At 43.8% G+C, this 114,224-nt stretch overlaps 3 protein-coding genes and 5 pseudogenes across 8 annotated transcripts; 1 reads left to right on the top strand and 7 right to left on the bottom strand.

Annotated features, from left to right (window-relative positions):
- Nucleotides 1-17,478: 17,478 nt before the first annotated feature.
- Nucleotides 17,479-49,660, bottom strand: LOC102443979 (UDP-glucuronosyltransferase 1A6). 3 transcript variants are annotated; one of them, XM_089779982.1, is made up of 5 exons: nt 48,779-49,660; nt 21,827-21,958; nt 21,418-21,505; nt 20,695-20,914; nt 17,479-18,506 (listed from the first exon to the last, which is right to left on the bottom strand). In XM_089779982.1, the coding sequence occupies exons 1-5, from the start codon at nt 49,640-49,642 to the stop codon at nt 18,209-18,211; spliced, it is 1,602 nt and encodes a 533-aa protein (XP_089636108.1). In that variant the 5' UTR covers nt 49,643-49,660; the 3' UTR covers nt 17,479-18,208. The 3 variants fall into 3 exon arrangements, with proteins under 3 accessions (XP_089636108.1, XP_089636109.1, XP_006123716.3); XM_089779983.1 differs by lacking the exon at nt 48,779-49,660 and adding an exon at nt 28,804-29,472; XM_006123654.5 differs by lacking the exon at nt 48,779-49,660 and adding an exon at nt 23,571-24,551.
- LOC149524089 (UDP-glucuronosyltransferase 1A1 pseudogene) lies at nt 37,406-38,492 on the bottom strand (annotated as a pseudogene).
- On the bottom strand, nt 38,484-40,380 carry LOC142830243 (UDP-glucuronosyltransferase 1A1-like). The gene is made up of 2 exons (XM_075934099.2): nt 39,498-40,380; nt 38,484-38,558 (listed from the first exon to the last, which is right to left on the bottom strand). Exons 1-2 carry the CDS (start codon nt 40,356-40,358, stop codon nt 38,499-38,501), a joined length of 921 nt encoding a protein of 306 aa, XP_075790214.2. The 5' UTR covers nt 40,359-40,380; the 3' UTR covers nt 38,484-38,498.
- Nucleotides 42,132-43,293, bottom strand: LOC149524088 (UDP-glucuronosyltransferase 1A1 pseudogene; annotated as a pseudogene).
- A 4,001-nt stretch (nt 49,661-53,661) lies between the features above and the next one.
- On the bottom strand, nt 53,662-55,059 carry LOC142830244 (UDP-glucuronosyltransferase 1A6 pseudogene; annotated as a pseudogene).
- Nucleotides 55,060-56,781: 1,722 nt separating this feature from the next.
- On the bottom strand, nt 56,782-57,781 carry LOC149524087 (UDP-glucuronosyltransferase 1A1 pseudogene; annotated as a pseudogene).
- Nucleotides 57,782-64,452: 6,671 nt separating this feature from the next.
- LOC149524086 (UDP-glucuronosyltransferase 1A9 pseudogene) lies at nt 64,453-66,167 on the bottom strand (annotated as a pseudogene).
- Nucleotides 66,168-71,389: 5,222 nt separating this feature from the next.
- Nucleotides 71,390-113,560, top strand: USP40 (ubiquitin specific peptidase 40). Of its 4 annotated transcripts, none has more exons than XM_075934094.2 (32): nt 71,390-71,539; nt 73,026-73,244; nt 74,662-74,729; nt 75,799-75,912; nt 76,566-76,730; nt 77,692-77,838; nt 80,435-80,578; nt 81,904-82,032; nt 82,680-82,784; nt 83,163-83,270; nt 84,300-84,624; nt 85,188-85,269; nt 85,395-85,566; nt 85,818-85,902; nt 87,203-87,273; nt 88,618-88,937; nt 89,650-89,776; nt 90,930-90,987; nt 92,152-92,205; nt 94,161-94,249; nt 95,504-95,590; nt 96,280-96,316; nt 97,959-98,023; nt 100,894-100,968; nt 102,806-102,923; nt 104,352-104,446; nt 105,688-105,806; nt 106,245-106,310; nt 106,574-106,784; nt 108,371-108,466; nt 108,891-108,985; nt 110,804-113,560. In XM_075934094.2, exons 2-32 carry the CDS (start codon nt 73,046-73,048, stop codon nt 110,910-110,912), a joined length of 3,735 nt encoding a protein of 1,244 aa, XP_075790209.1. In that variant the 5' UTR covers nt 71,390-71,539; nt 73,026-73,045; the 3' UTR covers nt 110,913-113,560. The 4 variants fall into 4 exon arrangements, with proteins under 4 accessions (XP_075790209.1, XP_089636097.1, XP_089636098.1 ...); XM_089779971.1 differs by lacking the exon at nt 110,804-113,560 and adding an exon at nt 110,326-110,796; XM_089779972.1 differs by lacking the exon at nt 110,804-113,560 and adding an exon at nt 110,115-110,297.
- Nucleotides 113,561-114,224: the final 664 nt, after the last annotated feature.

Here is a 114,224-nt window from a genome sequence, read left to right as displayed (position 1 = left end):
TGCTGTGTTCTGGAACCTGGACTATCTTGATAGTGACTTCTGATGGCAAGTGCATTGGATTCAGCCTGAGTTGGATTCAGCCTGCTGTGCTAGATGGCATGTGACTGCAGAGGGTCATGCACCCAGTAAAGCCCACCCCACCTTCGGCTCAACTTTGCACGAATGGCAGATGTTGCTGATGAGTCCCAGTATTGGGCATATGCCAACACAGTGCCATCTAGGAGTCCCTTGCTTAGCACCAGCTTGTTAGGCCTACTTCTAAAGAGTTTCCCAGTGTTCTGCCTTGCATTGCGGCCCGAGCAATATCGGAGGCGCCTAAAACCCCAGCTCCTAGAGTCAGATGATCATATGAGAATCTGTTTACCTCTTCACTGAAATGAAACAGTTGGGCACTTAGTGTTTCTGTTTCTCAGCCCAAGGGGGAAATCTTGAAAATGTGATCACTACAGGTGCCAAAGCCAGCTGGCAAATGAAAAGAACCCACATCTTTTTGTCAATCTCACAATCTTTAAGCCAAATTTAGGGTTTGGGTGGGGGGAAGAGGGAGGCTGGACTCATGAGCTAGAATAATTGGTATTTGTTGGTGGGTGTTGGCAATGGAGAGGCAGGGATATTTAATATACCCCCCCCCCCCCAGCTTCCTGTGAGCATTAATTCCCCAAATCCAGCTGCTGCAAATCGAAGGCTTTGCAAAGCCACAACTCAGTTGAAATGTTTGCAAGATGACCCTGTATGTTGGGTCCAGCTCTGTTTGTTTGGCTGACCCTTCCTTGGCCATGACTTTGAGGGAGCATACCTTCCAAGAGCTAGCGGGACCTCAGCAAAACTGAACAGTTCTAGGCCACAGGAAAACTCACCCCGTCCATGTAAGACATCCACTTACATGAGGCTGTGAGGTCCGAGCTGGCAGAATGCATTAACAGGTTATAAAGGCCAGATTTCCGGTGGTAACTGTTTGCACTTGGCTACATCCTGACATCTGGGGGTACGCATTGGGTACGTTCTCTGTTCTCCCTGTGAGCATCACTCCTGAGCTTTTACTGATGTTCCCACTGCAGAGCCCCGGAGGCTCAGGGGTGATGCCTGGGGCTCACACAGGTGTCCACAATGGCATGAGATGAAGGCAGTGGCAATGCAGTAGGGCACAGTCTCTATTGTTGGGGAGGTAAGAGGGATGAGAGATGATAGGTGGTCAGATTACGTGACAGTGGACCCTTCTGGCCTTCAAATCTAGGACTAAACAAGAACTTGAGAAAATTAGGAAAATGAGTACAGTGCCCTGCCTCCGAAATACAAAGCACCATGCTCCACAACTTCCCCTCTGGGCTATTTTGCACCAGCAGCCGGCCAGATGAGAGTGCAGGGGAGCCCTGAGTTGGCATGAAGTGGTGTAGCTGGCTCCTGCATTGAATGCCCTCCCACACCACAGCACTGTGGTCTGCTGGGGTGAGGTTGTGGCTCACTACACTGCTTCCCAATGGGAATTCGGTCCTGGGGCATGAGCAGCCCTGGGTCTGTTCTACTGTGTGCTGGTGAGTTGAAGTGCAAAAGCACTGTGGGAATCAGGAGGTATCTGGGCACCGGAGAGCAATGTAGTATGGAAACAGTGTTCCCACAGAGGGCCCCATGCTGCTGTCATCTTGCTTGGATTGCTGCACTTTTTCTTCCGTTCTACGACCATCTGTGAGCACCTAGTTACTTCCTTACTGTCGTCTTCCATCTCTCATGAGAGTCCCCTGATTATGGACAAGGGCTGGAAAAATTGATGTAGGTTCCTGGTCCACAGCCTTAGAGAGTTATCTGTTCCATGTGAGTAGCTCTCCATCACAAGTTTCTCTGGCTCTTTTATAGCTTAACTTCCAAGGAATTGTTTGCTATTTTTTCCCCCTCAGGACCTATCATAGGAGCTAAATGGAATTTCACAACTTTCTTCTCTACTTAAGCCATCAAAATGATTCTTACATCATTTTTCATCTTCTCCAAAGGATTGAAGAACCTATTTGGGGGTGGAGGAGAAGGGAGAGATTTGGTCCCCATTAGGTTATCAGTGTTCCTAGAAAAACCTACATCTCTGAAAAGCCGGCTGTCCTCCACAGTTTCTGGCCACTGGAAGTCCAGCCCTCCAAGAACGTTTGAAATGAAACCCTGGAATTAGGGGCAAAGATCAAAGGTTCCATTATGAATGTCCATCCCCTGCCAGCTGCTATGGCCAATGATTTGCAGGTAATTTCAGTCCGCTTGCTCTGCTATTGTTTGGGATTCAAATGTCCGTTAGTCCATGTCAGGGAAACCGGGGTATCTAATCTTGCCTTCCCTCTTTGTGCTGCTGGGGTGGGCACTCCCAACCCTCACTTGAAGAGGCTGTTGGTGCTTGATCTTTATTTTTTTAAACTCAAATGCTTGAGGAATGCTGGGGATGTGAACTTGGATGCAGAAAGTCTGTCTAGTTGCCGTGCCCAGCAGTTACCCGGTGTCCTAGCCCCAGCCAACCAGAGGCAACACTCTCATTGGTGCAAGGCGGTGCTCGTCTTCCATGGGACACCCCCATCCTTTGGTACCTCCCTTTTCTGTGTGAAAGGTGCTGTTCTCCCTGCCTACCACAAGGGGGCGGTCTCCTCTCCAGCAGGACAGCTGATTTACCCTGGTGGCTGGTGCTGTCTCCATGTTTTTGAGTAGCAGCAGCCCAGAGGAAGATGATGGGGAGGGGATCCCTCTCCCTTGTGCTGAGAATGGGGGAGGGGATGGTGAGAGCCCAGTACATATTCTGCACTCACATGCTGCTATGACTGCACAGAATGCCTCTTGCAAAGCTCGAATTGGTTTTCGTTCCTGGTTGCAGCAAGGCACAGACAGATGGCCAATAATTACTAGACCATCCAACCCCCTGTCAGGGCCAGGAACTCCCTTCTTTTCTCATGGGTCCGAATGACCTAAATCAACATAATTAGCCCTGATCCTTTTGTAAAATGTGGGTTCTGTGCCTGTGAATTACCAGAGCCCATCCTCCTAGTCTGAACTGCAGCGCCCGCGGTTGATGCATGACTACGTCCCAGCCACAGCTAGGATCAAGCCTCCTTGCTCAGATAACAGGCTTTTCTGAGTTCTTTAGCAATGGTATTTTGGCAATGTCGGCTTTCACACCGTCTGTGTTACTTGACTACAAGAATCAGGGCTTGCTGAGCTGTAAATGGCCACCTGTTTTTATGGGAAATGTTGCTTGAGTGGCAGAAAACCAAAAGTTTGGATTAAATTGCAAAACATGAGGGGCAAATTAGCCGCAAGTGGTGAACAATATGATCATTACAAGGGTTATAAAAGAACCATAATAGAGTGTAACACACGTAAACATTATTCATGGAAGCACTGGAGGAAGGGACAAAAACCTGAGCTGTATGCATCTTAGAATCACCATGTTCAATGAAAGGAAGGCAAAGGGTGTGATGTAGGGAAACATTTTCCCGATGTTTCATATGAGTAAGCTTTCCTACACAGCTATTCACGCTTTGCCAAAAAAAGGAGTTTGTGAGAATTCAGCCAGAGCAAGTGAATTGCTTGGTTTTACTCTACCCAGCCTCTTTTTTTTTTTTTTTTTTTTTTTTTTAAACTCTGCTTTCCCTTATCTAGTCTGCTCAGGCCTGCAGATTTCCAAAGCATCTATGGCAGGCAACACACTCACTTTGACCTCCCTCCTCCCCCATCCCTTCCAAAAAATAAGGACCCGGAGCCTTTTTGACAAACTCTGGACACAGTGCAAGAGTAGCTCTGGAGAGCAATTAACCATGGGTTGTGCCCCACTTTGGATGCTCCCCTGCTGACCATTAATTAAAGCTTTCAGCAACTGCATTGTGAAGTTGTGTCTGGTACAGACTCAGTCTCCAGGACGCATTCTGGTCACCAGCTGCGAGGGAGAAATGAACCACAGAAGGTTGCATAGCAACAGATGCTACTTGCTTTACCAAATATGTGTCACTGGGCTCTCCTTAGTTCAGTCCCTCAGCTGAGTGGCTGGCATGGAGCACTGAAGGGACTAGGACGGGCGTGTAACTGGATTCAGAGCCTTTGTGTGTGCCAATGTCACTTCAGTAACAAAAGTGTTATGTAAAATGGCCATCGGTTGCTTAGTGCAGTAGTTATTTACTCTAAGGATTTTGATAGTGTTTTAAACTGGCATCCAGAAGGGAATATTTTCTTGCCCATTTCCACTCCTAGTCTGTGTGTCTTAGGCCAGGTCTACACTAGACCTGGAAAAGTCAGGTTAAGGCATGCAACTTGTTACATAAAATACATAGCTAGCCTTAGCTTACCTTAAGCCAAGCTTGGTGCCTTTTTCACAGAGGGAAGCTTATGGGAGCAAACACTCCCGTTGGCTTCCCTTACTCCTCATAACTGCCAGGAGTACCGGCACAGACCAGAGCCACCCTCAGTGTTCGATTTAGCGGGTCTTAACTAGGCCAACTAAATTGATCTTCTGGTGTTCGATCTGATATGTTAAATATAGACATGGCCTTAGCTAGTAAAGAGAAATCTGGGGTTGAGTGTGCATCAGGCATCTTGCAGACTGGCCAGGTGAGAGTTTCAGACTCTGTGACTACTGAGGTCCCTCAACCTTGTCCCCTAGCTGTACCATCACTTTCATTTAACCTGGGTATTGCTTGGGCTTTTTCACTATGTTGAGGGAGTGATGTGTTACTCATGGCCACTAGGACAAACCCACCATATGGTATTTTCACTGATGGTTTAAGCCAGATTTGAATCTGGGCTTCTGTGGTTGCAAAGCTAACACACCCTCCATTCTCTCGCTTCGTTCCTGGGATACATTGACTTAGGCAACGAACCGGGGGAGGTGGGGACAGGTTGCTAGTTCCCCCTGGATGTGATAGGTGGGGGCAGAGGGAGGCTGGCTGGCAGGATGTTTTTTATGAGGATACCCAAAGCTTTGGAGTGCCTTGCTCCTGATCCAAGCAGCCCAGAGAGGTAGTGCAGTCGAGGTGCTGGCTGGTGTGTAGTGGGGAAGGGTTTGAACAGGACGTGCTGCCCAGCAGAAGAGGGGAACTGACCACAAGGTGTGTCCTTGGTTCTGGAATTTTAAGCCAACAGATCCTGGGTTTGTGGCCTTATTGTTCTGCTGGCCAGAGAAGCAATGCAATAATACTTGTAACTACCGATGAACGAAAGCACGAATGTGACCTAACGTACTGTCTGGCTCCACTCCACCCTGATCTCTGGCTGCTGTGATGCCAGCGCACAAAGCCCTTTGTCTGGCAGTGGAAGTTCTGCCTCAGATGTGATGGGTGTAAACTGATCTTTGCCCTTCTGGAAGTCTGTGTCCTTCGCTCCTTGCTCTTTGGGCGCTCTGCCTTCGGCGTGCTGTTCCTGAGAGCGTGGTGACAGGTGCATGGAAGAGGATTCCCAGTGAAGTCGAGAGGAGCAGAGAAGGGGCTGTAGTTTGGTTTTGTTGGTAAAGCATGCTTTGCTCCTTCTACTCAGCAAACTCGAGTGCTGCCCCTTGGCACCAGGCTGCTAACCCCTCGCTCGTAGATTGCGCTCCTCACCTGGAGATCTGACGTCCGTAGCATCACTCCCATTTCACAGATGCACAGAGGTGTCAAGTGACTCACCCATGGTCACCTGGAAGGCCAGTGGCAAAACCCAGATCTCTTGAGCCCAGACGAGTGCTCAAGTTACTAGAGCCCTAATCTGCTTTCAGCTACACAGACCAGAGCACCCGCAGCCTCCTCACGCATCTCTGTCAGCTAAGATGTTTCCATAACCATCCAGCTCTTGGTCTGTCTGAAGTGGCTGGGGGGGGAGGGGTGTGTGAGAGCGAGAGGAAAAATTAACCAAGGCTACGTGCGAAGCAACTATGCCAATTAACCAAGGCTACGTGCGAAGCGACTACGCCAAAAATGATTGGGGTTGGCAAAACTCTCATAGTCAGCATCACGTGTCAAAATCTACTTGGAGCAATTTTTAAAAGCACCTAACACTCTAGTTGGTGCTGGGGCAGCTGGAAAAGAGATGCTGGTTTCTAATATAGACAAAGCCTTGTGCACTAGGAACTGCACTGAGAATTCAGTTAGGCTGGAAAACAGTTGTGTGATAACTTGTCATTGTAGACCTGGGTCATGTCCAGTGTTCCCTATAAGCTGAGCACTTGAGCAGCTGCCCAGGAGAGATTCAAATGCTGCCTACCTGATTAGCAGAGTGCCTAGAGCTGGCAGCATGTGTTTCTATTGGTGCACATAGGACATGTTTTGGTGAACAGAACAAAATGTATTCTGCATATGAATGGAAAAAGCTAGAGGTAACTTAAGGCACACCCACTCCAGCTAGGACTGGCAGTTCTAGAACTGTACAGACCTTTCTGCTCCCAGTACTTATAGATTCACTTGGGAAGTTTCTTTTCCTTGGCAGAACTTGACTTTGTGACGGGTCTGTGTCAGCCCCTGGCTCTCTCCAAACCTGCTCCCTTCACTATAAATAACACTCATTTGCAGGTGATAATTAATCCCTGCCTTGCATTCTGCAGTAGTCTGGTTAAGAATATCTTGCTCATTACTGTCAGGTGCGCCTGCCCTCCCAGACAGTGAGTCATCCATGCGAACTTGGAGCTGTTCTGTTGCATAACCCATAACGAGACTTGATCCTGCAGTTCCTGTTCTGGGAACTAGTTCCGGTTTTGCATTTGCACTCGTGATTTGGGTATCGACCAGGCCACGTGCCAGCTCTGGAGGTGGCGGGGGGGTCCAGGCGCCCAGGTGGCGGCTTTGCTTTGGTGTCCCTGGTCTGCTGGGGGGGTCTAGCGGCTTTGCTGGACCCCCCCAGCAGACCAGGAAGACAGGAGCAAAGCCACATGGGCGGCGGGGTCCCTCCGCCTGTGCGGCTTTGCTCGGGTCTCCCTGGTGTGCTGGGGGGGGGGGTGCAGCTAGTGCGCCCCCCCAGCAGACCAGGTTTTTGTTGCGGGACACCTCGGGTAGAGCAGCTGGGGTGCTGCCGGGTTGGTCCTGTGGGAACCTACTGGGCAGCGCCCCAGCTGTTCTGTCCCAGGCTCCAGATTCAGCAGCTGTTGAAACTGATCAGGCTGATTCCAGGAAGCTGGAGGCAGAGCAACTCTGCCTCCGGCTTCCTGTAGTCAGCCCCAGGTCAGTTTCAGTGGCAGCAGCTGAATCTGGAGCCAGTTCTGACTTACATACAAATTCAACTTAAGAACAAACCTATAGTCCCTATCTTGTACGTAACCCGGGGACTGCCTGTATATGGTTGTGACTATTTTCTTCCACTATTTGATCTGAGGAAGTGGGACGAAAGCTCATCACCTAATAAACCATCTTGTTAGTCTTTAAAGTGCTACATAGTCCTGTATTTTGCTTCAGGTACACCAGACTAACATGGCTACGTTTCTATCACTGTTTTTTATTGGGTTTGCTTGGCAAGCAGCCATAGGGACTGCATGTTGCATGTTAACTTCAGCGATGCTGTCACAGTTGTGGCTTTTATAGGAGAGGGAAATGACGTGAATTTGTGGAAGGTTTTTTCCACTTGAAAGCCCTTGTAACACCAAAAGGGGCCAGGATCTTCCGGCCCTGAGGCTTAGTGAAGAATTCCCAGTCTGAAGAGCTTGTGTTCTGAATACAATGAAACTGATCTGAGATGGTCACATGTCAAGTGGCTCCATCACATGGCAGTCAGTGTCTTATGCTTTGTGGCTCTGAGCAGACACCAGCCCTGCGGCTCCCATTTGGTATCTGGGTCTGATCAAACAGTGAAAGCTGTCCCCTAACGGTTCCATCCCTGGGTAGCTTCGAGCTGGCTTCACGCGGCATTAACCAAAGAATCTGCAGCTCTCTTTGTCCTTCCTGTTCCTGCCAAGAGCTGACCTCCGCGTTGGGTTTCCCCAGCAACAGCCGATGCCTGGCTCTGCTGTTTGTCCTGCTTTAGCTGTTACCAGGAAACAGACTGCTGAACAAAGCCCTCGGAAGCTCGGCGAAAGGTGTTCGGGCTGCAAAGTTTTGGCTTGGTGATGTGTTCTGAGGCCAGCCCGAAGCTCCATTGTCGGGAGGGCTGGACCTCAGTGCTTTGGTAAGGAACATAGATACTGGATGCCCCACCCTGATGCTCCCTCAGAGTCAAGATCCAAGCTTGGGAAGGGCTCACGTGGGAGCGGCATCCTGCACTGTTGCAAGAGACTGGGAAAAGCATAGGGCACTGGCACATTCCCGACTGAGAGATCTGTCTGGGTGCCCCTGGGATCAGGAGCCATACAATCACTTGGCTGACAGATCATGCTGCCTCCTGGGTTTAGCCCAATACTTGCAGACAAGGAAATTAAACTCCTACTGGCCTTATTCTCGGCAATCCTGAGCACCCGGACGTGTTCTGCTGTTTAGTGATGTAGTGCTCAGACCTGCTCCAGCATCAGTGGGGCGCTACTCAACTGCAGACACACTGACGTTTCTGAGACCAGGTCTATGCAACAGAGTTCTGCTGGCATAGCTGCACCAGTTGGCATCTTCTGGAGGGTGCTAGGCTGGCCTGGATCTCTGATACAGCTGTGTTCTTAGGTCAGTTGCCTGTAAGAGCAGGGTCAGCAGTTTGCCTCTCCAAAACCAGTTTTGGTGTATCCCAGTTCTCCGAACAGTGTGTGAAATGCAGCTTCCTAATTTGCATGGGAATGACTTTTCTACCAACACACAGATCTGGCTCCATTGCTCTGCTGTGCTAGTTCCTGAGGTCAGATGCAGTATGACTTCTGGAGACTCCCTCCCTGGAGCCTGGGTGATTTATATTACATAGTCACCCCCAGGAATGCTTCATCACATTGGAATGTGTCTCACCCCAGCCAGATACCTGAGGGCTTGAATCAGCAGCAGAGATACCAGCAAAGGTCTTGTATGGGTCAGTGTGGGGTGAAGAAAGCCCTCACAGTAGAACTATTTTTGCTCAGGGGTACTACACCAGTCAGGGATGTGTCCCAAAGCTCTGATTCAACCCAGGAACGTCAGTTTATTGATCACTAGTTTGAGTAGAACACGGCTGTCCCACCAGGCATCTGTGCAGCATCTTGGCTTGGAGAAGTTCTTGGGGCTATGTTAGAATGGGGGCGTCAGATTAGCTCATCACAGGGGTCCCTTCTAGCCATGGAGAGCTTAATGGAGAGTCCCAAGAACTTAAAGTTGACAGAGACCAGACAGACAAGGACTGGGGAGAAGAGGCTTCTCAAACCCATTTTATAGATAGGGAAGCTAAGGCTCAGAGCGATGGAGTGACAAATTGTTTTGTCCAGAGGTTATTTGGGATCCTCACTAGCTCTATGTGAGCATGTGATATTTGTCCTACATTTGTTAGGGCTTTTGGCATGTCAGACTGCATGGAGGCAAGGAGATGGCTCCATCTGAGAATTTCTGCATGGCCGATTTCTATCTCACTATTTCTTTAATATATGTTTCTTAACTTTTCCATTGTGATTACCAGTTAGCTAGTGTTTGCTCCGCCTCCTAGCTCTTCTCTTCTCGTATTACCCTGCAAGGAGGTTGTAGTGGTTTATAACCCAGAGTCATGGGGCTAAAGACTGAAGCCTAAATTAGCCAGCATGCTTAGTGATTGTGGCTACTTCTGGATAGGATGCCTACTTTGAGACATGGTAAAGGGCCTGATTTTCAGGAAGCACTGAGCCCCCTTCCTCTGCAAATCTGTTTCCAGCTGGACCTCAAAGAACACTTCAGCCTGAGAGATAATCTGGGGCATAAGCTTCACTGCCAGAGAGGCTAGGATGAGAGACTGAGATGATTAAGAGTGGCACAAGTGACAGAGGGGCAATATTGCCCTTCTAAATCTTTTTCTTATGTCCTTTATTATGAAAGCTGCCTCCTGAGACAGACCACAGCATGAGGTTCCCACTAATTCCCCTCACCTGGGGAATGGGTTTGGAGGGTTTCAGGCATTCTGCTGGGCTTGGAGATCGGCAGGATTGGTGGATTGTCTCCTCTCCAAGAAGAGCCCCTCTTTACAAATGTCTTGCCTCAGCCATGCCACTTGGATAACTGGTCTCATCTGATCCTGTAGGCTCCTCTGGGCCATGCCAGCTTTGCCAAGTTGAGCCGTGGAGGGGAGAATGCCAAGGTAACCCAAAGCTGCTGCTAGCAGCAGTGAGGGAGAGTCAGGGGGCAGTGCCTTTCTCCTGGGGCAGAACTGGACCCACACCAGTGGGGTGTACAACAAATGCCCAGAGGGTAGGTGAGGTGCAAGGTTTCTATGTTTTGGCCACTGTGTGCTGGTAAACTTTCAATTTAATTCTGCACCCTCCTGCTCCACTACTTTCCATTTGTCAAGGTGTTTGCCCCGTCATGTCCATAGGTGCAGCTGTAGCTTCGTTGTGCAAATTCCCACCTCTTCACTGTGCATCCCTCATTGAGGGGAAGTTGCACTCCAGCCTGTTGCTACTTCTTTGCATCCAGGGCGTCTGGGGCACTTGTCAGTACAGTATCCAAGTGTCTTATTATTCTTCATATATTTGTCCTCACGGCAGCCCTGGTACACAGGACAAAGCCATATTACTTTGTACACAGGGGGAGTTAGGCCCAGAACCTCAAAAGTCTGTACCCAGTGTCTGGAGTAGAGGCCCTGACGGTTCCAGTGGGAGGGAGTGCGGTGTTTCTCAATCCTCTCCCTAGTTTCATAAGAGGCAGAAACAGGCCAGAGCAGCTTGGGTCAGCATTTGTACATTGCTCTGTACCAGCCTGCTCCCCCACACTGCAGCCTCTCGGGGCACTTGCAGTACATTATCAGGGAGATAAGAGTTTGGTGACTCCCAGAGTCCTGGGCATTTGCTAATCTCTTCCTTTTCCCGCCACTGCCCTAGCATAGTGCAGCACAGTATCTGCTGCTCATCTGCACTAGACTTGGGATCAGTTTTAATGATCACTTTTAAATCTCAGGCTGGGCAAAGTCTATGGATTTATCAACACTTGGAACGTTACCAAATCCACTATTTAGGAATGATTACAATTATTTGATGATGACGACGACGATGATGATGATGTGTTATGCTGGAATAGCTATTCCAGCATATTTCCAAATGTAGACAAGCCCTTTGGCTTACACAGACCTTGACTTTCTCACCCCTGAGCCATGTAAGTTGCAATGACTTAAGTGGTAGTAGACCAGCCTTTAAGACTAAACCTCTACAGAGCCTCCCATCCCAGCTCAAAGCTCTTGTGAAGATGCTCCCCAAACCCATTCACACTGTCATCTCCACCAAAGCAACCCAGAAACCTTTGCCCATACCAGTTCCAGCCAAACCACAGAACTAGTTCTGATTTCTCATTTAAGGCAACCTTGACAAGGCAACTTTCAAAGGGCTCCCTGTAACCAGTGATCTCCTCTAAAGACCAGCAGGGGCTGTATCCTTGTCCACCATGATCCCCTCCTAAGCTAATGGAAAGGGTTCCATGGATTGAGTAGCCTTTGGATTGGGATCTAGCTGAGCTTTCATATGCAAGAGCAATCTTCCTGCAGTACCTGTGTTCACCACAATACAGTGGGCAGCCTCTAAATATCCGAGGGGTAGCCGTGTTACGTCTGTAACTTTAAAAAGGAGTGGTCCTGTGGCACTTTAGAGACTAATCAAAATATATAGGATCATGAGCTTTTGTGGGTAAAACCCCCTTCATCAGATGAGCTGGATATATAAGCAGCAGCAGAAGCACCTGTCAATTGTAGGGCCCATATGAATGAAGCTAATTAAGCAGGCTGGATGTGTCCCAGTCCTAGTTTTTTATGTGAAAATGCAGATGTTCAACTCAGTTGTTACTGTGAGGGAAACCCAGTTCCTCCCAGCAGAGAGAAAGTCCCAGGACCCAGCATATGCACTTCTCTCAAAGAAGCATCTGTCTCTCCTCCCCAGGCTGGTGGTAGGACTAGGAGGTCTGCCGCTCCCCAGACAAACACACAGGCTGGGCCTTTAAGGAAAAGGCAGAAGAGGTAAGGGACACTTCCCTCACCACATGCACCCAATTTGCAGTTGTACCATTGCTAATCCCCCTTGAGTCAGGCTTAAAAATCATGGGCTTTTACCAAATAAGACACGGCTCATTTTCTGTGTCCTCTGATGGCTCAGCCTTGCAGGTCACCATTCAGCTTTTGTTCCCCGTTGCATGGGCTAAAAATGTCTTTAAAAAAAGCAAGCTAAGAATCCTGTGCAAAAACATGGCTCCAGCAGCTGGGGATTCGGCAAAAGCAGTAGATATTGCCAGGAGATTACAACACTGTCTATGATCATTCCTAGACATTCTTCTGCTCATCAGTTAGGGCTGACCTCATTCCAGGCTATGGAACAGCCCATCAGAGTTTTGGGCAGTGAGGTGAGTTTAGAGACCTGGCTCTTCTCTACCTGGGGGCTGAATCGGTCTGCATCAACCCCATACAAAGGAGACCGCCACCAGAGAGCTTCCTCTCTGTCCCGGTGCAGAGCACACTAGGGAACAGCACTGAATCTCAAGCATCAACGATGGATGATTGTGAGGCAGTGCCCCCCAGAGAGGGCACAAGCCGTCTAGTCCTGTCACTTCGGTTAAGTTAGTTCACCTCTGTGCTTGTTTCTCCTTTGTGCTTGGCCTGTCATTGTCTGCAAAGCATCTAGCACAATGGAAGAACCCCTCTCTCAGGCAGTTCCTGGGTGTGATTCTAATGCACATAATAACAAAGGCATAGTGTGTTGGCTCTGCCTTTCTTAGGGAGGTTCTGAACACACATAGATACCAGAGCAAAGGGTGCTCCAGGGGAACCTCACCTGCATAGATAGCAAAAGCAATCACTTCCATTACACGCCTTGGCCTTTCGGTTCAATGGCAAGGCTGAATTATGATGCTCCTGTCAGCTTCAGTCTGTTCAGGTAACACTTGATTTCCATCACTCCTGGTTTTATTTTGTGGCCAAGGTTTCACTTCTGCAGTGCACATGCAGCTTTCCTTAATGGGGGAAAGTATTTGCAGGGACAGTGTGCTCTCTACTGGCTGTAAGTGAAACACTCCGCATCCTTAATAGACCCTGTGGCGTGTTGGTCAGTCCATCTCTTCTGGTCTGTGTGGAAGTCACCTTTTGCTCTACAGATTGATTTTAAAAAAAATTCCACACTTCTCTGTCCCTCATGTGAGAGAGGGGGCTGTGTTATTTCTGCGTATTCATAATGCCTGTCTGATAAACTCAACTGCTCTTCGCTTAACAGGAAGAGAGAGGAATGCAGGCTATCGGAGTTATGATCCAGGGACTTAAGTCTCCAAATGGTTCCTCCTAGTTGAGTCTCCAGAAGTTGTGTGGAGGCCTCTTAACTTCATGTCCATGCACACAAGGTTCAGAATTTGATAGCTACAATTAACTTGTGTCTGTGGTTGTATCTCTAGTACACACAATCTGGCACAATGGCGTGAGACAGAGAAGTGGTGAATCTGTCCTGTCATGTAAAAGGTGGAGGGGGTTTGAAGACAGCTTATATTTTTGTCCTTAACTTCCTCCTGTAAACCTTGGCAAAATCCTGGCCCAGGGCATTGAGACAATATTTCTTTGTTCACTGTTGTGTGTTCCTACAATGGTGATTGTTTGAGGGTTTTGCTATTTTAAAGCGACGGTGTTGGACTTTACAAACTGCCATTTAGAACACTTCGGGGGGCAAGTCTATTGAAACTTCCCCCGCATACAGTAGAAGTAGCAGAGGCCTGGGTTATGCTAGCAAGGGAAAAGCTAAGCTCTGCTGGGTAATGGGGGGCAGGATCAGACCAAAACCACCTCAGGACAGAGCCTTAACCAGGGTGGGGTGAACAGGTGATTGCTACCAGGGAGTTTTGAGAGGGAGTTCTCCAGGTGAAGGAGAAGCAGATACAGGAGTCTTGAGGGAAGTGGGTGTTTTGTTTGGGGCTTTCTTGCTGTGAGCTGAGCTTGTGTTTGTGAGTGAGGGTTGGTGTGTGTTCTTTTTTGTTTTTTGTTTGTTTATTTATTTATTTATTTATTTTCCCCTGTGTTTGAGAGTGAGGCTTTTTTTTTTCCCACCTCCCCTTGATGGAGTTTGTGCTGTGATTGGCTGGTGGAAACTGTTGGCTTCTAATTAGTTTGAATTCTAGAAGCCTCTGCTGATTGGCTGAACCGTGGTAGGGGGAGTGGCTCTATAAGGCAGTGGGCAAGCTACCAAGGAGCTTGCGAACAGGTGATTGCTAACAGGGAGTTTTGAGAGGGAGTTCGGAAGGGGAGAGGGAAGGGCGGGAGGTTCTTTTGCCTTTCTTTTTAAATCCCTTTTCCAGGACAGCAGCAATGATTGGTGATGGGTCTGCTGTTGTTACCTGCACAGCGTGTGCCATGTTTGTCTTCCTCCCGGAAGAAAGAACGGATTTCATCGGCACCAAGTGCAAGCTGGTCGACATTTTGGAAGAAAAAATTAGAGGACTGGAGGCCCAAGTGTCGACCCTACGCTTGATCAGAGAGGATGAAGACTTCCTCGACAGAAGGCAGCATTTAATCCTTCAAGCACGGCAGGCAGAAGAGCCAGAGAGGGCAGTACGTGACTAAGAAGAGAACTGGCAGCATATAACTTCTAGAAGGGGAAAAAGGCCAGCACAGGAATCCCCCGATGCTATAGAGGTAAGCAATCGCTTTCAAGCTCTCTCCACAGGCTCTGCAGTGCTGAAAGCCCTGGAAGGGACCTCACAAGGAAGAAACCAGAAGGGAACACCATCTACTGGAAGGCATGGGATGCATAGTCCTACAGATGGGGGTTCCGTGGCCACCACGCCCAAAAGGAAATGACGGGTGGTGGTGGTCGGGGACTCCCTTCTAAGAGGGACTGAGCCATCCCTCTGCCGTCCGGACCTGGAATCTCGAGAGGTGTGCTGCTTACCGGGAGCTCGCACTCAGGATGTCACTGAGAGGCTTACCAAGCTGAGCAAACCTTCGGATCGCTACCCCTTCCTGCTTCTCCATGTGGGAACTAATGATACGGCCAAGAATGATCTTGAGCGCGTTACTGCAGATTATGTAGCGCTAGGAAGAAGGATCCAAGAATTTGGAGCGCAAGTGGTATTCTCCTCCATCCTCCCTGTTGAAGGGAAAGGACTGGGCAGAGATCATCGAATTGAGGACATAAATGCGTGGTTGCGCAGATGGTATCGCAGAGAGGGCTTTGGTTTCTTCGACCATGGGACTCTGTTCCGGGCGCAAGGATTGTTAGGAAGAGATGGGATCCACCTAACAAACAGAGGAAGGAGCATCTTCGCGGGCAGGCTTGCAAACCTAGTAAGGAGGGCTTTAAACTAGGTTCGTCGGGGGACGGTGACCAAAACCCTGAGGGGAGTGGGAAAGTCGGATACCGGGAAGAAATGCAGAGAGGAAGGGGCAAGAAAGGAGGACCCATGTTTCGAATGGAGAAGATAGGACAATCAACTGGTTACCTGAAGTGTTTGTACACTAATGCGAGAAGCCTGGGCAACAAACAGGAAGAACTGGAGGCCCTGGCCCAGACCAAGAAATATGATTTAATTGGGATAACAGATTCTTGGTGGGATGACTCGCATGACTGGTGCGCTGTCATGGAAGGGTATAGACTGTTCAGGAACAACAGGCAGGGGAGAAAAGGAGAAGGAGTTGCACTATATGTAAGAGAGCACTACAATTGCTCTGAACTCCAGTATAAAGAGGGAGAAAAACCTGTTGAGAGTCTATGGGTTAAGTTTAAAGGAGCAAATAGCCTTGATGTTGTGGTTGGTGTTTGCTACAGGCCACCGAATCAGGTAGATGAGGCTTTCTTCGGACAACTGAGCGAAGCTTCCAGATTGCAGGCCCTGGTTCTCGTGGGGGACTTTAATCACCCTGACATCTGCTGGGAAACCTATACGGCAGTACACAGGCAATCCAGGAAGTTTTTGGAGAATGTTGGGGATAACTTCTTGACACAGGTGCTGAAGGATCCGACCAGGGGCCGTGCGCAGCTTGACCTTCTGCTCACAAACAGGGAGGAACTAATAGGGGAAGTGGAGGTGGGTGACAACCTGGGAAGCAGTGATCATGAGATGGTAGATTTCAGGATCCTGACCAAAGGAAGAAAAGAGAGTAGTAAAATACACACCTTGGACTTCAAAAAAGCAGATTTTGACTCCCTCAGAGATCTGATGGGCAGAATCTCCTGGGATGTTAACATGAAGGGGAAAGGAGTCCAGGGCATCTGGCAGTATTTTAAAGAAGCCTTATTGAAGGCACAGAAAGAAACCATCCCGACGTGTAGCAAGAGAGGCAAACATGGTAGGAGACCAGATTGGCTTACAGGGGAAATCCTTGGTGAACTTAAGCATAAAAAGGAAGCTTACAAAGAGTGGAAACTTGGACAAATGACCAGGGAGGAGTTTAAAGGTCTAGCTCGAGAATGCCGGGGGGGTTATCAGGAAGGCGAAAGTGCAAATGGAATTGCGACTGGCTAAGGATGTGAAGGATAACAAGAAAGGTTTCTACAGGCATGTTAACAAGAAGAAGAGGAGGGGTCCAGTGGAGGGCAACCAAAATGATTAGGGGACTGGAGCATATGACTTATGAGGAGAGGCTGAGGGACTTGGGTCTGTTTAGTCTGCAGAAGTGAAGAGTGAGGGGGGCTTTGATAGCAGCCTTCAACTTCCTGAAGGGAGATTCCAAAGAGGATGGAGAGAGGCTGTTCTCAGTAGTGACAGATGGCAGAACAAGGAGCAATGGTCTCAAGTTGTGGTGGGAGAGGTCCAGGTTGGATATTAGGAAAAACTATTTCACTAGGAGGGTGGTGAAGCACTGGAATGGGTTACCTAGGGTAGTGGAGTCTCCATCCCTAGAGGTGTTTAAGCCTTGGCTTGACAAAGCCCTGGCCGGGTTGATTTAGTTGGAATTGGTCCTGCCTAGAGCAGGGGGTGGACTTGATGACCTTCTGAGGTCTCTTCCAGTTCTATGATTCTATGACTTTGCATGCTCCTTGTGTTGTGCATCCTACCTCACCCACATATATATGTTTGTATAGATCACAATTTTCACATGCCATAACTTTAAACTCTGAGGTTTCCTGGTCCTGCTTGCAAGCCAGGGACTCTTAGGGAAGTGTGCAGCTAGGAGGAGCTAGCCTGGAGCAAAGAGGGTAAGCTGTACCTCTGCATTAGGGAGCAGTCTGCTTTTTCTCTCTCTGTTTTTGTGTTCTTGTGTTTTTGTTCCAGATTTAAAAAAAAAAGTCTTATATTGAAGCTTTCCAACAAGATGATTTATGGATTATCTAATTTTATTGTGCATGCCTTAAAATGAAACAGACATGTAGAACTATGTTGTTTTGGTCTTTCCTGCTTTCCCTATGGCAAAGACTTCAGTAGCTCTAAGAGCTGGTCTTTTTATGTTAGTTTTAACTGAGGATGTAGATCTGGCATGCTCAACCCTATTGAGTATTTCTAACGAAGATGAGAGGAGAGGATCAGGCCACAAATGAGGAAAAAAAGCTGTTTTCTTTTCCCTTTAATTATACTGATTTTTGTTGTGTTTATTTTTAACAGAGTATCAATAACAAAGATCAAATCACTAGACTCCGATGCCCACGGTTCAGTGCTCCAGCTGGAATGAAACTTGATTAGGTGGGGCTGGCTCAGTAATACCTTCAAATGGGAAATTTGTTCATATTCAGTGTTTTTGAAACTGCTCAGAACAAATACCATTCTCTATTTCCAGGCGACGGGCTGCTAGGATGACATGCTGTCCTTGGAACTTATGGAACAACTTTCACCCAAAGCGCTCACAATGCTTCATAAATATGATGCACCAGACACTCACCTGAGTGATGGGCACCCTAGTAGTGCCACAGTAGACGTTTTGTTACCCGCACTGCACAGATGAGAAAACTGAGATACAGAGCCGTAGTCAGCTAGTGAGCGACCAGCACAACCAGAAGTGGAACCGAGGACTCCTGTTAGTACTCTGTGCACCACCCCATAGTGTTACAGGGTGAATTATTTTTAACAATCAGACAAGCTTTAACCAAAGTTTTCACAAACATTCTGAATTAATGGGAGACAAAATCAAAACATGGGAAGACGGAACACTGTGTGGCTATTTAAACAGAATATGTGTTGAACAATTACTGAGCTCACTGTGGGAAATTACTTTCCTGGGACTATGCTCGGAGGAGATCTACATTCCCAAAGCTCTGGAGCTAAGCCCCATCTTTACCCCTTTGTTACTGTGCTTTTGTTTTGCTTGATTTGCTCACTCTTCCTTTTTTACAGAAACACTTCCGGCAGCAGAACAGGCAACACTTCCAAGAGATGAACATGGCCACGAGCACCACAGCCAGGAGAAAAGCAATGACATCCAAAGAGTGGTACTGGATCCAGTTGAGATCGTGGGCTGCAGGCCGCAAATGCGGTGCCCCCTTGTGTCTCATCACAAATTCGATCCAGTGCACTGCAAGATCAAGAGGATGGATGGGTCTGTCGAGGTGAAGGGCTGAGAGGCGCATGATATTTTCTTTATAGCTGCAAAGAAAAGAAATTAAGTGTTTTAAATCTTTTACTATGTATTTTAGAAATATGTGTCTGTGTCCATTTGTTCAAGAGCTCCTCCTAAACAGTAAGAGCTAGGACCACCAAACTTGGCATGCAGCTTCCTCTTATCATAACTTAAAGCAAGATCAGGGTTTGGTTGTGCCAGGACAATGGGCTGTGCCTGGGATTCGATTGTTTCTCATAAAGTGGAAGGGGAGGGGTCTGGTGGGGGGACTGTTGTACTGAAGAACGACCATGGGGGAAGAGGAGGGCTGAAATCATGACACTCATTAGTTTTAAAATCCTGTGACCATGAAATTGACCAAAATGAACCATGAATTTCATAGGGCCCTATTTATAAATCATCAGCTGAGAGATGGTAGCTGAAGCTACGCAAGCAGAAAAGGTACCCAAGGACATGGCGTAGAAGAGAAGGTCCAGGACTGAGTTCTGTGTATTCTGTGGGAGAGAAGGACAATCCATAAAACTCGCCTTTGCTGGGTTGCCTAAAAAAGCTGAGAATAGCTAGGCAGTAGCTGTCTCTCATGTTGCCTGGTAATAATATTGCATTATTTCCTTGTGCGTCCCACATTGCTATAGCTACCTGCTGTCTCTTGGCTCAGATTTGTATTGTAAGCGTGTTGGGGCGAGACGCCATCATTCTGTTCTGGATTTATACAGCACCCATTACAGGGGACCCTGACCCACAGCTAGGTCTCAGTGCTATAACAGTACAAATAACAAAGAGTAATAATGTACTAAGATACCCAAGAGTGATCAGTACCAAGAAAGCCCACGGAGAACAGAGTAGAAGGGACTGGCCAGTGAAACTGAAAGAAGAGAAGATTCAAGGAGGATAAGGATGGAGTGTCAGGCCCAGACCTGGCCAGAAGGGGATCCCCAAAGGTCTTGAGGAGGGCAGTTTCCAATGGAGCAGAGAGGGTACATGCCAGACTGGTGGGGGGACTACAGAAAAGGAAGCCAAGACAGTAGCAGTAAATCTCTGTTAGGTAAAGATAAAGGAGGCACTTGCAGAAGTAGACAGGGTCTCTTGGAAGCCTTGATGGTTGAAAGTGGGTGGCTGAATTATTGGCAAACTATTTAAAAAGGCCAAGTTCTCTTCCTACTGAAGTCAAGGGATTGGTCTAAGTTTCCCTGGCATACCAGATGGCCACCAAATCGTGTGTGGTACAGCCAGCTTGGCAGGGTGAGTGAATGCCCAACGGGGCCTTGGCAATGAGTGACTCAAAAGCCTTTCCCAGTTCTTTTTTGTGTGTGTTCCATAACAGTTACTATGAAAGCCAAGAGACCCCAATGACCTGCATTTCCTTTGTAAAGCCCAGCCAAGCAGTGTTTTACTGTCTGCTGCTGCTACCAAACAGAAAGAAAGACAAGTTGACTGAGCAAACATGGTCAGTATAGTAAATTAATGCTATACTTAACTTCTGTAAACCATGGTGATTGAGATCATACTTTAGTGACATTCTGCAGCACAACCATAGCTTTGCTCAGGTTAAGCCCATGTATGGGAGTGGTTATGCAAAGCTGATATGGGAAAGGCAGTCAATAAGGCTTAGCCATCTTTGACATTCTGCAGCATTTTGCTCACATTCACAGTACATTACAGTAAATCAAGAAGAAGGGTCAACCTCTCTCAAAAAGACATTCAAATACATTTTTGTTTTAGAACTTTCAGGAGATCCCTTAGACTTTGATGAAAATTCATGTAAAATTTTTAGCTTTTGATTTTTTTTCTGTCCCTTTACCTCCTGGAAAAAGAGGATACAAAAGGAGGAAAACAGCACATTTTTATTGCTGTCTTGACATTCTCCAAGAAGCTGGACACGTTTGGCTTTAAACATGCAATGTACCTTGGAAATTTTGTTTTCTTCCATCATATAGAGGCCACACCCACCCTAGCATTGCATCGTCTCACTTGCACACTGAAGCCCATTCTAGATACCTTTAATTAGAGACCCTAACCAGAAAAGTCTTGTAATAATGGGGAAAATACTAGCCCCCTTACACTAACACATTGGTATATTACTCTGATTGCTGAGTGATATGTAACATCCTTACAGTGACGAGGGTAGTGCGCCATGTTCAATTTAACTGGAAGCCAACAGTATATTCACTAGCCCTAAAGTGAAGATGCTACAGTGAAGATGCTGTTACTAACCTTTTATCATAAATCACTGTGTTCAATGCAGCCGATAGGTCCTTAGAAGTCATGTCAAGTACATTCAGTGTCACTCCCGCACCCCGGGATTCTATCCGCTTAGCATTGTCCATCTGGTCTCCAAATAATGGCATCAAAACCATTGGCACTCCATTGCATATTCCCTCATAGATGCCATGCGAGCCTCCATGAGTGATAAAGGCGCGGGCTTTGGGATGAGCTAGGAGGGAATGGTAGACATATGACTGTAGCAGAGTGTTTGTTCAGACATTTTGGGTTAATTCTTTAAGCTTCAAGAGGCACATTATTAGACTATGTCTACACTTGCCCATTTTTGTACAAAAACCTGGGTTTTTGCATTAAAACCATACTAGCATCTTCACCAGAAATCCACATTTTGTGCTGAAAATGTTGAGTCTCAATGACTCTGCTGATAGGGAGGGCACAGAGTGAGGGCAACCAGCTTCAGCAGCATTACTGAGTGTGCTCAGTATAAGCCAAGCTACAAATGTGGACTGGTAGGGGGCATGTGACCCAGTATATGTCCTCTCCCTGCTTCATGACCTCTACATCACTGGCAATTTTTAAATCTGGAGTGGAGGTGTTTCTAAAAAATCTGCTGTGGCTTCCAACAGAAATTAATTGAGTTAGGAAGTCCTGTGCGACACAAGAGGTCAGATGAGATGATCACACAATGTTGGCACAAGAATTGCCCAGACTTACCAAGTAAATCATTCTGTGGCAGCCATTTGATTAGCTTTGTGTTGTTTGCAAGATTGGGTGGTGGTTGTCCAGTGTACCTCCAAAGAATCTGTGGGAAATAATAAATGCATCATTAATATTAAGAACTTCTCTTTCAGTTCTTCTGCTGTTGCCTCTTCCTGTAAACTGTGCTGTACAGCAGAGCAGATGAACCCTTGATGGACAAATTCTGTTTCATCCAGGTTTGTGCTGAGCAGTGGAGATGGGGTTTTGTTTTGACATAAAAGGGGATGGGACAGAACTTTTGTTATTGAAAACATTTTTAAGTGCTATAGCAGACATTTAAGTAGGAGTTAAGAAAAATCCAATACCAAATTGTAACCAGTGACTATATACAACAGTTGGTCTAGAAATATTCTTTTCCTCTTACTGTCTGAGGTATTGTTCCAAAGGCTTCAGCAAACTGCTGGGCTTTCTTCATGGGGATCTCAGAGACCATGGAGCCCAAGGAGAAGACTACAAAGCCATGTTCCCCTGAGGCATTCACAATGCTTTCAAATTCCTGCAAATAGAAAGAAACCTCTAGTCAGTGCTTTTCATTCTAATCCATATCACAGGGCTGTAATTTGGGGGCTGTGCAATCAAAGGGATCTCACTTCTACAAGCCAGGAAAGGAAATATGTTAACATTTATGCTTGTTAAAAAACAATATAGGCATATGATTGTCAAAACCTATGGGACTACTCCCCAGAGTAAAGATTTTATGTGTAAGTGTTTGCAGGATTGGGTCATAACTCAAGACTCAGTGTGGAAATAGTAGAAACTGTAGTGTCATAAATAAATATGAAACATTTTCAGGTTCTGTTCAGGAAAGAAAGATGCAGTGCAAATCAAGTAGATTTATTAAGCCAGGGTCATATATTTTCTGGCATCCCAAAACTGCTAAATACATTGTTTTCTTTAGATACCCCAAAGGTGTCGGGAACTTCAGGTTTAGGTCTGATGTTTCTCCAGATCACACAATTGTGGAAGCATGGATTTTTTTTTTAAAGCTTAATGATGTAAACAATAGCCTGAAAAATGAGCCACTTTACCTTTCCTGATTTATCAGTTCTGTCTGGATCTTGAGAATATTGAAAATCATATAATTTTTCCTTTTTTTCAAATGAATAAAAAGATATTTAAAAGTTGCCTAGACATGGACAGGTGGAAGATTTTGTAGACTTGTACCTTTCTGTGTGGTATAATGAACTGTGGTGACACAAATGAAGGATTTGGACCTAGTGAAAAGCTAACTCAATAGGTAAGTCAAACAAGGAATAAATGTCCCATTTCTTATCACTATATTTTCCTGAAAACCTTGGGGAAGAGAGAATGCCAGGATGTGAATTTAAATATAGACCCTTTAAAAAATGTTCCAGGAGGCACTGAACATGGGGTTTGAAAGGCAAACTTGTTAAATAAGCTCATGCAACTGTCAGGGAAAAGCTCTTTGTAAACATTGCCCGATTAATCCCTGGCTTCTCAGGGGCAGCCAGGATTGGCTGTCTTCATTCTTCTGTATCAGATGTATTATATGTTCTGTTGAATGGTTAAACTCTGGTGATCTTTGTTATTGACCTTTGTTAACAACTGGATCCTAAACAAGCGGGCAAAGAACTTGCGAATGTCAGCAGTCCAGACACTGGACCATGGGCAAACAAGCTAGAATTATAGGGCTGGAAGAGACCTCAAGAGGTTGAGTCCAATTCCTGGCCCAAAGCAGGACCAACCCCAGGACCATCCCAGCCAGGGCTTTGTCAAGTTAGGACTTAAAAACCTCTAGGGATGGAAAGTCCACACTCTTCCTAGGTAACCCATTCCCGGTGCTTCCCCACCCTCCTGGTGACATAGTTTTTCCTAATATCCAACCAAGAACCTCCCCCACTGCAACAAGGTGAGTGGTCACTCTAATTCCAGAGCATGACTTGCCATAAGAGGCCCATCCAAAGCTACGCTCACAATAGGGAGCTGATTGGAAGCTGCATACTAAATCTATATAATGCTATCACATTCCTTACTTTTATACTATGCTATCGCCTCCTTACTTTTATTTTGTTTTAACCAATGGAAGCTTTATCAAATAGTAGGCACTAGTAGGATTGTCCAAATTTTAGCTGTAAAAAAGAACTAACCTGAGATAATGGTTTCTGCTGGCCACAAGTCACGCCACCAATTAAAACTATGTTAGGCATCACAGGCCTCGGATACTCAAACGCAAAGTCATATTTCAGCAGCCAAATAGATGCATGACTTAAAAGCTCTGTCATGGTCACATCTTGTTGAAGGAAGTCCCTGATCAGATCTTCATGGGACGAATAAAGAAGGGAACAGCTCCAGGATAGGGCTGAGCTGACTATGATATTCCACATGCGCTGGGGAAATGTCATGTGGTCTGTATAGTGGGTGAAAAATCTGGGGATGTAAGAAGGAGGGTTTGGACACCGGGCAGCCTGAAATTCTAACCCACATGGAATTCCCCTGGAGAAGTAAATTGAAGGTAGTGACAAATACTCAGCCACAGCTTGTCCACACAGAAATATTGGATCCATCAAGACTGCATCAAATGCACTTTCTTTGAGGGATATGATGAGCTCTTTGTTGGAGAGAAGCTGTTTGCAGGAATTCAATAAGAACGTTGTAATATTTCCTATTCTTGCGAATGTTTGAGTGACCCTTTCCAGGAAAGGTCGAGGGGTAAATACTTGATGGCCCAGCCTTCTAAATTCTGCTTCCAAGTACTCCTTGGTATATGGCACAAAGTACGTTTTCAGTGTGTAATGCTCTGAGGGCTCTATCAGAGCACTCACTTCCGGCGCAGCCACGACTATGTGGTGTCCTCTTTGCTGAAGCTGCAGTACTAACGAATGCATGCTGAGCCAATGACTTCCGTCCACAGGAATCACCAAGAGCTTCCCCTCTTCAGAAAGGCTCCAGAAGGACATAAAAAGCAAAAGCCAGATAGGTAGGTGATGAACCCCTTGAAACAGAGAAACCATCTTGCTAGACAAAGATGACTTGTGCAGCAGAGGCGGCTTTAGATGTGTGCCAAACCATTTGCAGGCAACACAGGAGAATTGCATTGCTGCTGGCCTTCCAACCCTTATTCCTTCCATCCTTAAGCTAATGTTTGGTTTACAATTAATTAAATGTTTACAGCAGCGCATACAAGGTATTTTTTAACTTTAGCTGGTTAAAGGTTGTTTACGCAATCTTACTGGCCAACAGGGGAGCACCAAAAAACTGAAGCAATGTAGGGCAAAGTTGGTTTCCTGGATTTGTGCATCATTTCAACATTAAGATGCTGAAAATCTAAGAGGATGCTTTGCTAACAATTCATGTGATTATTAACTTAGGCACAGAACTCAGTGCTGATTTGATTTTTCAGCTTTTGGGTTTGTTTCCAGGTGTGTATTACTCGTTTGCTTTTTTTAAAATAAAAACACGAAACAGCATTTTGAAGCGAAACATTTCAATTTTTTTTCTGAATTCCCTCCCACCCCCCTAAGTATTCAGATTTAAATCCAAACTCACCAAATTGCATTTCATAGAATCATAGAATAATAGGACTGGAAGGGACCTCGAGAGGTCATAGAGTCCAGCCCCCCACCCTCAAGGCAGGATCAAGCTCCGTCTACACCATCCCTGACAGATGTCTATCTAACCTGTTCTTAAATATCTCCAGAGAGGGAGATTCCACCACCTCCCTTGGCAATTTATTCCAATATTTGACCACCCTGACAGTTAGGAATTTTTTCCTAATGTCCAATCTAAACCTCCCCTGCTGCACTTTAAGCCCATTACTCCTTGTCCTGTCCTCAGAAACCAAGAGGAACAAATTTTCGCCTTCCTCCTTGTGACACCCTTTTAGATATTTGAAAACCGCTATCATGTCCCCCCTTAATCTTCTTTTTTCCAAACTAAACAAGCCCAGTTCATGAAGCCTGGCTTCATAGGTCATGTTCTCTAAACCTTTAATCATTCTTGTCGCTCTTCTCTGTACCCTTTCCAATTTCTCCACATCTTTCTTGAAATGTGGCGCCCAGAACTGGACACAGTACTCCAGCTGAGGCCTAACTAGTGCAGAGTAGAGCGGCAGAATGACTTCACGAGTTTTGCTTACAACACACCTGTTGATACAACCTAGAATCATATTTGCTTTTTTTGCAACAGCATCACACTGTTGACTCATATTCAACTTGTGGTCCACTATGACCCCTAGATCTCTTTCCGCCATGCTCCTTCCTAGACAGTCGCTTCCCATCTTGTATGTATGGAACTGATTGTTCCTTCCTAAGTGGAGCACTTTGCATTTCTCTTTATTAAACCTCATCCTGTTTACCTCTGACCATTTCTCTAACTTGCTAAGGTCATTTTGAATTATGTCCCTATCCTCCAAAGAAGTTGCAACCCCACCCAGTTTGGTATCATCTGCAAACTTAATAAGCGTACTCTCTATCTCAATATCTACATCATTGATGAAGATATTGAACAGTATGGGTCCCAAAACAGACCCTTGAGGAACTCCACTTGTTATCCCTTTCCAGCAGGATTTAGAACCGTTAACAACAACTCTCTGACTACGGTTATCCAGCCAATTATGCACCCACCTTATCGTGGCCCTATCTAAGTTATATTTGCCTAGTTTATCAATAAGAATATCATGCGAGACCGTATCAAATGCCTTACTAAAGTCTAGGTATATGACATCCACCGCTTCTCCCTTATCCACAAGGCTCCTTATCTTATCAAAGAAAGCTATCAGATTAGTTTGGCATGACTTGTTCTTCACAAACCCATGCTGGCTATTCCCTATCACTTTATTACCTTCCAAGTGTTTGCATATGATTTCCTTAATTACCTGCTCCATTATCTTCCCTGGGACAGACGTTAAACTGACCGGTCTGTAGTTTCCTGGGTTGTTCTTATTCCCCTTTTTATAGATGGGCACAATATTTGCCCTTTTCCAGTCTTCTGGAATCTCCCCTGTCTGCCATGATTTTTCAAAGATCATAGCTAAAGGCTCAGATACCTCCTCTATCAGCTCCTTGAGTATCCTGGGATGCATTTAATCAGGACCTGGTGACTTGCTGACATCTAACTTTCCTAAGTGATTTTTAACTTGTTGGTGAATAAACTATTCACCCTGTCACCCAGCTCAAATTATCTCCTCTTGGATGTAACTCTGTGCAAGTCACTTGGATAACAGACATGTAAAGAAGCTATACCGCTTCCCAAGGTATTGCTTTTGTGCTTTAAACAAAAAGATGTTGAAAATCATTAAGATTTACTTACTCACTGTTTCCTGTCCACCACATACTCCGTCAAATTGAGCTCTCAGTGGAGTAGTTTGGCAGTGATCAAAGCCATAAGAATGTTTTGTTGGCTTACAAATAATATTAACTTTGTTACCTAATTTTCAGGATCCGCCTGAGTGTTTGGGTTAGGTTCCCTCTCCTTGAGTCTGACATTAAGACACAGCTGCACCATGATGAGAGTGGTGAATATTCTCATTATGGAGGTGAAACTAGACTTCCATTATATCCCAGCATTGATCATGACACACATCCCCAGTCATTGCCTAAACTTTAAAAAGTCACACCCGTGACTCTATTCTCAGCTGGCTGATTTTTTTGAAAGTCTGAGACAAAATGAACAAGGCGTGGCTTCAAAAATTAGGTATATTTGTTTCCTTAGAAATGCTCTTCGTTGCCTCTGGCTCATGTCTCAAAACTGGCTTATTCAGTTCTGTCTCCACTTGCACTTTTGTTACTATGACTTACATCACACAGGGGTGTGATTAAGGCACCCTCCTCTGAGCTACGCTGACAGATGCGCTGGTGCAGAGAGCACTACGTTGCTGGGAGATGTTCTCCTTCTGATGTAGCTACTGCTGCTTGTGGAAGATGGCTTAGTTATACTGACAGAAGAGCTCTCTGTCCCTATAGTGCCAATGCAAGCAAAGTTAGAGGTGCATCTGCATCAGTACAGCTTGATCTTAGTTTAGATAGTCCACTGTTGTTGTAAATGTCTTGGTCTTGCCAAGTGTTTGTGTTTCTACGTGGTAGTTATATAGCCTTGATGTCCTTGAACAAAACTTACCTGAACATCTGGAAGTTGTATGGTCCCATGCAAGCTGTATGCTCCCTGCAAGGCTGATGCCAGAACATCTGCATTGGCTAGCAGCCAAACTAACCTGCCCTGTTGTATGCTCAGTAAGGGAGATGAGTTTCTGGCAGCTCCATTGAAATACCATGTGTTCCCATAGCTGTGTCCCTCTTCATTTCCATGGTGGAACCTTTAGGGCAGTCAGAGTTTCACAGTGTAGTTCTGAAACCTGCATCTCTTGTGCTTACTTGACTGGGAATTCGGGTGCACCAGGTCTGAATCCAGCCTTTTGCCCTTACTTCCCTCCCCCATCCCACATGCTTAGACTGGGGGCTAGTCTCACCCATGGGTTCAAGTTAGAGCAGCTCTTGCACTATGGTAACTTCTTATGGCTGGAACAATTCTGTAGGGACTATTTTTTTTTAATTTTTTTTTTAAACTACCAAGGACCAACAGAATGTAGCATATTCCTCTCCCATCCCTGACATGTCCCTAGCTCCAAGCAGGCATCATAGAATCAGACATGCTGGCTTTGCAGCATTGAGGGAGTCTCCAAATGCCCCTCAGGCTGCTTGAAGTCCCTACTGCTTGTCTCACTGCAGTAATCCTACATCGCCACTGCAGACACCTAGAGCAGCACATGATGTCTTAAAAAACCCATGATGCACAAGCCACAAGCTAAGCCAATCCCAGAGGGGTGGGGCAAGGCTCCCAAACCTAAAGCTTGTGTGTGTGTATGTGGGGGCGGTGGGGAGACTAGAACCCCGTAGTTCTAAACAGCATGGAAAGCTCAAGTAACCTAGGATAAAGTTTTAATCTTTTAACTTGTCTCATATAACCCTTTTGCCTCTTCTCAGATATGAAGGCAACGTACAGGCGCACCAGACATGATCATCAGCACCATGGGCCCCCAGCAGCTTCCTTGTAAGAGCAATACACTGAAAGTAACAGGCTACAGCACAGTGTAATGGAAAGCCATTCTCCATCAAGGCCTCAAAGGGCTTTTATTTCCATGCTGCAGAAGTCATCCTGAGGTGATGACAAATGATTTAAGGACCATTCCTCCTCACCCGCACCTCTGCTTGACATCATTATTTGAGTCAACACGTGTGATGTCATCAGGACCTTGGCTCATGTGCAATAAGTCATAAGGCTGATGTTCTCACCAAAGGTAGTAATTGAGCCTACAGAAAAACACCATCAAATAATCTCTTGGTAAACCTTGTAATATTTTCAGCTTTTTCAAAATAATTTACAAACCTTGGTTAACGATTTCTTCTGTTTACAGTTGGTGCCTCCAATAAAGACCATGTTGGGCATCACAGGTCTGGGATATTCAAACACAAAGTCGTTCCTCAGGAGCCAAATGGATGCCTTGCTGAAGAGTTCCAGGACTGTTACCTGTCTCTGAAGAAACTCAGAAGCCAGTCTCTCATATTCTGAATAGAACAGGTAACAAAGGAAATTTTCTGTAGCAGTGACTAATAGGTTCTTCATGCGCTGTGTAAATGGCATATGGTCAGAATTGGATGTGAAAAGCCTTGGGACGTAAGAAAGAGGACTGGGACACTGAGTGGCTTTGAAATCCAAGCCACATGGGAGTCCACGCATGAAGTATATGGAGGGAATTGAGAGATATTCAGCAAGTATTGGTCCACATGGTAACACAGGATCCATAAGGACAGCATCAAACTTGCTGTCCTCAAGGTATCTGATTAACTCTTCGTCATATAAGAAATGCCTGCAGGCAGAGGAGAACATGGTTGAAACTCGTAATATGTTTCCAAGGAGCATTGTTATTTTCTCTGGAAATGGCAGTTTGCCAAAAATGCTCTCTCCTACTGAACGGTAAAATTCATCCAATGATTCTTGTGTATAAGGCACTGAATGTGTTTTCACAGTATAATGCTCTGACGCTCCCATGAGCAAGTTGGCTTCTGGGATTACAACTACAATCTCATGTCCTCTTTCCCTAAGCATTTCCACTGCTGCACTCATGCTAAGCCAGTGACTCCCATCTTGAGGTACAACCAGCAATTTCCCACCTTCAGCAAAACACCACAAAGAGAAAAAGAGAGAGAACCCAGTGGTTCCTGGATATCCTGACATGGCAACTGTTGTGCTGCTAGGGATAAAAACCCACCTTTCTCCCCAGCAAACTTTTGGAGCAGCATTTAAAGGTAAGGATCTCTGGGACTGTAGCAGTCTCTGACCTTTCAGCCCAATTAATTCTCAAGTAAAATATTTGCTGAGAAGGGTTTCTAGAGTTCATGCATACTGCTTTAAACTGTAATGAAAGGGTGGATATTAAACAATACCAACCCATCCTGGTGGAGTTTGTTACATGCTTACACAGCACCTCCATCAGCATTCCATATTATACAATGAGTCAGCATAACGAATAAGGCCTCTGAGCAAGAGGTCTCAGGATTTCATGGCAGGGCTGATGTGGGCTGGTGCTGATACAAGAACCCAGGGTAGGTCAGTGTTGCAATTAAACCCCATGTCAGCTGACTCAGGCTTCTGGGCCTCAGGCTCTGGGCTGTGAAATTGCAGTGTAGATGTTTGTCTTCTGGGAGAAGATATGGCAGCAGTAGGTGTTTAACTGCAGCATAGTGTGACAGTTGTCCGCTCTATGCCTGGCTCAAGGCTGGACAACTAGCCCTCATTCATCACAAATAAGCTTGAAGCGATTGTACTCTTCCTCATCAGCAAGCCAGCGGTGACTGCTACAACTAAAGAGGGATTTGGGAGAGAAGTACCAATCCCGAATGCTACCGCCCCAGCAACATTTCAATCCTGAGGTCTAAAATAGGCAACGTGGGAGGTCATGTCCATACTAGAATTCTTGAACCCCTTGAAAGACTGTGCTTGGAGGGTGTAGTGCATGGGGTGACAGCAAGAGCCCCGAGGAGACCAAATATCATAGAATCATAGACTACTAGAATTGGAAGGGACCTCGAGAGGTAATCGAGTCCAGTCCCCTGCCCTCATGGCAGGACCCAGTACTGTCTAGACCATCCCTGATAGACATTTATCTAACCTGCTCTTAAATATCTCCAGAGATGGGGATTCCACAACCTCCCTGGGCAATTTATTCCAGTGTTTAACTATCCTGACAGTTAGGAACTTTTTCCTACTGTCCAACTTAAACCTCCCTTGCTGCAGTTTAAGCCCATTGCTTCTTGTTCTATCCCCAGAGGCTAAAATGAACAAGTTTTCTCCCTCCTCCTTATGACACCCTTTTAGATACCTGAAAACTGCTATCATGTCCTCCCTCAATCTTCTGTTTTCTAAACTAAACAAACTTAATTCCTTCAGCCTTCCCTCATAGGTCATGTTCTCTAGACCTTTAATTATTCTCGTTGCTCTTCTCTGGACCCTCTCCAATTTCTCCACATCTTTCTTGAAATGCAGTGCCCAGAACTGAACACAATACTCCAACTGAGGCCTAACCAGCACAGAGTAGAGCGGAAGAATGACTTCTCGTGTCTTGCTCACAACACTCCTGTTAATGCATCCCAGAATCATGTTTGCTTTCTTTTCAACAACACCACACTGCTGACTCATATTCAGCTTGTGGTCCACAATTACCCCTAGATCCCTTTCTGCTGTACTCCTTCCCAGACAGTTGCTTCCCATTCTGTATGTGTGAAACTGATTGTTCCTTCCTAAGTGGAGCACTTTGCATTTGTCTTTATTAAACTTCATCATATTTACCTCAGATTATTTCTCCAATTTGTCCAGGTCATTTTGAATTATGGCCCTATCCTCCAGATTAGTCGCAACCCCTCCCAACTTGGTATCATCTACAAACTTAATAAGAGTACTTTCTATACCAATATCTCAATCGTTGATGAAGATATTGAACAGAGCTGGTCCCAAAACACACCTCTGCAGAACCCCACTTGTTATGCCTTTCCAGCAGGATTGTGAACCATTAATAACTACTTTGAGTACGGTTATCCAGCCAGTTATGCACCCACCTTATAGTATCCCCATCCAAGTTGTGTTTACCTAGTTTATTGATTAGAATATTATGTGAGACCGTATCAAACGCCTTACTAAAGTCTAGGTATACCACATCCACCGCTTCTCCCTTATCCACAAGACTCGTTATTCTATTAAAGAAAGCTATCAGATTGGTTTGACATGATTTGTTCTTTACAAATCCATACTGGCTGTTCCCTATCACCTTGCCACTTTCCAAGTGTTTACAGATGATTTCCTTAATTACTTGCTCCATTATCTTCCCTGGCACAGAAGTTAAACTAACTGGTCTGTAGTTTCCTGGGTTGTTCTTATTTCCCTTTTTATAGATGGGCACTATATTTACCCTTTTCCAGTCCTCTGGAATCTCTCCTGTCTCCCATGATTTTCCAAAGATGATAGCTAGAGGCTCAGATACCTCCTCTATCAGCTCCTTGAGTATTCTAGGATGCATTTCATCAGGCCCTGGTGACTTGCAGGCATCTAACTTTCTAGGTGATTTTTAACTTGTTCTTTTTTATTTTACCTTCTAAAGCTACCCCCTTTCCACTAGCATTCACTATGTTAGGCGTTCCTTCAGACTTCTTGGTGAAGACCGAAACAAAGAAGTCATTGAACATCTCTGCCATTTCTAAGTTTCCTGTTACTGTTCCTCCCTCCTCACTGACCAGTGAGCCTACCCTCTCCTTGGTCTTCCTCTTGCTTCTAATGTATTTATAAAAAGTCGTCTTGTTTTCCTTTATTCCGGTAGCTAGTTTGAGCTCATTATGTGCCTTTGCCTTTCTAATCTTGCCCCTGCATTCCTGTGCTGTTTGCCTATATTCATCCTTTGTAATTTGTCCTACCTTCCATTTTTTATGACGACTCCTTTTTTATTTTTAGATCATGCAAGACCTCGTGGTTAAGCCAATGCGGCCTTTTGCCATATTTTCTATCTTTCCGACACATTGGAATAGCTTGCTTTTGGGCCCTCGCATAATGCCTTGATGCTAGGTGTCCAGTGGAATTCGCAGCCCTGAGTGAGGTGCCCTGGAAGTGTGGAGGAAGCATTAGGGATCAACGCAACGGATGTTCAGAAACCAGCAAGCCAAGCTGAGAGATCCCTAGGCTCCATCTCCACTTAGAGCAGCAGAACTGCATTGTCATGTAGCCACCCTCCCTCTAGTATAATAAATCACCCCTACCGAGCAGTATCTCCCCTGCTGCTGACATTGCACTGTTCACACCAGCACTTTTGTTGGTGAAACGTATGTTAGCCAGGTGTGCATTTTTTAACCTCCTGACCAACGAAAGTGCAAGTGTGGGCAAAGCCCCAAGCTCGCCTGTAGGACAGGCCCCACCAATCAACATCTAGGCTGGGGGGGAGATGCCTCTCTCCTCTGAGGAGTAACAGGTGTGGATCCTCTCCCAGATCTGGTACCCAGGCCAGACATTCTCAGGAAAAGCCCCTGTGCCAGAGGGACACTCTCTAGGTCATGGTGAGGGCCCTCACACTGGAAGTGAGAGAGTCACATTCAAGTTCCATGCTGTGAGAAATCTGTAATTTGATTATGCAAAGTGAAATGGCTCTACTAGGAGAGAGATACCTAAGAATACCCAGTAGCCTAGATTAGGGCTACTCCACTTTGGAAGCCCCTGGGGCCACGATACTCGTAGCACATGCCGAGGGCTGCAACTTAAGTGTGGTTGCATATATATGCAAATAGCTTCTTTCACATTGATGGGCATGACTACAAAGATTAAGGCAAGACTACACAACACACAGGCCCCATCTAAGTCAGTTCTGCTGATTATTAATAAAATGCAATATTTACCTGATTTCCACCCATCTGGCAGCACTTTTAATGAGCAATGACTGTCCAGGAATTTAACTACTGAAACGCATATCAACAGAAGACCATTCTATCGACTACTTTTTTGTTTGGCTCCCACCTGCATGCTGAGCCCCACGTAAATCCAAGCCGCACTGTGGGCTGCAAACAAATGGGCTGTGGGCCACATGTTAAGTAGCCATGGCCTAGATTGTGGGAGACCTGATTCACATCTCTAGACCAAAGCAGGTGAAGGGATTCAAACCAGGTCTTCTGCAGCCCATGTAAGTGCCCTAGACAATGCAGTCATGGGACTGGGACACCCTTCACCCCCAGCCTGCCCCAAAACTCTTCCCTCAACTGTCTTTTGTGCAAGTTAAGCAAATTTTGAATACACTTACTGGATGGGTCCTGCAGGCAGTTTGGGGTCTGGGGGAGTTAATGCCTCATCTGAGCAGCCTACTGGGGCTTAAGTGTGAGCCACAGAGCCAAGCAGTTCAGGAGGAATTTGCACATATCCACCTGTGGAGACTATTGTTATATTTACTTCAGTCAGTGCACCTAATTAAACAAGTGATAGAAATGTAGCCGTGTTAGTCTGGTGTAGCTGAAACAAAAAACAGGACTATGTAGCACTTTAAAGACTAACAAGATGGTTTATAAGGTGATGAGCTTTCGTGGGCCAGACCCACTTCCTCAAATCAAATAGTGGAAGAAAATTGTCATAACCATATATACCAAAGGATACAATTAAAAAAAAAAAAAGAACACATATGAAAAGGACAAATCAAATTTCAGAACAGAAGGAGGATGGGGGGGGAGTAAATGTCAAGAGAGCTAATGATATTAGAGGTGATAATTGGGGAAGCTATCTTTGTAATGGATAAGATAACTAATGTCTTTGTTTAAACTTAGGTGTAAAGTGTCGAATTTAAGTATGAATCTCTTTTAAGTGTGGTCTGAAAAGGTCTTTGAAGCAGGATGCAGGTAATCAAGTTGTTGAGACAATGTCCTTTTTGGTTGACAATGGCAAGAAACTGTTTTTTCTTTATGATCCTGTCTAATATCTGTTTTGTGGGCATTGATTCTTTGGCGAACTGTCTGAGATGTCTGTCCAGTGTAAATTGCAGATGGACACTTTCGGCACATGATAGCATAAATTAAACAATGATTTGTAAAAATGCTGATGTATCTCACTCACCTTGACCTGATAAATTTCACACTCAGGCTGGATTACAAAGGCAAGACTTGGGGAAGTTAGCATGGCCAAGTGATACCAGTAATAAGTTACTGAGGTAAAGGTTCACTAGCTTGATTAGTTTATCCAAAGTATAAAACTAGATATGGTATGTAAACAGTTTCTTTTGCTATGATTTACTCTCTGCTTATAAGATATCTTATCTAAGCTACAGTCTAAGACTCTTGACTTTATTAGCATATCTTCTCACCCGTCACCCTGCAGCAGGAGTGGAAATAGGGCAGGGTGAACGGGGCGGCTGCCCTGGGTCCCGCACTTCAGAAAGCCCCGCACATGCGCCGTGGCACCGCTGCGCATGACGTCACTGCACATGCTCCATGGCAAAGGGGGGCCCTGCAGAATTATGCTGCCCGGGGCCCCGCAAAACGGTCATCTGCCCCTGCTTTGCAGACAGCACAAGCCCTCAATGCCAAAGGAGTAGTAGTGAAGAAAAAGGTCTTCAGATGTCACTTCCCTTGGATTCCTGAAAAAATGAGTACAGGATCTTTCAAAAAAGCATTTTATTTTTGAACGATCCCCATCTAAACAGCTGTTTTTCTTTCGGAAAGCCCCTTTTCGAAAAAACTGCAGCCGCCATTATGCAAATGAAGCACGGGAAATTTAAATCCCAGCATCATTTGCAATTTTGAAGTGTCTAATTTACATCCCTTTTTTGAGAAAAGGGATGTAGTTTAGACAGCCAAAGAATTCTTCTCTCAGAAGAAGACAAAGCAGGACTGTATCTCTTGTGGTTACCCGGGCCGGAGGGAGAGGAGAAGATGCTGAAGGACCAGAAAAGCCCTGTAACTTTATGGAGGACAAATCACAAAGACCTGGATATAGAAAGGAAGTTAGGTACCTAAAGATGTGAGGTCTGGGCCTAGGGCTCTAGTTGTCTCTTTAAATTCTAAGCCCCATTGACCTCTAACGTAAGAATGGCCAGACTGGGTCAGACCAAAGGTCCATCCAGCCCACTATCCTGTCTGCCGACAGTGACCAATACCAGGTGCCCCAGAGGGACAGGCAGTGATCAAGCAATCTCTCTCCTACCATCCCTCTCCACTCTCTGACAAACAGAGGCTAGGGACACCATTCCTTACCCATCCTGGCTAATAGCCATTAATGGACTTAACTAGATAAATTCATGGAGGTTATCTTTTTTACATCCTGTTATAGTCCTAGCCTTCACAACCTCCTCAGACAAGGAATTCCACAGGTTTTCTGTGTGCTGTGTAAAGAACTTCCTTTTATTTGTTAATCTTAGTTTAGTTCTTAGATAGACAAGGTGGAGGAGGTAACATCTTTTATTGGACCAACTTCTGCCAGCAAGAGAGACACGATTACTTAATATCCTGGGCTCGACATAGCACCAGCACTGCAAATGTACTTAGAAAGGTACATGGAGTTTAAACACAAAGTTATAAATTAGGAGAAAAGTTGAATGGTGTGCAATGAGTAACTGATAACAGGAGTGTCAGTGGAGCTGAAGTAATATATTAACAAACCTCCTCCAGTCCTTTTTCTGGTCACAGTGATTCAGCACAACTAGCAGAATCTTTACGCAACAGGGGATGCTGAAGTTCATAGAGGAGGCACGGAAGGTCAGACTTAGCAGGACAGTTGCCTGCATTACACCTGACTCAGGCCTCGAGGACTTCAGTGTATGGAGGAAGCAGCTTCCCTAGTTTCCACACAGACATTTCATTTACTCTCTGTAAATGATTCCAGGAGTGGCCACCTGAAGACTCAACGCCCTGCTGGCTCAGTGGCTGAGAGTGCTTTTTTGTTGAGATCAGCAGGTGGAATCCTCATAGGGTTCTGGTGATTTTGTCTAATTTTTAAGTCCTCAGCCACAGTGCAGTCCCAGAGGCCTATGGCAAGCCTTAGATGCACCTCTAAGGGCAGCCTTGACATGCCTTTTGCATTCTCCTCTGTCAGGGGACTGGTGGGATGGGGCTCCTCAGAGCAGCATGGCTCATGAGAAAGTGGCACTGCCAGGCTGAAGTGCTCCAGAGCAGCATGAAGGAGACTCACTTAGACTTGTAATTAGTCTGTTTAATTGATAGAGCCCAGTGGTTTGGGCCAATGTGAAATAACATGAAATACAACAAAAAGCAACCTGCATGATGAAATAAAACCAAAACCTCCTCCCAGAGTGAGGCTTCCTGCAGGACTGTTGCCACAGGGGCTGAGGAGTGCACTCTGCTCTTGGTGCTGGAACTTGGAATTGCTGAGACTGTTCACCTCACTTTGACCTGCCCGCCACACATGATGACAGAGTGGTGACCAGAGTGGTACCGCAACCCCATGTATCAGTGTGGAGTGTTCAGAGCGAGGAGCCATGCCCAGCTGTCATGAGACAGTGCCATTGCGGAGGGGAAAGGGCAGGGTGGGCTCAGTCTACTTCAATCTGGAGGTCTTTCCCACCCGCCCTGTACACTGTCAGGGCCAGGACCCCACCACCACCCCTAATAGAGCCTCCCACGATAGCAAAAAATAAAATATAAAACGATGAATAGTCTTGCAGCACCTTAGAGACTAACAAAACTTATAGATGGTAGCATGAGCTCCATGAAACCTCATGATACCCTCTACATGTTTTGTAAGTCTCTAAGGTGCTGCAAGACTATTCATTATTTTTAAAGCTTTTTCCAGTTACAGACTCACTCAGCTATCCCTCTGAAGCGCTTGAACAAAATACAATAAAATGCCTAGAAACCCACAATGATAAATTACCAAAAATAAAAAGAACTTCCAGGGTTTCTGCTAGTGGCTACATGGATTACATTTTGAAAAATGGCTAGTGATAGGGGTGTCTTCTCAAAAAAGGCCTGGCTGTCAGGGGTGGGGTTAGGGAGATGAGGAGAAATGATCAGCACTTTCTGAAAATCAGACTCCTCTGATGTTTCACATACTGGGTATCCAAAAATGGAGGTCCCCAAAGCAAGTTGCTTTTGAAACCTGCAGGCCATGTATTTCTCCAAAAAGCATATCACATAGCTAAGTAATTTGTAATTATTCCACAACATTTTGGACTAAAAAGAACTTACCCATGAGAGTTTTTTCTTCTGGCCACAATTGATGCCTCCGATGAAGACCATATTGGGCATTACTGGCCTGGGATACTCAAACACAAAATCATATCTCATCAGCCAAACAGAGGACTGACTTAAAAGTTCTAGGATTGTCAAATCCCTTTGAAGAAACTCAGATGCTAGACTATCAAACTGAGAGAACAGAAGCTTGCAGAATAAGTGCTCCAGTGCGCCAAATAAGAAGTTCATTACACGTTGGGTAAACGACATATGGTCTGTGTAGGAAGTCAAAAATTTGGGGCTATATGAAGGAGGATCTGGACACTGAATAGCCTTATCCAAGCTACAGGGAACTCCACGCAAAAAGTTGACAGAAGGGATGGAAAGATATTCAGCAACTATGGATCCACAGGGTAAGACAGGATCTGTAAGGATAGCATCAAAATGAACCTCCTCAATGTATTTCATCACTTCTTTGTTTAACAGAAAGTGTTTACAGGTGGTGAGCATCATAGTATTAACACTGGTGAAGCTTTCATATGCTATGAAAACTTTCTTCAGAATAGGTCCATCATCAAAAATAAGGTAAATCAATGACTGGAAGAAGACATCCAATTTTTCCTTTGTGTGAGGCACTGGGTATGTTTTCACTGAGTAATACAGTGATGGTCTTATAAGTAAACTGACTTCTGGCATGACAACTACTATTTCGTGTCCCTTCAGACTGAGTTTCTCTAGCACCTGACACATGCTGAGCCAGTGACTTCCATCCACAGGTATCACCAACAGCTTTCCACCTTCTGCAAGACTGCAGATGACCAGAAAAAGAAGTAATCTAGAAACAATTGGATGCTCCGACTGAGAGGAAGGAGCCATGATCTATCACTCCGGGGCTGACCACTGATTTGTACCGGAGAAAATCCTTGTAAAGTAAATATTTACCTAGGTTCAGATAAAGATCAGAATGATTAGGCATTTGATGTAATAAAAATTAAGCAACAACTAAATGCTGTAAGTTTCTGCACAGATAGAAAGATTATTTTGATGGAATGCTACCTCAGGATGTGCTAGTTGGTGCCTAAGGATTAAATTTAAAATAAGTGTTTGCACAATGTAGAAAAAGAGGGTTGGGAAAACTACAGGTGCCAGGGGAGGGAAAGAAGAGGGGAAGACTTATAGATAAAGAACAGAGAAATCGCGGAGTAGTCTTTCTTTTCTTGACACTTTGACATCTGTGAATAGGATCCTCTTCATTCCAGCTATGAATAGGGGCTTAACGTGTATGACTTATACTAGCAAAAAGCAGGTGTGAAAGAGGGAGTTGCCAAGCAGGGTCTATGAACAACTACTATAGGAAATTCCAGCACCTGTCATAGGATGTTGGTGCTGGCCCGGGGACCTCAGTTCCTGTCATCTTCTATGTCTATCTTTACCTAGAAGGTTCAGTCTTTTTGTCAGTAACAAGTGTCCTCCTGGATGTGAAACTTTTGGACCAGATCCTCTCCACGTGAAAATGGACTTCATCAGAGCTACATTCACTTATGGCAGCTCAGAGTCTCATCCTACTTTGTGAAACTAGCTAATATTAAGGTGCGTAGGCAGAAATGAGGACTATTAGCACTTGGTGCTTAAAAGGAAAGGTGATTTGAATTGCTGTGTAATCACTTAATAAAAGTATATTTGAAAAGAAGAAATATAGCTGCCGAAAAAGCTATGGAAAAGTGCATAATGAAATGAAAGCAGAGTCATTATCTTCTCAACAGGATACTTAATGCTTGCCAAACTGAAATCAAAGGCATAATATTCCTATCTAGGATATAAAACATCTCATGAATTCAGGGTCCTGCCAGGAGTACAACACAAATGAAAGCTTTAACCAACCTGCGATAATTCCTTCTGGGCGCAGTTTATGCCTCCAATTACAACAATGTTAGGCATCAATGGTTTGGGGTAGTCCACTGTAAAATCAAATCTCATCAGCCAAACAGATCCATGACTTAAAAGCTCCGTCACTGTTATATCTCTCTGAAGAAATTCAGAGGCCAGTTTTCCATAGGGTGCATAAACAAAATCACACAGAAAAATCTCAAATAAGCTGAACAGCAGATTCTTAACACGCTGGGGGAATGTCATGTGGTCTGTATTGGTTGTCAGTAACCTTGGGACATAAGAAGGTGGGTTTGGACACTGAATGGCCTTATAGTCTAAGCCACATGGGATTCCACGCAAGAAAAACACAGAAGGGACAGAAAGATACTCAGCAATGATCTGTCCACAGGGCATCATGGGATCCGTAAAGACAACATCAAATTTGCTCCCTTTTAGGTATTGAATCAGCTCTTTGTTGTATAGTAAGTGTGTGCAAGCAGATAAAAACAAAGAGGAGGTGTTCTTCAGCCTTTCACGTTGTCGAACAAATCTTTCCAGAAGAGGTCGTTCCTCAAAAACCTCTTGAGTAAAAGCCAAAAAATGCCTCTCCAGCTGTGCCTTTGTGAAAGGCACCGGATACATTTTCATGACATAATTCTTGGATGTTTTTACATGTATGTTTATTTCAGGTGCAACGACGACAATCTCATGTCCTTTGAGCCTAAGCGCATCCAGCACAGCTCGCATGCTGAGCCAGTGACTTCCATCCATCGGCACCACAAGCAGCCTCCCGCCATCAGCAAAGCTCAAGAAGGCCAAGAAAATAAACCACACTGCACTGATCTGGGGCCCAGAGTGAATTTCAGGAGCCATTGCTGTAGCAGAGCGGTGGATACGCTAGAGACTAGCACATTGCCAGCTGAGACTCCACTTAGTAACTCCTGGCGTCTGTTTTTTGGACCTTTAGCCCCACATGCTATTCAAGCTAAAGTTACTTACATAATTGTATGTACATAACAAGATCAAACACAAAGGTCTGAAACCTGAGCTGTACTTTGGCAGTAATCACAACACAATACACTTGATTAACCAAGGCCTTTTTCACCTTAAGTTAATCTCTGACTCTTACCACACTAACCCCTGAGTCAAAACCTGACCTTAGGTGCAGCATGAACAATCTCTGCACTGGCTAGATCAGTGTTTCTTAAATTTTTTAAGACCGAGGAACACCAAACAATATATTTTTTTTGTGTGGAACACCAAGGATTTTTGTTGGGGGGTGGGGGGAAGCAAGCCTTCCCCTTTTATGGACAGCCATTTGAACTCTGTTCTTTCCATGTATGGTGACCATATTTTCTGAACCAAAATTAGGGACACATTACCTACACCCCCTGCCCTCTGTTTAATATGCCCCTGACTCTCCGGGTCAAGATGGACACATGACCAGAAGTAAAAGTAACCTCCTCCAAGAACTTTTCCCACCATCCTCCTACCCATAGGGGATGAGTTTGGCCCCCACCGAACTCTCTCTCATCTGGTGCTGGTCTCTCCCCTGCAGGTGTCTGCTCTTCTGCTTCACCCCCAGAATCCCCTGGCACCTGCACCTTCCCTTACCCCTGCCGCCTCCTTCTCTCACTGCTTCTCCTCCTTTCTCCCTGATGCCCATCCCCTCACCAACCTCTGCCCCAGGTCCTCTCATGCCCCTCTATGCCCTCACACATAACTTGCTCCATCCCCTCCTTCCTCATGCCCACCCTTCCTTTCAATCCCTTTCCCAGCCCCCCACCCCCTTGCTTCCTCTTGCCCCCAATGCCCTTCCCCTCTCCTCTCCCGGCATCACCCCATCCCCTCCAACCTCCCACCCCCACTGACACCTCCCCTCAAATTGAAAGAGCCAGACGAATACCTAGAAACCATCTACTTCAAGACAGACCCAAGAAAACCAACAATAGAACACCACTTGTCATCACCTACAGCCCCCAACTTAAACCTGTCCAACACATTATCAATAAACTACAGCCTATACTGGAACAGGATACTAAACTCCAAGAGTCTCTAGGAGACAGACCCATAGTGTCCTATAGACAACCACCTAACCTCAAGATGATTCTTACCAACAACCACAGGACATACCACACTAATACCAACCCTGGTACCTTCCCTTGCAACAAACCCCGTTGCCAGCTTTGTCCACATATTCACTCTGCTGATACCATTATTAGACCTAACCAAGTGAGTTATAAGATCAAGAAAACATATTCCGGCTCATCCAGAAATATAATTTATGGTATCATGTGCCGAAAGTGTCTGTCTGCAATATACATTGGACAAACATCTCAGACTCTTTGCCAAAGAATCAATGCCCACAAAACAGATATTAGACAGGATCACAAAGAAAAAACAGTTTCTTGCCATTTCAACCAGAAAGGACACTGTCTCAACGACTTGATTACCTGCATCCTGCTTCAAAGATCTTTTAAGACTACACTTGAAAGAGAATCCTCTGAACTGTCATTCATGCTTAAATTCAACACTTTACACCTAAGCTTAAACAAATACATTAATTCTTACCCATTATAAAGATAGCTTCCCCAATTATCACCTCTAATATCATTAACTCACAGACATTTACCTTTCCCCCCTCCCCCATCTGTTCTGAAATTTGATTTGTCCTTTTCATATGTGTTCATTTTTTTTAATTGTATCCTTTGGTATATATGGTTGTGACAATTTTCTTCCACTATTTGATCTGAGGAAGTGGGTCTGGCCCACAAAAGCTCATCACCTAATAAACCATCTTGTTAGTCTTTAAAGTGCTACATAGTCCTGTTTTTTGTTACATTAGATATACAATTCCATATGGCCCAGAGCACATAATGAAGTGATTGCCAACAATACTTTCCTTGCAATTCCAGTATGTCCTACGAAACATACATTCCTTACCTGAGACAATGGCTTCTTCTCTTCGCAGTTGATCCCTCCAATAAAGACCATGTTGGGCATCACAGGCATGGGATATTCAAACACAAAATCAACTCTCTTCAACCAAATGGATCCATGGCTGAAAAGTTCCTTCATTGTCATTGGTCTTTGCAGGAAGTCAGAGGCCAGACTTTCAAATTGTGAATAAACAATATTACAAAGAAAGGACTCGGAGGAGCTGATTAACAGGTTCGTCACACGCTGGGTAAATGTCATATGGTCTGCGTTGGATGAAAGCATTCTCGGGACATAAGATGGTGGGTTTGGGCATTGAGCTGCCTCCAAGTCGACTCCACATGGGATTCCCCGTAAGAAGAAAATAGAAGGGACAGAAAGATGCAAAGCTATGATCTGCCCACAGGGTAGCATGGGATCAGTAAAGACCGCATCAAAGTTACTCTCTTTGAGGTATGGCATCAGCCCACTGTTGTACAGTAAGTGTGTGCAAGTGGTAAAGAGAAGAGCAGAGGTTTTCTTAGCATTTTCCAATATCTGAATAATCCTTAGTGGAAAAGGTTGCTCCTTAAAAATGGTCTCAGTAAATGCGAGAAACTTTCCATCCAGTTCTTCCTTTGTGAAAGGCACTGAGTACGTTCGCATCGTATATGACTCAGATGTTCCCATGAACAGATTGATTTCTGGTGCAACAACAGTTATTTCATGTCCTTTCTGTCTGAGTTCGTCTAGCACTGCTCTCATGCTGAGCCAGTGACTTCCATCCATAGGGATCACAAGCAGCTTCCCCCCACCAGCCAAACGCATTGAGGACACAACAAGCAGCAGCACCGCAGTAAATGAATACATTTTCCCTTTAATGTAAAGCCCAATATGCACAGTCAAACATGTACAGCCAAGTTTTATGCCAATAACCACACTTTGTGGCAATGCTTCGTCATTCCACCCACGTACCTTGGACCATGTCTGATTCTCAAGGGTTTATTCTTAGATGCTTGCACGCTATGAAAGTGGCAAGGTTTCAAGGGTTGTAAATGTCTGAGACTAGAACTGCAGGTTGACAATGGAAGTGCTTTGCTCTAACAAGATATCTCCTGGGAAATCTCTGCTATTAAACACTCAACCCATGCTACAAGAACAAGCCACACTATGATTGTTATTGCCTTTTATTAGGGTGACCATACATTGTTTTGGCTGCAACAGTCCCCTTCTTAAGCCCTGTCAAACTTTCTTGACAAATCTGGGCATTTTTCCTGTTTTGCTCTCGAGGGCGGGTCAGGCTGGTAAAGCTCCTCCCCTCATACAAGTGGGTGGACAGATATGCCAGGACTCTGGGCAAGGTGTGGGGGGGTGGGGAGGTGGCTGCCGAGGCCTAAAAGGGGTGGAGTTGAGGGGACAGCCTTCCCCAGCTGGCCCTTCAGTGTAGCCTGGCATGCACCACCTGGGGGATCTGGCCGTTGCCATTCCTGTGCAGTCTCAGGCTCTTTTAAATCATCAGGACCTTGTGGCAGCTGCCTCCTTTGCCCACCCCCGCCTTCACTCCTTCCCCATTCCCCATCAGTAACCCTAGTTCCAAGGGGCAGGGATAGGTCAGGCCAGTCATGCATTGGGGGGTGGGGAGGGGGAAGGGACCTTTGGGCTGGCCCATGAGGTATCCCTTGGTCTCTTTGGGAAAATGAGGTCACTCTACCTGTCATAATGACACCTATGCCTGAGATAAGACCACAACTGTTTCATCTCACCATGTTGCTATATGGCAGAGGGCTCTGTAGTTGCTGTTTTAGGGCTAGGCTGCACTAGAAGCATTCCTGCAGCACAGCTGCATCGGTGCTTGAAAACACTCTACGCTGGGACCAAGGTCTCCCATTGGTGCAATAAAGCAACGCCTGTGAGAGGCAGTAGCTTGTCGGCAGGATGAGCTCTTAGGTCCAGGTATCTAATGTTATTTACAGAAGTGGCTTATTCACATGCCAGAACAATGTAAGTGCTGCCAAGATAAGCCATAGTGTAGACAAGCGCTAAGCTAGGCCACCATATTGAGTAATAATGTCGACGTCGCTGCTGCTTAGATGCCTGCAAATATTTTTCCCGATGCAATGAAATAATCAGTGGAGGACCTTCACAGTCTGCTCTACGGTTCTCGTAACTGTTACCGCACTAACATTTTACACGCTGTCTATACAGCACTTCACAGAAGTGGCTGGCATAACCCTACAGCCTGGGGTAGGGCAGGTGGCTCTGCCCTTGCCTGCAGGCACTGCTGCCCCAGCTCCTATTGGCTGCAGTACCCAGCTAATGGGAATGCAGAGTCAGCACTTGGAGCATGGGCAGTATGCAAAGACCTGCTCCCTCACTAGCGGCTGCAGGGACATGTTCGTTGTTTCTGGAGCCTGGACAGGCAGGGAGTTTGCCTTAGCCTCACTGCACCACCAGACTTCTAGAAGCCTAAAATCTCCCAGTTTGGCTTCAGTGGCCTCTGAGAGATAGAGCCCAATTCCAAGAGCCTCCTTGGCAGCTGTACTAGTTAAAGTCCTGACTGTCGGGAAAATAGCAACAAACCCCAACAGGGTGCCATTTAATTTTACAAAGGAGGATGCTAGTTAGGTGGAAATTAAAAAAGCAGCCGCCAGGATAAAATGCCTGCAGGCAGTATGGAGACTACTTAAAAACACCAAAATAGAGGCCCTGACTGACTACAGATTCCATATCAAAAAATACAATAGGAGGACCAAAAGAGCACCACCCTGGCTAATCAGAAAAACGGAGGCCATTACAGAAAAAAAGGCATCCTTTATATTTTGAACATTGAATCCTAATGAGGAAAATAGGAAGGAGCATAAATTCTACAAGTCGCATGTAAAAGTATATTAAGGCGGACCTTCTCACCATCGCTCTTTGAATTTGCTTAAATCCAGAACTAATGGTATAAATGTGTTTTAAGACTGTCAGAAGTAGGAAAGCCTGCCAAATGGGTGCACCAAATGACAAAGGTGTTAAAGGAGCACTCATGGAAAACAAGGCCAGGACAGAGTAGCTAGATGTATTCTTTGCATCAGTCTTTACTGCAGCGAAGGTGGAGGAGATACGGCAGAACTGTTCTTTGGGATGGCAGATCTACAGCATTGGCCTAAACTGATGTGCCATTAGTCTGGGTTTTAGAACAAACCTATCAACTTGCATATGGATAAGGATGACCAGGATGATACAATGTTGATGCAAAAAGCCTTTGATCAAGTCCCTCACCCAGAGCCTTTAAGGAAACTAAGAAGACCTAGGACAAAGAGAGAAAAGGGGGAACTCTGACTCACACAGGTAAATAGGATAACCCTGGGTATGTCTACACTAGCCCCCTAGTTCGAACTAGGGAGGCTAATGTAGGCATTCGAAGTTGCAAATGAAGCTGGGGATTTAAATATCCCGGGCTTCATTTGCATCTTCCCAGGCGCCGCCATTTTTAAATGTCCCTTAGTCCGAACTCCATGCCCACGGCTACACGCGGCACCGAGTAGGTAGTTTGAATTAGAGATCCTAATTCAAACTACCTACTCCGTGCCGCGTGTAGCCGCGAGCACGGAGTTCGGACTAAGGGACATTTAAAAATGGCGGCACTCGGGAAAATGCAAATGAAGCCCGGGATAGTTAAATCCCCGGCTTCATTTGCAACTTCGAATGCCTACATTAGCCTCCCTAGTTCAAACTAGGGGGCTAGTGTAGACATACCCCCTGAGACTGTCCATTTATCTTTCTAAATCATTATCCTGTGACTTGCACTTAATTGAAACCAACATTTGTCAAAACCGGAAACACAACCAGCTTTTCACATGTATGAGATTTAAAGTTCTCTCAGTCCTCTGTGTTTCTACTTTGCAGTGTACTAGGTATTTTGCTCCTCCTTTGCTTTTGGCCCTATCCACAGCACTTTGACTGACTTGCATAACCCCACTAACTTTTCCCCTGCTCTGACTTTATCTGAGTCACTCTGCATCAGCATATGTACCTTCACCTGCCTGGACAAGGACTGCACCAGGTCGCTGTCTCTAGTATTTGCATTGCTTCACTGCTTTGATATTGTAGCCAGGAAGAGCAGCAGGGCCAAAGCATAAATGAAACACAATGTCACTAATGGAGACTGCCGGTGTTGGTGGAAAGGACACACAGCAAGATAAAAATGGCAAGTCCTAGGAAGAGGCTAAGTAGTGAAGACAAGGCGCTTGTATCTATATGGTGAATAGGGAGCCAATGCAAGGACTCTTTGAGTGGGCAGACCTGCTCAAAAAAGGTGGGCAGCAGCTTTTTCTCTGGACCTGCATGGGCTGACGTAGGTTTCAGAAAGAGCAGAGGAGGAGGAGTAGGATCCCATAGTCCAGACAGGAGACAGAGGCCTGGATGTGATTTTTTTTTTAAGTGGTATAAGCTGGGAGAAAGGGCTGAGTCTTGGAGAGGTGGTTGTGGAAGAGGCACAGAAAGAGTTAGACAGGCCTGGATGTGTGGCTCTAGAGAGGGGATTAATTTGAGATGGCATCAGGTTATAGGTCTGAGTAACAAAGAGGATAGCGATGTTGCTACCATTGAGAGAGGAGAGGGAAATGCTTCAAGGTTACTTCGTGTTGCTGTCTTGCAGATCTCTGATATTACACATTTCTGAAACAGGTGGAGGCTGTCCCTTGTGCACTGGTAGACAAAGCTTTGATGTTCAGTAGGGAGGTACGCCAGGCAGCTGGTACCACAGCGAAATGCCTAGTGCCCTCCATTTTGATGCTCTTATGATGAGATGGCCTGGCCACGGCCACAAACGGACAGTCTGAACAACTTGGTCTCATCTATATGATAAAGCAAAGTCCAGGACACATCCAGCATCTGCAGCTCCTTTTCTGCTGGCGTTGCTCATGGCTTTGAGAAAATGACAGTTGGGTTGCTTTGGTGAGGCAACAGGGTGCATTTTCTGTCAGGACCTGGTGTGTAAATTTGGCAGGGAGCGTAGTATGGAAGGGCCGACAGGAGGCAGACTGAAGAAGGTTACAGGGCTAGAATCAATCCCAGTGGCAAGCCCTAGAAGTAAGTCAAGCATATGGAGGCAGTCCACCTGAGAGAGGAGGAGTGGGGCAGATCTTGGGAGAAGCCAGAGGCCTGGGAACCAGAGGAGAGTTAAAGCACAGGCTCGAGAGAAACTATGCAAGGGGCTCAACAGTAGGAAGTGGCTGAGGGAAACAACAGTATGTCTGAAGGAGCAGACCTAGGTGTTAAACATACGGTCTCTGGGCTGGAACCCAGAGCAGACAATTGGCCTGGGTTCCCTTGCCAGGAAGGGGAGTACATGCTAGGTGTAAGCTCTACTGAGTCCAGGGGGAGACTGGACACCGAGCCTAATGGACAGGAGGCTGAAGGAACTTTTGGCTTGGGACGTTTTTTAGACATTCAGTTGTACTACTCCAGATGGGGCAGGCCCTAAATGGGACTTAGCTGCAGGGCTGAGACAGGACATGGTAGGGCTAAAGAGGCGAATGTGCCTATGAAAGAAGCATAGCTCAGCAGTCATGAAGTGCTTGTGAAGAGGATGCTGGAGGTGAAGATCCCTGCAGGTGAAGACTGCTTGACCTAGGGTGGGATGCTCTGGCTGAAACTTATCTCCCTAGTCATTGTGACCGATGCTCTGGGTCTGAAGTGAACTGCATGGATTACTCTAGTGCAGGGATGGGCAAATTTTTTGGCCCGAGGGCCACATCATATAGAAATGTAAGGATGGCAGGATAGGAAAGGCTGGGGGAGGCTTTGTCTCCCCCAACAGCCAATCATGGCCTAGCCCCCACCTCCTATCCAACACCCTCCCCAGTACCCACCACTTCAGGACCCCCTCCCCATTCAAACCCCACAGTGGAGCAGATGGAAGAGCTGACACCCCTCCACACTCCTGCCAATATAATATTCCAGACAGCTGTGGAATCTATTTTAGCACATTCCATTTTGTTATGAAGTTACAAAATCTGGTTTAATTTACAAGAGAGAGAGTCTCTGGTCAGTTAATATCAATGGCCCATCTTCAGATTTACAGGGCTGAAACACAGCAGACTTTGGCTGATCTACTCTGCTTCTTTGTTTGGTAACATTGTGTAGACTTTTAATTTCTTTTAAGTCAAGGCTGTTTGTCACTAGCAAGAGAAAATCATGTGGAGTCTGATTCACATTCCTTACAGGCAGGATCCTTTTTGTATTCTGTGTGGCGAACCCAGAGAGGAGGAGAGCATAAATGAGGCACATTACAATGAGGTATAAAGATCATTGCTCATCTACATCCTTTTTCCACAAAGAAAATATCAAAAATAAAAAGTGCAAGTGCAAAACAGAATCACTGGACATACCTGAGAGAGGTTCTTCCCCTTTTCACAGTTTATGCCTCCTATGAAGACCATGTTGGGCATCACTGGTCTGGGATACTCAAACACAAAGTCGTACCTCAGGAGCCATATGGAGCCATTTCTGTAAAGTGTTGGTAAGTGCACCTCTCTTTGGAGAAACTTGGAAGCAATGTCTTGGTATTTGGTATACAACTCTTTAAACAGTGGTGTCTCTAAGGCGTTAACAAGCAGGTTCATCACTCGCTGGGAAAAAGTCATGTGATCTGTATAGCTGGTATAGCATCGCGGGACATAGGAAACAGGATTTGGTGATTTACAGATTGCATGCTCTAAACTGCATGGAAATCCACGAAAGAAATACACAGACGGGATGGACAGATACTCTGCCAGGATCACCCCACAAGGCAATGCTGGGTCTGTAAAGAGTGCATCAAATTTACTCTCTTCTAAGTATCGTACCATCTCTCTGTTCTGCAGGAGGCTGTCACAGTTGTAGAAAAACAAATTAATAATGTACATGTTGTTCTGGTACTCTGCAAGGGCCATGTCAAAAAGAGAGACCTTGTCAAAGTGATGCTTAGAAAACTTGCTAAAACCCTGGTGAAGCTCTTCCTTAGTGTAAGGCACAGCATATGTTTTCCTTTTGTAATGCTCTGATTCTTTCAAGAGCAAATTTGTTTCTGGAGCAAGCACTACTATCTCATGCCCTTTCTCACTGAGTTTCTCCACGACTGCCCGCATGCTGAGCCAGTGACTTCCATCTTGGGGGATCACCAACAATCGCCCACCTTTCACAAAACCCAATGAGAGTAAGAGAAGAAAAATCCCTGCTGGAGACCAAGGAAGTGTGGGACAAACTGTTGCCATCTCAAAGCTAGAAGAGGATGCTTTGTCCGTACTGATGTTGCAAACTTTTATAGTTGTACGACATATTTCAGAGTTTACACTGCTTGCAACCTTATTTGAACTTACCTACTTTTAATCTCTACTAAGCTAGCACAACATAAACTTGCCTTCTCTAGTGGAACAATTCTCCCTTTGGATTATCAGCACCATTCCCATTCAAGGAGCTTATCTTTGTTTTACTCATTAACTTGACAGCTATTTCTGCACACTGAACTGGATGGTCGCCTCTGACCCTTGATCCCAGTATTTGCCATTTCATCACCCAGAGATGTCTTTGTGGCTGTTACCCATTCATAGACAAGATCAGCAAAAGTAGCAATCTGAGTTTGTGCCAGTATGATGCAAAAAAACCACACAAACCCTTATAAACTTGTGTTGGCAGTAATTACTGTTTTCAAACAGTGGAGAACATAGGTACCGAGTGGGAGTGCTCTGGGGCTCAGGCATCCATGGGAAAAAATGGTTCAGAAGGGTGGCTGTGTTATCTGTTTCAACAAAAATAATGAGTCCTGTGGCACATTAAAGGCCAACAAATGTATTTGGGCATAAGCTCTCATGGACTGGAGCCCACTTTACCCAGGAGCCCTAGGAGTTCCTGGCCTCCATAACAGAGGTCTGCTCACAGCACATGCCATAGCTCCACACGCCTGGCTGTTTTGGGAGGCACAGCTTCCCCAGCCTTCCCTACAGGGCCCTCTATGTGATTTCTGGACCCTGATGTATCCCTGAGGCCAAAAAGTTTGCCCAGCCTGAGCAAGACCATACTAGGTAATTAGATGTCAATACGATTGCTGACGCTTTCATCTAGAAAGCTACAGTGGACCCTAATGTCCTTAGCCCAGGACATTAGTGAAGATTGGGGATGTTAAATATTAGTTAATTGAACAGTCGATTAAGCTCATGAATTCTTATTGGTTAGTCAACTATATTACAGTCCCCAGGGGCAGGACTGGCAACCACTGTATCAGAGGCAGCAGTGCAGAGTGTCAGGTGGCAGTTGGTAAAGTTTGTGGATGATACCAAACTGTTTAGGATAGTCAAGACCGAGGCAGACTGTGAGGGACTCCAAAAAGATTTCACCAAACTGAGTGATTGGGCAACAAAATGGCAAATGAAATTTAATGTGGATAAGTGTAAAGTAATGCACATTGGGAAAAATAACCCCAACTATACGTACAGTATGATGGGGGCTAATTTGGCTATGACAAATCAGGAAAGAGATCTTGAGAGTTATTGTGGACAGTTCTCTGAAAACTTCCACACAGAGTGCAGCGGCGGTCAAAAAGGCAAATAGGATGCTAGGAATTATTAAGAAAGGGATAGAAAATAAGACACAGAATATCTTACTGCCCCTGTATAAAACTATAGTTTGCCCACATCTTGAATACTGTGTGCAGATGTGGTCTCCTCACCTCAAAAAAGATATTTTGGCCTTGGAAAGGGTTCAGAAAAGGGCAACTAAAATGATTAGGGGTTTGGAACGGGTCCCATATGAAGAGAGGTTAAAACGACTGGGACTTTTCAGTTTAGAAAAGAGGAGGGGTGGGGGGAATATGATAGAGGTATATAAAATCATGAATGGTGTGGAGATGGTGAATAAAGAAAAGTTATTTATTAGTTTCCATAATAGAAGAACTAGAGGTTACCAAATGAAGTTAATGGATAACAGGTTTAAAACTAATAAAAGAAAGTTCTTCACACAGCGTGTAGTCAACCTGTGGAACTCCTTGCCAGAGGAGGCTGTGAAGACTAGGACTATAACAGAGTTTAAAGAGACGCTAGATAATTTCATGGAGGTTAGGTCCATAAAAGGCTATTAGCCAGGGGATAGAAATGGTGTTCCTGGCCTTTGTTTCAGAGGCTGGAGAAGGATGGCAGGAGACAAATTGCTTGATCATTGTCTTCGGTCCATCCTCTCTGGGGCACCTGGTGTTGGCCACTGGTGGAAGACAGGCTACTGGGCTAGATGGACCTTTGGTCTGTCCCAGTATGGCCGTTCTTATGTCCACGGAGGAAACCAGTTTAAACCAAGCTCTCCTTGTGGACTGGCTGCCTGTTGCCCAGTGCTGCTGCCTCTGATAAAGATACAGCGGTGTGGGGTAGCAACAGCTCCTGTTTAAGGTGGGTCGGAGCTCCCAGACCCAGAATGAGCCGGAACTGAGCCGGGCTGCCTATCTGCCCAGCTCCTAATACACTTTAAATGCTGAGCCTCAGCAGGAGTAGGTTCTGGACTCGGTGCAAGCCAGAATTGAACCAGGCAGCTGGCCAGCCTGCTAAAAAATTTACTGGCAAGAGTGGGGGGAGAGGGAAATGCTTTCACGTATCGGTTAATCAACTATACTATTATATCCCTAGTTAAGACAGCTAGCAGGTGATGGTGATGTTTTTCATCTCCAGTAATTCATGATAATGTAATTATGTAATTTATAACAATTTACTCATGATTAAAATAGTAAAGATACCAATGACAGACGCACATTCTATAACTAGAATGTGAGGGAAGTATATAAATATGCTGAAAATAGCCTTTTCCCCAAACTGGCACCGGCCTCCTTCCCTCTCTCCCCTGCCCCACCCCACTTCAAAAACACTCACTGGCAAAAACAAGAGCATCTAGTGATGATTCTGATTTGGGTCAGATTGATAAGTTCTTCTCTCCTTCACAAAGAATTGTCCCCTTAGTAACAGGAACTGTGTAGACCCTCACCATCCCCTGGCGTGTTAATAGACTCCTTTCTGATGGTCTGCTAGTGAGTGATCAGAATGAACCCTAACAGTGACAAGGTTGTGCCTCAAGGGCCGAGTAGCTATTCCCTTCTTCAGACCCTTTTCTTCGTTGGCCTCTTTGACAGACTATTAATGAGATACAGAGTGCCAATCATATTAGCTTGTGAACATAGCAGGAACTGTACTGACCATGTATGACATTTTATAGCCACACTGAGGTAAAATCTTTCCTGCTCAGACTGTGATCTCAACAGGGTGGTTGACAGCCTGGAATAGGATGTTGTGAAAGTCAAGAGTATAGCATAGTTCATAAAAGAGCTATATAAATTCATGGAGATTAGGTCCATTAATAGCTATTAGGTAGGATGGGCAGGAATGGTGTTCCTAGCCTCTGATTGTCAAAAGCTGGGAATGGGCACCAGGAAATGGATCACTTGGTGATTCCCTGTTCTGTTCATTCCCTCTGGGGCACCTGGCATTGGCCACTGTCAGAAGACAGGATATGGGCTAGATGGACATTTGTTCTAAGCTAGTATGGCCATTTTTATGCTCTTATGTTCAGGGCAGGGTGTTCGCTTTTGTGCAATTAGAATGTCTGCAACTCTAATTAAAGGTTGTATTTACACACCTATTCAAATCCCATCTGGGGTTTTCATATTCTTCCCACTGAATCTTCCCCTTTGTGGTAGGAATGGATACAAGACAGACCCATATGCAGGCACTTCTGTGAGCAGACGGTTCCTTTTTTTCTGTAATTGTGGACGGCAAGGGTGTGAATGCACCCCCCCCCCCCATGATTCCCCAAGTAAGCAGGGAAATCAGCCCCAGCATTCCCCAGACGGTTAGAGTATGGGGGAGGGAGGCTGGGGCAGCGCACCACTCCTGCCTTCCCCTGGCTGGCTGGAGCATGCTTACTTGGGAGGATCATGGGGGAGGGTAGAGGGTGCTTTCAAACCTTTCGTACCCCACTGCCTCTGCGTATGGGCCTATAACAGTCTTGTTTCATTTTCTCCCCCAAACTGGTTTGTGGTGGTCTTGTGTGTGGTGAAATGGCTTCTATGCTCCATTACAGAAGCTTCTACACTGATCTTGTAGACAAACTGAATCTTGCACATATAGCACTATTGTGTTGGCATTCCTGCTGAAAGAGAAGGAACTAGAAAGATCTCAGGAGAAACCAGAGGCCTGGGAACTAGAGGAAAAGCTGTGTTCGCTCAGGCTAAAAGGAAGGAAAGTGTAGCCCATCCACAGGAGCAGACCTAGATATTAAACTTATGGTCCCTGGCAGAGGAGATGTGCAGGGTCACGTGCTCCCATCCCAGATTTGCTGCTTGGCTACAACTAAGCATGGACTGAGCATGCTCGGTAGAACTGCTAAAGCTGGCTGTCCTTACTCTGTCCCCAACTAGGCAGTCAGAGGTCATCTCTGGTCCCTGGGCAGGAACCCAGAGGAGACAGCTGACCTGGGTTTCTCTTACCAGGAAGGGATGAACAAGCCTGATGTACACACTCCTGAGTTTAGGGTGGGTCTGGACACACCTGAGGTAGGTTCTTCCTCTCCTCACAGTTTGTCTCCTATGAAGACCATGTTGGGCATCACTGGTCTGGGATACTCAAACACAAAGTCGTACCTCAGGAGCCATATGGAGCCATTTCTGTAAAGTGTTGGTAAGTGCACCTCTCTTTGGAGAAACTTGGAAGCAATGTCTTGGTATTTGGTATACAACTCTTTAAACAGTGGTGTCTCTAAGGAGTTAACAAGCAGGTTTATCACTCGCTGGGAAAAAGTCATGTGATCTGTATAGCTGGTATAGCATCGCGGGACATAGGAAACAGGATTTGGTGATTTACAGATTGCATGCTCTAAACTGCATGGAAATCCACGAAATACACAGAAGGGATGAACAGATACTCTGCCAGGATCACCCCACAAGGCAATGCTGGGTCTGTAAAGAGTGCATCAAATTTACTCTCTTCTAAGTATCGTACCATCTCTCTGTTTTGCAGGAGGCTGTCAACAGTTGTAGAAAAACAAATTAATAATGTACATGTTGTTCCGGTACTCTGCAAGGGCCATGTTAAAAAGAGAGACCTTGTCAAAGTGATGCTTAGAAAACTTGCTAAAACCCTGGTGAAGCTCTTCCTTAGTGTAAGGCACAACAGATGTTTTCCTTTTGTAATGCTCTGATTCTTTCAAGAGCAAATTTGTTTCTGGAGCAAGCACTACTATCTCATGCCCTTTCTCAGTGAGTTTCTCCACGACTGCCCACATGCTGAGTCAGTGACTTCCATCTTGTGGTATCACCAACACCATTCCACTTTCCGCAGAGTTGAAGGAAGTTGTTAAAAGAAGAAATCCTGGTGCAAATTGGTAAAGTAAATGGAAAAGAAAAGCCATCTCTGTGGCTAGAAAAAGACACTGTCACTGTATGGAGGTTTGAAATTACTTTTGATACTCAGAGAAGCTATACCCACTTTTTGTCCGCATGTGCTTGTTCTCCTGTGAATTCGAGTGGCATTTTGTTCTTTTAACATCTGTTAATCATTAGCTTTGAAAAGTCTGCAGGATGTTAATTTTTGAATACTTTTCACCACTGACAAAAGTAGTGGCAAAGAGACAAAACAGGGAAATCAGTTTGAGTCAAATTAGAACTGACCAAACTTCTGCCACAGATCCAAGTTTAACCTGATCTCACAGCACTTTATTATTGTTAGTACGTTACGTCTTGTAATACTCCTAAAAGCAAGAAAATACCAACCATATACTACAGATTGCGAAATTGAGCACAGATATTACGGGGAAATTCTGTCTTTTCTTCCATGGGCACAAAAAAGTCCTGCCATTTTACTGCCGGTGAGGGATAAGAGTCTCTTCTAAAGAGGTTTTTATTTCCTATTCATCATAACCTTAATATCTGAACACTTTCCAACATTAAGCAACATGATTACACATCTGCTAAGTTGATACATCTGGAGAGTTTGCCTGGGTGGAGTACAATGTTTCCTCTAAGTTTTTTCATCCAGAATAAATTCTTACAGAATAAAGTTTATGTGCACTGAGGCATGTACAGATGTGCACCACCACTAGAAACACATGCTGTTGGCATGCTGCCACTCATCTGGGCAGCGACTCATTCTCTCCTGGGTGGCCACCCAAGTGCTCAGCTTTACAGGGAATGCTGGTGGAGTATGTAAAATATGTCACTGGAGTGTGAACTTTGTTGCATAACAACATTAGCACTCTTTTTTACCCTTACACAGATCATATGGCTGAGGTCAGGAAAATAATGTGCAGTTTATTACAGCGCTCCTGGCGAGCCACACCTCTCAATAACCTGAGATTTAGAGGGCTCACCTGGGAGGTGGCAGATCTTTCCTGAAATCCTTTCTCCCCAGCTAGTGGAGAGAGAACTTGAACTAGTGGTCTCCCTCATCAAAGGTGCTTCCCTAATGAGCTAGAAGGGAAGCTGTTCTTCTCTACCCCAGGAGAGGCATCCCTAGGAGTTCATATACTGGATTGGTCCCACCATGTGTCATACTTTTGGAACGGAGAGAGTAAAATGGAATGAGATATTATCTGCATTCTAATGCTATTTTCAGTCTTAAACGGTAAGTGCCTGGCTGCTCCAGACATCCACCATGTTTTGCTCATTTGGGCTTCATATTGAGGCCATTGTTATCTCTTCAATTAAGGAATCTTCAGTCTTTAAATTTCACTGATAATTGCTGGATAGTTTGCCATACATAAGTTGGCATTTTAAACTTGGAGTAAAGGAGAAAGAATGTACCCAAGTTTCTTGTTGAAAGCTACACTATCCACCTTCCCCTCCCCAAGAGAATATGGATTCCTGTAACTGTAAGAGTCAGCAAATACAGAAAATTGTGAAATCATTAGTTTCATAAGATAAAATGACCTGGGGATGAATCAAGAAAGAGCTTTGAGGCAGGAGAAGGAGTAGTAATAATAATGATAATATAGGAAGCTGGGGGGAGACTATGAAAGCAGTAGAGGTGGATGTGATGCTCAAACTTTTCTCATGAGACTGGAAACTTCCACAGTTACATTTTATTAGAACAGGGATACAAAACTTTTTATTCTACAGGCAGGACAGTCAAACATTAACTCATTAGGGTCTGCCCTGTTTTTTTAACAATCTGGCCTGAGATTGCACTTCTCAGGTGTACCCAGACCAGGCATAGTGACATGGCAGGAGAGATGATTACATCAGTCAAAGATCCAGTATGAGTCTCTCAAAATCAGTAGCTCCCTACCCTTACGCTGGTCTCTTGCAGAAAGGAATGCAATGGGGCTCTTTGAGCTGTTTGGCTTTCTTTGCTGGTTGACAACATAATTGCAGAACTGCAAGCCAACTTCAGGTCCCATCTGAGCCATGGGGTTGCTTGGCCCCTTTTCCTGTGTACCTGATTATCACTCGCCAGGAGGCCTCTGCTCCCAATACAGGAATGTTGGTATACCCCTGCAGTATATGGGCACTGGGCAGCAGTGATCTCCCACCCCATTCCAGATGAAAGAAGCATGGCTGGACTTCATGCTCCCAAGTGCCCATGTTATGATTTCGCCCAGTACTAATAAAGGGCAAACAGCATCTACATACCTGAGAGAGCTGCCTTGTTGCCACACAGTTTAATCCACCAACAAAGACCATATTAGGCATCACTGGCCTGGGATATTCAAACACAAAGTCCAGTCTTATTAGCCAAACAGAGCCTTGACCCAAGAGCTTATGCAAGGTCACTTCTTTCTGGAGAAACTCAGAAGCCAGCTGTTCAAATGGGGGAATAAACAGCAATACAAGCTAGCATTGCCACTGTTTGGATTATCAGGTTCTGCACATGCTGGGGAAAGGTCATGTGATCAATGTTGCTTGTAAATATTCCTGGGACATAAGAATGTGGACTTGGACACTGAGTTGCCTTGGTTCCTAAATCGCATGGAAATCCACGTAATAAGAACACAGAAGGGAGAGACAGATACTCAGCAACTATTGTCCCACATATGTTAACCGGATCTGTGAGCATGGCATCAAATTAACTTTCTTCTAGGTACTGAATCAGTTCCTGGCTGCTCAACAAACTCTCACATCTTTGGAAAAGCATCTGCAATGCTAGACTGTTGTAGACTGATATAACATTTAAAAAAAGTTGCTCAACAAAGCGCTCTTTGCCAAAAGTTTCTAACAGTGCATCGATGTGTCTGTCTTGGTAAGGCACAGGATGGGTTTTAATTGTGAAATTCTTGGTTGATTTCATAAAGAGATTAGCTTCTGGTTCTACAAGGACTATTTTGTGTCCATTATGATGGAGCCTCTCCAGGATAAAACTCGTACTCAGCCAGGCACTTCCACCCATAGGTATCACCCGTCATTTTCTTTTGGGGGTGGTGGCTGTGGAACCCCCATCTCCAGGACTAGGCATCCAATGCCTTCCAGTAGGGGGTGCCTGAATGCCTCGCGATTGACTGGTCGAGGCTTTGCGATCGACTCAATGGGTTGGTGACCACGGCTTTAGAATCTAAAAGTTTATTACTAAAGGAACGAAAAGCATGAGAGTGAGGTTGTTAAAGTATCATACATTACATGCATCGAATCCCCCAGTTCTTGATGCAGGCTCGCAGCAGAGATGTTATAACTGCTGGCTTAAAAATCCTTGGTGTACATCCTATGTTCAGATGGGTCCACAATCCTTCCCGGCTCGTGATTCCCTGTGAGGCCACATCTGGGGTCAGGAGCAGATCTGAAGACAAAATGGAGGATGCCACATGGCCTCTATATACTTTCTTCCCCATCTCTTCTTGGCTGCAGCAGGTCACCTGACCAGCAGCCTATCCCTGTGTTCCCTGTAAGTAGCCCTTAGGTATCAGTCACCATTCTTGAGGTGTATCCTTGGCCTGTGGAGGGCTATTGTTCCATAGCGGCTTGCTCATTAGCATGTCAGGACAGGAGCTGCAGACAGGGGAATTTGAGAGAGACCACAAGAGATCCCGCCGCTGAACAGGCTTCTTGGTAAGAGTACTCGCTTTTGGTATGAGTGAGTTTGCTCGACTGCTTGAATTTTGTTTGTTAAATTCTCATTCTGATTTCAGGTGACTGCAGTTTCAGTTTCAGCTGCTGTGGCAGTTGGGACTGAGTACCTGACCCTTTGTTCCCTCAATTGCTCTCTTGATTGCATCTGATCAGCCTTCCCCTGTGTGACTCACGAGGGGGCAGGCCTGGCCTGGGCAAGAAGGCTTTAAAAGTTAGAGGCAGCGTGACCAGGGAGCAAAGCGGACAGGAGCTGCAGACAGGGGAGTTTGACGGAGGGAGGCCTACGATGGTCAGGAAGACACGCAACACCTGTGCCAGCACTGTTTCTGTCTCCTCCACCGGCGCCTGTAGCCAGACAGAGCACTTGAGCATGGATGCCTCTACCCAGATCCTGGTGTGGTTTTGCAGGGACTGTGGATTGCAAGTCCCACTTACCGATATCCAGGCTGGGGAGATCATCCAGTGTGAAATGTGCCTGCTGGTGGAATCTCTCAGGCAGCAGGTGGCAGAGCTACAGGAGGAGGTGGCTAGGCTGAGGAGCACCCACATCTATGAGAAATTCCTGGACCATGTTCATGAGGAGACAGCTGAGGTAGGTGTCCCGGTACACAGGACTGGGGACACACCACTGGTGGAGGAGGAGACGGCTCAGGGTGGACAGTGGCAGCTGGTTACTTCTGGTAGCAGACACTGCTCCACCCCTGCTCCAAACCCTCCCGCCGTGGTACTAGGAAACCGTCATGCTCTTCTTTATACAGAAGATAAGCAATCACCCCCTACACCGGAGGAGGAGAAGCCCAGTACCCCCAAGGCGGGGAGGTCTGCTGCCACCACTGCAAATAGGAAATGTAGGGTAGTTGTGGTTGGAGACTCTCTTCTGAGGGGGGACTGAACCGCCCATATGTTGCCCTGACATTTCATCTCGGGAAGTATGCTGTCTGCCGGGGGCCCGTATCCGAGATGTTACGGAGGCATTGTCCAGGATTATCTGGCCCTCTGACTACTACCCCATGCTACTCATCCATATGGGCACTAATGATACTGCAAGGTGTGACAATGAGCAGATCAAGAGTGACCACAGGGCTCTGGGAGTACGGGTGAAAGAGTTTGGAGTGCAGGTGGTATTCTCTTCTATCCTTCCTGTCGAAGGTAGGGGCCCAGGCAGAGACAGGTGCATCCTGGAGGTGAATGCCTGGCTGCGAAGATGGTGTTGCCAGGAGGGCTTTGGCTTCCTCGACCATGGGATGCTATTCCAGGAAGGACTGCTAAGCAGGGAGGGTGTTTACCTTTCGAGGAGGGGGAAGACCCTATTTGGACACACAATGGCTAACCTAGTGAGGAGGGCTTTAAACTAGGTTCGACGGAGACAGGTGAGCAAAGCCCACAGGTAAGTGGAGAACATAGAGACCTGGGAGATGGGTCAGAAATGGGAGGGAGCATGGGCTACAATGGCAGAGAGAAAGGAGGGTCAGGGCAAAACTGGGAGGCAAAGTCAAATCAGGATCTTAGATGCCTATATACAAACACAATGAGTATGGGAAATAAGCAGGAAGAACTGGAAGTGCTAATAAATAAATACAATTATGACATTGTTGGCATCACAGAAACTTGGTGGGATAATATACATGTTTGGAATGTTTGTATAGAAGGGTAAAGCTTGCTCAGGAAGGATAGACCGGGGAAAAAGGGCGGAGGTGTTGCCTTATACATTAAAAATGAACACACTTGGAGTGAGGTGGAGATGGGCATAGGAGACAGAAGTGTTGAGAGTCTCTGGGTTAGGCTAAAAGGGATTAAAAACAAATGTGATGTCATGCTAGGAGTCTACTACAGGCCACTTACCCAGGTGGTAGAAGTGGATGAGGCTTTTTTTAAACAACTAACAAAATCATCCAAAGCCCAATATTTGGTGGTGATGGGGGACTTCAACTATCCAGATATATGCTGGGAAAATAACACAGCGGGACACAGACTATCCAATAAGTTCTTGGACTGCATTGGAGATAACTTTTTATTTCAGAAGATTGAAAAAGCTACCGGGGAGAAGCTGTTCTAGATTTGATCCTAACAAACAGAGAGGAACTGGTTGAGAATTTGAAAGTGGAAGGCCGCTTGGGTGAAAGTGATCATGAAATCATAAAGTTCACAATTCTAAGGAAGGGTAGGAGGAGAACAGCAAAATAGAGACAATGGATTTCAGGAGGGCGGATTTTGGTAAGCTCAGAGAGCTGATAGGTAAGGTCCCATGGGAATTGAGACCGAGGAAAAACAACTGAGGAGACTTGGCAGTTTTTCAAAGGGACATTGTTAAGGGCCCAAAAGCAAGCTATTCCGATGTGTCGGAAAGATAGAAAATATGGTAAAAGACCACATTGGCTTAACCACGAGATCTTGCATGATCTAAAAATAAAAAAGGAGTCTCATAAAAAATGGAAAGTAGGACAAATTACAAAGGATGAATATAGGCAAGCAGCACGGGAATGCAGGGCAAGATTAGAAAGGCAAAGGCACAGAATAAGCTCAAACTAGCTATGGGAATAAAGGGAAACAAGAAGACTTTTTATAATTACATTAGAAGCAAGAGGAAGACCAAGGAGAGGGTAGGCCCACTGGTCAGTGAGGAAGGAGAAACAGTAACAGGAAACTTGGAAATGGCAGAGATGCTCAATGACTTCTTTGTTTCGGTCTTCACCGGGAAGTCTGTAGGAATGCCTAACAGTGAATGTTAGTGGGAATGGAGTAGTTTTAGGAGGTAAAATAAAAAAGAACAAGTTAAAAATCACCTAGAAAAGTTAGATGCCTGCAAGTCACCAGGGCCTGATGAAATGCATCCTAGAATACTCAAGGAGCTGATAGAGGAGGTATCTGAGCCTCTAGCTATCATCTTTGGAAAATCATGGGAGACAGGAGAGATTCCAGAGGACTGGAAAAGGGTAAATATAGTGCCCATCTATAAAAAGGGAAATAAGAACAACCCAGGAAACTACAGACCAGTTAGTTTAACTTCTGTGCCAGGGAAGATAATGGAGCAAGTAATTAAGGAAATCATCTGTAAATACTTGGAAAGTGGCAAGGTGATAGGGAACAGCCAGCATGGATTTGTAAAGAACAAATCATGTCAAACCAATCTGATAGCTTTCTTTAATAGAATAACGAGTCTTGTAGATAAGGGAGAAGCGGTGGATGTGGTATACCTAGACTTTAGTAAGGCGTTTGATATGGTCTTGCAATATATTCTTATCAATAAACTAGGTAAATACAACTTAGATGGGGATACTGTAAGGTGGGTGCATAACTGGCTGGATAACCGTACTCAGAGTAGTTATTAATGGTTCACAATACTGCTGGAAAGGCATAACAAGTGGGGTTCCGCAGAGGTGTGTTTTGGGACCGGCTCTGTTCAATATCTTCATCAACGATTGAGATATTGGTATAGAAAGTATGCTTATTAAGTTTGCAGATGATACCAAGCTGGGAGGGGTTGCGACTAATATGGAGGATAGGGCCATAATTCAAAATGTCCTGGACAAATTGGAGAAATGGTCTGAGGTAAATATGATGAAGTTTAATAAAGACAAATGCAAAGTGCTCCATTTACGAAGGAACCAAAATACTTTTCTGTAACAAATTCATTATTTTGAAAAAAACAATTTACTTTAAATGTAGATGAAAATTCAAAAACACACATTTTTTCCTGCAGGAAGACAGTTCCAGTTTTGGGAGAGTAAAAATGGTGTGTTTGAGCTTGTTAGCTGCTCACCAGGACAGCTGTTGACAGTTCCACTTCCTATCAGTGAGAAATTGTGGTGTTTCATGGAAATAACTGCTCAAGGTGTGGCGAGCCAATGGAAAACCAAGCCCCTAGTTTTCTGCTCTCTCTCTGTGGGTGCTTGTGGGGGTGGAGTTGGGAATCAGTGGAGGGATGAGGTGGCATGTCCTCATTCAGGTGCTCTCTAGCCAGCCCTCAGCCAGAGAAGCTTTGGTGAGGATCATAGTGGTGATGGGTGACAGTCACACTAGTCTCCACTTGTTCCATCTGAGTCAGTATCATTTTGAGCACAAACAAAATACAGGACTATGTAGCACTTTAAAGACTAACAAGATGGTTTATTAGGTGATGAGCTTTCGTGGGCCAGACCCACTTCCTCAGATCAAATAATGAGTCTGAATAAACAATCTAATTATCTTACCCATTACAAAGATAGCTTCCCCAATTGTCACCTCTAATATCATTAGCTCACAGACATTTACCTCCCCCCCCCCAACATCCCCCTTCTGTTCTGAAATTTGATTTGTCCTTTTCATATGTGTTCATTTTTTAAAATTGTATCCTTTGGTATATATGGCTGTGACAATTTTCTTCCACTATTTGATCTGAGAAAGTGGGTCTGGCCCACGAAAGCTCATCACCTAATAAACCATCTTGGTAGTCTTTAAAGTACTACATAATCCTGTACAGTAAACTTCCGATAATCTGGCACCTTTAGGACGCAGGGGGTGCCTGATTATCAGATTTGCTGGACTATCGGAAGGGGGGGGCTCTGAGGGGTCTGGTGTGGGGGGGCATGCCACCCCAGACCCCTCATAGCCACCCCCTTCCGATAGTCCGGCTCTGCCCCAGGCGTCCCTGATTCAGCCGCTGCTGGTCAGTTTCAGCAGCGGCTGAATCGGGGACACCTGGGGCAGAGCAGCTGGAGTGCTGATGGGTTGGTCCAGTAGCGCCGACCCTCGGCACGGCGAGACCAACGCGGCAGCACCCCAGCAGCTCTGCCCCAGGTGTCCCCAAGTCAGCCGCTGCTGATACTGATCAGTGGCTGACTCCAGGAAGCCTGAGGCAAAGCTGCTCTGCCCCGGGCTTCCTGAAGTCAGCCGCTGGTCAGTTTCAGCAGCGGCTGAATCGGGGACAGCTGCGGCGCTTCCAGGTTGGGTCCCGCAGCCCTGAGGGGCAGCGCTATGGGACCAACCCGGCAGCGCCCCAGCTGCTCTGCCCCAGGCGTCCCGGATTCAGCCGCTGGTCAGTTTTAGCAGCGGCTGAATCAGGGAACCTGGGGACAGAGCAGCTCCAATGGTCCGGCTGCCCGGAGCACTTCCGGGTTCCTGATGGTGCCGGACCATCAGATGCTGGACCATCGGAGTTTTACTGTATTTTGTTTCAGCTACACCAGACTAACACGGCTACATTTCTATCACTATTTTGAGCACAGGCACTTCAGAGGCCCCTTGCTGTGCCCAAGGAGGTCAGAGACCACAGAGTCCTTTTGAAACTCCCACAAGAGAACTCAACACCCTAAATCCACTTTGTCACACCCCGCCCTGCCTTCAGGACCTGGTCAGCAGTCACCGTGCTTAGGGGAATGGAGACTTACACCCTGGGTCAGGGTCTCACCTGATGAGAATTAGCACAGCTCCTATGGAGCTCTGACAATTTAACCCAACTGAGGATCTTGTTAGAACTCCCATAAGATCTTGTTAGAACTGTCCACTTGTTAGAACTCCCATAAGCTCCCCACAGGGACAAAGACCTCTGGTAAGTCATTTCAAATGCCACTTCTGGCTATACAGACTTACGAAAAGTTTTGCTGTGGTATGTACTCTTAAACAATTCACCGGGAATCTGAACTATCCAGCGTTATTAGGATTCCATTATAAATACATTCAAATAAAGTAAGAAAATCTTATTTTCTTATTTACTTATTATTTTCAAATGTTCCAGATTACACTTTAGCCTGATAAGGGTGTTTAATATGATAAAAAGGATGTATTTGCCAAATCCTTTAGTAGAGAGCCAAACTCTGAGACATCTATTCCATTTTTACGTGGGCATTTTGCTCCATTCTGTACTGCTATTACACATGGCCTTAATTGCTAAGGGTATTTTTTTTAAATAATTAAGATCTGTGCTTTAATGGCAGCATTTAAGGTTAGCTTTTAGGTTTTCACAGAACATTATGGATGGTGCTTTTTTATGAGTAGGCCTAGAGATGTCCCCAGAAGAAGGCCTTAATGTTGCTACAGGATAATTGGAGAAAACAACACAATGATATAATTAAAATTGTGAGGGCAGTTTTCATGAGTGATACAAGGCACCAAGAAGTCATAGATGCATGCCTACAAATAGAACCACTTAGGCTCTACAAATAGAACAGTGCCTGTAAACATTTTTTTTCAAACAATTTTGCATTTGAAATTTTCCTTTTTTCCCCTAGAAACTTAAAAAAAAATCAAATGAATTATCTGGTAAAGAAAACACATAGGATAAAAATGTAATTGTAACTTAATTTTGCATATATGTGTACCTTTAAAAACAACTATTCCAGGCTAATGATCTTCCAAGTCAAATTGACATTTGTCTCTCTCAGTGCTCTATAGAGTAACAAAGATATAGATATTCTATGACAGGAAACACATGCTGAAAGTTACCAAAACAATGGCATGGTGTTTGAGAACAGAATAAAAATCAGAACTGATAAGATTTTTTTTAAAAAGGTTTGTTGAAGTGAAGAATTCTATGCCTGAAAAAATACAAATGAAGAAAAATCTATTATTTCAGGACTGTTTTGAGACAACAATACAGATTTAGAGTGTGCAGATAGAGTCCTTTTTCTCTTTCATATGCTCAGAGAAATCTTAGTGAATTAAGGGCCTATAGCAAGAGACATATGAATTCCATATCAGTCTGTGGAAAGACTGCCAAAGAACAGTTAAATTAAATGATTCCCCCAAAGCAGCCAGTACCAATAATTGTTCATATACTATTTACTCACATTTCCTTAAAGCACTGCATTTGTCAATGTTTGACGTGGAGAGGAAAAAAAAACCCACCATACCTCAGACAAGGATTTTCTCTCACCGCAGTTTATGCCTCCGATGAAGACCATGTTGGGCATCACAGGTCTAGGGTACTCAAAAACAAAGTCATATCTCATCAGCCAAATGGATGAATTCAGGAGATCCAACATTGTCACGTCTCTTTGCAGAACCTCAGAAGCGAACTTTAGAGCTTCTGCATAAAAACCGTTGCAATATAAGAATTCCACAGAGTCAACCAAAACATTTTTCAATCGTTGGGAAAATGTCATGTGGTCTGAGTTCATTGTAAAAAGTCTTGGGACATAAGAGAGAGGATCTGGACATTGGTTTGCTTTGTAATGTAAATTGCATGGAAATCCTCGCATAAAGAACACAGGTGGGAGTGAGAAATAATTTGCAATTATTGCTCCACAAAGAGAAATGGGATCTGTGAGGACAGCATCAAAGTCACTGTGTTTCAGATAGTGCATCAGCTCCCTTTGGCTAAACAAACTCTTACAGTGAGTGAACAACAGACTGAAAACTGCTACTGAAGTGTTATATATTGACAGCACATTAAATGGAAATGGTTGTCCCTTTAGGTGAGTATAAAGATACCTCTGAAAGCTTCCATCTAGTTCTTCCCTTGTATAAGTTACTGGATATGTTTTCACTGTGTAGTTCACTGCTCTTCCCAACTGCCAACGTACTTCTGGTATAACAACCACCACTTCATGCCCTCTCTGACTCAGGTTTTCCACTACTGGACGCATGCTGAGCCAGTGGCTCCCATCCATGGGCACAACCATCAGCTTCCCACCTTCTGAAAAGCCAGGGACTATCAGGAGAAGTGTCCAGGCAGCAAGCTGATAGCCAAGGAGAAGGGCAGTCACCATCTTTCCATTGGAGCTCAAAACCTGAGTCAGCCTTCCTTCTTCAAAACTAATTTCAGGAGCAAGCACAAAGAATTATAACTGCTGGCTTGTGACATTCTCAGTGTCCTGTGTTAATGATTTATAGTTTAGTTTGTTACCAGATAACGATGATCATAGGAGTTTTTAAAGAGGTAAAAGAGGGGGTCAAATCCATCTACATCACATAAGTATGTGCTTGAAAGCCTGTCTGGTAACTGAATGCAAGCGCCTTTAGTGTTATTTACAGAGAGACACGGAGTTGAATGGAGTTCAAGAGGGGGAGATTTGGCCCCTAGTGCTTGGTAAGACAGTGAGTCTCAGATATTTTAGCATAGCACTTCACTTTCAGCAAACAATTTAGGACGCATCTTCAGGTGTGCTAAATTCACTATACATACTTGTCCACTACTAAAGTATATGCAATTATGAAAGCTTCTGCTTTGAATCTTTCAAGAGATGAATTAATATGTTCCTAGTTTATGTGGTTCTGGAACAACTGACCTAATCAGAAACTAGAGTGAACTAATAATCCCTCCTGCAGCGAACGAAGGCTAGAAGTAGGCATTTCAAGGGTAGAGACAATAGCACCAAGTAAAGCTCCCAGATTGTTCCCTGTGAAACCACATCCTCAAAACCTGTCCATCTCCCACCCACCCACTCTGTATAGGCAAAGTCCTCAGAACATCGAGTAGCTGCTGCCTTCTGCACCTGAGGAACTCTGGGCTCTGCACGTTAGGGGTGAAAATTAAATTCTGGTCGATGGTCAGTCAGCGTGGGTGTCACAGCCACACACCCAGCTAGTTTCCCCAAGACAATAAGAAGAGGTTCTATAAATATATTGGGAAGATGAGAAAAACAAAGGAAAGTGTAACTCCACTACTTATAGGGGAAGGAGAGCTAATAAACTAGCTGTGTAACATCATTAATATTAGCAAGGAGGGACAAACAAGAGCCAGGATAAGATGAGAACTGGTTAAAAATATTTAGATAGGGTAGATGTATCTATGTCAGCAAGGCCTGATAAAATTCACCTTACAGTAATTTAGGGTATGTCTACACTACAAAGTTAGTTCGAACTAACGGACGTTAGTTCGAACTAATTTTAATAGGCGCTACACTAGCGCTCCGCTAGTTCGAATTTGAATCGAACTAGCGGAGCGCTTAGTTCGAACTAGGTAAACCTCATTTTACGAGGATTAAGCCTAGTTCGAACTACCTAGTTCAAATTAAGGGGTGTGTAGCCCCTTAATTCGAACTAGTGGGAGGCTAGCCCTCCCCAGGTTTCCCTGGTGGCCACTCTGGCCAACACCAGGGAAACTCGTCTGCCCCCCTCCCGGCCCCGGACCCCTTAAAGGGGTACGGGCTGGCTACGGTGCCCGTGCCAGGTGCAAGCCTGCCAGCACCCAGCCAGCAGACCCTGCACCTGGCACGGCACAGAGCCACCCACCCGATGTCCCCCAGCCCACCCCCTCTTCCCGGGACCAGGCTGGTGGCTCCCGGGAGCTTGCCCTGGACCGCAAGAGGCGGGCACCTTCCTGGGCTAGTGCGGACATCGTGGACCTTGTCCACGATCTCCGCACTAGGCACAGGAAAGTGGCCGGCTAGGGCAGGAGAGCTGCCAGCCTGGCCACCCAGGAGCAGGTGTGCATGAAAATCAAGGGGGTCCACTGAGACCCCCGACCCTGAGCCCTGAGCTTACAATGGCCGTCCTGGGTCAGACCTAAGGTCCATCTAGCCCAGTAGCCTGTCTGCCGACAGCGGCCAACCCTAGGGACCCTGGAGGGGATGGACCGAAGACAGTGACCAAGCCATTTGTCTCGTGCCATCCCTCTCCAGCCTTCCACAAACTTTGGGCAGGGACACCACTCCTACCCCCTGGCTAAGACTACTCCATGGACCCAACCTCCATGACTTGATCTCACTTCCCTTTAAACTCTGTTCTAGTTGTAGCCTTCACAGCCTCCTGCAGCAAGGAGTTCCGCAGGTTAACTATTTGCTTTGTCAAGAACAACTTTCTCTTACTAGTTTGAAGCCTGCTACCCATTCCTTTCCTTTGGTGTCCTCTAGTCCTTCTTTATGGGAACTCAGGAAGAACTTTTCTGAATGCACCCTCTCCACCCAACCCCTGCTTTTAGAGACCTCTATCCTGTCCCCCCTCCGTCTCCTCTTTTCTAAGCTGAAAAGTCCCAGTCTCTGTAGCCTTTCTTCATCTGGGACCTGTTCCCAACCCCTGATCATGTTAGTTGCCCTCCCCTCTCCCAGCCTTTCTCTTCCCCTCTCCCACCTCCTTTTCCCAGTCTCCCCCAGTTTTGTTCAATAAAGACAGAGTCAATGTTGGAAGAAACGTTATCTTTATTTTGTACATCAATAAGAAGGGGGGCTAGGGAAGGGTAAGTGGAAGGAGGTGAGGGAGGAATGGGGTACGAGCCCCCGATGGGGAGGACTGGGCTGGCTCTGTGGGCTTCTGGGGGTGGAAGCTCTCCTGCAGCCCCCCGATTGCCCCCTCTCCCCAGATGGCAGCCTGCGGCAAGTGCAGCCAGGCTGATGGCCGAGTGGTGTGATGTGCCCAGTGTGGGTAGTCCGGGCAATCCAAGCCAGGACTGCTTTACAAGCGGGGCACCCCTGAGAACTGTCTGTCCGGGGTAGGGGTCGGGACCCTTTAAGCGCAGCCCTCGGCTAGCCTGAGACAGCATCTCCATGCTCTAAGTCCTCCTCTTATGCCCTGCCGGCACTGCTTCCGGCCATCCTTAAGCCCTGTTCAGAGTCCACTCAATGTGGACTTGCTAGTTCGAATTAGCAAAACGCTAATTCGAACTAGTTTTTAGTTCCAGACGCGTTAGTTCGAATTAGCTTAGTTCGAATTAACTAATTCGAACTAAGTTAGTTCGAACTAGCGCTGTAGTGTAGACGTACCCTATGGGACTAGCTGAAGCTATGCCAGAACCACTAGGATTATCTGCAAGAACTCATGGCAAACAGTTGAGCTCCTGAAGGGCAGCTATGGTATATAAGTTTAAAACAAGGAATAGAACCTGGGAACTTACAGACCAGTCAGCCTTACTTTGATACAGAGAAGGATACTGGAAATAATGATTAAAAAATAAGTTTGTAAGCACCAGAAGGATACTAGGGTAATAAATAATAGCCAACATGGAATTGTCAAGAACAAATTCCAAAATGAACGTGTTTCCTACTTTGACAGGGTTACTGGACTTATGGTTAGGGGAGAAACTGTAGATGTAATCTATCATGATTTTAGGAAGACTTTTGGACACACTTTCATTTGACATTCTCAAAAGGAAACAAATGTGGTCTATATTAAATTACTACAAGGTGAATGTGGAACTTGTTGAAAAACCATATTCAAAGAATGATTATCAATGGTTACTCCTTGATTGTGGAGTGTTTCTAGCCCTCCTTCAGAATGGCCACTGCTTCTCTTTATTAGTAGAATATGAAGCCAAGCTCTCCTCAGGAAATATGGTTGTTCACAAGAGCAAATAAACAGTTTCCAGGGGCTTGCTTTTTAAATTATGTGCCATTAACTGCTGCAATGCTCCATTACTGATCTCTAATTAACTCTGACAGGGTATTTCTACACTTGCACCCTCTTTTGGGGGAGGGATGCAAATGTAGAGAATCGAAGTTGCAAGTGAAGCCTGGATCAACCTTCCTCCTTGAAGACGAAACAGATTTCAGGAGCAAGTACATAGTGTCACATTGTTAATTATTTATAGATCTAATTTGTTTCCAGATAACAATGATCACAGGGGTTTTCTTAAAGCTGTTAGATCAAATTGACTTTGTAAATGATTGTGAATGAATGAACAAGCTTGAAAACATGTGTAGTATTTGAATCCATGTGCTCTTAGTATTATTTAGAGCAGTGGTCCCCAACCATTTGGGGTTGCCGGGCGCCAGGGGGCGTGGCCGTTTGCCCGCCGGGCGCCCGGGCCCCCCCATACCCCCGGGGCCAGCTCCGGCACCGCACATGCGCCATGTGCCTGGGGCCAAGCCAGCTCGGGCCCGGCACCGAGAAATGCCCCCGCAGGCGCCATGGCGCCCGCGGGCACCATGTTGGGGACCACGGATTTAGAGAGACACTGCACTGAATGGAGTTGGGGGGGGTAGGAATTCCACCCCTGGTGCTTGGTAAGGCAGCGAGTCAGACATTTTTGCTTAGCATCCCACTTTCAGCAAGAAAAATTATTTCAGGACCCCCCCTTCAAGTGTGCTAAAGACATTCATACTTGTGTACTACTAATGAAATATTGAGATGGGCGCAGAGGCAGAGACTCAGAGAACACTAGAACTGGAAAGACCCTTGAGAGGACATGGGGTCCAGTCCCCTGCCCTCACAGCAGCACCAAGCTCTAGCTAGATCATCCCTGACAGATGTTTGTCTATCCTACTCTTAAATATCTCCAGAGACGGAGATTCCACAGCCACCCTCGGCAATTTATTCCAGTGTTTCACCCCTCCTGTGACAGGACGTTTTTTCCTAATGTCCAACCTAAGCTCCCTTGCCGCAGTTTCAGCCCATTGCTTCTTGTCCCGTCCTCAGAGGCCAAGGAGAACAATGTTTTCCCTCCTTTTAACACCCTTTCCGCTCTCTGAAGGCCCCCGTCACGTCCCCTCCCAGTCTTCTCCTTCCCAAACCGAACAAGCCCGGTTCTTTCAATCTTCTCTTGTCCGGCACGTTCCTCACTCCTGCTGCTCTTCTCTGGGCCATCTCCAATCTCGCCACCTTTCTCCGAAGGCGGAGCCCAGAAGCGGGCGACCGAGGCCCACCCCGCGCTGAGTAGAGCAGCAGGCCTGCCCCGCCCTGCTCGCAACACCCCCCCCCCCCCCCCCCGCCGCACGCAGCCCAGTCAGGTTTGCTGCAGCGGCGCTCGTGGGGCACTCAGACCCCTCGTCCCCTCCCGCGGGACCCCAGGCAGCGGCTGCCCGCCCGCCCGCCGTGACTCTGCCCGCTCCCGCCCGGGCGTGTCTCCACAGACGGGCCCAGCGCTGCTGAGGCGGGAGGGAGGCCTGAGGGGCTGGCGGGCTCTGCTGCATGCGGCACTAGGCGCGCCCCCTGCCCGGCCGCCGTACACGACAGGAGAGGCCGGCCCCAGGGCCAGGGGAGGCGCCATTTCACCTCAGAGGCGGCCTCTCCCGGCAGCCCCTGCGCCCGCCTCTCCCAGGAGGCATTGCGGCGTTCCCCTCCGGCGGTTGGCGGCCGGTGCGCGGTGCCTTGTGGGAGGTGTAGTCCCGGCTGCGCGAGGCGGCCGTGCGGGCGCCGCAGAGAAAGACTCCCTGTCCCAGCGTGCCCCGCGGGCGGAGCCCAAACCAGCATGGCGGCGGCGGCTGGCCGGGGCGGCTCCGCGTCCCGGCTGTGAGCGGTGAGCGGGGCCGGGGCTCCCCTCGCAGCCCCCTGCTGTGCGGGGCCGATCCCTGTCACGTCGCGCGTGGGTGCCTGTGTCAGCCCAGCACGGGGGGGGGACAGTGGGGGTGCCCAACCCGCCTGAGCTCGGGCAGCCCCGGGAGCCGAGACCCACCGCAATCCCGGTCTGGGCCGAAGTGCCGCAGCCTGGGGTCCGCCCAGCCCGTTGAGAGGCGCTGCCTGGTAGGTGACTGCACCCAGCGGGGCGGAAAGGCACCCGGCCCTGAACGCAGCAAGGTCCAGGCTGGAAAGCGGCCTCCCAGCGCTGTGCGCTCCTCACCTCCTGGCCCTGGTGAACCGCGTGCGGCCCCTCTGCGACCCAGCAGGGTTCTGCGTGTGGCTTGTTTCCTGTTGCCCACAGAGAGGCTGTGTCTACATTGGCACAGTCTTGTGCGCACCAAAACTTGCTGCCTGTCTACACTGGCCGCCAGTTCTTGCGCAAGAACTCTGACGTTTTAATGTATGAATTCAGGGCTTCTGGCGCAAGAACTATCATGCTCCCGCTCAGGAATAAGCCCACTTGCGCAAGACCATTGGAGACAGGCAACATGAATTACTTGCGCAAGAAAGCCCTATGGTTAAAATGGCCATCAAAGCTTTCTTGTGCAAGAGAGCATCTACACTGGCATGGATGCTCTTGCGCAAAAGCACATGGCAGTGTAGATGTTCTCTTCTGGAAGAGTTTTTGCACAAGAACTCTTCTGCAAAAGAGTTCTTGCGCAAGATCATGCCAGGGTAGACGTAGTCAGAGGGTTGTTGGATTCCACTGGCTTCCGCCTGCTTAGATTTTTTTCCCTACCTTATTACTAAAGTGACACGCATGTGAAGTGAAGAGTGTGCTAATTGCATACAAACGGTGACAGTCGAAGCAGTGCAATTACTCTGCATCCAATCAAAGCACTGTTAGGGTTCAGTTGGCACACCCCGACAAATTCTAAGTAATCCAAGCATAATTAGCAAAACTACCCTATCCTGGGATACATCTTGGTTATAACAATCTCCTAGTCCAATGAGATGGAGGGCCACTCATGCAATCTCCTCACTAGCTTAGGTTGCCCATTGCTAATCTAGAGCATTGGGAAAACTCTCCCAGTGCTTATGCCAAGGCCACCTTGCCAGGTTAAAGTAAAAGTGCAGAAAAAGCCTAAATTGGTGTTGATTTATACCTGTTGTTTGCTTACAAGTCTGTGCATGCACATGCTTGCTTTGGAATTAGAGCCCTATTTTTACCAGACTCAAAATAGGGTTCTTTAGTTCCAAAATAAGTATGCACATATAGACTTGCAACTAGATTTCAAAGGTACACATTAAACCTTCAGAATTATCCCTCTGTATAGGTAAAAGCCTGAGCACTTTTGAATTTGAATTAACGTGTAGTACATAGCCAAATAAGATTGCAGTTTTTGTGCTAAAGAGTCGTTTTTGTTTTAATTGGCTCTCTGAAGGACTATAGTGTGGATTCACAATGTTTGGGGACTTATTTGAAGAGGACTTTTCCTTTGTATCAAATAATCAATGTGGAAAAGGGAAGAAATCGAAGTCCAAAGATACTGAAACTCCTGCTCCAAGGGAGTTCACCAACTTAAGTGGTATCAAAAATCAAGGCGGGACCTGCTACCTTAATTCTCTTCTCCAGACTTTGCATTTCACACCAGAATTTAGAGGTACTATATTTTAAAATATAACTTTCTAATGTAACTTTTATATTAGCCATGTTTGTTATAGTAGTGCTTAAGGGCCAACCAAGAATGGTGCCCCATTGTGCTAGCCACTGTACAGATATGAAAAAGACATTCCTTACCCCAAAGAGCATCAGGCTAAATAGATCAGAATCCCAGGATGGAGGGAAGAATTGAACACACCAGCAGGAGTGAAAGATGGGATAACAGCAAACACCATGACTGTGTCTAGACTGGCATTTTTTCCAGAAAATCAGCCGCTTTTCCGGAAAAACTTGCCAGCTGTCTACACTGGCTGCTTGAATTTCCGCAAAAGCACTGACGATCTCATGTAACATGGTCAGGGTTCTTGCAGAAATACTATGCTGCTCCCATTCGGGCATAAGTCCTTTTGTGCAAAGCTTTTGCGCAAAAGGGCCAGTGTAGACAGGTCAGATTTGTTTTCCGCAAAAAAGCCCCGATCGCAAAAATGGCAATCGGGGCTTTTTTGTGGGAAAGGGCATCTAGATTGGCCACGGATGCTTTTCCGCAAAAAGTGCTTTTGCGGAAAAGCGTCCATGCCAATCTAGATGCTCTGTTCCGAAAATACTTTTCATGGAAAACTTTTCTGTGAAAAGCATTTCCGGAAAATCATGCCAGTCTAGATGTAGCCCATGTTCCATGTTTTTCCCCCTTCTTTGGGATGTGGGAGGGGATTTATTCAAGAAGAGAAATGAATAAAAGACAAGAAGGTCAGGTATGGAGTAAAGCTGATGGGGGAGAGGGTAGGGTTGGGGTAAATAATCAAGACAGAGAAAATCCAGTTAAAACTGTAAAAGATTCTCTACATATCCAAAAGACCAAAGTTTCTGCTTTTGCCTCTACCAGCAATATATCATATTAATGCTGTTGTACTAGACATTCTGCACTGCCAATTGTCAGTTATTTATAAAACATTACATATTGAAAGCCAATTTCCAAAACTGTTCACTCCAGATAAGCTGTAGCTGCTGAGATGGAAACAAAGAGCAGGTAGTCCATAAAGCTATTCTCTCACTTCTGCAGAAAGATAAATATCATGTCTAGTTATATGTGTAATTCTCATCATATTGACACAAATATTGTCACACCTTCTTACTGCCGCTCATTCACTTTTCGTATAACTACTAACATAAGAAGCAGTGCTTCCAAGACAGCTAACCCTTTGTATATTTCTTAGTATTGGTATTTTATTTGGATGGGATGAAAATAAATTGGTACAAAAAAGTGCAAATGTCATTCAGGGATATATTTCTTAAGGTGCTTTTGGGGATATTTGTGATTGCTAACGGGACAACATGTAAACTTTTCACTGAAAGAATAAAAATATGATGTATGTATACAGATGCTTTATTTTGAAGTCGTGTTTCCTTTTCCATTACAGAAGCACTGTTTTCCTTAGGCCCTGAAGAACTTGGTTCTCTGGAAGATATCAATAAACCAGATGTTAAGGTGTTTAACTCTGCTTTTATTATTCTCTGCTGTAGGTTGAATCAGAAAAATGAGGGTTTGAATCAAGAGTGTAAATACAATATCTGACCATACTGAGAAATATAATAGCTTATGGAAAGGCAAGAATTCTGTTTTGGGCACTGTCAAAAGCCAGTGCACCAGTTATTTCTCCATAAGATCATAGGTCTTGATCTTACTTCTATAGAATCCAATGGCAAAAATCCTTCCGACTTATGGCAGAGCAAGAGCAGGCCCAAAACTTGTCCAGTACTGTTCCAGATTTTCTTTACTAATTAAGGCTTCTATTCTGTGACTTCTTGTTTGTGGTACTGCTGTTTCTTTCTGGAGCCTCACGGATGTTGTGGGTTACCTGTATATAAGATGTTACAGGGTGGAGTCTAATTTTTATTTTAAAAATGTTTGTTAGTATTGGAAAACAGATCTTGTTTCTGTATTCTATGATTTAATTAAATCTCCTATGGCCATGTTCCTTTGGTTTTTTTGAGTTACAAAAGAATACAAAATTCCCAAAAAAGTTACTGTTTATATTATGATAGATTAAATGTAGATTAATGATTTTTCTTTCTGTGTATTAATTTATCACTGTTGAAATAATGAACTTGAGTTTCTGTGTTTGAAGGGTAGCCGTGTTAGTCTGTAACTGAAAAACTTAAACAACAAATAGTCATACAACAAAGAAAGATTTGTACCCTGGACCCCTTACTCCATTTATCTGAAGAAGTGGGTTGTGCCCACGAAAGCTCATGATACCATCTACATTTTTTGTTAGTCTCTAATGTGCTGTATGACTATATGTTGTTTTTAAGTTTTTTTTAGTTTCTCTGAGATACTTAACTGAGAAGGATAAATAATTATCTAGATTTTGGAAAGAAAGGATGTATCCATGTTTATACAGTTGCGAATTAAGTAGGCCAAGTTATAATTAGAACATGAATGCTATTGGGTTGTTGGTGGCTTGTTCTCGCTTCTGTGCTAAATCCTAATTCATTTTATTTAAACTACTGGTTTTGAAGTTGTTTCCTGAAACTTTTTGTTTTTAAACATTTAGGTTCGAATAATTCCATTACAGTTACAACGATTATTTGCTCAGCTTTTGCTCTTAGATCAGCAGGCTGCATCTACAACAGATCTCACTGAGAGTTTTGGATGGAACAGCAATGAGGTATAGTATGGTATGAGTAAGGACATAGCTTGAAAGAGTTTCTTCCAAAAGAGAGAGAGGAGGCTTGAAATATTTTGACCTGTGAGAAAATGTCTTAATTTTTTTTTAAACTGGGAAATACATTTTTAATTGGGCAAGTATTCTGTTTTGTCTGCATCCCCAGTGAAAGTACATATATTATCTATTTCTGATGGAGAACAAGTAAATGGGTCTCTGCAGACACAAAATATATTTATAAAATATTTCAGTAGTTATTCATTTTTTGTTTGCTTGATGGCTTGTGGCTATAAGTCTTTTAAGAAAATCAGCACATATTTCATGTTACAAAAGAGAGGAATAGTCCCACTGTGTTCAGTGGAAGTAGTGTGTTTGACATGGACAATATTATGCATGAATATAGGAGAAATAATGGAAGGAAATTAAGGCTGAAAAGTAGTTGCACAGGGGTGGGGGTGAGAGGAACAAACTTAAGACAAGTCAGTATTCCTCTCTTGATAGTGGGCTGCTTTCACATTGTATCTTGCTTCCTTTTAAGGTCTTTATGTCTCTAATGTAACTGTTTATTGCTTTTAGAAAATGTTTAATCATAGTATGGAAAGCAGCAGATTGCACTAATAAACCCTTTTAAAAATGTATCCTGTGTTGTCTTGTAGGAGATGAGACAACATGATGTACAGGAGTTAAATCGCATTCTGTTCAGTGCTTTGGAAACTTCCCTTGTGGGGACTTCTGGACATGATCTTATTAATCGGTTATATCATGGAACTGTTGTTAACCAGATTGTTTGTAAGGAGTGCAAGAATGTCAGTGAGAGACAGGTAAATTCATAGGCATGTTATAGCATAGCTTGTTGGCAACTTGTTAACCAGGTTCTGGTTAATTGCAGAAGTTCCATTTCCAGTACTTGTAAATGCTTGCTTAATCTAGGAAAATATTCCAAGCAAATTAATTATTTTGACAATTCTAATAATGTATTGGAACTGTGCAGCTTTTATGTGTTAGGACTCTGCAGTCTTCTAAACACGGGAAAAATTCTAGGCTTATTTGTTCATATTGAATCTTGGCTGGTATTCGTAAGCTGTGACTACAGTGAGGCATGAGTCATCAAAAATAAACCGGTAGCACTGGTAGTATGTAGCTGAGTTGCCATGTATCACCTAGGGTAGATATGGTTAGAGATATAAGTAACAATGTTACTACAGTGAAACTCCTTTTGTTTTATTCACATTTTGCAATCTATTTTTACTTTCCCTAATCTGTCTGACGTGTGTTTTACAACCAGGATTTCTGACAAAGCTGAATTCCTCACAAAGAGGAATGAAACAGTATTTTTAAAAACTTACAAATACTAGTATCACTGAAGTAAAGTGAAGAGAGAAATAAATTTCCTTAATCCTGACACATGACTTACATTAGGGATGTAAAATCCCAGTTAACCAACTGAACATGAGCTCCAGGCTGGGGGCTGCTCCAGCTTAGCTTGGAACATGAGCCGCCTCTTTTCGCTGCGGGCCACCTGCCCATGGCAGGTGGGGAACTGTTCCAGCTCCTACCGGTTAGCCAAAACTGGTAAGCATTACCTGCATAGGGTGATGCTTACCGGTTAACTGGGTAACCTGTTAACCTTTCACATCCCTAACTTACATAAATGTGTTTCTTTATATTTAACAAATCTGCTATTGTACCTACAGGCAAGTGTGCTGCAGTATACCAAATATCAAAATTCAGCTTTGTTTGCACAATGTGTTTACTTTGGTTCTCTGCTGTATTATTATATAGGAGGATTTTTTAGATCTAACAGTGGCAGTCAAGGATGTATCTGGCTTGGAGGAGGCCCTCTGGAACATGTATGTGGAAGAGGAATATTTTGAAAATGATAACTTGTACCGATGCGGAGCATGCAACAAACTGGTTGAAGCAGCAAAGGTAATGGGTTTCTTGGTCCATAGCATCCAGTTTAACAGCAGTTCAGGAATTTGGATAAGTAGGAAGAGCTTTGGCACTCTCTGCCAAATTGGTTACTATATAAACTCTTAGCTGTCAACTTAAGCAGGAAACATGTGAGAAGACCTCTCATTTTTCCTTCTGCTATGAAACTAGTTAAAGAAATTTTGAAAGTATTTTATGTCTTGTATGTAACATGTACATTGTTGCTGTTTCTTATGAGACCCTGGATGGATGGGGTAAGGTTTGGGCAAATAAAGTATCAGTTCATCAGTGATAATCTTCTAGAGCTTATCTAGACTACACTAAACTGTCGAAAGAGGATATGCAAATTCCCTGGTAATTTGCATGTCGTCTTCCGATCTCATTTTTGAAAGTGGAGCTTTTTCGAGGTTTACACAGTTTTTCGACAAAGGGGGGGTTCGCCGAAAAAGCCGCATTTAAACTACTTTCTCTTTTGAAAGCTCTCCTCTTTCGACACTTTAGTGTAGTCTAGATAAGCCCGTAGTGATTTATAGCACCACTTCAGCACGTGCTAGTTTAGTCTGAGTTAGCATCCAAGTGTTCGTTCAGGTTTAGCAAATTAGACAATTTTTCTGACGGTCTGTCAGTGTTGAGGAGCAGCTTTCTTCCCTTACCGTAAAACAGTGGTCTCCAACCTTTTTACACCCAAGATCACTTTTTAAGTCCCAGAACAGGTGAAGATCTACTGTCCCATCCCTTTCTTGAAGCCCCCATCCTCTCTATTCTCCTGTCCATCACTTGCTATCCCCAGCCCTTATACACTCTGTTAAACAGTTTATTTTTAAATTATGCAATATATAACATTAAAATCACATGTTTATAGTTATGAAATAAATGGTCTGTTTTTAATTCATGCTATTTAAATGTCAAATGAAGCATTTACAATTATACATTTTGTTCTCTGCTATTTTGTAAATCTAAAATCAAGTATTGATAATTATATATTTTTTCTTCCAATAACAAAGTCTCAGTGTGACACCTGTGAATGAACAGTATCTGCCAGTGTCTTGAAGTCTGGGTTGTAGTCTGAGATTGCTAGTCATATACGGTCCATCAGATGGGCATCTGTGATCCTGCGCTCAGCCTGGGAAGCTAGCTAGACGCAGCTTCCCTGGGCTGAGCGCAGGGCAGCCGGGCTGGAGGGAAAAGAAGCGGCTGCCCAGCCAGCTGGCCATGGTGCTCAGCCAGGGTGCACCAAGCTCCACGTGGGCAGGCGCAGAGGAGAAGCTGCTGATCAGTTGGAGCGCGGGGCAGCCGCTTTCAGCTGAAAGCCACAGTCAGCTTGCTGGGGTGTTTCAGCCCTCCCGACCTTCTAGCTCCCACCATTCCTCGTAGCTACTCACCTGTGGTGTTGCTCGGTGAGTAGCTGCTCCTCAAATGAGGAAATCTAATGTAAATGTACTGTGCAGGCGTGCAGTTCAGAGAGGGCTCAAGATCTATTCTTAGAGCCCCTGAGATCTACCGGTAGATCGCGATCTACTGGTTGGTGACCACGACCGTAAAATTATCCCCATTGTGGGTGGAGGTGAGACTGGAGAGGGCAGGCTGCATCTAAAGAACTTTGAGTACATCAGAAGGTTACAACTGTTTGGTGCAAACAGTTTTATTAAAAGCAGATTATGAAAGAATCTTACTTTCCCATTGAGACTGATGGCTCTGGGCAGGATTTGACAGATCCTCTAATCAAAGGCTACAAAATTTCCCTGGCTAATCGGAGTGTTTCCTAGCTCTTTTTACAGATTGGATAAACCAATTGTTAAATGCCTGTCCCTGATGTACATTAGCACTTCCACTCTTGCTGCAGTTAGTGAATCTGCATGAATGCAAAGATATAATTCCAAATTTTCCCTGTGTAGGCATACTTTCAGAATCAGGAAGCTGCTTTGTGACTCCCACTCTGCCAATGGAGCTAGAGCAGACTCTGCTCTTTTCATCTTTTTCTGGTCCTGATTCTGTGAAGGATATTGGCTGAACCTCTTTGAGCCTCTTGCATTTCTAGCCTTTGATGCAGGGGAATTCTGTGATACTGCACAATGCAGAATCTTGCAGACAATACTGTACATGAAGAATCTCCACAACAACTCCCCTCCCCCCCCCTCCAATGGGCTGTAAAGATGTTGGCTGCTACTAGGGGCTGCTGGACTCAGCAGAGCCCAGCTCATAAATAGAAGACAAGAGGGTGGGGTGAGGGAAATTAAGGGTTCCCTGCACACCCTAAAGGAAGAAGGTAGTGGAGTGCAAAAAACTCTGTGCAAGCCCAGGACCCCACATCAGGCTTTCTCTCCTTGGTTGGGCTCTAGAAGGGTAGGGTCTGTCAGCGTCTGGGGGCGGGAAATCCACTGCTGATTAGTAGGGAGTATGATTGTCTGAGGGGGAGGAGGCTCAGCTGGGCTCTGGGGAGGAGGGAGTGTGATTTCCCGGCTGGGGGGGAAGGTCCATGGCTGGATTCTAGGGGGCCTTCTCCTGGTAGTTTGAGAGTTGTGTTTAGAATAGAGAGCGTGCTGCTTCTTATCTGTCACAAACCTATACGTAAAACTTTTTGTTCTTTTTACAGTCTGCTAAACTACGTAAGTTGCCTCCCTTTCTTACTGTCTCACTCCTGAGGTTTAACTTTGACTTTGAGAAGTGTGAGCGATACAAGGAAATGAGCTGCTATACGTTCCCTATCCGGATAAACCTCAGGCCTTTTTGTGAGCAGGTTTGAACAGTTTTATCTTAATTTGTTCTCTGGCTGCATATGTGGGAAATTTATCTCCAGGATGAGCCATATTTCATTTTATCTCCTTGGTCAGGTCAGAGGCTATTTACTGGAGAACCTCTATGGCTTTCCCTCTGACTCCAATCTGTCCTTCCAAAAGAGATTTCTTTTAATAGTATTGGAAATTGTAATATTTCCTGTGTGAAAGCAAAGCTTTAATGTGTAGTATTGACAAATGGAAAAATCAATAACAGCATAAGACTTAATTGAACATTCTCAGGCAAAAACCTCATTAGCTGAAAATTAGTTTTTGTGTTGGTATTGCCTAATAGCATTGCATAGCAACTCAGTTGTAAAATCACCATGGATTTGGTCTTTAAAGTTCTACAAATTGGCAGTTGAGGAAGAATTTTTTCAACATTAATTTTAATGGAGGAGCTTATTATTATTTTGCTTTTATTTTAATTTTTTTAAAAAGGCTACATTTGAGTTATTTTGTTAATCTCTGCAAAATTTCAAGAATTAACAAAGCCTTATAGAGGATTTGGTAAAATTAGTCATCCACGCCGATATTTCTCAAGAAGTCACTTTTATCATAGAATTCCTAAACATTTACTTCTAACTTTCCAGAAAATTACAACTATGCCTAGGAGTAAGTGGTATAAACTTTGTTTATGATAATCTTTTGTTTGGAAACAAACATGTTTTCAACAGCATTCAATTGAAATATTCAGCGTGGTATTAGCTAATGGAGCTCCTAGCTGTTCTTCAATAAGTATGAATAGTTATTTCAGGGACAGCTGAGTTGGCATGTTTCATACTTTTATGCTGAACATAAGAATGGCCATACTGGGTCAGACAAAGGTCCGTCTAGCCCCGCATCCTATCCTCCGACAGTGGCCAGTGCCAAGTGCCCTGGAAGTGACGAACAGAACATGAAATTTCCAAGTGATCCATCACCTGTCGCCCATTCCCAACTTCTGACAAACAGGCTACGGACATCATCCATGCCCATCCTGGCTAATACCTATTGATAGACCTATCTTCTGTGACTATATCTAGCTCTTTTTTGAACTTCATTTTAGTCCTGGACTTCATAACATCTTCTGACCACTGTTATTGAAAATATTTTATTTCTAAAGTAGTTAAATGCATTTTTGGCTTGGTCAAATGTATCTCTGACTCTGGGATAGTGGTGGATAATGGAGAACTGCATTGATGGCTCTGTTTCCCCATAAATTGCCTGAAATTTTATCCGTAGTGTAAAATCCTCTTTCCAGTTGTGTGAAAGACTTATAGAATGCATTAATTTCCTTTTCTTTTAGACTCATTTGGATGATTCGGAGTACATATATGAGCTGTTCTCTGTTATTATACACAAAGGTGGCTGCTATGGAGGACACTACCATGTATATATCAAAGATGTAGATGCACTGGGAAATTGGCAATTGAAAGTAAGTTTAGAACACTCATTTTGTGTGGCTTTTCTCCTGCTTGGTGAGTTTCAATTCCTTGAAATGCTGTAATGTTTTTAATATACACTTTGTATCAACGAAAATAGTCTAGTAAGGCCTTCACTTAAGCTTTCCTATACTGAGAACAGACCACTTATACAGCTGAGGAATTATTTCTTCTAATCAGAGACTGGAAACCGCATCAAACTTTGTGACTTGATTTTGATTGTCTATTTCCTATCCTGCTGTGTTAGGTCACAGCATATGGTTTAGACAGTGATTTTGGCTCCCAGGCGCCTACCAAGTTTAGAATGTTAGACTTTCAGCATTGTCTCTGATGCTGGCCAACCTGTATCAGAAATTGAAAATGATTTCAGCAGCTATAGTGTTCAATGTCCTGTATGAGGTTTGATAGTCCTCTTCAGGAATTATTTTGTTACAATGTGAAAGTTCTTGGAATTTCTATTCACTGAATCTTGTTTGCACTGGCAATCTTTGAATCTAACATTTGTCATCTCCTCTAATAATTCTGTGAGAGAGAAGAATCTGTGCTAGAAATCAAAATGAAAAATATGCATTTCTGTTTGACATACTAATCTTTATTTCCATAGCCTTGTAGTAAGGACCCCATAAATGATCTTTTTCAGGAGGAGGAAAGCAAACTGATGTCTAAAGAGAAGGATCAGAAAGAAACTGAAAATGTCAAAGAAATGGAGAATCCGCTGACAGTCCTGAAAGAGATCTTATCAGAGGTATGGTATGTAAACATCTTTACTGCTCCCAATTAATTACTGATCTGAAAGTGGGGTGGGAAATGTAGAGAGAGGATAAGTGGGGGGTGGAGGAGTGGGGAAAATCTAAACTTGACCTAATAATTCAGCAAGGAGCTGAATTATATTAAAAATCAGTTTTACACTTTCAGTGTATAATACAAGTAGTCATTCACTGGTTCTCTCTGAATACTTGTTTGGCTACGCCATTAATTATTTAAAGTAGTTTACCCAAGCTGTTTCAAAGGCTAGTAAAATCAATTGGTTTATTACCATTTCTGTTTATTGTATATTTCTTGGTGTGTTTGTGGTTTCCCCCACCATTTCATCAGCTCAAAATCTTTAACTATATTCTGTTAGGAAGAATCTAAACAAATTCCTGTGGATCAGTTAGGGCAGAAACTACTGGAGAAGAAAGGAGTGTCCTGGAACAAAAAATACCGGAAACAATATGGACCTATACGAAAGGTAACAAAAATAGAAAAATCGACATAGATACATTAGTTAATTTTAACTAAGCCTAAAAGTTTAAGATTTTTAAACTGGTGATTTTATGAAATTTCAAATATTAATAATAATAGCAGTGGCTCTTCTTTCCCAGCAAGTAATCTGTAATGCAAGTCTAATTTATGAATGAAAATACAGAAAGCAATGTATTTAGAAATGCCAGTACATATAAAGATGCTAATAATTTAAAAATACAGTGTTCTTGAACTAGCAGCTCAATTGTCATGATGGTAATGAAACTCTTATTCTGAATCCTTCTCCTTGGTAGTTCAGAACTCATCCAAAAAATTACCACTTGAGCTAAATTCTCAGGCTTGGCAGCTTAAGAATTGCATTGCAATAGAAAAGGAAACTGCTGGATTTGAATTTTGAGTTTGAATTCATTTTTAACCTTTTGAGTGATTTATCTTGAGAGTATGACACAGGCCTATGGGGTGGTCATTACTCTTTAATTCTTATCAGGCCAGACAAATGTTCACTACCCCCACTATATTGCTGTCATAGTATTTATCTAAGAAGAATGTTGTGTGAGGTATCAAATGAAACCTTATATCACAGTGGTCATATGTAGGGATGTTCAGAAGCATGTACTTTGGTAATTGTAGCTGACAAAAATGAACAGATAAGCAGCTCTACATTTAAAGGCTGTTGGGAGCTGGCGTGCAGTCAGGCTGACTCAGTCCTGGCTCATACCAGGTTCTGGCAGCTATCCCCGCTGTGTTTCTGCGAACAAGAAAGGAAGATTCCTGCCCTGAGAAGCCTTCAGCCTAAGGTTTAACACATGAGGGGAGCAATGAAAGGGGTTTTCTATACAAATTAAGGTGAATCACTCTAGGAAGCATGGCAGAAGCAGATTTTTCAGAGCAACCTAAAAGTGGGCATTACTTCAGGGAGAACAAACTATGCAAAGAAGGCCTGAAATTGGCAAATACAGCTTTGCACATGTAATAGATGTGTCTTTCATTTTTCTGTATTTTTCTTCCTTTTCAGTATTTGCAGAATCATTCTCAGATATTTCTACTCAGTCCTGATGAAAATAAGGTTAGTCTCAAGGAAATGTACCATAAGCTCCAATTTGGGTCAGATTCCCAAGGACAAGGTCTGCAAAGCCCTTCTCAGGACAGTGATGTCCAGTGGACTTCAGAAAGTCTATGTACAGTGTTGAAGGACAACACCTCTGGTTCCCATTGGTTTGACTTGAATGATTCAAAAGTCCAGCCCATTAAGGAGAAGGATATTGAGAAACAATTTCAGGGTAAAGAGAGTGCCTACATGCTGTTTTATCGAAAATCCCAATTGAAAAGACCACCTGAAGGTATGAAAAATATTCACCTTGATGGATTTTTCTTCCCTCCACAAAATTCCTTTTACTTAAAACACACACACACACACACACACACACACACACACACACACAATCAACAGTCCAGCAGTGGAGTTCTGCTCAAAAGGAGTAGAAAAATGCTCCCACTACAAAGTGGAGGAAAGTGTTAGCAGGAAATTCAATTAAGTGGTGTGAATAGTGGTGATAAATTAGGCAGTTAATGGTCTCCAGTTGCCAATATTTTCCAGCATCTTCCACAAACAGACACATAAGTCACTCGTGTAATGAAAATACACTATAAAAACGTTGATTGTAATAGTTATGCCTAGTATTTAATTAAATAAAACGTAATAGGAGTATAAACCGAAATAAAATGTGCATGTTGTATCTACCTGCAATTTAAGGTTCCATTATAAAAGAACCCACCACCTTCTTCATTAAAGAATTTAAAAGACTACTGCATTGGGAGGACTGGCTTTGAGAACCCTCTCCTAGTACTGTCAGTAGGGCTTTATACAACTAGAACCAAGCTAATCAGCTTGCTTTGGTCACAGCACAAGCAAATCCAAGATACCGGGTTCCTGACCATCTTTTGAATGAAATGGATGCTGCCAACATTGAACTGCACAAGAGAAGGTATGTAATATAGCCATCAATAATTTTCATTTGGAGATCTCAAAGTGCTTTACAAAGGAAGCAAAGTATCATTATCCTAATTTGGCAGATGGTATTGATGCATATTTGATATGCTTTTTTAAAAGGATGGACTGTGATTCTGCAGACTATAATATTGATTTGCATCTCCATTTGGGCTCTCACTATAAACTTTACAACGGGGCCTTACACCCATCGCTTTCTCGGAAGGACAGTGTGCTGGATCTGACTATTGATAAAAGAAAAACCCTGGGAGATGTCCGGCAATCGATATTTCAGGTATTTACTCTTTTCTGAGCGTTAACATAAACATTGTATCTTTACAGTGACAACATAAAATTGTGGATGTGACTGTGCTCTGTATTCCAAGAAGAAAAAAATGTCTGTAGTATTTGATATTTTGCTGTCTGAAAGACTACTTAAAATCATAGAAGAGTAGGTTTGGAAGAGACCTCAATCAGTTTGAAACATTGCTGAGGGGTTACAACTTTCTTACTTTTTTCATAATCTGTTTTATTTATACCCATTAGCTGTTGGAATTTTGGGAAGGAGACATGATTCTCAGCATTGCAAAGTCTCTACCAGCTGGACTTCATCTTTACCAAACACTTGATGGTAAGACCAGCATAAAATAAGACTTCATTTCTTATTTGCATCCTTTATATCTTGCTTATGGCATTGTGAAGATATTCCATTTCTGAGCTTATTGGATGAATATATTACATTTTATTAACCTCAGTGTTCAGTTTGACCTATTTGCAATCCAGTGCAATTTCTTCAGTCTTGATCCTATTTATGGGAAACTTAACTTAGGCTGTAAGCTGTGTGGAACAGAAGCTGTTATTTATTTGTGTGTGTTCAATACCTAAGACAGTAGAACCTGGTCCACGACTAGGAACCATGATAATACATATAATAAATAAAATAATATTACAACATAATAAAGTTTTATGATCCTTACACTGGCTCTTCTGTGAAACCTTTGGGAAGCAGGATGCAAAGTTCAGGTCTCTTTTTGAGAATTAATCAGATTTGCAGATGTGTACAATTTTATTAGTAGTATTTATCTAATTCTTAAGATCTCAGAGGCCGGATAGTAGCAAACAGAAGTGGACTGGACTTGTTAAGCTGAGTGAAAACTTTAAGAGGAAAGGGTTTTTTATATAAATAGCACAATATACAGCTCAATTAAGATATAATGAATTTGTCTTTTATTAGTCTTGACACAACTTCATATGGCTTTGTCATTTTAGATATTAGGACAGACATTTAAAAAAATCTTTACTTCTTGTTGAGCGATATGCAGTGTCCATTGCTTCAGTTTTTACTTGGGTAGGTCATGGTCTGTCTGCCTCAGAAAACTAGGTTGCCAAAAATGCTCAAGTAATATTTGTATAACATAAATGTCAGAAAAACAGAAGCTAAAAAAAAGTTTGTAAGTGTTCTTGCAAATTTTCATGTGTTCTTTGTGGATTTAAAGTAATTGTCATTTAGTCTGTATTCTGGTAAGAAGATGGAGCTAGTTGCATGCTAAAGTTAAACATAAAGACTTAGATGTCAGATGCTGGCTCTAAGGATACAGTACATGACTACTTTAACAGTTATTTATTAAATATAAAAATGTAAATTTAAATCTTGTATAGCAAGTTATTGATCATACAGATAAGAGATTAATGTTACAGCCCTGCAGAAGGATTTGCCTAGGTGGACCCTTATGTCTACCAAAAGGCCTGTTGACTCCACAGAGGTATATGGGCCTGGGTCACATTACATGACTGGGCCCTCTTCTTCATCTGTTCTTCAGACTTTACATCTAGAGGGAACATCCGAATGTTACAGAAATCTATTCTGTGTCCAGTTTGCCAGCTGACATGAGTTACCTACTGGGAAAAACTTGATGATTTGATCTTTTCAGGAGATGAGATGACTTTGGCTGGCATTGGACTTGCCGATGGGGCAGATGTCTTTGTGTGGAATGGCAAGGAGGTGAGAGAACAGGAAAATAGATCCTATTTTACATTGCTCGAGAAGCTGATTTTTTTCATATAAGCAAAAGGTTTCTGGTCGTGTAAAATCCCTTAAAATGCTTTTTTGAGGCATGCTGGCAATATTTGACCAACCTCCAAATATGGTAGCACTGCTTCAGCCTCCTTCACAGATGGTCCCCTCTCTGCTGCTTGTGAATATACCTTTCATGATCCTCAAGGTACATTATTTTCCTGGTAGGACATGGGTATGTAAACAGAGTGTACCACATACAGTGTGTGATAGTCCATCAGATTCCCAGATGATTACTTCATAGATTTTTTTTTAATTCCATAGAAAATAAGCTGTAGTAAAGTCTTAAATTTACTATCTGTTTGGTCGGTTTATGATGCAGTATAGGTGCTCAGCTGCACAACATCCAGCAAACAGCTACATTTGCGTCAGTGATTGACACCATATGTAAAAGCATAATTCATTGAAACACAGCATGCTCTCCTTGGATCACTCTCTTCTTTTGAACATAAAGGCTTCTGTTTAGTTTCAGCATCAAACATCTAAAATGCAACAGTTATGTAGTATTGGGAAATGGCTTGCCTACAGAAGTATTAGTTTCTGTTATTTCTAAATACTTCATTTTTCTATAATAGAGTGAGCTATTATAGGGAATCTTTTATACCTTGTTGCAAAATATGTGTCCGGTTCCAATTAGAAATTCAGTGTAAAACATCCAATAACTAATTAAAACAAATGTAATGTCAACAGTTTCAGCTTTATTCTTGACATGCACATTTATTTTTGTTCCCTTGCTAATCTTCACAGTATCCCAACTTTTCTTTAAAATTACTTTAATTTTTGAGCTGCCTTGGTCTATTTCTTACGTATTTTTACACTGAATAAACATGTATCATTCATAAATATCTTAAAGGGGTAAATCAGTGAGGGTTGACGATGATTATCTGTCTGACTGAAACTTAGATGCAGTATGTTAGTGTTCAGATCCAGGTAATATCGCTGCAGGTGTTCCCAGGAGTCTATGCTAAAAGATTTAAATAATCCCATTACCATCCCATTTTTTCCCCCTTTACCACCAGTATTTTCAGGATGGATGCTGTGTTACAGGAATCCCTGCCCTCCCAGCATTATAGCCTTTTTTTGGCACCTTTTATGTTCTTTAGCAAGCTCTTCAGGTGGAATTCAGTCAGGAGAGTTTTAATTCTAATGAGGTGGGGAAAAAAGCAAGACTTCCTTGTCTTGAATGCCTGAGCAGCTAGAACCATCCGTGCTTTGTTGGCTCTTGCGGTTGCTGATTACCCTTCATCTGCAGATGTTGCATGTGTCCTACAGGTCGGTGGTATGGAGGTGTTACCAGGTCTTGACCATGAACCTGTGCTCCTAAATGTTCTTCGTTTGGCGGGCTATAATGAAGGAGGAAGAGGTCAGCATTTCAGAGAATCCCAGCATGTCATTCCAAGCAGTGCAGAACTGAGTACCCTGTGGAAAGCCTTAGCATCGCCAGGGGGGATCATCTTAAAGAACAGTTCAGGATCTGACAGAGAGCTGGAGAATTGGAAAGTCATTTGTGAAGAGGATATGAAGAGCACAGTCAGAAGTGTTGGTCTGGCAGATGGAAGCTCGATATTAGTTTTAGATAGCCACGACCAAAGGTAGCTGTCATAATTTTTTCTTTCTTCAACACTTGTTAGGTTGATGTAAGGCAGCTGACATTGAGCTAACTCTGTAAGCAACTACACAAAAATGTCACTCCTGCCGATGTATCTTTTCTGCTATCCCAACTTGAGTCCATCCCCACAAGAGGTGTAGACTCATCGTTGGTTTAGTTAGATTGATGTAGTCTCAGTGTGCTTTACATCAACTATGGCTGCCTTCCAGAAGCCGTCCCACCATGCTGCACAGTGACAGTTCAGTCGGTGCAAGTGCTCATGGCGAGGATGCATGGCGCTGGCCCAAGGAAAGTAGCATGGACATGCAAAAGCAATTCAAATACTGCGATGGCGGAATGCCGCTGTAACTTAGGTCAATGTAATGTTGTAGTATTGACCTACCCTTAGATGCTCTACTGTCAAATCCCCTTTGAAAATTGAAATTAGGCTCCTAACTCCCCAAGACATTTTTAAAAAATGTACCCATAACTATTTCAGTTTGTACAATACCTGCCTATGAAGGACTCTTAAACTGAGGGGGGCCTTTGGGTGTCACCATGCTACAAGTAGGCGTAATAATACCTAGTTTATATATAAACAATAAGACACTGTGGCATTTAGCATTCTACCTCAGCATAAGTAATGTGCATTTTTCCTACATTTTTTGCTTACATATAGTATATAAATCTGTGCTCTAACTATGTCTTGTTTGCAGTTTGGTGAATATGGCAAGTGGCAATTTGACTGCTTTTACACATGATATCAGCTGGCTACAAGTTAAAAATTTCTGCCGGTTGGAAGCAGAGGAAAAGCAAGTTAAAATCACTGCAACTGTTGAAACAGTGAGTAATTCGGGGGTTAACAGAATTCTTCCCTTACTCTGCCCACCTTCTTCAGTGCAGTTGGGCTAATCGCGGGGAGTAAAATCCTGGCCCTATTTAAATCAAAGGTGAAATTCCCATGGACTGCAGTAAGATCAGGATTTCACCTTGGGACTTTTCAGTTGAACTTATGTCAGAAAACAGCATGGGGGAGAGGCAGGCTTGGAGTTGTCACCTGTAAGAGCCTGAATAAGCTGCATAGTCTGTGTACTTGAGACAGACACCTGTGTATCTGATTTGAAAAAAAAAAACTAATTCCATAATGTATCCACAACCTATACAAGGCTAAAATTCACTGAGATAGACTGTAGTAATCTTCTACAACAGCTTTTCTGTGTGGTCGTCATGAAAACAGTGTGTTTTATGCGATTGTCTTCGAGAATAAAACTTTAAATATCTCTTTATGAAGAAAATAGTTCTTTTTGTTACAAAGTTACAATGGAAAAAGTGATGGGCTGTCTTTGTGTGTGTGTGTTTTGCAAGATCTTAACAGTAAAATAACAGAAGGAATCTGTGCAGTTTCATCAAACGCGTAAATTATTCAACTGGCTTTTGGTTTCTGTGTAATGTCCACATCTTTTATTGCTTCTTTTATGTGTATTTTACATGTTAATTACTTCCTGTACAAGTTCTCAAACTCCCCTGTCTTCTGAATCTGATTCCCATCCTTTGAAACCTTTTCATTTGATTTCATCGTCTGCTATTTATACATCTGAGTTGTCTTCTTAATCTCCTTCTACATTAACTACAGCTTCACTTTCCTAAATTTGTCATTAAGATATAATTCCCCTATGGCTTCACTTGCTCTTTCTCCCAATGTTGTTTTGTCCTACAGAAAAAACATTAAACATTATGTGCCACATAGTGTGTCAATTTCTAGTTGGTGAATTTTCTTTTGGGCTGAAGTCTGATTAAACTGATAATATATTAAGGAGCTATTTTATCAGATCAGCACAATGAAAGAGAATTTAATGCATCGTAAATAAATAGTAATAGTTTTAATGCTTGAACACCATATGTATATATTTTGTGCGCGTGCATGCGCGTGCGCACACACCATTTATACTCTGTTTTTGTGTACCCTAAAATGTAGTCACTAATATTTCTCTCTTAGGTGATGTCAGATATCAAAATTAAAGCAATACAGGAGCTGCAATTAGGGGAGGATCTAGGTAAATAACTTCAATAATATTTTAGTTGGTGATATGTTGGTTTCTGGTTGCTGGATGGCTTTTAGAGTTTACAGAAGGAAGATGGCTTTTAGTGTTTACAAATGGGAGATTACCTGAGAGATGGAAATTGCTTTTTAATATTAAAGCTTTAAAAAGTTTTTTCTGCTGCAGGATGTAAGGGATTTGGTTCTCCTCCAGTTGGGAATAAAATAACAGCTTCCTGGTGACAAATACTATAACGTACCAGACTGACTGCTGATGAGAATATGTATATTCTAGTAGCAATCTAATTTGTACTCACCCACTACTTTTCCTAGGAGCCATTTTTTGTAGGCCAACTTGTTTACTTGTTGTTTTTTTAATTGCGCATGGAAGTAATTCTAAGACTGCTGGTAACTTGGCTTTCTATAACACTTAGGCTACGTCTACACTGGCATGATTTTACGGAAATGCTTTTAACGGAAAAGTTGTCCGTTAAAAGCATTTTTGGAAAAGCACGTCTAGATTGGCAGGACACTTTTCCGCAAAAGCACTCTTTGCGGAAAAGCGTCCGTGGCCAATCTAGACGTGCTTTTCCGCAAAAAAGCCCCGATCGCCATTTTCTCTGCTGTGTACACTGGCCCTTTTGCGCAAAAGTTTTTCGGAAAAAGACTTTTGTCCAAACGGGAGCAGCATAGTATTTCCGCAAAAGCACTGACAATCTTACATGAGATCGTCAGTGCTTTTGCGGAAATTCAAGTGGCCAGTGTAGACAGCTGGCAAGTTTTTCCGCAAAAGCAGATGATTTTGCGGATAAACTTGCCAGTCTAGACACTGCCTTACTCTTTCTATCCTTCCCTAAAAGACTGACTTAAAGGCATTTTTAATAACGTGTAACTAAAGTTAGAAACTTTGGCCAATCACAGTATTCAAGCTGTTATATTTGTAAAGTAGCTGACTTTGGGAAAATAATGCCCCACTAAGGATGTGAGGCTAATCAGTTTTCTTGACCTATTGGAAGTGCATCTAAGTTGTGATATAGATGCTTCACCTTAGGGGCAACAATTTTTCCACTATGCGATGCCTCCAATTAATTAATTTTCAGTCCTACATTCCAAACAGCTGAGCTGATTTAATATAATTTTTATCTATTCAATTTGTCTTGTCCTTTTTCTTCTACTGCAGTGGATGCTAGCTGTCTCAGACCTGTTAATGAGAGTGGGAAGCTTCTTTCTCCAGGTAAGCCCCTCTAGGAATCATTTTTTAGATAAAGCAGAGGAGAAGCTGCATAGCTGCTATATTGAATGAGAAATAGAACATACAAGTATAGCTGGGTGAATGATGGAGTCACTATCATTCATAGTAAGAACATAAGAACAGCCGTACTGGGTCAGACCAAAGGTCCATCTAGCCCAGTAGCCCGTCTGCCGACAGTGGCCAGCACCAGGTGCCCCAGAGAGGATGGACTGAAGACAATGATCAAGGGATTTGTCTCCTGCCATCGTTCTCTAGCCTCTGACAAAGAGAGGCCAGGGACACCATTTCTATCCCCTGGCTAATAGCCTTTTATGGACCTAACCTCCATGAAATTATCTAGCGTCTCTTTAAATTCTGTTATAGTCCCAGCCTTCACAGCCTAGTGTTAATTCATAATTATAATAAACAAGCAGACTTACCGGCATTGCCCTGGTCCTTCAGGGCAAGGGGCTGGTGGTGTGTGTGTGGGGGAGAGGGGATTGGAGAACTCCAAGCAGGGTGTTGGAGATGTGGGGTAGTGGTGCAGGAAGCTGAGCAGGGGTGTGTGCAAAAATGAGGGTTGGAGGGTGAGGAGGGGCCCAGGGTGGGAGGTCCCATCTGCCACGGGCCTTTTTTCTCCCCAACCATTGGGGGCCCTTTTCTCTCCTCCAGCCTCCCCTGACCCCAGAGGTCCTTTTCTCTTCTCTCCAGCCCCCTTTCCTCCCAGATGCTAGGGGCCTTTTTTCTGACCCCCTCCTCCTTCTCCCAGCACTCTGGCCAAAAGCCGGGGGGGCGGTGAGAGCATTTGGGGCAGGGGTGCTACTTACCCGGGGTGCTCGCAGGCAAGATGAGGGAGCCCCAGCCCTGCTGGCAACTCCCTTAGTGTTGCGGCTGCGCCCAGGGGACACTGTGCAGGATAATCTCCATAAGCCAGTGACTAAGACGTGCACTTGCAGTGTAGGAGACCAATGTTCAAATGGCTTCTTCCTTCAAGAAGAGAGGGAATTGGACCCCTGTCACTGGGCTAAAAGTTAAAAGGAGGGCTGAGGGGTTGCCACCACTGCCTTAGATGGTATTGCGACTCCAGTCCCAAAACTCAGAATGTTTTGGTAATGTTGAAATTAAACGGTTTTGTTCTTATATTACTGAAATATTTCAGTTTTTCAGCAATGCCTAATCTATTCTTACTGCGTTTGCCAAATAGCTTCAGGTTGATCAACTCTTCATTGTAACAGTTTCACCCAAATCTATATGCAAATCTGATGACTCATTAAAGTGATGAATCAGTATTTCATGGTATTTTCATATTTAACCAAAACAGGAGAATTTTTTTCCAATAGTAAAGCTTGTCTTCTAGCATTTCCACTGTCAGACAAAGAAACCATTTAATTGCCTTTTTATTACTTGCATCTAAATTAACTCGATGCTGGATTGCTGCAGAAATGCACAAAAAGTGAGCCACTCCTCTGTACAATATATAGTATGTAGCTGAAAAGAGCTATTTGTATTCAGTAAAAGCAGCGAGGAGTCCTGTGGCACCTTATAGACTAACTGAAGTGTTGGAGCATAAGCTTTCGTGGGCAAAGACCCACTTCATCAGATGCAACTTACTGTATTCAGTAAGTCACTTAAAATGTATAAAGGAAATAGAGAAATTTGTATTTTGCTAAAAATATCAGTCACTAGCTCCTTTCATTTGTAAGGCTGCTTGCCAACCTTTTGAGGAAAAGAAGAGTCCCTCTTTGTGGATTTACATAATCTATTCCTATGAACATTACAAACAGAATGTTAATATTGTTAATAATTAAAGTTGATACACAATAGCAGGATTTTGGAATAGACTAGACAAATAAGCATGAACAATGTATTAACAGTTCAATGTTTGCATCAGTACTTTAATGAACAGACTGGAAACAAACTTTTATTGTGTTTTTCTGTTTTTTTTCTCCTCTGCGAAGTGCCTGAGGATTATACAGTCAAAGAAGCAGAGCTAAAGATGGGAAGCCTGTTAGGACTCTGTCATGGGAAAGCGCCAACTTCCACTCAGGTAAGAGAGTAGGGATACGCAGAAAGAGGACTTAGCACAAAAGACTTTGATCATATTTACCTTTCCTGCTAGTCCTTATTTGTATTTTCTTGTCAGAACGCTTCGTAGAGTTAATAGCAGTACAGGAGAAGCGCTCATTCCTTTTATGAAACATGCTAACTGGTTTACTCACCTTGGAGAGTTGGCGGTAATAGGAACGCTGTCACTTACTCTGCTCAGCACTTTCCCTGCCTTATTTAATTTGTAACCGTAAAGACTGCTCTTGTATGCTTTGCCATGAGAGGATTTCAGTGCTGTTTTGTTTTGTTAGAGAGGCAGCCCTGCTGTAAAAAAACAACATGTAGTGGATACGAAGAAAACTTATGTCATGGCTCCTTCCCCACTCTGGCATGATAAATGCAGAACTGGGGGCCAGCAAGTGTACCCCAAAGCCTTATCTACCAGGCTTTGGTATAAAATTTCCCCCCAAGATCTTAAAACCCTAGATCTTGGGAATAAAACTTCCGCTGCCACCACCCAAATGTTGATAAAGAAATCAGGGGAAAGATCATTTGGGAAATCTTACCCCTAAAACAAAAATCGGGGCACACCATTAACCACTGCCAGGTTAATAAAAAGAAAAGAACTTTTATTATTACAACAATATTCCGGTTGCAAGTATAATGACTAGAGAGGAAGGTAACAAAATATACTCATGGAGAAACTCCATGGGCCTAGAACTTAGTTACAAAGAAAAGCCAAAACATCTTTTAAGCAGTGCCAGATCTCAGATCCCATACCCAATCATTAAAACAATAAAACCTAACGAAACTACCTAAACTTTACCCTACTTACAGAAAAGGAAGAATGGTGTCTTGGAGAGAGAGAGACATGCTTGTCCCTCTCTGTAGCTGCAGAGAACTCTCTGAGACAAAAGGGAGAAAGGAAAAAAACCCAAATTCCTTTGTCCCAGTTTGAAAAGTCCCACCTACATTCCTATTGGTCACTCCACCTGGCTAGGTGTAGTTAACCCCTTAATCCCCAGGCTGCTGGCTAACCCTCATAATCATGACAACTTAGTCCTGTTTCATTTTTAGCTGTATGTTCTGAGAGTCTGTATAGTGGTTTTGATGGACTCCCCATATTTGTACTGCATCTGAAATAGTCTGCCGTAGCCTTATTCTGGAATTAAGTGTGTAACTCTATTATGTGTGTGTATATGAAACATGCTGCATGTCCTTTGGGCTTTAACTTGACATGCTGTCCTTTTCTTAGCTCTTCTTGTATTTTGTTGTTGCGAGTGATCTGCAGGGAGGCCCCGAGATGGAAATAGTAGTGGAAGAGTCTGCATCGGCGAGAGAGGCAAGTACAGGAATTCTTCTGGTTTTCATGGACATTTCAGCACTCCAATGCCAGCTCCTCTGCACCTCGGCACTGTTTCCCTGCTACTGTGTATTGCTGCACAGCAGCATCTCTGGTACAGCACATGTCTCTTACATTTCAGGCATGTGGTCTATTGGGGAAAACTTCAAAAGTAGGGCAGGGAGAGAAATCACTTGAGGGCCTTAAAGATGGTGGGGAGAGAAATCTGCTTGTGGACTGATCAGAACTAGGGATGAAATAGTGTTGTTGATAAACTGATCAGCAAAAGCTTATAGGTTAATACTATGGACTACATGCATCCCCTCCCTCACTGCCAGTAAATTTTTTAGCAGGCTGGCCAGCAGCCCTGGCTTGCTATGGATCCGGGACCCACTCCCACTGCAACTCTGCATTTAAAGTGTATTAGGAGCTAGGTGGGCAGGCCACCTGGTTCAGTTCTGGCTCACACCGGGTCCCAGAGTTCAGGAACACCCTCCCACACCAGACGGGGGCTGCTGCCACCTCTGTATCACACAGCCGGTCTGCGAAGGGAGCTGTCTTTTAAATAGAAGCAGAGTTCTGGTCACACTCTGGAAAAATCTAGTTTTGTAAATGAAATTATTTTTCAAATTGTGTATTGAAATGAAATATAACCATGTATTTTTCTTTCTTTTTTTTTCCCTCCCCAGTGTCTAAATTTAATGCTGGATAAGTCTGGGTTATCAGGTTAGTTGTAACAAGTAGTTTGTCTAACGTGTTCAGTGTTCTTTTGTGCACTCTACAAGCTTAAAAAGTATTTGTTTTAATTAAACTAATTTACATCATTGTGATCTAAAGAGAGAGATGATTTATTGAGACTGGAGACAATTATGAAGCTCAGCAATCTCAGTCCAGTGAAGTTCATGCTTTGTTCTTTGTCCATCTAAATTGGGCAAAATCTCACCCTTGACGTCAGTGATCACAATCAATAGAGATCTTTAAATCGCTTTGCCAACAAAACTGTGAAAGTGAAATCAAAGGAAAAATTGCATCTGTGAGCATGTGCTTTGGAGCATCCCATTATTAAAGCTGCTAACAGAAATGAACATGCAGACGCTATGTAGTGGTTGTTGGCTATATCGATGGTTTTGTCAGCACAGCATTTCTCGTTGCTGCTGATTGAAAGATGGAACAAGCTTGAAAAAAGGAGAGCAGCAGGAATGTGCCATCGCTTCTCGTAGCTTGAGCACTGAAACAAATATGAATTAAATGCAAAATTCTATATTACTGTATCATGAAGGTTGCATAAACCAGAAAATAGGAAAGTTCATATTAAGAAAACATTTTCATCTACATACAAGTACTTGTATTAGAGTACACATTAAGTAGCCAACCTAAAACTTCTCTGTATGCGTGCATGCCATTCTGCAGGTAAATGTATTTGAAATAATTAGTTTAATTGATTTCTGTATGTGTTCATTTTACTGCCATGAAAGCAATGGCACTGTGCTCCTTATATGTAGTCATTTTATATCACCAGCCCTGAAAGGCTGATTTTGGCTTGCATACAGAAGCTCATGGAACTAGGTGTTCTCTTTCTAATACTATTTGTGTTTCTTATCACTTGGATTCTTTTTTTCCCCACTTAAAAAGTCTTTTGGATATGCTTCCTCCCCCTGTATTTTATTAAGATAATTCTGTCTGGATTTAGGGATTTCAGTTTAGGAACATCAAATTTTAGACTTTAAAATGCATGCATGTATAAATATTTGTATAATACTTTCCTCAGAGGAAAAATTTGAGAACAAAAATAACTGCTCTTATGTAATGCTATGCTATACTCTGTTTTTCTGTGACAGTAATTAACATATTATAATCCCAGAGCAAATCAGCCCTGACATTTTGGAGGCAGTAAAAATACCCATTTCCTATGGCAACAGTTGTGTTCTTTTTTAAGAAGCCACTATCAACTTTAAACCTGTATCTCTTTGAAAATATACCTACAAGTAACACTACGTTTTTGTTATAGCTGAAAACATAACATTTTTCTCAATTTTTAAAATTTTGTTTTCTTTGTATTTCACACTATTTTGTAAAGCCAACTATTTACTTCCCTCTACTTTTTATTAGTTTCCTCTGGTTACAGGAAGAGAGAGAGTAACACATGTATAAAATTGGGAAATATGGTAGCAAAACAACAAAATTGTTTTAGGGACTTGGGAATGTATGGTATCTAAAACTAGTTTATTCTTCTCTGAATTTTGACATCCATTTAATCTCTAACATTTTGTCAGAGTTGAGCAATGTACGAATTAGGAAGGGAGTATTTATGTATTCTTTTGCCAGAGTGATATTTTGCTGAATGTTGTCAGTGTTCTGGTTTTTGCAGGGGACAGCTGGCACTTGAGAAGAATTGATTGGTGCTATGAAGCTGGAGAGGCATTAAGCGAGGAAGTAAGAGAGCCCTATATTTTACTTTCCTGCTAAGGTAGTGAATGTTTTCCTTTTTGTTCTGATGTTTTACATAAAAAGCGACTATATTAGGAGCTCCTAAGTCTGTGGTATAGTACAGGTTATGTCCTATTTTATGTTGTTGATTTGGCAAGAATGAGAATACAGAATATGTAACACACAGTATTCGTGTTGGAGGGATTTGCTGTGGATACCGTTAAAGATTTTTCCATAAAATTGTTTCTTGAAGCTTAGAACTTGGTATGTTAGGGGAACGTTAGGTCTGCTGATGAGAACTAGGAATTATTATCAATTATTGATAAGTTAGGGAGCTTCAGAGGAAATGGGAACCAGAGAGCAATAGAATCATAGAATACTAGGACTGGAAGGGACCTCGAGAGGTCATCGAGTCCAGTCCCCTGCCTTCATGGCAGGACCAAATACTGTCTAGACCATCCTTGATAGACATTTATCTAACCTACTCTTAAATATCTCCAGATATGGAGATTCCACAACCTCCCTGGGCAATTTATTCCAGTGTTTAACTACCCTGACAGTTAGGAACTTTTTCCTAATGTCCAACCTAAACCTCCCTTGCTGCAGTTTAAGCCCATTGCTTCTTGTTCTATCCTGAGAGGCCAAGATGAACAAGTTTTCTCCCTCCTCCTTATGATACCCTTTTAGATACCTGAAAACGGCTCTCATGTCCCCCCTCAATCTTCTCTTTTCTAAACTAAACAAACCCAATTCTTTCAGCCTTCCTTCATAGGTCATGTTCTCTAGACCTTTAATCATTCTTGTTGCTCTTCTCTGGATCCTCTCTAATTTATCCTCATCTTTCTTGAAATGCAGTGCGCAGAACTAGACACAGTACTCCAACTGAGGCCTAACCAGCGCAGAGTAGAGCGGAAGAACAACTTCTCGTGTCTTGCTCACAACACACCTGTTAATGCATCCCAGAATCATGTTTGCTTTCTTTGCAACAGCATCACACTGCTGACTCATATTCAGCTTGTGGTCCACTATAACCCCTATATCCCTTTCTGCCATACTCCTTCCTAGACAGTCTCTTCCCATTCTGTATGTGTGAAACTGATTGTTCCTTCCTAAGTGGAGCACTTTACATTTGTCTTTATTAAACTTCATCCTGTTTACCTCAGACCATTTCTCCAATTTGTCCAGATCATTTTGAATTATGACCCTATCCTCCAGAGCAGTTGCAACCCCTCCCAGCTTGGTATCATCTGCAAACTTAATAAGCGTACTTTCTATGCCAATATCTAAATAATTGATGATTTAAGTCGCCTATTATTCTTGCAACACAGATCCACAGTAAGGGAAGACTTGTATATTGGTGTTGGTATTTCGTCTGGGGGTGGCATAGCACTTTAGTCCCAATTCCTGCTCCATCTAATGTAACTTAGAATCATAGAATAATAGGACTGGAAGGGACCTCAAGAGGTCATCGAGTCCAGCCCCCCGCCCTCAAGGCAGGACCAAGCTCCGTCTACACCATCCCTGACAGATGTCTATCTAACCTGTTCTTAAATATCTCCAGAGAGGGAGATTCCACCACCTCTCTTGGCAATTTATTCCAATATTTGACCACCCTGACAGTTAGGAATTTTTTCCTAATGTCCAATCTAAACCTCCCCTGCTGCACTTTAAGCCCATTACTCCTTGTCCTCTCCTCAGAAACCAAGAGGAACACATTTTCTCCTTCCTCCTTGTGACACCCTTTTAGATATTTGAAAACCGTTATCATGTCCCCCCTTAATCTTCTTTTTTCCAAACTAAACAAGCCCAGTTCATGAAGCCTGGCTTCATAGGTCATGTTCTCTAAACCTTTAATCATTCTTGTTGCTCTTCTCTGTACCCTTTCCAATTTCTCCACATCTTTCTTGAAATGTGGCGCCCAGAACTGGACACAGTACTCCAGCTGAGGCCTAACTAGTGCAGAGTAGAGCGGCAGAATGACTTCACGAGTTTTGCTTACAACACACCTGTTGATACAACCTAGAATCATATTTGCTTTTTTTGCAACAGCATCACACTGTTGACTCATATTCAACTTGTGGTCCACTATGACCCCTAGATCCCTTTCTGCCATTCTCTTTCCTAGACAGTCGCTTCCAATCTTGTATGTATGGAACTGATTGTTCCTTCCTAAGTGGAGCACTTTGCATTTCTCTTTATTAAACCTCATCCTGTTTACCTCTGACCATTTCTCTAACTTGCTAAGGTCATTTTGAATTATGTCCCTATCCTCCAAAGAAGTTGCAACCCCACCCAGTTTGGTATCATCTGCAAACTTAATAAGCGTACTCTCTATCCCAATATCTACATCATTGATGAAGATATTGAACAGCACGGGTCCCAAAACAGACCCTTGAGGAACTCCACTTGTTATCCCTTTCCAGCAGGATTTAGAACCGTTAACAACAACTCTCTGACTACGGTTATCCAGCCAATTATGCACCCACCTTATCGTGGCCCTATCTAAGTTATATTTGCCTAGTTTATCAATAAGAATATCATGCGAGACCGTATCAGATGCCTTACTAAAGTCTAGGTATATGACATCCACCGCTTCTCCCTTATCCACAAGGCTCGTTATCCTATCAAAGAAAGCTATCAGATTAGTTTGGCATGACTTGTTCTTCACAAACCCATGCTGGCTATTCCCTATCACTTTATTACCTTACCAGTTGTTGAGTCTGTATCAAGTAAGGAGCAGCCAGATGAAGTTTAAAATGCTCTTGAATGGAAAAACAAGCCCCTGTGGTTTTAAGGCCTGCAGAGTCAGAATGCTGCTTACACGTGCAAAAAATTCATTAACTTAACAAAATATCGTATGCTCTCTGATCCCTCAGGGTGCCACACTGAAGGAGCTTAATGTCTGCAGTGGAGATACTTTGGTCATAACTGAAGGGAAACTGCCACCAAAGGTAAAATTCTCACTTTGTATTATGCTCCAATTGGGCAGATCATAAGTCATTTAGAGCTTTGTAAGTGAAAAACCTAAGCCTTAAACTCCACTGTAAAGTGCAAAAAGTGAGAGACGCCACCTACAGAGCACCATTTTTTTAATCTGGTTGTTTACAAATGGTTTTAAAATGTGTGGTGCATATTGCAGTAGGTTTGAAGTGAAGTGACAGAGAAAGGGTGGTGATAGGTCTGCCTCAGAAAGAAATGGTTGCAACCTCTTGGTCACATGTGGACAGTGTGTGTCATCCTGGTCATTTCCATTTCCTGATCATCCATAGCAATTGGGAATCTAACCAGAGCCCCATAATGTGCAGAAATATCACCTCAGTCAGAGAGGCAGATGAAATCTGTGTCATTTAAAGATGGCCATATTGGGTCAGACTACATGTCCATCTAGCCCAGTAGTCTGTCTTCCAACAGTGGCCAATGCCAGGCACCCCAGAGGGAATTGACAGAACAGGTAATCATCAAGCAATCTAGTCTCTGTTGCCAGCTTCTGGAAAACAGAGGCTAGGGACACCATCCCTGGCCATCTTGGGTAATAGCCACTGATGGATCTAACCCCCATGAATTTGTCTTGTTCTTTTTTGAAATATGTGACAGTCCTGGCCTTCACCACATCCACTGGCAAGGAGTTCCACAGGTTAACTGTGCGTTGTGAGAAGTAGTATTTCCTTGTATTTGTTTTAAACCTGCTACTTATTAATTTTATTTGGTTACCCTTAGTTCTTGTGTTATGGAAACAAATAAATAAGTCTTCCTTAATTACTTTGTCCACATCAGTCATTAGATTAATAGGCAGCAGGTTTAAAACAAATGAAAGGAAGATTTCCTTCTCTCAGGGTGTGTGTAGACTATAGGGTTTTTTTTGACAATAGTAGCCTTTTTCCGAAAAAACTTCCCCTGCGTCTAGGCTGCTGCCGCGTTCTTTCAAAAGTAAATCGAAAGACTGCTGGGGTGTTCTCTTCTGAAAAAGCGACTTGCTTTTTCAAAAGTACTGGTAGTGGTCCAGACGCTCTTTTTTGAAAGAGGCTTGCAGTCTAGACGTCGCCTCAGTGCACAGTCAACCTCTGGAACTCCTTGCCAGAGGATGTTGTGAGGACCAGGACTTTAAGAGGGTTTAGAAAAGAGCTAGATAGATTCAACGTTAGGTCTATCAATGGCTATTAGCCAGGATGGGTAGGAATGGTGACCGTACCCTCTGTTTCTCTGGAGGCGGGTGACAGGGAAGGGATCATGTGATGATTACCTGTTGGGTTCCCTCCAACATCTGGTTTTGGCCACTGTTGGCTGACAGGATACTGGGCTAGCTGGAACTTTGATCTGACACAGTATGGCCGTTCTTATCAGTCATGATTGTATTGACCTCTTCTCTTTTCCAAGCTGAAAAGTCCCTTATTAATCACTTCTTATATGGCAGCTGTTCCACCCCCCATCATACAGCCTGACCTTTTCCTCAAACTAGCAATGTCATTTAGGTCTTATGTCAGGTAGTTCTTACAGTGACTCAGTCTTTGCAGGACTCTGAGTAAGAGGTGCATTACACCTATTGGGCCTGGTGTAATAGAGACAAAACTGAGTGACATCATTAGGCTGTAACCAGTTTCATCACTGGGTCCCGTACAGGTGGAACAAGATGGAATCCGAGGCCAGTGCTGGCGTCCTTTACACAAGACAAGATGGAAAGTTAACATTGCAGAGTTAAACGCTTCCTCTCTACTGAAGCAAAAATCAAATTGTCCTCACCTTCTGTACCATTACAAGTAGGTTATCACGTACTTTTCGTTCACTGCACAGGGATTCCTGAAAGTGCCCATCTGGTGGTTCAAGCCTCTGATGCACTTTGGACACCAAGAGAGCATGCAGGATCAAGTGAACGGCATGATGGGGACATTGCGGGTATCTCCAGCAGGAGGTGAGTTATAGGTGTTCAGAAATAAAGGTTTCTAAGATCATCTTGAGTTGAGACAGTGGCCTTTTGCAAAACCACCTCATATTTACCAGGTAGGCAGCAATATCTGTAGAATATTTTCTTGAAGGACCTGATTTTTTATGGGTTACACCAGTTATAACCAAGATGGTCTCCTGGGAGAGCGTAGTTTTGCTCACTCTGCTTGCTCACCCAGAATGTACGGGTGTGCCGACTGAACCGTAGCAGCACTTTGGATGCAGAAGTAGAACACGCAGTTTTCAATCAGCATGTGCCTCACCTCATTGTGCCCTTGCTTTATGATGTGTTGCTTTAGCATCACTGGCAGGAAAAAAAACTATGTGAATGGAAACCAGTGCAGTCTGGCAAACCTGCTCATGGGCAACAGTGAACAAAATGTTTTGTGGGCCACACACAGACTCCTGATGGGCTGCATGTGTTCCCCGGGCCACAGGCAGCCCACCACTGGGTTATATAGTCTTCAGATCTTAGGTAGACTGTGTACACGGTCCCACAGTTTGGACTGTGGGTTGTGAATAGCAGTGTGCACCTGAGCGCTGCACTGTATTCCTGAAGCATGTGACTTTTCACAGTCTGTAAAGCGATGGGTGAGTAAATAAGGCAGAGCTGCTAAGAGTGATGCATGTGTTTTCTTCTTAGAAATGTTTGCTTTTTTAACATTGATAAAATGATAAAAAATATTTTTAACACTGATAAAATGAAACAAAGATTAAATGAAGGTAAGAAGATTAAATGAAGTGAGGACGGAATAAAATAAGGTGGAGAAATAATGCAAACTGGGGGGGGGGGAGCTATTTCCCACCTCTTGCTGCTTCCAAAGTGGGAAAAAAACCTTTTCTTCAGTGCAAACCTCTGTTGCATTATCTAACGTTTTTCTTGTTATCTTCCTCCCTGCTTCCAAATTAGCATAACTAGTCAGTAATTCTTACAAAGTAAGTAACTCTTACTTTGTAAGACATGAAGATGTACCAAACTTCTTAGAATGTTGTTCAGTTAGCAACTTTCATTGCTACCTTGTCAAAGTTCATTCAAAGTTTATGGGTAGAGCAGAAAATCATGTTATTTTGCACTTTGCCTTGGCTTCTGATCTACTTACATGCTTTCTTTTCTAAATTTCTTCATTTGTGTCATAAGTTGAAATTGCAATATTAAGACAGGCTAAATTTGCTCCAGTTTTTGCATCTTACAGAAAGTATTAGAGATTTTATCAAATTATATAACATTAGAGAATTGTTAATTAAGCAAATGAAAGTAAAATCTTGCAGTTATTGAACACAGATTGACTTTTCCTTAACAGTTACGATTTTTAGCAAGATATTGTATAGAACAAGCCATGCAGTTACTTACATATTGCCAGTTTTCTGTAACATTTATCTATTGGTTTCTTTAAAGATTCCCCAACATATGTCCAGTCAGACATTGGGCTTTGTTATGCAGGCGATATAGAAATCTCAGCAGAAGCTTTTCTGGAGGATCTGAAAATTCAGGTTAGATGTTACCCTTTGTCTATTACCATGCTACTGTGCTTCTGTAAGTGAACTGTATTAATATATATTTTTTATTTCCTTTTCCCCCCATCTCCAGTATGTTCTGATATGGCATTTGCTTATATGCCATGTTCAGTGGTAAGTACCAACAGGCAATATGAGCATGTAGCTCAGACATTTTCCTAGTATCTGTTTCCTGCAAGTGCCATTCTACCGTTCACATGTTCCCAGCTGCTAAAGTCATGCTGCACTGCATCTGAAACTTTTACCTTTTATGGCTTGCAGGCCTACTTTTAGCTTGCTATTGTAAGAGTGATCAGTAAGAGAAACACACACCTCTACAAACACGATCAAAAGAACCACTTTCCATTTCCACATTGTTCCTGTGTTAGTTTTTTGTGTTTCTTATGTTGAATTTAACAATCCAGTAACTGCTTTTGGTGCTAAGAAGGCCTGGTTTTGTCATTTTGGAAGATGTGGATTTGGCCCGGTTGGGTGGAAACTAAGGTGCATTTCAGTAATTATTTCTGATGCCGTAGCAATTGTAGCAAACTTTTGGACAAGAAAACATATCTAACTGAATAGCGATTTATAAATTCTACTGCAGAGGGCACATTATTCACCCAACTGGTTGTTCCATTTTCACTGCATGGGGAAGAGGGACTCTCTTCTTAACTGTGCTCCATATTACATGCCACGTTGAGGCTAGACTAGAGTAGCTTAGTTGTAGCCAAGCACTTTGTATGACTGACTAATATAAAAGGCAATGTTGAATGTTTACATCCTTTTTGCACACACGCCAGCTCGTAATGGAATCAGCAGTATGCATTTGATGTTCCTTTTGCAAAATAGCAGGGAAAGCGTACTTGGCGCCTGGCTGGAGTAATCATGTCTCATCGCATTCACTTTTAAACCCAAAATACAGTGAGAGTTTGTAAGTGTTTTCAAGGAATCTCAAACTGTGTTTTAAACTGAGGAATGTGGGGAGGAGGGGGAAGGAGGGAGTTGACTCAGATTGGTTTGGGGGCTGAAAAGCAAATCAGTCCCTTGTAGTCCTCACTGGACAGTAGTTAAGTGGACAGTAGAGTAGAAGAAGATTTGTATCAATTCATTCTTTATATTTCTGGTTCCTTAAATAATGCACAGAGAATCAGACCATTGGGTTACATTGTGTGGCATTACTACCCCTTGGCACTCGGACTGGCATCTAAACTTACTGAAGAGGTGTTTGTTTTTTTCAGGCCATGACTTTGCCATCCTTCCAGAAGCTCAGTGTCCCGTCACCCGAGTTTCTCAGAGCCTGGACGCTGGAGAGCAAGCACCCAGGCAAGCTTCTACGAAACAACCAGCAGCAACTCAAGTAGGTTTCTAATTGAACACCTAGCCTGTTGCAATACTGCATGGCTGGATTGGGAGATGGATTGATGGGCAAATAAATCAGCTCAGTCAGTGTTAAGAGAAAACCCGTTCCTGGCAATGTCAGTGTTGTGAGCTGAGTAACCTTTATAAAATATTATGTTTCTATCTGGAATATCGTGTGTTTGTTTTTTAAATCAGGCTAAGTTTATTGGTTATGCTCACTTTTTTATTAATAGAATTTTTAAAATGTAATGTGTACCTTACTGGATTGTTTCCCTCATATTTCTTTCAAAAAGGCCATGCCTTTAGCTTTGTAACTTAATATCAGATAGTTCACCAGCATTTTAAACTTGAACTTGTAACCCATATTTTTTTAAATATTAAAAAAACCAAAACCCATGTGTTACCTTAATAAAACTCATGTGTCTTTCTTTATTAGTGAACATAAACTGGGAGGCAGAACAGAAATCTGTTTAGAACCTTTACAGAAGGAAGAGAATCTGAGGTAAGTACTACAAATGTCTGTTTTATTGAGAGACATGACTAGCTGAGACTACATCCAGCAGTTCTTAACTTAGAACTTTCTGCCAAGGCTCCAGTCAGTGCTTTGTTCTAGGATATTTTCTTTCACATCCAGATCATTTTACTTTTTATTTTCCAGCAGAATTTTTCCTTAGAAGGAAAAGAATTGATCAGGAATGTGTGTGGCCCCTGAAAGTGTGAATCACGAGACATTTGTTAGCCTTATTTTATTTTTTCTGATCACAGCCCCAGTGACTTGCTGCTTCGGGTGCAGATGGGCATTCCCGGGGAGAGGGATTACTACCACCCTGTGGATTTGGTGTGGGATATTTCCAAGGAATGCACAGCATGGGCACTGAGGCAGAGGCTTGCTGTTCACTATGCCCTCCCTGTGGAGAAAATCAGAATTGCAAAGTATTTCCCTGAGAAGTTTGAGTGGATGACAATCTCCAGCTGGGTAAGCTCTGAAATGACAGAGACGCTAATTTGGGCTTGGAATGACAGATGCCAGCGATGTCACTTTGCGCAGAGACTGTGTAATAAAAAGTAAAGTAGGAAAGTTCAAATACATTTAAATACACATTTCGTTCCCATTACCCATCACAGGTGGATCTGGAAGAGAATGAGGTGGTTCTTTAGGGCCTGAGCCAACTTGCATTGAAGTCAGTGTTAGGACAATGAAAGTGGAGTTACGCCCGAAGCCAGTGCAACAGGGTGCCATTTCATACTGAAGTCTCCTCACAGTGCATGCCCTAACCCCAGATGCTGCTCTTAACTGCAGTTCAGCTTTAGGGTGTTCTCCTCCCAGCTTCCACTTTTGGGGCAGAGTGTTTGTCTATAAACAGAGACAGACCAAGTCAGATAACAAAAGGCTTGTTGATAAATTACATTAGGGCTCATTAGATGATACTGAATGCATTGCACTCCAGTTCAAAGGTAGGCAAGAACAGGTAGGAATAAATGGTGAGAATGGAGAGATGTAAGTAGTGGTGACCTTCCGGGGCCTGTACTTGGGCCAGTACAGGTGGGCATATTCATAAATTATCTGGGGAAAAAAGGTAAACAGTGAGGTGGCAAAATTTGCAGATGATACAAAATTATTCAGGCTAGTGAAGTCCAAAGCTGACTGCAAAGGGATCTCTCCAAACTGGGTGACTGGGCAACACAATGGCAGGTGAAATTCAATGTTGATAAATGCAAAGTGGCAAAATAAAATGCACGTGGAAAAATATAACCCCCAAGATACGTACAAGATTAGTTCTAAATTAGCTGTTAGCACTGAAAAGAGAGACCTTTGTCCGGGCAGGCAGGGCTGCTCCGATCAGGACACTGTAGCAGCTCCTGCCTGTGAGGTCCCCTGGCCCTCCGGAGGCAGGAGTTACTCTGGCGTCCCATGAAACAGCTTCTGTCCATGGGGAGCCCAGGCACGCCACAGGGCTGCTCTTACCGGATGGTGGAGCAACCCCTGCCTGATACAGGTAAAGAACACTCTTTACTGTTCTTTACTTATGTGAGTTGAAAAACTTGCTAGGATTACAGACTAGAGATCAACTATGAAATCAGAAACCATCTTAGCAGGTGATTATGTACGGTAAATGTGGCTTTGGATTTTTGTGTGTGCTTTTTTGCTCTTTGGGTTTTTCTGAGTGAATAACTGCTGGAATGAGATTATGGAAACAACACTGAGTTTTGCTAAAGTAAATAGATTCTCTGATTAAGGACCAGAGTTAACTGGTTATAAATGCAATATAATCTAGATCTCCTTTGTCAGAGGGTGTGGGAGATTTAAAGTATGCATATGGAGAAGAGGAAGGATAAGTGGGAGACTTCATGGTGAATGAAAGAACAGGGACCTTTGTGGAGGAAAATTTGCTGGCAGAGATCCAGATGCAATTCTAAGAATAAGTAAGACTCCTGAATTGCTGAAGAGCAGCTGACTACAGGTGTTTTATACCTTTGGATGGGGAAACGACAGAAATCAGTTTCAGTTAACTCTATAGGCTTAGGACATGTCAACATTTTTGATACTTTGCCTTTATTCAGACCCAGCAAATTTCAAAGAAGAAGCGGAAGAAAAAACAAGAGAGTTTGCAGTCAGCACCTTACCACCTGAAAGATGGAGACATTATCGGTGTAAAGGTAAACTTAAGCATTAACACAATTGTGAAAACACCCAGGATTTACCAGCAATTGGTATTAGTGAACAAGCCTGTAGTCTCAGCAGTAATAACATCCGCCATGTCCTGAGTTCTGCCTCATTCTTCTGCATCCCTCTGCATTTATATGACATTGACAAAGCTCAGCACTTTGGGAGAGTGGGGTAGGGCACTGCTCCTGTTGCTGCCTCTCCCGATGTGCTTTGCCAGCCTAATGGAAGAGTGCAGATGGGACGAGGGGGATTCCATCACCCATTTCAGACTCAGTAACCCCCAGTAGTTTGGTGCAAAAATTGTCAGTAACCACATGTTCAGTCACACGAATTGCATTGAACAATTGAGTGGCCAATGGAATATACTATGGGTACTAAGCCAGTAAACTAATGCCCAATGCTTTCTGGCAACAGAATCTTCTGCTTGAGGATGGCAAGGACTTCAGTACTGTGAGAGATGACATTGGAAAGGAGACACAGAGGCAGCGTGCAATGGAAAAAAAGAAAAGGTATTTACTGCAATATATTTCTTTGTGTTCTTAGAGATACAAAGGGCTTGACTAGCATCCACTGATTTTTAGTGCTGTGATATTTTGTCTGAGGTAGAAGTAGATAATCAACCCCAGTAACTGTCTTCAGTCCTGAGAGTGCCAAAGGAGGAGCATTGAGTAATAGTAATTCAAAAACTTCTTCATGTTCTTAACACTACATCTGCACTGTGAACCAATTTGACAAGTAGGGCTCAGTTCTTCTTCGAGTGATGGTCCTTGTTATATGCCACGGAGGGTAACGCACATTGCCTGGAGCTTTTCATAGTAGTGTCTGTCAGTCCATGCATGTCCCCTGCATCCCATCATGGTTTTGCTTGAGATTATAAATTGCAGGGTGGACCAACCACATCTTTAGTTCCTTTTCACCACCACATGGTCCAAGTAAGAGCTTCAGCTGTCCTCTCATCCTTTGCGGCTCATTTCCCTATTTTTCTCACCCCCAAATACCCAACAAGCCTGTTTCTGTTCTTTATTTAGTCACTATGTGGGCGCTTTCTGTCGTTGTTTTCTTGTTTCTGAAGGTCCTGCAAGTCTCAGGACTCAGGACACTGCCTCGGTGTCCTCGCTGAACTATCCCTGCCTCGTCATGGTTACTTCTGCCAGGCGGGTTGCTGAGCTGGGGGTGGTGATGGCAGATCCCTTTTCATCACATTCCGTAAGGACAGGGTCTCACTGTGCCTGCAGCCCGAGTTCCTACCAAATGTGGCTTCCCCGCGTTCACCCTTTACGCCCACCCACTTTCTTTCCCAAACCGCATACCTTCGAGGGAGAGGGATGGTCTCACTCCCTCAGAGTCCTGAGGCCCTGGCCTTCTAAAGCCTTTGGAGGTGGCAGTCTCCCAGACTATGTGCCGCTGTAGCAGAGAAATAATGGGCAGGCCATCTCCATCCAGAGCCCCTCGGAGTGGGTCTCAGCGTGCGTTACCCTTTATCAGCCATCAAGATGGTTCCCGCCAGCTGGATATGAGCCCATTCCACGAGAGTGCAGGCATCAGCTACGCCCCGGCTTTGTGGTATACCCCTTGCAGATACATGTAGGGCAACCACGTGGAATGCAGTGTACACCTTTTCTTCTTGTTATGCTCTAGTGCCTGATTCTGTGATGGACACCCTGTTCAGTGCACCAACCCTCCAATCCATGGTTCTCTCCTCGAAACGCTTGTTCATCACCCTCAGTGGGGTACAATGGGGCCATTGCTCGAAGGAGGAGGAGAGGTTACTTACCAGTAACTGGAGGTTCTTCAAGATGGGTGGTATTTATCTGTATTCCAATCCCACCCTCTTTCCCCTCTGCTGCAGCTGTGACAGATCTGCAGTGGGGGTGGAGAAGGAACTATAGATGCTCTTGATCTGCTCTGTCGGTCACCGGCTTGGGCAAAACCAGGAGGCAAGACAGGGCTGCACGCACAAACAGACGTTACCACTTTGAAGAGCTCCAGTTCCAGGTGCATGGCACATGTACGTTGCCCTCAGAGGAATACAGATAGGGACCACACTTCTCAAAGGATCTCCAGTTACAGGTCAATCTTCTTCGCTTCTCCCGAGCTTGCATTTTGTAAGACCATTCTGCTAGGTTGACTACCCAAGGCAAAGCAGTGAACAATCAGCCATTTTGTCACCTGGGAAACACTTAAATGTACAGTTAGCAAGTGTGGGGGCGAGCTGTCATCTCTGCCAAAGGAGTAATCAGATTCCACGTGGATTTACAGCTTCCTAGAAGTACACTGATATTATCATGACAGCTGAATGCTAAGAAAGCCAACTGATTTTCTTACAGCCGGCAAGCTCAGCGCTTACAGAACAATGTTTCCTCTGAGGGAAAGGTGGTTAATAAACATCATAAGCCGGAAGTGGCTCTTTCTATTAACGTGGGAATCTTCAGATAGCATCGGACAGGTGACTTGTTGAGTGACCCTTGCCCCTGATGTACTGAATTAGAATGGAGTACCTCCGCTGGACCAGCCTGGTCTTCTCAGAAGTGTCCTGTCTCACGGATGAGACAACTGGCTGTAAGGCTTGGGCCAGCTCTGGATTTCCTGTAATCTATTTTGGTGAAGTGCTTTAGCTTCCCTTTTTCAATGTGGAACTTACTCTCAGGCTAGGTAAATGCACTTTATCAATGAGAAAATGGATGACTGTATGACATAACCTTTCTGTGACTGTTTTGTAATAATCATATATGTATTTTTATCTGATATTGCTATCCTATACCACTACTACAAAGCTCTTCTTTCATGTTGGCATAGAACGTCTAAAAGGAATTTTGACACTTTTGACTTCTGAAATTATTGGATCTTTGGTTTTGTTCACCTGCCTAGTTGAAAAATCTGAGCTTTATAATAATTTAAATCAAAATTGGGTTCATGCTCCCTTCTCTCTGCAGCCATTTTGTCGATGTTTTTTTCTGCAGTGCTAATAATAACAGCTAAACAGCAAACTGTGAATAGTTCTCCATCTAAGCTGTGCATAAGTGATCGATTTCAACAGAATGTGGGACATTTCACTGCTTACCTCCTCTGGTATATTAAATCTTTCCATTGTGCAGCAAGTCAAAATTCTACTCCTTGCCATATAATGAAGCTTTGTCTATTAGGACCATGAGTAGAAACTGGTTTCAGAATTTTCTTATCTCTGGGACAAATACACTAAACTGGCCAAAGGAAGGAGCAAATGTGTTCAAAACCTAGAAAGCTCTGGAGAGTGGAGTTTGTTAAATGGACGTATGTTGTCACTGTGCTGCTGTTCTTCCCGAGATGCCTCATCCTTTTTTCACTATCCACTAAGTTATTTTAAACATTTAGGAGAAAAGGAGAACATTTGGCAGAATACTGTATTTTTTTTAACTCAGGAAAAGGTTATTATGTTTGTTTTAAACTAATCAAATTAGGAATTTTGCGTGATTTATTTGCTATCCCTCAGTAGGGTTAAAAGGCGGAGAAAGGCAGAAAAATGTTTTGCCTCTTAGCTAGCTGTACATCCCCAGTAATAAAAGGGGATTGTATCCTCTTTCGGTTATACACAGTGACTTCTAATACCACCTAAACGCTATGCAGTCCAAGTCTGTTATGGGTCATCGTAAATAAAACATTTACTGTATTATCATAAGACTAGTTCTTGCTAGATGATGAGACTACACTTTTCTACCACCAAGTGTGGTAATTGGGCTCATTACAAATTAATGAATTGATTCTCATTATTTTTATGTATTTTTTTTTCAGTGCTTACAATTACTAAAGTCTTTTTATGGTCCCTGATAGTACATGCATCAAATACATCAGCAGTAAAGTTTTGTGGTTTCTTCAGAAAGAGTATTGGTGCTGATACATTGAACTGGCCAAGTATATATTGTTTACAATAAACTGTACTTTTTAAAAGTGTATTGGGTAATAGGATGAGAATGGGATGTATAAATGAAAGATAACCACATATCCTTAACTGAGCTGCAGTGCTCATATCACATGCCACGAGTTTGTCTTTCTCTGTTAAAAACTGGGAAAATGAATAATCAGAAATGCTACTCACCCTTGCACTCGTGTCTGGAATCCCTTGTAAATTATTAAAAGAAAGTGTTCAAACCCAATTTCTGAAAAAGAAAATGAAATGTTTTCATTTTAATTCAACTACTGCCAAAGTGACTGGATACAGTATCTGTTGATTTAGAGTATGCTACTTAATCTTGAATAGTTTATTTTCTAAGTATAATAGTCTTAGTAGTAGAAGGCCTCCTGATGGTGACTATTAAGCCTGTGGGAGAAAAGTGGGAAGATCCTGCTATTAAGGTGAGCAAAATTCTACTGTTTTGAACAGAGCTTCAGAGTAACTGAGACTCCCTCCCAACCTTCAGGCCCTGATTCAGCAAAAACACTTCAGTTTATGCTCAGTTTTCAGCATGTGAACACTCCTGACCTCAGTGTGGCTTTATATGTGCTTAAAATTAAGTAGGTGCTTAGGTCCCCTCTTGAATTGGGGCTTTAATCAAGGGAAAAGGAGGAAAATCTTGTAATTGCTGATTATTTGGTTTCACTCTTTATTGGAGCCAAATGAAATGCTAGATGTATGGAAGGATTCTCTTGTAAGACTTGACAGAGTCCAGCAAACTTATCTCCTTCAAACTGATCTTGTTATTCTGTTCCTATGCTGGAAAATTATACTATTATTTTCTCATCTTCCTTTAATAAGTGAAGCTTATACTTTTCAGAAGACAGGAAACTCAGAGAAATTTAGTTATACATTAAGTACTTAAGTGGATATTTTAGTACCAGTCTGTTGAAGTCTAGTGTAGCAATGACAGCACTAAACCAATAGCGAGTTATTGTTTTAATGTTGGCTGACATGAAAGACTTTAAGAAAAATAATTATGAATCAGTCCATGACGAGGAATTTTGTTGAAGGGAAAATATCTTCTTAAAATTTGAGTCTTCATGATTGCACAAATTGTCACGGTTATGTTCTAATGTGAGAAGTAGCCTTGCTCTTTATTTTCCAAGTATGCTTCAGAAATGGAATAAAGAATTGTTTATATATGTTTAACACAGATGTTTCACTCATGCTCCCTTTGTATCATAGCATACATTTTAGATTGGTAACTAAGCAAACAGAATAATACTAACCAACCAACATGGAGAAGGAAGAAATGAATGAATGATTATCCAAATGTCTGAAACAATGAACTCCCATTTTTAAATTTATTTTCAACAAGTAAAATAAATAGTTTGGATGATTAGGAGATGAGACACTGAAAAGAAAAGTTCATTTAAGTGGTTGCTTTGCTAGTTTTCTTAATGCTCTGAGATGTATAATATCTATGCCTGGCTATTTCATATGCATCCCAGTTTTCAAACTTCCTAGTATAGCAGTCTGATCCAGAACAGCACATTCAGGTTGTCTTCTATTGTGTTCTCTCCATTGTCTGCCTAGGCAGGTTCCATTGCACGACTGAGGCTTCGCATCTACAGGTAATGGAAACCATATTTAGATTTTCTCCATTTTTGAAAAAGACTGCTAACTTATTGCTCCATACATCTAACTTTCCTAGTATATAGGTTAATCTGTTCATTCTGTCTTTTAAAAGAAATATCACAAACCTTCTGGAGGTCAGTGAACCCATGAACAATGTACAAAAATGGCTTTTCACAGCATCTGGTTTAATCTTGTACGTGCCTGATCTCAGTACAGCCCTAGCAAGACTGCTTCTGGAG

The sequence above is a fragment of the Pelodiscus sinensis genome, chromosome 7, assembly GCF_052426305.1.
Source record: "Pelodiscus sinensis isolate ZL-2025 chromosome 7, ASM5242630v1, whole genome shotgun sequence".
Lineage (NCBI taxonomy): Eukaryota > Metazoa > Chordata > Testudines > Trionychidae > Pelodiscus > Pelodiscus sinensis.
Note: the sequence above shows the minus strand (reverse complement) of the source record. Positions and strands in the feature narration are given on the sequence as shown.

What these genes read in the sequence shown, in the direction of transcription:
- LOC102443979 (XM_006123654.5), bottom strand. Translation starts at nt 24,551, where the DNA reads ATGGAAGGAATAAGGGTTGGAAGGCCAGCAGCAATGCAATTCTCCTGT. An exon ending in TTGGAACAATACCTCAGACA is followed by an intron (nt 21,506 to 21,826) that starts GTAAGAGGAAAA and finishes TATTTCCCACAG; the next exon opens with ATTCTTTGGAGGTACACTGG. An exon ending in GCCACAGAATGATTTACTTG is followed by an intron (nt 20,915 to 21,417) that starts GTAAGTCTGGGC and finishes ATTCCCTCCTAG; the next exon opens with CTCATCCCAAAGCCCGCGCC.
- LOC142830243 (XM_075934099.2), bottom strand. Translation starts at nt 40,358, where the DNA reads ATGGCTCCTGAAATTCACTCTGGGCCCCAGATCAGTGCAGTGTGGTTT. An exon ending in CCCAGAAGGAATTATCGCAG is followed by an intron (nt 38,559 to 39,497) that starts GTTGGTTAAAGC and finishes ATCTGAACCTAG; the next exon opens with GTAAATATTTACTTTACAAG.
- USP40 (XM_075934094.2), top strand. Translation starts at nt 73,046, where the DNA reads ATGTTTGGGGACTTATTTGAAGAGGACTTTTCCTTTGTATCAAATAAT. An exon ending in AAGCGCCAACTTCCACTCAG is followed by an intron (nt 94,250 to 95,503) that starts GTAAGAGAGTAG and finishes TCCTTTTCTTAG; the next exon opens with CTCTTCTTGTATTTTGTTGT. An exon ending in GAGAGGCATTAAGCGAGGAA is followed by an intron (nt 98,024 to 100,893) that starts GTAAGAGAGCCC and finishes CTGATCCCTCAG; the next exon opens with GGTGCCACACTGAAGGAGCT.